Consider the following 144,179-nt stretch of genomic DNA (forward strand, 5'->3'; position numbering starts at 1 on the left):
GCTCTGCAGTGACTGCACATAAGAGTCTTATTGTTTCATTCTCGATCCACCGCGCCCCTGCCCCCAACCTCCAGTAACAGGAAGAAGAATAAAAGCAATGGCACTATTGTGTGAAATAAGAATTTTTTTTTTATCCAGAAGAAAACTATGACAGACACAAGAGCAAACCATTTGGAAGCTGGGAAAATAATTAATTGTATAATTATTTAAAAGGATAGGAAAAGTGAATTATGATCAGGGAGAAGAACTAAGGATTAAAAAAGTGAAGATCAAAAAAATGTTTTGGAATGTTTGTTGCTTAAAAAGGGAGCATTGTAAGGTAATTAATGTCCAGAAAGAAACTCCTAGTTCAGGCCCAGACACAATTAGTAGAACATTGCCAGGTGTGGGGGTCGGGGGAGAAAACTTAAATTTATCTGAGGGGAAAAAGCTGTCTTCATCAAAAAAAAAAAAAGATTTTGAAATACTGTCATCAAACTCCTTTTTAATTCTTCTGGGTAAGTTTCGCCTTTGTCACCTTTCAACTTCTAAACATTTGTTTGGGGAAAAGATGATAAAGCATAAATTTAAAAAATTAACTTTTAGGGTGTGGATTTTATAGTAGAAATCTCCTTAGCGCGAGGTGCCACGGAGGCCCCTGGAGGAGAGGACACATTTGGGCTGTGTGACCTTGGGCAAGTCCCACCCCCTGGCCGGGCCCCAGCGGCCTCCTATCTGCACGAAGTGGGGAGGATTAAATGCCCGTGAGGCCCTGGTCTGTACATCTGCACTTCTAATTGTAGAACATGTTAAAAAAATTTTATAGGCACTTGCCTATTGACTACTAGACATTAGGGTAAAACCAAGAAAATCTATTTTTGAAGTTATGAGCGTTGGGTTTAGCGAAGATGTTCATTATAATCATTCTAGAGCAGTCTTGTTCTCATGTCAGAACTTTGTCAGAACAAGGAAGTGAATGACTGCTTTTCTTCCTCCTTCATTTCCTTTTTGTTCATGTACGTGCGCATATTTCTGTGAAAAACCAGAGTAGCGAGCTGCTGGAGAAAGCGCCCGCATAACGCCGTGTGGCAGCAGCTCCGTGGCCTCCCGGTTGTTGGGGACGCAGTTCGTTCAGTGTGGTCGCAGTGAGCCAAGTTAGGGCTTCGGCTGCAGGCAGGGTTGGGTGGGGCTGGTGTGGGACCTGGAGCAACTGCCTCGAGCTGAGACGTGAAGCCTGTGCCTATCAAAAGGAAACACTTGTCCCGAAGTTTTGCTGACGCAGGAAACTAAGGGTTGAGACTTCTGGACTGTTTCACCAGCAGCCTCCACCGTTATTCTCAGGCTATTGGATGCCAGGCAGCAAACCCAGAAAGCTACAGCTCCGAACACTGGCCTGCAGAGATAAGGACCAATGACACTGTTCTGAGGCAGAAGCCAGAGGGGCTGGGACCCACAGGTAGCAGGGCACAGGCAAGACGAGAGTGGCCGTGTTCAGTGGTCCACCGCCTCCTCTCATTTCAAACATTCGCCCCAAGGGCTGCATGTGCGGGGGTGGGGTGGGGGGTGGGACATGGGTGTGGGCAGGGCCAGCGGGTGTGACTGGAAGGGGAAGCATGGGGAAAGGGAGGGAAAAGAGAGGGAAAAAAAGCCATGACAGGATAATAAGCATCTGAAATATTTAACTACTGCAAAATGTGCTGAGGCTTTGTCTAGTACAGCCACATTTTCCAAACTGCAGGTTGTGAAAACGGGTTGTGAAATCCGTTTAGTGATGCAAGAGTTCTTAACCTGGGGCCCACGAACGTGGCTTGCCTCTCCCCGGATGTCCCAGGATAGGCCTATACCTCAATATAATCCTCTGAATTTTGTTTTATGCATTTAAAAACATCCCTCCAAGAAGGGATCCATAAGCGTCACCACACTGAATAGAAATGATACATGCACACACACACGAAAAAGATAAAAATCCCTGGGTGATGGCCAGTATTTAATACAAGTTATGACAGACTGGATTAAAAAGAAATATGAAGACATTGAGCTCTACATGTATTAAGGGTATTATTTTGTAAAATGGTTTCAGATATATATATATATATGTATATATATGTACACACACATTTATTTCTAAGAGTAGGGCATGGCCAAACAATTTGATGGCCACTGATCTCTCTCTAGTCTTCTAGACATTAGGGTGAAAACTAAAAATATCCATTAAAAAATTATGGGTGTAGAACATGGTAGAATATTTATCTTTCCAACCAGACTGCAGGATTCAGGTTTATGCAGACATTTGGCATCAAGAACACCACACAGACACATTCCAGCCGGCCTCTCACTGGTGGATGGTGACCTGCTGGCCCCAATCATGGCCATAATGGATAACTACATCCCTCGCACCTCACTGAGGCCCGAGAGACACATGCTGATTGCTATGATCACAAGGCCCCAGGAAGCGGTAAGCAGTGGTCTTGTTTCCTGAGAGGTACGACTTCCTGTTATCTCTACCGAGAAGTCTGTTCTTTCCTGCCAGAACAGCCAAGCCATCTGAAGAAACAGAAAGAGCCTCTTTCCCCAAGGGTGAAAGCAAGAGCTGACATGCAAAAGTGAGGAAAAGAGAAACAGAGAGCACAAAGGTCAGGATGTAGCAAATGTTTGGGGGGGGGTAGGTTCAGACAGGAGAGAAGGGCAAAGAGAAATGTAGCAAGTGTAAGAGGCAAGGGGCTGGGCCGGCTGAGCTGTGGGTGGACAACGAGCTCTAGTTTGTTAGCCCCCTGCAGGATTCACAGCATCGCAGCGGGGAAACTAAAAGAAAGAGAGGCAGTTCAGCAGGAAAGATCAACAAAGATAAATCCTGAGACAGGGCCAAACTGCTATTAGAATCGAAGCAAGCCAGAGAAATGGCCTCCCCTGTGAGTGAACTGCTGCTTAGTATTTTTAAAATGAAATTCATATTTACTTGGTTCACTTACAAAATGTAAGCTTGGCTAAAGCAGGGACTGTGCCCACCTCATTTCCTAGATCAGCACCAGGGTCCTGGTGAGGGGGTGATAAAGATGTGTAAAAGAATCTGATCAGCTGGTACTTGATATTTAATGTTACTTGGAATAATAATAATAATAGTGGCACTTAAATTTTATGCTGTGCTTAATAGTTTAGAAATCAATTTCATGGCTATTATCTCATTTAATCCTCACACGGTCCCATCACCTATCACCGCTCACATCCTCTTTAAACGTGAGGGCACTAGTTTAATGATGCTCAGTGGTACGTGCCTGGGATTTTAATCCATACTCTCTGATGCCAAAGCCAGTATAGCAGTTTGCCTCTTTTGAAATGTTGCACATTGCATGTAAATGCTTTGGAAATTTAAGTAGCCCTATCCATAGTAGGAATGGGTAGCCATTTGGGTGCAACAGGAAGCAGGCACTTTGATGGAGTTAGGAGCGAGTGCATGAGAAGAAGAGTTCTCACCTGTGAACATAAAGGGAGAGGGAGCAGGATGGTACAGGGATGCTGATCTGGCATTGGTGAACGAACAGGTGGAAGGAAGCAGAGTCAAGCTGGGAGTGCCTCAGACCGTGATGCAGATCTGATGAAGTCTTAACCAATACATCAGTGGGAGTCCCAGAGCAAAGACTGCCTACGGTGAAGCCCTGCACCGGATAGAAACGGCCAGGCTGCCACCCCCCACCATGCTCAGTCAGTGCCCGGGTCTGCCTAGCAAGCACATGGCTTTGGCTTGAGAGTTGAGGTGTGTTCTGCAAGCACAGCAGCTGGATGCTGTCAGCAAACTGCTCTTCCTGCCACTGAATGGCAAGCTCTTTCTTGAAGGGCAAGACAAGTGGTACACCCCATGGCCAGCCCAGCGTATATTAAATTTTTCTTCAGATATGCCATTTTCTCTGCAATCCCAACCTAAGTATCTTAGCTGGGCATTGTTTTATTTAGCATATCCTGACTTTCTGGTTAGTAAACTTCAGCCAACATAAGGAGGAAATGTCCCAATCTGAAAATACGAAATCCCTACCTACAGGGTAATGAGAAGAGGGAATTACAGTAGGTGGAGTGTTTAACACCTGATATGCTGGAATAGGTCAACTGTTACAAAAACACAGGTGCTGCCACTGCCACTCTGCACATTCGTGGCAGATGTGGCCGATGGCTCACAACACTTTTCCTCGTGAGTTCTGTTGTCTGCCTCAGAATTATTCTTAGCATCGGGATCCAGGCAGCCACTCCAATCTATCAGTGTTACTGCCCGAGATGAAAGCAATTTATCATCCCAGTACTAGGTGATAGGGGCAAACGCAGGTCTCTGAGCTGGTGTGTGTGCACAAACGTGTGCGTGAGTGCCAGCAGGAGCATGGAGTTGAGAGAGAGACCACAAACATGAACACTTGAATTTATCAGTTAGGGAGCTGTTGGGTGAGAACCCCAAAAGTCTAAACTCTGGATGGATTCCAAAGAACTAACATGTAGCCTTATTCAAATCTACAAGATTTAATAGGAAGAACTTACACAGGTGGGCAAAGCAGCCGCTCCCTGTGGTGGCCGGCGGGAAGAACCCACACCTCTTCCAGGACAGGGACCCTTTCCATGTGGAGTTAGTGGTAAAACTCTACAGTGGGTGGTCACCTAGATCACCAGAAAGAACAGTGCATTCCAAAGCTTACCGATAACATCAGGCGGATATCACACACCGTAGACTCCTTAACCTCCTTTCTGGGGGCATGATGTTTATCCGTGGGGGGCCTTCAGGCTCCCCAGGTAGTCAGCCAAGCCTGAGGCTCCGGAGAGTTAAAGTCACAGAAGGGTAAACAGAGAGTCCGCCATTTCCCAGATGCCTTTGCAGCTGAAACCACAGTGTATCTCTGACTTCCCTACAGGAGCTATGTTTCAAAAAATTTTTAAATTTATGTCTGTTCAATATAACCCGGAGTACCACCCTACCCCTGCCTTGAAATAATGTTATAAATAAGAATTACAGATAAACATAAGCATTTTAAAACTTAGTTTCCCATACATAAGTGTTAGTGAAAATTCTTTCTCTCTCTTTTAATTTTATTGAATGTATTGAGGCGACATTGGTTGGTATAAATACATAGATTTCAGTTTTACAATTCTTTAATATGTCATCTGTATATTGTATTGTGTGTTCACCAATCCCATTGAAAATGCTTTTAGATCCTAACAACAACAACAAAAAAGCCAATGCTCACGGACCCTGTCAAATAGGTGTTTATGTTCTCTCCTACGATAAGAAGTTTGTAGACAGGCAACTCAGCAGAGGTTCAGGGTTTTCCCAGTGCGTCCTGTGATTCTGTTGCATCTTTCCTCCTAGTTGCAGAATGGCTGTTGTTCCGAGCGCTGCCTTCCATGCCGGAGGAATTTGGAAGTGGGGGTGTCCCTATTCATAAGAAGAGAACAAGCTCTTTAGTGACCCCCCCCAGAAGACTTCTGTTTATTTCTCATGGTTTTGACAGGATCACGTGATTATCTCTAGCTTCAAGGAACATGGGGAAAGCAGGTCTTTTGCTTTTTAGCCTCCAGGGTGGGAGGCAGCAAGGGAGGGAGAATGGGAAGCGGCTCTGACCTGGCTAACCAGCAGTGAAGCGAAGGTGGAGGAGGATTGCTGCTTACATATGAAGGGTGGTGGTCGTGGATGCCAGAGGTTAAAGTGATGCTCAGATATTTCTGAGCACAGGTGGAAACTACTGTTTCCTCTTCTCCTCCTCCCCACTTTCCAATAAAAAATTACTTGATAAAAAAATGTGAAGCGTCTCTGTACAGGTACATTTCCTGGGTGAATGTGGATTCTCCATGTATGTTCTTTAGCAAAATGAAATTTACTTTAAGCTTCCAAGGACCTATATCTTAAAACCCGGTCACTGGATAATTTTGAGCCAAAATACTGCTCATACATTCCTGTCTGCTATAGGATTAACCCGATAACTCACCACAAATGAAAATGAAAACTGAAAAATTAAACTAACAATGACTTGTAATTGAAGGTGAGAAAGACAGAAGGTGAAATCTCTAGGCCACTCGTGATGACAATGATGAAAATGTGCAGCATGTTCTCTAGCAGAAGGCCCCAACTATCTCCACATCTTTAAGCAGGTCGCATGCCAAAGTGACAATCCTTTGGTGTTATTCAATCTTCTTAGTAGAATATAGAATGAAATTCTTGGTGACTCTAATAATGTGTCAGTTTTAGATGATGATACCATGTTTTAGTAATCCTTAGTAATATACTTTGTAGGTTACTAGAAAACAGCCATTATCATGTGTGAAAAAGAAAGTCTAAGGCATTACATGTTGTTTGCTTCCAAGAGCTGAAGGAAGACAGTTTTGGGAATCAGTTTTTCATCAATTTTTGCATATGTTAGACCACATTTTAAGGAGTTAAGATGTAATAGAAGAGAGCACTGCTTCGAAGTCAACTGCTGAATTTAAATTTTTATTCCACCTCGGACCACTTGGGGCACACCACTGAACCGCTCCAGAGCTGACTTCCCTCATCAATAGACTGAAAATAGTAACATAGAAACTCGATCTACAATCAAGGTGTGAGAGAATCTACTTGTTAGAAAGTTTAAAGTGACCAATCTTGCAGCCACAAATGCTTTCCCAAGAGTAGGAGCACAAATCCATTTTCAAATCTTTTATTAAGGCTAGTGTTCTTGCTCATACATGTCCTATGCCAGGTGTACCTGCCTGAGAGAATAATGTTTGGCATTGAATATTTTTTTTCTAAATGAGCGAATGACACCTTTTCCCCAAATCATCCTTGTTTGTGCCTACTGGGGGTCTGTGGAGGCAGATAACTGCCCCCCTCGGGTGTCCTGGGCTGTCCCTTAGAAGGCAGTCTCCGCTCTCACCACCTCACCTTTGTGTGGGGTGATCCAGATTGGAAGAGGCTTTTCTCTTTCCCTAGAGACGGGAGATTCAGAAGCAGGACCCCCTGCTAACTCCGAACCTTTTTTAATGCCTACAATGAACACAAGCTTCCTACCCATCTGGGATCCAGCTGCGCGCTTACAAATGGTTCCACGATGTGTCTCTTTCATCGTCCTGTTGACATCGTCCGCCGGTGCAGGCACAACCCCTTTGTATGTTACGTGGTTTGTTCTTTGTTTTCCAGAATTTTTCCTACTCCCCAATAATTCATTCTATAGTCACGTGAGCATTCTTCCTTTTATCACCACTTTAAAAATTTAAAAATCTCTTCTGTATCCATGGTAATTGTGCATCCTGACAAGAACTTTTAAAACTCTCAGGGCTTTTGGACTTATTGAACCTGCTGTTCGTTAATAATGCTGGCGAAACATCTTAAAACAAACACAAAGCAAAATGCCCTGATGGCAAATGGCACAGTTTGAGAGGAAAAAGCCAGCAGCACACACCCCAGCATCATCTGCTGGACCGTGCAGAGTGTTTTCACAGGGAAGCTGTGTTTTCATCTGCAAACGGCCATAGGTTGAAAGCCGATGAGCAGAGGAGTGACTATAACTAATCCATCTTCTTCGCGGGTGTGTTGTTAGGATAAAGTCAAAGCGAAACTGTGAAATGTTATTCAGAGCTTTGTTACCATTTCCCCGAAACATGCCCCATTTCCACACTTCCACGTTCAAACACAGGGGGCAGATCTTTGTCCTACAGCAAAGGTGGGAAGTCTAAGCTTAATTTCTTCTCATTCTAAACATGTGAGGACATGTGCACACATGCAAATACACACCCCACACAGTCGGGGTGCGGAGGGGAAGCAGGAAACTTGGTTCTCAGAGTTCACATCTCTCGCAGGAGGGAGCGCATTCACTAGAAAACTTTTGGTTACTTATTACTTATTTTGGTTATTCATTCTGTTTCGCAAGAGAACACTTTCTATTCTTTGCTTAATAGAAGGAAGCAAATCGTTGAGACGTGTTTTGAATTGGATTTAAAAAGAACACAAGTTGAGATTAGAGTTAGAGATTTTTATTCCACCCAGAACGCCTGTATAAATTACATTGCACTGGTGTTTAGTTGAGGTTTCCTGGATAATAAGCAGGAAACTCATTTACCGGCACTTCTGAAATGCTACAGGAATAAGGAAGTGTAGGTGTCAGCGCATGTTCATGTACTGCAATGAAATAACAAATGACTAATCTTTACATTGAGTACAGAAGCTTACAGTCATAAATAATTCACATAAAAGGCGGGTCACACAGAGAACCTGCAGTAAAACAACATAGATTTTACCAGCCAAACTTGTGCTGGTACATAACTACTTTAGACATATTGTCAGATTTTATAAAGGTATTTTTTCTCTTACACTTCCTTTTCGCTACCTAAAAGCCAAGTTGAGACATTTTCTTTGATGAGTGGGACTTGTAGGGACTCACTCGAGAGTAGAGTAGGCTTTAGGCAAAACTGCAGTGTGGGAGCAAATTATTGCTGTAGCTGCATTTTGTTTCAATGACTTGAGTCTAAACCCTAATCTCACCCCCGGGCACCCCAAATCTCTGCAGGTACCAAATCACCCACAGAAGCATCTCTTTGCTCTTTAAACCATGCCCAGGGCTTCGTTCTCCTTCCGCCGCCATCTAAAATGCAACAATTCTAATATTTATCTCCAAGTGGCTTCAGTTTGGGGACATTTATCTGCGCTTATACCACAGTTCTTATGATCTAAAAGTGTTACTCTTCTAAATAAGTGGTTTGAATTTTAACAGGGGTTAAAAAATGCCTTAGTTCAAAAGAATGGCCCCATGGGATTGTTAAAACCCCACTTCCTCTGGCCTTACTCTACCCCCATAAGTTAGAAGTATCTAGTAAGGCTCCTAAGTAAAGGGCACGTTTCCTGTTATGGCACATAGCACACATCATTGTGATCACTTGTTTAGCTGTCTCCCTGTTGGAGGTGGCCATCAACGGGACATGGCCACTGGTTGACCCGCTGCTGGGACCTAGGTGATCAGAGGCTCCTCACCCCCCCATCTGCCCATTTTTCCTGTGCCAGGAGCCACATAAAGGACACAGACTTGAGGGAGCAATGCATTGTTGGGACCGCCTGGATGCAATAGGTGACTAAATCCTCTACAATCTTACGATTCTGGTGGGAGGTTGTGGAGCTCGGCTGGCTCACCTTGCAGCCACCCAGGACAAGTCTTGAGTACAAGTTCCCTTGCTTATCAAAACTGCCACCTACCAATCTGGAGTGATTTGCCTCTTTCTTTGGTCTCACCCAGGAAGCTTCTGAGGTTGCAAAACAACACCCCTTCCAGGCAGACTGTGAGCTCTGGGTGTGCACAGCCTCATATGTGTGCGTATGCATGTTGATTCCCTCCACCTAGGTCTGAGATGGAATACTCAGAGTACTCAGTAAATACCTGTGGGCTGAAAAGCATATAAACAATGCCGAGAATTTCAGGACCTGTGGAAAAGTGATGGGGTGAGAGAATAGAAAGCTGTATTTTGGAGGCCAGGTGGCTTTATTAGTGCCTCCTATTTAGCTATTTTATAAGGCTAGAAGACCATGCTGACAAACCTTTGAAAATGTCACTTGAAGAAAACAGGTACAGATTTAAATATCACTCTAAATCTTTTAGAAACCTGCTCAGCATTGGATGTAAATGGCTCAAGAGCATAGTCTTGACATACTGCAGCCACAAGAATCTTAAACGCACAGAAATTATATAGACAATGCCATGGTATCCATGTTTCACTTAGTGAGGGAATCTGTTCTTCAGGTGGAAACAAATATGGAAATTACTCCTTCCACTCGCAGGAGCAGAGAATGAAAAAAGAAACTAAAGTAAAAAATCTCCCCATCTTTGCAGTATGACATAGAATGTTCAGCTAAAAACAGAAAGGTGGCTTCAGGGGAAAAATAATAAAAAGAGAAGAGTTTCAATGACATTCCAAGTAAGTAGTGGCTAGCATTTCGACTCAGTTACTAGTGCACAAGACCCTTCTTAGCAGCACAGTGACAGAGCTCTTTTCAGAATAAAGCGACCTTGGAGAACATGAATGAGAAAACACCGAGAAGAGCTACAACGCAGCCTCGCAGCACGTGGAGGAGAGGCTCAGCTAAATTCAAATAAGGAGGGACCGAAAGTTTCTCCCAGAGCAGGGACTGCTCTATTCATCTTTCTGATGGGTGTCTTCTTAAGTTCTCAGTGAGGCGGGATTGTAAGTCATATCAAAACTGCACTGTTCATGACATGCAGTTTGTTAATGCAAATGTGGCTGAATCAACCGTATGTAATTCTTAGTAACACGGCATTCGGGCATGTTCAGTTCTCTCCCTTTTCTCTTTCTCTTTTTCCTCTCTCTCCCCCATCTCTCTTTCTTCCTCTCTTATTTTCCTCTGTCTTTATGATATTTCAAGTTAAAGAACCTCTTTTGATATCGTTACAGATAAATATATATGGACCAGGTAGACCGTGTAAAGTGACTAAATCCTGTACAAATATCTAACTTTTACAGATCTATTTCAATCTGAGTGTGTTACATGTTTTATTTTCACACACACATGCACACACACACAATCTCATTTAATTACTCTAACAGCCCTACACTATATTTGTATGCACACTTTTTAGTTGAGCAAACAAATTCAGGCAAGTTAAGCACATTGGCCAATAGAATGTGGATCATGAATTTAAAGCTAAGCTGTCTGGTTACACAACTTGTACTTTTTTCCTCATCTATCTTAGAAGATAATAGGGACAAAGTGGGAGAAAATCAACGTTGGAATTACCGTTTAGCTTAGATAAAGACATAATGCCCTCATTCATAATGCACTACATTCTCTTACTGTAGAAGAGGAGTGTCAAAGCCACGAAATACAGGCAAAGACTCAGAAGCTACCCATGCGTGAGTTTCAAAACCCAGCAGCTTCATGGCCTTTTTTCTTCCTTTGGCCTGGCCTGGTGATGGCTGCAATGGCCGCGTACCTGGCACAGAGAGTTCATCTGTGGTGAGTGTGTCTGAATGTGCACCTGAGGCTCAAGGCTTAGGAGGGTCCCTCCAGGATCTTGTATACCTTATACCCTTCCATAGGGTGCCCACCCAGATGAATGGCATGATCATAGCACCAGTGCAGAATCTGTTCTTCCCACTTTTCTATATTTGACTTATAAACCAGCACAGGATATTGATACATTTTATTTTTTATTTTATTGTTTTAAAATTTTTTATTTATTTATTTTTAGAGAGAGCAGGAAGGACGGAGAGAAACATCAATGTGTGGGTGCCTCTCACATGCCCCCCAACTGGGAATCTGGCCCGAAACCCAGGCATGTGCCCTGACTGGGAATCAAACCAGTGACCCTTTGGTTCACAGGCTGCAATCAGTTCACTGAGCCACGCCAGCCAGGGCAGGATGTTAATATATTTTAATTCGCTCATAGGCCAAATTTCAGTGTTTATTTGCAATTCTGAGAATTGATAAGGAGACTAAACAGAGCTGTAATTTATATATACAAACACTATGAAGTAATCTGAGTTTCATTAAAAGGGGAGATACACAAAACATTGCATTTAGAAATTGCTCAAGAGAAGCAAATGGAGAGAAGCCACATTTTGCTCTAAACATGTACACACATCACAACCCTTTCGTTATGTGCAGCGCACAATGTAACAGCTGTGTGATTTATTCATTTATTCAGACTCATGGACTAACCGTTCCATCACAACACTATTGTCTGTGAAGCAAAACACGTTTACAACAAAGTGCATCCACTTCTTCAGAGAGGGAGAGTGACCTGATCTCCAGAATTTCTTCACTTCCAGTTAAAGAAGGTTAATAATCACCCAAATGGTGAACATGAGTAGTTAAACTTTACCTCCACAAATTCCTTTCTGTTCTTGGATTTCTGGGTCATCTATAACCAGTTATTGATGTGAAGAGGGAGAATAGTGTGTTCTCTCCATTGGAGAAGTAATGAAATATAATAGACTCTCTCTGTGCATCTAGAATGGTCAGTGGCTCCCTTGGAAAAAGTCCCACTGCCCTATAAGTCCCATTAAGCCCTTTCTGGCTTAATCTTGAGATGAAGATGATTTTCCTGATTGGTGAGACTGGGGACAGCATGCCACCTACGTGGCCACATCCCTTTACTGGGCGAAGGTAGGTTTTGATAGGTCATTGCTAATTTTGTATTGGTCTTATAGACCCAAATGCTTCCAGAGGCTGTATATGCCCATCTCAAGCCTCCAAGTAGTTAGCTTGTCACTGGTGGGCCCTGCTAAGGCTCTTGTTCTTGCTTCTCTACTTGAAGCTGGGTGACATGTCAGGGTTCAGTGGGGGTCCACGTGCAGACATGGAGCATAGAAGTATTAGTAGGCCCGGCTGTATTTCCCTCACAGTTAAACAGAGACCATGTGCTCTCTGGCCCATGACATCAAGTTGATACTGTGCTTGGATCACACAGTGTTATGCAATCCAGCCATACCGATGGTGGAGCTGATGCCGTGCTGTTATCCTCTCTCTGCTTGCTCTCTTTGCCAAGTTCTTAACTGTGCGGAATTGGAAGGCGGTGATTGGATGAGTGATTTTTACCCTGCCCCCAAATTCCAATAGAAACCAAGGGCAGCAGGAGAAAGACGGGGGGTATAAGCCAGGGAGGAGACATTATTGTTAAAGTGGATGTGTGCATGTGGGTTTGTGGAAAGATAGGCACTTTTCACTTTCCACCTGCCTCTAATACATTACGATGCCCGGAGTTAAAAAAGCTACATTTGGAAATGACCCCAGGGACTATAATGCTGTTGGCACTGTAGGAAATTTGCAATCAATAAGTAAGCAGGCCATGTCAGCCTGAAGACCTTTCAGAACAACACTGCTACTCAGGGGGGGAAACTAAAGGTAGATTTAGTTTATTTAAATATTTCCCAAGATCTTTGTTAAATTTCAGGTAATAATGTTCCTTTCTTTGAACAAGCAGTGTATGTTTGCCTTTGACTGAGAACAGTCTGGGCTAAACACCATTTAATATTCAACCTGTGACTACGTTAGTACTGAGGCTGGACCCAAAGAGATTCATGCTCAGGGAAGCAATTTTTACTTACTGAGACAAATTCACTTTTTGCCTCCTTCAGCAATTCATCAGTCTAATGGGAGAAATAAAAGCTATTGAAATAATGAGAATAGAGTTCTAGGAGTTTGAACCAATACCAATACTTTAATAATGCCAATCCTATAGTTACGTGTTCGGTCTCAGTCCAAATTTTCTTTTAATTAAGTTTTCTTGCCTTGGTATGCTTCTTTCTCTCTCTCACCACGCATGCGATGCCTGTGCTTTTTTTCATAGCACAGATTTCCCATTTGACCAGATCCCGTTGTCACTGGAAAGATTGATGATGCTGCTGTTACACCGTCATTATCATGTCAGCGAACATTTAAATGTGGTCATCAACTGTGCTTTAGATAAAGTAAATACTTCCTGCTTGGTATGTTCCATCTACAAACAATAACACTAGTTAAGAACACCAGAGAAGATGTATAATTAAAAGTAACACATTGAATTAACATAATGTGTTATGGATCAAAATGTGATGCTGTACGACTAAACTTATATAACATAGGATACTCTTAGTTAAACTTCTTAACTAGAAAGACTCCCAAATTCTGCTGTTTCTTTGTTTATATATAGAACAACTCTAAATATTTCTAGGGTAGGTGATTTTGAACAGCAGGCATTGTCCAACAATGTTATGGAAAGTCTCTGGCTTCTTCCATCCTGTCCCCGTACTTTTATTAGGACGCTCTGGGCATCCTATAGTTCATAGGTGTTCCCCAGCCCCTAGCTCACTGGTTTCTCACCTGCTTTTAGCCTATTTCCAGGTTGCTCCTGACTCAGCTTTATATTCCCCTGCTCTCTTTCCTGTCTGCCCTTTATTCCTTGGATAAGACCTTTGACTTTGGGTCCTCTTCAAGGACTCCTGACTGCCTTTCTAGCGGCTTAAAAGGGATAACCCACCTTAGGGAGCTCCACATACAGATGCTGACCTGGTTTTTCTGCTGGTTGGATTTGCACAGAACAGTTTCAGACCATAACTTGTCTGTCCCCTCATCCTTTTTTATCTAGCTACTGAGCATTGGATTTCCTCAAGGCTTAAGATCCTGTTTGCTAACTTTGTGTACTCTCTGGAAGAAGGGAAGTCCACATGTATGGGCTGGCTGAGAGTACAGTTACAAGATTTTGAGAACCATGCTAAGACTTTTAAATGCATCATGCCGTTTCATATCCCCAGCAGCATTATAAATTCTGAAATACTGTTGTCTCTGTCTTACAGATAGAAATACTTTGTTTAGAGTGTTTGAGTAATTTCTTCATGGTTGCACAGCTAGGAAGTAACGCAGCTGGGCTGAATATCCAGGTAGCTTCACTCTAAGACCCAGTCTTCAAGCACGGCTGTGCATTGCCATCGGTTTATATGGAACCTCTAGGACAGCACATCCACACTTACGAGTTCCATTACTGACAAAGCATTGCTGATTCCCAAACTTCAGTGACCAGTCAAGGTCTTCATTAGAATATCCCAAACACGCTTCAATCTAAACACACCCAAAAGTTAATTCAATTATCCTCCCCACCCCCCAACACAGTCCTCTTAAGTGTTCTCTCATGGGTTCCCCACAGTTCTCTATTTAGCAAAACAATCCAAACACTCGGGCATCATCCTTGAATCGTTCCTCTCCTGCCCTTCAATCCTGTGTCCAGTCCATCGCTCAACACTGCCACTGACGCCACAGACGCAGGTGTCAGAGCAATGCCCTCCCCCCGCCTCCACAGCTGGCCCCTCCGCCCAAGCCCTGCTGTCATCCACCTGACCTGGCGCCACAGGCGTCTGGCTGAGCTCCTCACGTGTAGCCGCGGCCCTTCTCCTCTTCTCTTGACTCCGCTGTCAAAGCGGCCTTTTCAAAATGCAAATCAGACTGTGTCATCTCCTGCTCAAGCTCTTTCCTGTTCTCAAAGAACTGTCAGATAGAGAATTGTCTACTTAGCATCACTGGTAAGGACATGCAAAGGCCGGCCTCTGCCTGAAGCTCCAGCCTAATATGATTTCTGTCTCCCTGCTCTCTGTACTCAGGACACTGGTGCATGCTATTCCCTCTGTCTGAAATGCTCTCTCTTCCCTGAATCGCCCTCATGCAGACCAAGTCTAGATAACTTATACTCATTCTTCAGTTTTTAAATCACATGTCGTTCTTCAGAGGCGCCAGTCCTACCCCTTATCCCAAGACTGTGGCAGGTTCTCCTGTAATATAACCATGTAACAGCATGAACCTCACTGTTATAACACTTAGCTCAGTTTGTAATTACGCCTTTGGTCACGTGATTATTTATTCAATAACCCACCTTCCCCAGTGAAATAAAATATACTCCATGAGGGCGGAGACCAAGTCAGTTTTTGCTGAACATTGTACCTCTGCAGGCACTGATAAATACTCACTGAATGATTAAGATTAATCAATCTAAAAACACAACAGAATCAATTCTATAAATAACAGATTAAGTGGTAGAAACTACATTTCTGTTGAGTGATAGGTCATATATTACATTTAAGATAGTTACATTTTTTGACTCAAAACTTCCCTCTTCTACTATAAGATTCTCAACACTCTGAATATCTCAGTGTATAATTTTCTCAGTGGTGTATAACAAAAGGGTGTGATCTGGTCTGGAAATCACCCCCCCCCCAGGTCCCGACACTGGCCCCACTGTAGTTGTGGCAGCCAGAGCACGCTGCCCTGGGACCAGGCCTGGCCGTCCCTTCTGCCACGTTCACCAAGCTCCCGCGCGTTTCCAACCTTGGACTTCCCAGCCACCTTTCCTTTGAGTCAGAGTCTATTGTGACCCTTGGTTGGGGTGACTTTTTAGAGTCTACTTTTTGCTACACCCTTGGAATTTTTGTCGCCACAGCTGTGGCAGGAGTAGGAGACGGGGTGGTAGTGGGTGGAGGTGATGGAGGGGTGGAGGTGATACCGATGGCTGTCCCAATTTATGGTCACTACCAGGAGGAGAACTGGCGAATATCTGATCTGGAACCTGAACGGCCCGGCAGAAGGCACAGGGAGGGGTGGGAGTTGCATAAACAGATGTCCGCAGCATTCCTTATTTTCAGTGTGTTTTGGGGCAGTGATTGAGTGCCAGGCCTCCTGACTCTGAATTTCCAAAATTGGCCCAGAAATCTGCATTTTCATATGTAGCCCAAGTCATTCGGAAGCATGTATTTCCTGTAGTGCACTTGGAAAAAACACTGGCATAGCAGCACCTTTTATACACAGCAATGTTAACACTTATTCTGTAAACAAAAAAGGAACAGACAAACAAACCTGTATTCCCGGCACTACTGACTGGCTTGGAATGAGGTACACACAGGCCACCACGCGGGCTGGCCCTTGGGTCCCTTCCATCAAAGTATATTCATGGATATCATTGTGTCTTTACGCTAAGAAGCGTGGAGGAGCAGTTACCTGTTTTTCTTTGTGAATCCCAAGAACATCTGCTGTCTAACACCTGGAGTTCTCTGTAACAGCTGCACGCTCCAGATAGCAATGCCGAAAAATCACATGACATTGGCCCAGATCACAATGTGCAGCCTCTCACTCTTGCCAAATGGGCCAGTTGAGATGGCAACCACAGTTTGAGCAGATGTGTATTAATAATTTAGAGAACTGTCACAATTTAAAAGAAAGAGTATAAGAATATGGAATATATCTTGTAGGGCTTGAGAGGCAGCTTTCAAAAGTCCGGGAACCTCATTTTTGTTCGTCCCCTTTACAAGTTCTCATCCCTTCTTTACTCATCCCCCAAGCATTAGCTACTTCTAAAGACTTTATGAAGGAGAAGAAAGTTATAACTTGTTCAAACAAAGGGAAGCAATGGTATAAATGGTGGAGACCTCAGTTGGAAGGTCCTGAGAACCTCTGATTCAAAACCTTTGTTATGTCGATGAGGAAATGGCAGCTCAGGGACATCATGTGAAGCAGCCAGGAGATAGGCTGCATTATCTCCTATTCTGCCTGGAACCCAAAGTATAGCTGGAGTCCAGGTGTCAGGTGGAGTTCAGTATTCCTTCCACGCCATCAGAACTTGTTAACTCAGTGCTCTAGGCAAAGGGAATGGTCAATGATATTCTCTCTACAAACGGAAATTGTGTGATGCAGGTACTTGTCTGTCTCGTTCTCAACTGTGGTATAACTCAGTATTGTCCCCCTCAGGGTCAAAGACACGGCAGAATCTAAACTCTTTTATCCTTCCGGCTCTCTGGGAGAGCAAGTGTAGGGGATGCTAGCAGCAGCCCCCTGGTAGGAAACATAAGCACTGAAATCTGGGAGTCAGGGTGCACAAAAGAGCTGTATGGCTAAGATAGTAAATATAGGGTGACCAGTTCATTTGATTGGCTAGGGACTGTTCATATTTAAAATGGAAAGTCCAACATCCTGGGAAGCTGCTTAGTTCTGGACAAACTGAACAGCTGGTCACTCTAGAAAGGGACCCCAAGGGGCACAGGCAGAACATGACAGTATCTGCTGCAGTGGGTGCAGGACCACTCCCAAGCCGGAGTGAGTTGGGTCCACAGGACTGTCCAGGGGGGTCTCTTATAAGAGGTCAGGATGCTGGTGGTCAACAAGCAGCCAGTGACAATTTTAATGTAACAGCCTGTGATCTATGATAGGTATGAATGTTTTCCAATGGTTTCAAACACTGGAAAAGGTCTGAGGATGATGAAAGTGGAGAAACATCTTTTATTTTGGCAGTTAGAAGCATAGGTGAGAAGAGGGGGTCAGAGGGCACGTTGGTGGGGTAGGAGCTGGGCTGGAACATGAAACTCAACAATGGCGCAGGGCAGAGTCACCGGTGGGTGAGGGACAGGCAGGTGGAGAACTGCAGGTTAGAGGAAAGAGAGGGGACAAAAAGAGAGGAATTGACTGTGAGTTAGGAATTGTTTAAAAAGGAAGTGTTCTGAAATGCTCATTTTTGGATGTTTCCTGAGGGAAAGGAATTCATGGATAAAAACGAAGGTGAAAGCTAGTCATGGGAGTGGAGAGGCTGGTGGCTGGTGGTACTAATAGGAAAAGAAATGGAGTTCTAATCACCTTACTTAAAAGTCAAGAAGTTGGTTTATGTTGCAAACAGAATGGAAATAAGAAATTTATTAACAGAAATGGAACTCCAGTGAGAAAAAGCAAAGATAATGGGGAGATTTCATTAATGCTTATAGGTTAATGAATGGTTTGAGGATAATAAACACAAATATATTCATTTAATATCAGAATGTTAGATGAAAGGGAGTTTTGCTACCAAGGGCAAAATGCCTATAGAATAAACAAAAAAAATGGTATTTTATTTAAATTCCACAAGTACATATATGAAAGAGGTTACACCCTAGAGTGTAATACTTTGGCTAAGTAGGTAAAGGGGTCAAAGACAGGTTTGGATAAATTAGTGAGTGAAAATCAATCTGATTAATAAGAAAAGGCACTTAAGACTTTTCTGTGTTTTTAAAATTTATATTTTATTTGATTTAACTATTTAGAAGATATGAAAGTATCACAGAACAGACACGGGTTGGGGTGAAAGATACGGGGCCCCCTGCCCTGATACTAGGTTCGCCTTGCCTGCCACAAGAGAAAGGCGTCTCTCAATGCCAGATATTGGTGAAAGGAAAGGAATTATTTATTTAAAAATTTATGTAAACGTAAGAGTAATAACTTAATGTCTTCACTGAGATCTCAAAGTCCTTTAGAATACTTACAAATGCACAGTCCTTCCTTCCCCCTCTGCCCAGTCTGGGGTACCATATTCCAGAAAAAGAAGTAGAAGTCTGTGGTTCTTCTCTGCTTGAGCTGTGTGGTCCCAAAAAGATGCTGTATGGCTGCCACACCTTGATTTAAATCCCAGCGCCAATCTTCCTCTGCTGCACCATTTCTGGCTCCTCCCACAATTGGCCACAGTAGTCAGCATTCCCATATTTTTCCAGCTTTACGGGGCTTCCATAGTAAGTCCAGGCAGGTGTGGCTCTGTGGTGTGGAGCCAGTCATCTCCATGCTCTTCTCAATGGCCCTGCTCCATGCATCCCATCCCCCAGCTCAGACTCGTGGGGATGAGGATGCCCTATACATATATATATATTTTTTCTAATATTTCCTGGACACCAAGTTCTGGACCCCATTACAAATCCCTATTTGGGGTCCCCCCCTTGGCTGCACCCTGTTACAAAAGGCCATTCAGTGAAACTTGCTTTCTTTTCCTTGCATCTGCCCCACATCTGTCCAGTCCTTGCCTCTTCCAACAGGTAATTGCTGTTACCATCATGTCTCCCCCCAGTGTCTCAGGTAATGGTGACAGAATTCTTGGTCAGATGGACCACTGGTATTCCCAGTGTGACATTTCTCATGTCCCTTTTAGTGGTCATTGGGTCACTAATGACAAGTGTCTTTGGCCTGCTTTTTTAAAAAACGCAGAGGGAGCTGCAGAATGAGAAGTGGTGAGAAGTGTCGGAAGCCGTCGAGTCGCACATGGATGGCCAGGATCGTACCATGGGAAAGATCACACGGGTCTCAAATCCCAGCTCGGGCATGGCCTCTGCTTGGATCTCTGAGCTGGCTGTTTTCCCTGTGAGATGTAGGTTTTCACTGTCACTGTTCAATAATTCACATCTTTGTTTTTCATATTTTTCCAAGGACACGTGGGTACCCAGGCCACTGCGTAATGGCCTCTTTGCCCGCCTTGCTTCCTTGCAGCCTTTTGTCCTCACCACGGCCGTAGGGCTTTGATCTTACTGCGCTGGCCAGACTGTGACACCAGGCACATCGGGCTGAAACGGCGGCATTCCACTTGGTTTATCTCAGTCTTGTTTCTTACAAGCGAGGGCAAAGCCAAATCAGACACGGATAAATGGAGATACAAGGAAGCCATCTCTGAATCCTTCACCCAGACATGTATAGAGCTGGGCTGCTCTCCACGGCCATGTTTCATCTGAAACGTGAAGATAATGATACAGGCCCACATCCTTTGAGGGTATGGTGGTGCATAATAATGAGATAAGCTCCAAATCGCAGTTTGAGTTCTTCGGGCTTGAGGTCCTTGATAAAAAAATGGGTTATAGAATTAGTGAGATAAAGGAGCATATTCCAACCATGACCATTTTTCATTACAGAGAAACTGGACAGCTGCTCTAAGCCTCTTACTCCAATACAATGGCTAGAAACTTCCAGTACAGTGCATATGTCTTTTCAATATTCTGCTTTATCTTTCTATGTACTAAATGCCTAGGACTGTGGCTAGTTTATTCAATCACAGACATGCTATACACGTGCCCAGCATCCTGATGGAAGCGTCCGTCTCAGAAAGAACTCCGGGGGGCTGGCTGGGAGGCGGGCTTTTCCCTGACTCCGCCCCATGCGGCTGCTGGCCGTCGGCGGCTTGCTTCATCTGCGCCTCGCTTTCTTTTTCATTACGCAGGGTAATGATTTTTACCCTGTGCATCTCTGAGGGTGAACAGGAAAGGGCAGTAAGCGAAAGTGGATGGACAAGTTGTTCAGCAGAATAAGGCTCATGAAAGAGTAACATGAGCATTAGTGTCTATACAGGGTACTTTCTCAAATTAGAAAGAAATTGGATACATCGGGAAACAAGGTCCACACACTCCGGGCCAGGACTTCCCCACCTCAACTGAACAATAGACCAAGAACATACCTAAATTTTCTATTGTGATATATCAAAATCATACATGCCTATGTATATGTATAATATGCATATGGATATATGTAAAATGTGCATATATCGATATAAAACACAGAAGCATCAACGTTTCAACAACAACAAAAGTCTCCCTTTCAGTCGGCTCTCATTGAACTGTTCTAGGAGGGGAGCTGGAGGAGCCGGGATGTGTCAGAGGGCCCGGCGCCACACTCCGATCCTGCCGCCGCGTTCCAGCCCTGGGAGGCATCCCAGGGCCATTTGGATGACCTCAGGAGTCTGGACAGACTCCGTTCCAAGAGACCTAGGGACTCAGAGAAAGGGAGGGAGAAAAACCCTGTTGATTTCCCCCGTCCAGAAAGCGGACAGCCTAATGGGCACTTGGAGACACTGGTGCCGGTGCTGGCGGTTGGAGTCTAGCTGGCAGCGGACGGAACTCACCGCCTTCCTGGGAGGATCTACTGAGCCCTGCAGGCGGTGCAGAAGAGTGAAATGGTGAAGATAAGCTTTCTTAAAACCCAGTGCCATCGTATTTAGCATTAGGGACAGCAACCGATGTATTTCAGGGACACCGCCAAGAGTGGAGCAGACAGAGGCGCGATCTTTGAAGCTCACTCACTACCCCGCTCGGCCTGACTGTCATGAACGGAGGTGCAGGCCTTGTTTTGTGGCAGTCTCTGACTTAGCCGAGGTCTAAATTTGCGTTTTATGTAAAGTCCCCCCATTGTTTAATGTTGGTGTGTCTACACACATACTCATACGTACACGCACAGGTCACTAGGTTAGACAAATTCTCCCTGGGGGTCCTTGAACCCTCAGGTGGTGGAGAGGGGAGGGTGTCCTAGGCAGGAGGAAGAGGCGATTATAAGCCAGCGCAAGTTTTCTCCTTCTGGAGCTCTGCCCGACCTCCAAAGCGGAAGTGCGGAGCCTTGTGGACCATGAGGTAAACATCTATCAATTTCCTAGGTTTGAGCAGTCCAGGAAGACTATTTGGGAACTGTTTGTTTTAGGTTCTCCATTTCATTTGTCAGAGATTACGGCCCCACAGTCTATAAAGGAGCTCCTGTGTAGACAATAGAACTATGTTTTGAAAGCTGTGTGAGTTTCTCAGATAAACCGTGTGAGCAAATGGGAAAGGTGGGTTCAGGAAGTGGAACTAATGGTGACCTATATAACCATAAACACTGGCTACTTCTTCCTAACAAGGGGAAAGGTAACAGATCATCATCTTTGCACCTACGAAATGGCAGAGCTGAAATGTAATAGCTAAGCCACAGACCACCTATAAGGTGATTCCAGGGAACTGGTATGTTTCAGAATTGGACGGATAAGTACTACCAAACGATTCAATGCCATGCTTCTTTCGAATTGTGAAATTTTCCAAATGCTAAGCAACCAACAGGAAAGTGTGTGCCAGAGCACAAACTATAGCTATGAATTTGGAGAAGGCACTTCTGTTCAGATGATCGTTTCAATTTTCTCACCCGTGAAGAGCTAGCCAAAGGACAGCTTTGAAAGCATGATGGAAACCAGAGCTTGATTCTCCTTTTCTCTCACTGGGAAGCCTACATGCAGAAATCGACCACACCTAATTTAATCACAGCTCTTTCAATTTTCATGGTGAAATCAAAAGACCTAGAGGCTAAGGCCTGTAACCCCAGGGAAGGGGGCGGGTGGGCAGCAGCCCGTGGTGGTGAGAATCTACACGTGTGGAGCCCCCAATAGACGCAGCCACGTACATTATCCCAGTTAATACTCATCACATTCCCAGCGGGAGGAACCATTACTACCCTGTTGCAATGAAGCGAGTTTTCTTTTTGAAGGCTTGTTCCGATTACAAATCAAAGTAGAAAATAAAAGTGTCACACAGGAAATGAGGGAAGAATGAAAAGAAGGGAAAATTAGAAGTTACATTATTCTCACTTGTCTTTAACCTATCTGATTAACCTTTCTCAGTGTCCTTCCTCTGACTGCTCCTTAAAGGTAAGCATTTCCAATCTCTGGTCCTTTTTCCAGCCTACGTTTCTGAATGATTTTATATACGGCAGGCTTGAGGCCCAGCCTACTGGTAGATGACTTCCATCTCTGCCCATTTCCATCCTACATTCCAGAACCATGTCCGTCTGGCCGGCTCCCAGCCTGCCACCTGACACATAAATGAGAGGAGCTGCAGTGCTCGTGGTCTGTGGTACATGTTGGGCCAGAGTCACTTCAGTCTCTTTCAGAATTCCAGTGAGATCAGGACTAAATAACATCTGCCTAAACCAAAAAGAGATCAGAAATCTGACCAAAAGGGACACTTCTGGATCAACAACACTTCCTGAAAACAATGGGGGCTACTGAATAGTTTCTAAGGGCCATGCAGTTTTCTGGTGTCCTGGAGTTCAGGATCCCTTGTAAAGTATAGTCACTGAAGGGGGAACCCCATTCAGTGTTCCTACCTCCACCCCATTTCTTTCGGGCCCTGGGAAGGCCAGATGTTACTCTCATTCTGCACGACCTGACATCCTCACCTAGATTAGCATGTGGCATCATGCCAACAGTACTCCGATCCCTGGCCAGCTGCCCCTGGACTGAAACTCCAGGACTGCTAGCTCCCGTTCCAAGTTGGACTAAACCATGACATCCCTGGGCAGACTTGATCTTTGCCAAACTGGCCTTGTCCAAGAAAACAGAAGCTGTATTTTGTTATAGTCTATTTTAGTTTTTGGACGGCTTCCTCTTGCACCTTCCATTACAAGATATCTTATACCAAATCTTGACCACCAGTATTTGTGGCTCTTTGAGTGTATCCACCTGGATGTTTTGGTCATATTTCAAATTCAGCAATGTTTAAATCAAGTAAGGTCTCCCTGTAGAGACCCTCATTCCTTCTCTATGTGTGTTAAGTAAGAAGGGTGGATGGAAGCAGAATTAGAATAGTGTAGTTGTCATTCGTAACTGCCGAAACTTCCTTGTTTTTCCTCCACTGATACCTCTCTGGCCAGTCGTAACTGTCATCCTCTCTCCCTGTCCTACTCAGCCCCCTCTGTCCTTTCTGTGTGGCAAGAATCTCGAGCTTTGACACTTTGACACTGGTGGCTTTGGTCAAGCTGTTGTGTGATGGTGTAATACCTAAATTAACTTTCTTGCAAAAATAGCAGCTGCTCAGTAAAGGGTTATTACAAGCTTTAAAAATGATTACTTGTGAAAGAGGACCCCCCCCAAACTGAAATTATCCTCTAGCAAGATGGGACCCTTGTAGTGCAGGTTTCCTGAGTCTGGTGAGTGTTCTAGGAACCCATCTGTATCACTGTACCAGCTGGTGGTGTCGTGAGAGGCTGCATTGAGCTCCAGCAAATTTTTTTGAAGCCTCTTCCAATGTGTTTGCCCATTTCACAATGGGTGATTTATGGGAGCAGCTGCCCACACCGTGCTGAGTGTCCAGCAGTTTTTGAACAAAAGCGACGTGACCCCCTGCTCAGCCCTCCCCGTTCACCCCATCTCGCCCTGAGCTGCTTTCTTTCGTTTCCCCAGTGGAAAAAGTTTTGCCAGTGGGGAAAAGGTGGAACAAAAATAGTAGAAGCATTAAAAGGCATCAAAATCGATGAGTTGAAAAACTGAGCAATAGAAAAAATGTCCCAACAGGTGTATTGCATCGAATGGAGGCACCTTTGAAGGTGCCTGAGGTTTAAACGTGTGTGAACAAACACAATTTTCATAAATAACTTATATTCTTTTGGTCCCCTGGTGTGTGTATATATGTAAGAATATGTAACATGCCATATATAATACCGTAACTTGACTGTTGTGGTCTTACATCCTATATCTTTACTTTTTTTCCAATGAAAGATTTTGTAGCACAGTGAGTTTGAGTCAGGAGTCTACTATTATGTGGCCTTGGGCATGTTACTTAGCTCTCTGGATCCCAGTTTCATGTCTGTAAAATGAAAATATACCTCCTACGCTCAGCCACAGAATAAAGTGTGGTAATATAGATAAAGTGCTCAGCACAGGGCCTGGCGCACACAGTAATAAGGATCATTATTACTATTGTCTTTGTGACTTTGTTCATGCCAGTCCTTCTCAGAGTGCTGTTTCTCCTCTCGCCCATTTTGCAAAGTCCTAGAAGACCTGGTTGAAATGCCCTTGCTGTTCACTGCAGTCACATTTCCTCGACTGTGCTTCACTGCACCCAGGCCTATTATTATATTTTATTACATTGTGCACATTTGATTTAACACTTTTCCTGCTTGACCCTATCGTTGCATTCAAAACACCCCGTTTTGACCCAAGAAAGATGGCTTCTGCAGGATGGGGAATGACTCAGCACAGAGATCTGTGGCTGACCCTGCAGCTCTCTCCCCAGAGCCACCAACACCAGACTCTACTCCTGCCACTCTAGTCCCCTCTGCCCTCCCTCTGCTGGAGCTCAGGGAAATGCTTGTAGACACCATGCTTTTTTCCATCTGGAGGACAATATTTCCCCTCAGGTAACATCCTCGTCTCCAACACCTATCTTTCTAGTTTCAGAGGCTGTTGGAGCAATTCCAATGAAGCACATTGCAGATTTATATGCAAACAGGGGGTTTCCTGAAGAATTGAGACAGTGAAAGAGTTTTACCAGGTGATCGTACTAGGGTTAAACTCTCAAACTTGCTGAAAAAAATAGCACACTGACCGATGACATCAATGTCAGTTATGTAAACAGGCCAAAGTTTACACTGCTGACCCAGGTCCACTGAAATCCACAGCCAAAAATCTCTGGAGAATGACACAGGAACACAATGTGGAGGTCGCCATCATGACCACAGACCTCATAGAGAAAGGAAGGAGGCAATGTGACTAGCATTGGCCTGCCAATGACAGTGAAGAGTGTGGGAACTTACTGGTCACTCAGAAGAGTCTTCAAATGTTTGCCTATTATACTCTGAGGAATTTTACTTTAAGAAACACAAAGATAGCCTAGGCCAGGTGGCTCAGTTGGTTGGAACGTCATCCAGTACACCAAAAGGTCACAGGTTCAATTCCCGTTCAGGGCACCTACCTTGGTTGCGGGTTTGATCCCCAGCTGGGGCATGTATGGTAGACAACCAGTCAGTGTTTCTCTCTCACACTGATGGTTTTCTCTCTTCTCCCTCTCTCTCACTCTTTTTTCCTTTCTCTCTAAAATCAATAAAAACATATCCTCAAGTGAGGATTTAAAAAAGAAAGAAACACAAAGATTTAAAAAAATGTCTCCCGAAAAGGAAGACCCAGGGCACGGACATGCAGTGCCACCACACGCGGTGGCCTGACCCAGGGGAGCCACACTGCTCGCCGCCAGTGCTGACTCTCCAGAGGAAGGGGTCCCACGCTCAGAACCGCGCGGTGGAGCCTCTGGTTGCCCACTGTAGTGCTGCCGTTGGAGGGACAGGAACATACCTTGTGCTAGACAGTATGTTGCAGATTCAGCACGGAGGCACTGTCAACATGTTTGCTCCTTAAAACACATTCGTTTGCAAAGAAACTATTTGGTGCAAACTGAGAAATAGTATGATGCTCTGGTGGAGGCCATACTTAGTGAAGAGTCTGAGGTGCCAGACAGTCATATTCACGCCTATGTCAACATGCTCTTCATTCCTGGACCGGCAGGAAAAACAAAGCTGGAGAAACAATTCAAACTGCTGAGTCAATCAGACATACAGAGGAGTGACTATTCCACAGCCCTAAAGCAATGCAACAGGGAAAAGAACAGAACTCCTTCCACCATCCCTGCGGAAAGGTCAAGGGGTGGCATTTTGTCCCTGAGTGGGGAAGGCACAGAATACACCAATGCCTCTTGCATCATGGATGATTATGTACTTGAAGTGAGACATTTTCAGGGTCCCAAGTGGCCCAGCCCATGTAGTCCCGTTAGTAAAACTTCTGAACTTCTAAGTGTTATCAAAATAGAAGCTTCCAGCAGGGATGAGCCCATGGACTTTCTGTGCTCTGACGATCCCTTGCTTCAACTAGAAAGACTATTCTGTGGACGTTGACCAATTTGACAAGGCCAGGAGTCTTTGCTGACATCAAGCAGCATCAGTTTCTCTGTACAGCGCTCCTCCCCTTGGGAGTCAGGAGAGAACCCATCCACCTTTCTGGATGGTATTGGAGCAGCGTAGCCTGATGAAAATACAGCCGAGAGCTGAGAGTCGTTACACTCTCAGAAGGGAGAGGAAAACCTGTGTGCGAGCATCATTTTTCTCTTTCTGAAATGAGACTGGAGAGTCAGTCCAGCCTTCAGTACCTGCTTCCCCCATCACCCGACAGTGACTTCCATGACACAGGATTCTGCTGTCGAATTTACACCATTAACGATCTGTGCAAAGCTTCTTGTTATTTATTTACTGTGTTTCAACTGAAATGATTGAGTTTTAAAGCATTTCTAGGAATGGAATTATGAGTTTATTTATTTTAGCAGAAATTTTAAATTTATAGGTAAAAGGAACTCTCAGCTACAGAAAACATGTTTGTTTTTAGTGTCAAAATTTTAGCTGTATTTGTAGCAACTATCAGGTAAATAAAATGCTGTTCTCTATGATATTCAACACTTTACGGCTGTAGCATTCACCTCGAGTAGGAAACAGTCAGATACTGTAAACACTGCTCCATGTCTCCATGGGCCAAATTTATATTTATAATTGTAGATTTTTATATTTTACTGCTGGATCAGTTTTCTAGTTCCGTGTCATTATTTAATGACAAAGTTCATTATCTGGTCTTATTCCTTAAGTCTCCTGACACTGTTTCATGCTATTTCAGCATTTAATTCTGTTCTAGCATGTACATTTTAACTCTTGTGGAAAATAGAAATACTTTTGTGTTGAAAGATGTTTTTGTGAAAATAACACCTTATCCAACATTGCTTAAATGGTTTACCTGAGGTATTGCAAAAATAAACATAAGTGTTGCCATAAAAAACAAAACCCCTCCATCCTTGTCTTTTTCTCCCAGTGTTCCTCTAACACTTTCCCTTGACCCCAGGATTTCTTACCACCCTTCCCTGGGGCTTGGTTTGTGTCCCTTCCCTCTGCCTGGAATGGCGCTTCTCATTTTCCTTTGCTACTGGAATCCTACTCATCCATCTGTGAATTCTTGTTTTCTCACTGAGTTGGAATTATTTGCTCACCAAGCTTCAATAACACTGCCTATCGCCTGCTATGGAACTTACTTACCACTGTAACCTTTGATTGTCATGCACACATCTTCCCCATAATCCCCCTGGGAGCTCTTGGAATCCAAGACTGCGAGCTCTTGGAAGGGGGGATTATAACTTATTCATACTTGCTTCCCTAAGTACCTAATACAGTGCTCAAAATACAGTAGCTAGCCAATCACATTTTTGTTGTATTTTTACTACAAAAATATACACATTTATATCATCTGCCTAAATCGAGAGGTCAGAAATATGACTGAAGTTATCATTTCTGGGTTTGCAGAACTTTCTGTAAAGCTCGTGGGTGGCTGAATGGTTTCCAAAAACCAAATGGATAGATGATTGAAAATGGATCACAACCTCTATGTGAAATAAAGTCTCCCAGCAAGCACATAAGTAGAGGCTAACACTGAATGACTAACAAAGTCCAGGAAGCATAAGAGAAATTAGGTCATACGCAGGGGAAATAGGTCAGTGAAATTTTTTAAAAATCTAATAAGCTCCGGCTGTGATTCTTAGTCTCTGCATATTATGCATAATAGAATCCTTATTAAAATTTATGGTTGTGGAAAACTGGCCAGTTTCAGGTTCAGCATGGTTGGTTCAGGGACATTTCCTGTTATCAATAGGAAGCTGCCGTACAATTAAAGGGATCAATGATGCAGTGAACTGAATTAGTTGTTTTTTTATAGTCAGGTAATTGAACTAGTTGTGCATTCCCCATTTTTTCAGTCATACAAGCCTAGTCTTTGAATCCATCGTGTAGGAAGATGCCTGGGCTACTGCAGCCTATTGATCTGGGAAGCACTAAAAGGGCCTGGGTTTAGTTGTGAAGGCAGTAAAGCAACATCAATAAAACAGTACAGGGGATGCACATTTGACCCACTGAGTAGCTTTATGGAGACTTAATGATTTTTTAGAACAATTTGCAAATCTGATGTGATTCAATTAGTACTGTAATAATCTATCTACCTTAAAATATGGTGGAACATTCTGTTGTATCTTTACTGCATTTGGTTCTGGTCTAGAAACATTATAATACTTATTATCAGTGGTGTGTTGGTAAGCCAGCTCTCTGTTTAGTTTGGTTTTGCTTTTTAAAACCCTAATTCTTAGTATTTTCCTATTCCATGGTGTAAATATTCCCACTATGGGCTGGCTTTAAGCTACCGACAGTTTAACCACTGCTTTCAAAGTTTCCAGATATCTGATGATCAGCAATTTGGAGCTGGTAGACCATTGCTAGTTACTACAAACAGTGGAGGAGCGCCTCCTGAAGACGGAAAATCATGCACTTTGGGGGCCAGAAGCATTCAGCATATTTGAACCCTTCTCCTGGCTTTGCAGAAGAAAAATCTCAACATTGAGGAAGCGTGAGGTCCTCACAGTCATGCAGAAAGTTACTAGCGGATCTGGGAGGAATCTGTGTATGGACTCTTCATGCACTCTTCCATGCAAAAGCCTTTATACAGGGATAGAGAAAAACAGGTGGTGGGCAGGAGCGGAGACACGGCTGTACAGTACAGCTTTGGGATGCGATGGGTCAGGATGGGGGACAGGCACTGTGGACGTGAAGTCCCGCAGAACTGCTACGGACGACACTGAGGATCATGTAGAAAACTGCAGTTTATAGTCTTTATTTATAAGTAAGAAATCCCCTTAACCTTTTGGGGCACTTTTTAATGATTTTTGCATGTGTGTCAAGTTTAATATTAGTATGTCTCAAACTCTAGCGTGTATTAACTAATCTAGGGTAATTATTAAAAATGATCCAAGGTGGGGCTATTAAGATAGTCTATATATAGGCCACATTTTAATTTTGATCCTCTTTAAGTAACTTTTTAGATCTAAGATGCTGTGTCTATGTACTTACAGCCAGGGAAAATTTCTGGAGGGGTAGGACCCCACAGTAATTCTTAGATGGACCAGTCGACAGAGAAGCTTTTCAAAGTTTCTCACCCCCCAGCTCCACCCAGAACCTTGTTAGTAAGAATCGAGGGGAAGAGGGCTGGGAAATTGGGTACTTTTAAAAAAGTTTCGTGTTTGATTTAGATGCTCAACCATAGTTAGGAACTTCATAGGCTGCTGGTCTAGAGAACGCTTTGCAGGGTAAGAAAGTAGTTAACTAGTTGTTAACAACTGAACCATGTATAGAGGGGCTACATCTGGAGCTTGAAGCCTTTCTGATAGCTTCTCAGGTAGGGCATGGGAAGCAGCAGATGGTGGGCCGTGGGGTACTATCTTGTCGTCAACTGGAAGTGTCCTTGCAGTATGTAGCAGTGCAAGAACAAAGGGGCCTGAGGAAGGCCCGAAACAGGAGCTGATGGTAAGTCAGAGAATCAGATTTGAGTTTTGCAAGTCTGTCATTAAAAACACATAATTATGAGAATCCAGTGTGTGAGATGTGTAATTTATAATACATTAAGATGAGCATAGTTCTTGCTCTCCTCTCCTGTATTTTGCATTTTTTAAAGAGAAGCCTCATCCAAAAAAAAATCCCCCAAATCTAGTGAATCCAATATTGTTTTTACCCTTTAAAATACCATTCCTCCTTTTTAAGCAGGAAAATTTTGGATTCATGACTTAGTTGTTAGTCACATTGTTTTAAAAAATCTACAGCTTTGACAATACTATCTGACCACAATGTAGGGCAGTATATTCTAACTACATTTAATTGCACTGTTATAATAAAGACTGCTTTAAAGAAAACCAATTTTTTGAACTTATACAGAATTTTTTTAAAGATTTTTTTTAAGACAGAGGGGGAGAAAGAGGGGAAACATCAATGTGTGGTTGCCTCTCGAGTGCTCTCTACTAGGGATCTGGCCCACAACCCGGGCATGTGCCCTGACTGGGAATTGAACTGGCAACCCTTTGGTCTGTAGTCTGGTGCTCAATCCACTGAACCATACCAGCCAGGGCTGGACAGAAGAGTTTTAAGAAGAAAAGCATTGGATCATGTAATCCTAGGTTCTCTACAAACTTTCCCGTCTTTGAAGTTTATTGACATTCAAAAAACATCACATGCTTGTGAGCCATCCAGGCAGGAGAGTTATGAATCAGCATAGCATGTGTCTCTTATCGTCCTACATAGGTTGGCTGGTTCTAATAAAAGGTTGGAAAATAACCTCAAATTTGTACACTGAATTTGTTTTCTCAGTGTGTTGGGTTGTTAAAGGAGTCTGTGGCTTTGGCCATGTGGCTCAGTTGGTTGTGTGTCACTCTGCAGACTGAAAGGTCACGGGTTTGATTCCTAGTCTGGACACACTCCTGGGTTGCAGGTTTGGTCCTCTGCTGGCTGGGCACAGAAGGCAGTCAACTGATGGTTCTGTCATATTCATGTTTCTCTTCCTCTCTCCCCCTTCCTCTTTCTCTCAACGCAATGAAAAGATGTCCTTGGGTAAGGATTAAAAAAGAGGTCTGTGATTACATATTTGTAAAAAATGGAACTACATCTGCTGCCTTTAGATTTACAGTATAGTCGGGAAGACGTGAAAGAAATGAAACTTGTTCAACATTTCTCAGATTTGACAGTTATAGAAAGTTTAGCTTTTGTGTCAAAGTCATGGGGAATGCTGACATAAATTAGAGGGCAACGCAAAAAACCTTAGAATTGTCGAAAGATTGTTCCTACTTGGTTTTATAATCAATAAATCAATGATAATAAAATTGTAAGTTTAAGATGTATTCAATGGGCTATATAATTTTATCTGGAAGGTCATATGATTTCAAGTTGATTATTTGATTCAGAGGAGGCTAACTTCTATATTGAGTATGTAATTTGTAAGAACCATTATTTTTAAGCTTTACATTTTGAAACAATTTCAGATTTATGGAAAAATATTAAAATGTATAATAGATTTCTATATATCTTTTGTCTAGATTCTCAAAAATGTTAACAATTCACATTTTCATTGGCATTCTCCTTCTCTCTATATATAGTAAATATACAAACACACACACGTATTTTTTCCCTGAACAATTTGAGAGTAAATTGCTGATATTATTCTTCTTTATATCCAAATACTTCTGGTGTGTATTGCTAAAAGCAATGACATTTTCTTATGTAAGCACAGTACAAATACCAAATAATGAACATTGACTTAATACTATTAAATTTATTAATCTACAGACTTTACTCAAATTTTACCTGTCATTCCAATTATGTTCTTTATAACAAAAAATCTTTTGTCCTGGCCCAGGATATCTACTAATGTCCCTTTAGTCTCCTTTATTTTGGGAGAATTTCTGTCTTCTTTTTCCATGACCTTATTATAATTTTTGAAGAATACAGACCATTTTCTACTGTGTTCATCCCCTGGATTCACCTGATGCTTCTCCCAATGAGATGCTGCATTTTCCGCAGTGACCACACAAGGGTGTGTGCGCCCTTTTCAGGAGATGCGTGATGTTCCTTTGCTCCATTACAAGTGATGTTAACTTTTGATCACTCAGTTAAAACGCTGTCTGCCACATATTTCTAAGGTTACAATGTACTTTGAGACAATGTAAATATTCAGTTTCTTATTGGACTTTTACCTACTAGTTTTAGCATCCATTGCTGATTCCTGACCCCCCAAGTTACCACTATGGTAGTCGCCAGATGATGATTTCTAAATATATTGCTTTTACACTAGCCGTCATTCTATTGTAAAGATGACTTTTCTCCTTCGATCCATTTATTCCCATCTTTATAGACTCACGGTTTCTTGTTTTATTATATGGGTTAGACCCATCACTATAATCATTTACTTTCACACTCAATTGTCCCAGCTTGGCTGGAGGGATACCCCTCAATCTGTGTGTCCTTTTGCCATTTCCCCATCATTCTCTCAGCAGTTCTTTGCTTTCTGACAGCAAGATATTTCAGGCTCATTTTTGTTCTTTCTCTGCTCCAGGCCAGGAATAAGTAATTTTCTAAGTCTTTTTTTTTTCAGTAGAAAATTTAGAAACAAAGATCTGAACGGCAGGTATTCTCATTGTTACTGGGATATCATTGCTGCTACGCCCTCTCAGAGGACAAAACAAGTAAATATGAATGTATGTCTAGTTATTTCTGTTAACCTATATGTATGGAAAAAACCATGAGTTCACATCGATGCCTCCAATGTCAATGAACACCACAGAGGAAAACTCATCATTTATAATTACTTCAATGACACTGTGTCAAACTCAGTCACTAAATATGCCATGCTTTTGAAATTCTGGAATTGCACAAGGCCAGTCATCCACTCATTCACTTACTAACTCACTCTGTGTGCTAGGTACTAGACTAAAAATGTGGAAATGAAAGACTTTCTTCCTATTCTCAAGCAGATACATCTAGAAAGGGTAGAAAAAGAAAATTCTAATGCAGTACAGTAGGTCCCACATTAGAGGTACTCACAGTGCCCCATGGGAACAGAGCAGAAGGGCAAACTGGATTGTTTCAGAGAAGGCAAACGGGCTGTTCACTGTACTCATTGGAAACTGCTTAGATTACTGCGTTTGCATGAAATGGAGAGCATCCTTTGATTCTGAGTAAAGATACAGTTTATGGAGAGCTCTGATTTACTGAGAAGGGTTCTTGACATTGATTGAATTCATCAAAACAACAACAACAACAACAAAAAGCACTGCTCAGCCCTGACAATACCTATGCAAATAAACTCTAAGGAAACCAATATTAGCTTATGGGACCAATGTTAGGCTTCTCTCTATTCAGCCCCTCCCAATGACTATAAAGTTTGGACTTTTTCAAACTGCCTATAATCACATGGTGGATTCCCCCCTTCTTGAATAACGGAGTAATTTATACATAGATTTCCTTTTATCTAAACTTGAGAGCTTGAAGAAAAAAATTGTGCGTGTGTGTTAGAGTATATGTCTAGAGAGTCCCAAAGGTTGGACCAAGAAGGAACACACCAAGGCACATCATAATTACATTAGCCAAGATTAAAATGAAGGAGAGAATCCTAGAAGCAGCAAGAGCTAAGGGGACAGTCACCTACAAAGGAGTTCCCATCAGACTGTCAGCTGATTTCTCAAAAGAGACCTTACAGGCAAGAAGGGGCTGGACAGAGGTATTCCAAGTCATGAAATCCAAAGACCTACAACCAAGATTGCTCTACCCAGCAAAACTTTCATTTAGAATGGAAGGACAGATAAAGTGCTTCTCAGATAAGACCAAATTCAAGGAGTTCATCATCACCAAGCCCTTACTATATGAAATGTTAAAGGGACTTACCTAAGAAAAAGAAGATAAAAAAGATGAACAGTGAAAGGACAGCAAACTCACAGTTAATAAGAACCACACCTAAAACAAAAGCAAACTAAGAGGATAGCTAGATCAGGAGCAGAACCATAGAAATGAAGATCACATGGAGGGTTAGCAATAGGGGAGTGGGAGGAGGGGAAGGGGGAGAAGGTACAGAAAATAAGTAGTACAGACAGTAGATAGAAAATAGATAGGGGGGAGGGTAAGAATAGTAGGGGAAATACAGAATCTAAAGAATTTGAGACACATGTTCATGAACTAAAGGGGGAAATGGTGGGGGAGGGGTATGCAGGGTGGAGGGGAGGGGAGGGGAGAATAGAGCAAATGTAATGGCATAATCAATAAAAAAATAATAATAAAAAATAAATAAAAAAAAATTAAAAATAAAAAATAAAAAAAAAAAAATTTGAAGTAGAAAACAGGTTAAAAATGGGAAATGGATTTTATTATTTTTGTTGTTCTATATAAAGTATCCTTATCAAAATTTACCAACAAACTTATACAAAAATAAATGTGGACTGTCTTCTGGTTAGTGCTCCTGCACCACATTCCCCTGGTCGTAAATCTGCTCTCTGTTTCCTGTTTTACCACTTAGAGATCTGGGTCCACAGGCTGTGTGGCCAGATGGGCATGCATCCCTCACCAGTACCAGGACACTGGTCTGCACGGGCTTGCTCTCACTCCTCCTACAAAAGGACTCCTTAGTATTATCAATGGCACAGAAAAATGTAGAACTGAGACATGGATCTAACCTTCTTGTCACTACAGGAGCAGAGTGAACATGACTGAAATATTTATTTACTTATTAGCTGGCCTTAAATCATAGAAAATACAAAATCATTTTAGTTATGAAATACTCATGGTAAATAATAAAACTTCAAATGTTAATAAGGACAGTGAAGTTTTCTCTTATGCTTTCTTTTTTTGAAATGTAATTTCAGGTAACCATAAAGCTGATGCAATGGCAGTCTGGGTTCTTGGAAGAAATCTGCAGTCACGGTTAGCTGCCTGTAGGTGCAGAAGCCCTGTAATCCCTGCAGAGTGGACAGAACTAAAGGTGGCCAGGCCTGTGCAAAGGTCTGCATGGTAAGACCAGCAGCCAAACCTCCAGAAGGGAGGGGTCACACACTAGCTCACATAAAGAACAAGAAGAAAAAGGAACAACTGGGGGGGGGGGTTACCTTACATTTAACATATGTAATGATTAGTGAAAGCTTCTTTGAAAGTGAAAATTTTTAATTACTTTATTAAATATTATATTCTTTTAAAGGCTTTAACCATTCACAATCACCATGATACAATATGTGTGTGTATATAAAAATACCCATTGAACACGCTTTTAGAGGTATAATTGTGCTTTGACATATGATCTGATGTAAAAACCCAGCTAATGAGAAGCACACAGGAACACCCAGGGTGTTTAATAGGCCCCCATCGCAGACTCTGGGATGACTGTCGCATGCATGTCCCTAGTCATGTTGGACTTCTCCTTCAGCTTCGACTGGAGCAGTGTGTGCTCCACAACGCCGATTCGGATGTCCATCTGAACGGTTTCCTGCTTCAGCTTTGTTAAGCTCTGTTTGATCTTCACCAAGGGAGCTACCGAATGAAAATGACATGGAGTAAAAATGTCTATTTGGAGTAGCATCCTATTACAGAATTGTACGACATTTTTCTCACTTTGTCTTCAGCCAAAAATAGGGACAGCCAACAACTTAATGACATTCACACCATTTCTGCTGTGGCATTTAACCTCCTGAGACTTTTAGGATGGGCAATGACACAGCTTTTGAAGTACTGAGGCTGAACTTCCTGACTTTTCAAGGGAAAGAGTTTTTAAAGAGGTAGTTTGGGGTGTCTTCAATATATTTTTATGGGCTGGTACATTTGTCCGAAGGGAAAGGGAACACATTGGGAGAAAAAGAAAAGAAAAAACAATCTTTGAGATATACACAATGGGCTTATTCACTCATCCTGCAAAACCCCGACATGTCCCTTTTGAAAGATGGCTCAGTAGACACCATGAGAAAATCTTTCAGAGCATAGAAGGGCTTTAGGCAGTCACTACTGGGTCATGTCAAAATGACTAGCTCATGATGGAGGATGATTATGGAAGGATTATTAATTCTTCTCTATTCGACCCCTGCCCAGTCAGGTCTCCGGGGGAAGAAGGGAAACTCAGAGGCCATCAGAGCACGGCCTTCTTGTCATCTGGGCATCATACTTAGTGCTCTTCGGTACATAAAATGGGATAATGAAGCTCATTCGATGAAAATAGAACAAAATACTTTTAAAATTGGCACAACAAAGTGCATACATATTTCTCACTCCATTTGAATATAAAAACTCCTAAATTACAGTTAAAAAATGGCTCCTCCCAGCTGATTTATAAGGAAAACTGTAAACTGATTATTATACATCATTTTGGCACCACGCAACTGTCCTCAACAAATTCATGTTAAAAAGCATGAATTTTAATACCATTTTATTACCATTTTAATACCATTTATTAAGTAGATTTCTTGAGGAAATATTCTTGCCTTGCTCATTTTCTCCTTAAAGTGGGGGCGTACTTACCACCATCAGTCATACTGCTACCTTTTTCTTCCATTTCCTGCTTTACCTTTTCTAGTTCTTCGGTAACCTTTCATTGAAAAAATGTTTCCATGAGCACTGAATTTTAATAAACGTTCTAAATTTTTGAATGATGTTTTAAGAAAATTAATTTAGAAATATTACATGCATAAAGGAATAGAGACATTAGGAGTACTTGGGACATAATTTGAATAATAAAATATGCAGCCATACAAAGCTTTTTATCTCCTGAGAGTGCCCCTAAGGTCAAACTCCCCAGACCACCTCCTCATCAGTGGGGCCAGGCGGTCACGGGACAGAGGGAAACTCTGCTGCTGCAGGTCCAGGCACTCAGACCTCGCAGTCATCCCGCAGCGGCTCCCACACCCGTCTTTAACACTCAGTCATTCACTAACGTGGTGTAAACTCCGTAGACAGATCTGGGATTTCTACAGGTTTACTAGACGCCCTTCTTAACACTATAGTTTTATCTCTACAGCACAGTAAAGAAATGTTTCCACCATAGGGCTATATGAAAATATTCTAACTGCTCTATCCAAACCATTAACTCTGCCCGGCTGTTGGGCTGGCTTGTATCTGTACTCCACCCAGCACTCAAAATTGTAAAATTACACCCTCAAACTTATATGACCATTATTAACAAAATTTCAAGCTAGAATTAATATATGTAGGGAAATACCATTTTTTAAAAAATTGAAAATTTTTATTATGATTTAGAACTAAGTGATAATTATTGCAACTTAGTTGGCTTTATTTTTTTATCAGACCGGTGAGTAAAAACTTCCTTGGGAATAAAGTGCTCATCCAAGTAAAGCAAATTAATTTTTTCCCACCACCTGAAACATTACAACTGAGGATAACTACCCGCTCCAAAAGAACTAAATGGTTCCCTGGACTCCTCTCAAGTGTTAATTTAGTCAACCTAAGTGAGCAATTTATTCCTATATAATGTTTTATTTGCCTGGAAGAACCACAGGATTAAATGCTAAATATTTTTGAAGTTACCTTTTTCATATTTTAAAATAACTACTTACTCTTCAAATAATTTCTATAAAAGAAGCTTAATTGTATGACACAGAAAAATTTGTAACAATTATACTGGACTATAATCAAATATAATCTTGGATTTTAGTCCCACACTGGCTACTGACCTTAATAAAGGTATTTTTTCTCTCAGCCTTCAGTGAAAAATGAGAATGTATATTAGATCTTACTTCCCTTTCAAAATGATGCACATAAATACGATAAGACATGTAAACGTTGCAGATTCTCAGAAGGAAAGGGCTCCAAGCCGCTCCCAATTTTAGACAGAGAAACAGTATTACCTATGAGTTATCAATAATCACTAAAACAAATCTTACATCTTGCAGAATAATATTAAAAGTTTTACGGATAATTAAGCCAGTGCTTTACCTACTCTTCTATATATCAATTATAGTTATTATGTTTAAGAAAATTTAGGTTATGAATTTGCTAATGTTATTACCAGGTTTTATGTTCAATTGAACAGAATTTGAGGCATTTTATGGACACAAGTGGAATATACACGCATAACTGATTCACTGATAAGAAAGTAGAGATTTTCTCCTAAAGAAAAGGATTCAAAGGAGACGATGCCGGAACAACCCGCGGTGCAGCGGGGCTCCATCATCAAGGTGCAGACGGGGCCGGCGCACAGGGGGGAAGTCTGCGGGGGCACAGGGTGGGTACCTCAGACAGCAGTCTCGTCCTCTCGGTCACTCCGCCATTTCCTTGCTGGTATCGCTCCTTTGCCTGAGGGAGAAAACATTTTATTTAATGACGAATTCACCACAGAAGCAGATTACTTAGATGTGACCTCTTTGTGTTCGCAATTTGTGCGTATCATTTTATGACAACTACCCCCCCACTTGTGAACACATCTGCGAAAGTGACATTTCACTGTAGCTATTTTATTTCCCTAATAGGCACCATGTGCCTATTTAACTAAAACACTATAAAATGATAAAGTGCTTTAACCTTCATATACTGACTGTAACTCAAATGGGCATGGTTCACAATAAAAACTGTCCTCAGCCATTATTATACAGTTTAGGAGAGTGGCTCTCGGTTGGTCTAATTTATGTGCTATGCAGACAAAACCAATTTTGAAAAATCAATCATAATAGAGCATCAGGATTAGCAATTAATAAGGATTAACAAACAGTATGACAGTATGACAGTATGCTATTAAATAATTGATCTAATAATCAATTATTTAATAGCAAAGTTTGCGAGATACAGAGTGGCTTTAATCAGATTTTTACAGCATTTTAAAAGTAAAATATCCATGAATAAATGTGTATATGAGGAAATAATTAAATAAATAATAAAAAGTGAAGATTATTTTCTTTTTGGGTTTTGAGAACTTCTGAAAATACATTAGCTTCTTAAGTTTATTTCCTTTTTTTTTTCTCCTTCTAACTGATGGGAAAAAAACCCCAATGTCTTCAACTGACATTTGTAAATGTTCTTACTGGTCTTCTTCAATATGAGGAAAGAGGAGGCATAAGTCTCAAAGAAAAGCCTTTAGATCCCTACTACTGGAACAGAAACTGCTCTTTCCAAGGCTAAAACTTTTATTTTTTGGTTGAAATTCTAAAACTTTGAAAGGATTAAAACATTTGTTCATTTAATTAAACTGCTTGTCTTCGAATGTGTCTTGCTTTCACATTCCTCGTTACATGGCAGTAAGCCACTATGGCAAGGATGTTTTCCCCCCGACACACACTGAACCCACACTATTCTTCCTCCTACTCACACAGCAGGAATAAAACAAGGGGTCCTGACACTTAGAACAGGGGTTCCTGTTCTAAGCCATGATCCCCAACAACATATGCCTTCATTTATTTAAATTGAATGAAGAAATGCATGTAAAGAGTTCTAGGAGATCATTTCTACCACATGTAAAATGGGATCAAGTTTTATTGCCTCACTTGACTTCCTGAAGTGGGCAGAGAATCAATACACAGTAAGTTCTCACTTGATGTCATCCGTCGATAGGTTCTCTACAACTTTAAGCAATTCTACCACAGCTAACTGATAGAAACAAGAGTGATGTTTCTATGGCATATTTCTATATATCAATTAGCCTATGGTAAAACATTATTTCATTTATAGGTCATTTTGTTTAAAACTGCATTTTCCAAGCAGCTGTCAACAACATTAAGTATGGACACACTGTGTTGCTGTTTGTGAAACACATTTCACAGCTCTCCAGTGAAAGTGCTGAGTCAAGTTTTGGGGTTAGGGTCATTCACTGGAATAAATCCCTGGACAGCCTTCTTAAGTTACCTCACTCAGCTGAGCTTGAGCGGCACGGTAGTCTTGAACCAAGGGCTCAAGCTGATTGTTGATGTACTTTTCTCGGCTGCCGATCTTTTCCAGGGTCCTACTAATTTCATTATGGAGTTTGTCCAAAAATCCCTAGAAATTCCATGAGATTTTAGTACATAAAAAATTCACAAATATATTTTTCAAAAATAGTTTAAAATGGGTTAAGTCTGCCTTCAGTCATCCCACAAATTCTCAAGCACTTGTGAAAATAAGACAGTTTGAAATTTTTAAAAGCAAAAGAAGTCTGCAATGAGAAATAGTTTAGTCACATTGCAGAATTTTAAAATAAAATAGCACCTGGCAGCGTTAGTTAACTCATTCATTTTATGCATATCCAAAATAGATGTGAGTGAAATTTGCTTTATGTGAAGTTCACAATTAAAGTAGGTATGGGAATAACATGACTTTCTTCTAGCACAATTCAAGCATGGCTGGAATGTTCCAGTTGAAAGGAGATCATTAAATACATAGCTCTAGCCTGAGACCCACAAATTCTCATTCTGGTAGTGCTTCTTTGTGCTATCCTCCAAGGTCCGTATTCCTGTCAGGGCAGAAAGCCTGGGGAAGCTGTGGATTCTAGGCGTGGCTGGCCTGGTGCTCTGTTACTCCTTGGAGGAAGGAATGATGAAATACTCCTCTCGATATACATATACATACATATATTAGATACACCTCTAATATATGTAATATATATTATACTGCTTTTATATAAAATTACCTTTCTTTAAGTTGGTTTAAGTGTCAGGGCTACTGAACTATAATACGTTACATTCCAATTAGTAAGCTCCTCATGTTCTCCCTAACAGGTGTTCCACAGATGAGTAAATGTATATTGATTCATTTGAAGTAATTCACATACCTTGGTCTCTTTTAGAGCAGATTCGATTCCACTTTTGTGCTGGTGCATTTGGTCAACATGGATTCTCCAATCCTACAGTCATAAGAGTATATAAAAACAAGTAAAACATTTCCTTCTTTCCTCTATTTTTTGAAGTTGTATACTTTAATTACTTTGGTTGCTCCCCTATTTCTGGTGGGAGTCCTATATATAACTGGTAAGCAGGTTATAAAGAAATACATGCAGAGCACTTTTGTATAAAAGGGTCTAAATAAATGTAAATTATTTTATGTGTTCACAAAGTGATGTATGACAATTTGAATATAAATTATTCCTGTACTGCTTGTGGTTAATATTTATGACTATCGAAATGAAAAAAATCTAATTACTAGAAAAGAAATACTTGTTTAAGCACTAACAGTTATGTCTGCCAGAAGCAACTTTGGAATCAGTCTCATATATAAAATATTAGTTTGTCCCTTGGAAATTAAAATGGGGCCCTTTTCTTCAGTAAGACTCCAGAGCCTCTTTCTGAAGAAAGGATGTCTACAGTGGTTTTTGGAGTTCATGTATTTTGAGATATACTGTACTACTACTAGACCGATCTGAACTAGTGCGCATATTTGAAACCTACTCCAACATTTTAATTTCCTATCATACATCTTCAAAATGTTTTGGTTTACACTACCAAAGATGATCATTTTAAGACTGGAGAAATACCCAGTACAAGACAGCAAATATTATGGTATGTTAAACTAAGTGACGGAACCAAGACATTCCTCTATCACACATATCATTTTGCAAACCCTGATGCTCCACTTTGCTATCTACAGTGTTTTGAGATGAGAAAAATATTTTGTGAATAGTCCCATGCTACTAATTTTCCAACTTTGAAACATGGGAGAGTGACTACAGGGTAAACAATCCTTGGATATTTTTACATACATCGATTATAAAATCACAGGAAAGCTGCAAAGAACCTCACAGAGCATCTAGTCTCACCTTTATCATTTCTCAGATAAGCAGACAGAGGCCTGGTGACAGAAAGGGACACACCCAAGGCCACACAGGTAGTGAGTGGTACACTTTGGTCAGAGGCCAAATGTACAAATTCCCACACAACACGTTTTGGCAGTTCACAGGTGATGAAAGGAACAACTGGCTACTTGACCCCAATGAAGGTGCTAGAACAGAGAACCACTCAGCACTTTCCTTTGTTCTTAAGCATTTTTCTGTCTCATGAACCAAAGACACCCCAGAATATGAGAACCGGAAAGGGCCTTAAAGATCATCTAGTCACCCACTTAACAACTTTCTAGTGCAGTGTTCCCACTTTACAATTGAGGGGACTGTTCACCACTCTGCCTTTGACGACACAGATGTGGCCAGGAAACAGGTCCCTCCAGCCAGTCCACCCTGGAACAGGGAGAAGCAACTGGCGGGTCTCCTGCAGCTGGACCAGTGTGGTTTAAGCCTCCAAATGGACACCTGTTTAAACCCAAGCAAGCATCTTCCCTAATGAAAATGAACCTAGCAAGTATCATTTTATAAAAAAGTATTCACTCTGCCTAATTCCCAAAAGAATTTCAGAAGCTCAAGTGTTACTATCAGTCTCTGTGTCTGTCCATATATATGTATAAACACACACATATATACAAATAAACACACACATATACACAGATATATATATATATATATATACTTTACATATAGTTGTATTATAATTGATATGTTTAAAATAGTTTGAGTTTCACTTATTCTACCCAGCAAATTTTTTTTCATGTTTTGACATTCAAAGTACTTGGAGAGATGCAAACATGCCTGACCCATCTATACGTAACTATGATAACTTACACTGATGTTAAACTGCATGGGGCAACGAGTTGGCATTGCAGGGGAACTTTGGAGCAAGAGTAGCATTTCATCCGGGAGGGTGGAAGAGGAGGAGCACTGTAGGCTGAAGGAGTAACAAGTACATGGAAAAATAGGAAAGGGAGCAAGTAGCCCACACTGGCTAGAATATAAAAGACAGAGTTCTTGGGATTGGATGGGGTGGAGTGGGGAGGGTGAATTACAAGGCAGCAAAGCTGGAGACAGAGATTAAATTAGATCAAGGGCTTTAACTAAGGAGTGTGGATTTCATCATGTGGACAATGGAGAGCTATCAAGGACTTTTTCTGGTCAGTTTCTAAGACTAGTCTATGTTTTGAGAGAAGTTAACAGCCTGAAGGACTGACTGGAGAGGCATGAGACTAAAGTCCAGCAGGAGAGCAGTTAAGAGGCTGCATCATGATCCATGTGACACATCAGCAGGTTTGAACAGAGTAGTGCTTGTGAGAACGGAAGGGAAGGGGTGGGTTCCTGGGGCGGTGGGGAGACAGAACTAGCAGGGCTTGAGGACTGACTGAGGGAAGCATGGGGTGGCTGAAGTGGGGAAGAGGGAGAAGGTGTCTCTCAGGTTTCTAGTCTTAGGAGCTAAGGGGATAAAAGTACCACCCTGTGAAAGAACAGAAGAGATTTCGGGAAGTCAGACATATTGAGGAATTTTGTTTTGAAATTTTTAATTTAATAAGATACTGGGACATTTGCATTTCTTATTGCCTTTTAAAATGCAGTGATGCATTTTAAAAGCTAGTGATGATTTACAATTTTCTGCCAGGTAAATCTCAATGCTTGTTTTATTAAAATCTTCAAGATGGACACATTTTCTGATGTATAGTTATTTTTAAAAAACCCTTAAAAGTATTCTTAACCTTTAACCCTTTATCTCTACAAATTATTCCCAAGAAAATAATTGGGTATATGCACAAAGACTGAACAACCTCTTTGTAAAGGTAAAATAGTAGGAAAAAAATCTGTAAATATGTAACAGTAAAAGACAGTTTAAACTAATTTTGCAATATTCATTTCACCACTAAAAATAATATAATACCATTCTTATAAAGCTCTAAACTAAGCAACACACAGCAATATATTGTTTGGAGAAAAAATATATATGCACAATTTAAAAAAAGCTGTTGACAACACACAAACTTGAGGACAGTGGCTACTCGCGGGTGGAAGGGGCGGCACTAGAGGAGCACAGAGGTAACTTTAAGGTGTTGTAATTGCCTAGTTCTCTAGTTGGGTAGTGTAGTGGGTTTGTGAGAGCTTGCTTTGTTACTGGGCTTAATAATTATAGATGTATTACACATAACATACATTTGTATTACATATTAAAATGTAAAATGTATGTTTTAAAAATATATAAATATCTGCAAAAAGGCATGCTAACAGCATATAGCACAGTAAAAAAATATTCCCAAAGAAGTATATTCATTAGGTGGTCAATTTAATAAAAATTAGTATTTGTGTATATTTGTATGTCTGTCTGCATGTGTGTATTAAGACAGATGTTTGAATACTAGTGTTTTAAACAACTTCTTTATTTTTCCAAATATTTCCTAATTTCCTAAAAGAGAATTTTATCACTTTAGTCAGAAGGGAAAAAGTCAACAAACTTTTAGATGTCTAAGAAGTTCTTCAAAGGGGTTTAATATAGTGGAAAATATAAATGATTACACTTGTAATGTTTTAAAAACATGACTACAAAAAGGAAAAATACACAGCTTTTAAAAACTTCAACTGAAATGGTTACAAACCTTCTAAAGGTTTGTGGTAAGAATGAGGAGGTGATGGGTTTTAATGATATTTAAGGAATTGATCCCCCAAGTAAGTAATAGTTAAAGCAACTGTTCAGCAATGACAACCTTATGTTAGCAGACAATCCATTAGGTTACAACGCACTTTTACATACCTTTCCTTATGTGATGCTCACAAAGGTTTGGATAACTAAATAGGTATTTGCATCCCTTATTTTTGCTTTTCTTTTTAAATTTATTTCAAATTTTATTAAATTTATTGGGGTAACACTGCTTACTAAAATTACATAGATTTCAAGTGTACAATTCTATATATAATACATCATCTGTACACTGCATTGTGTGTTCAACACCCAAAGTCAAGTTTCCTTCTGTCATCTAGTTGACCCCTTTACCTTTTTCTACCTTCCATTTAACCCCCCTTTCTCACTGGTAACCACCATACTGTTGTCTGAGTGTGAGTTTTTGTTTGATTGTGTTGTTGTTTGTTGCTTTCAGTTTTGTATACCACATAAGTAAATCATACAGTTCTTGACTTTTTCTGAATTATTTTGCTTAACATGATATTTTAAATTCCATCCATGTTGTTGAAAATGGCAGTATTCTTTTCTAATGGCTAGGTAGCATTCTACTGTATATGAGTACCACGTCTTCTTTATCGAGTCATCTATTGAAGGTCTGTGATCCATTTTGAGTTAATTTTTGAATATGTGACAAAGAGTAGTCTAGTTTCATTCTTTTGCATGTGGCTTTCCAATTTTATCGGCACCATTATTGAAGAGGCTTTCTTTTCTCCATTGTATGTGTTTGGCTCTTTCGCCAAAAATTATTTGCCATGTACACGTGGATTCCTTTCTGGGCTCTCAACTCTGTTCCACTGGCCTGCGTATCTGTCCTGTCAATACCATGCTTCTTCTCCCCCCATACCCTTCTCTCTAAGAGGACTGTGTGATTTGCTGGCTGGTTGTAGGAGGAGTACACATACTTCCCGGCTCCAATAATGCTGACCTTGGCCATATGTTTCTCTTTAGTGAGTGGAATTATGGTGGCACAGGCCATGACCTATGCCAGGACTATGCAGAAGCTATGGGAGGCATCCATCAGCTCTCCTGCCCTTCCTTTCAGCCATGATAACAGGCACGTCCCATATAAGGGACGCTGTCTTTACAGCCTGGGCCTGGGAATAAATATGGAACACGGCTGGAGTGGAGTGGCAGCTGAGCCAGACATCAATAGACAGGTATCTTAAGTGAAAATAATGTTTTTATTATTGTAAACCACTGCAATTTGGGAGTTGTTTATGATACAGAGAAACTGAGTATATGTATACATTTCATAGGAGGAAGACCAAGGATCAGATAGGTTAAATGACCTTTCCAAAGTTCATGTCTGGAAAACAGAAAGCACCCCCAACCTAGTGCATTTTCCACATCTTATATGCTGCCATTCTTTGTGATCAAATAAATTACCGAAGAGTATCTAAGGTAAACCAAGAATTCTTTTTGTTATATATCAAGTGAGTTCCCATTGGTCACTGGAGTTTACTGGCCACCTATTCCAAAGTGCTCTGAGTGTGTTTAGTAAGCATCATTTTTCCTCTCTATTGAAGGTGACTTATTCACCTCTCTCTATGGAGAAGGAAAGACCAATAACACTGAATATCCTTTCTTCAGACTTTCTATTTTTCAAAGCCCTTTCATACAAAATCTCATGTATAATTCTCTCTGTCACTTGTGAGGTAGATAGCAAAAGTAATATAACCACAATCCCCTCCCCACTCCAAATTCTTAAGCGCCAAATTATATTATCTCCCTTTTTCAGAAACTGGAGGATTGTGATGATGTATCTGCAGATGACAATTCACAGTATACCATAAAATCAAAATATATGAAGTCTACTTGCAGCTGTTAAGGTGACTGGCAAAACTATATGGCTCTCTGGGTTTTACTTTAACAGAATAATGCCTGAATGATTTCCTCTGCATACGCAGACATTTTGTTTTTTTGTCCAAATCACCAACTTAAGACTCAAAGTTTTTCTCCGAATCTGCAGGGAAAGAGAGGCTGAAACATGAGCGAAGGAAGGCAAACGGAACTTGTATATACACATACATTTCAGTAATTTACAACCTGTGAAACATCACACTGCCAGTGTTTTTCACCCATAGCCTCTTCTATCTGTGCAGAGGTGAAGTGTCAAAGGACATTTGGTAGAAAGAGGCGCCTTTGCGTGTACTGGGATGTTTCTTCCTGGGCTCAGGAGAAGTCCACGCTGACTGTATCAGTTTAAGGTCGACTGGTCCCTTCTGCTCCAGCTGCCACCCGCAGGGCCCCACAGCTTTGGTGTGTCTGGAATTGCTTCTATGACAAAGTGTTACTTCTGCCATCTATTCTGCCTTTCTCCTCTATTCTCACTGCTTCTTTCTTAATTCTGTTATGAATATTACGAATGAAATCTTAATTTGATGTTCTGTTTTGACAGTCTTATTTTAGTGAATATACAAATATTTACAAGGGCTTTTATGGGCTCCCTCCATTTAAGGTGCTTAACCCCATTTTTCTCATTAGGCCTTTGTTTCAACTCTGAATTTACTTTTTCTAGGAATTTTCAAGACCACCCTGGGGAGATAATCCATTTCACAGATTGGGTAACAAACTGAGATTGTGTGATTTTTACACTATCGATCACAAAATAAACAGGAACCCTAATGTCCATTCTCACACTTACAGACTTTCCAATTGCACAACTGCTGCTTTCGTCTCCTAACTTTGCCACCCAATTTCTGTGAGAAGCACGAGAAACTCTGAACACTCCCAGTTCAAGTCTGCACATTAAATACTTGTTTCTTAGCTTGACTGTTTTGCTAAAGCATAGATACTACAGAAATTTGCTGCTTCTAATCTTCTGTGGATGAACAATTTGGATAGCGAAACTTGTCAGAATAATCTTTAAAACAAGTATACGTAAGCTCCAAATAAAGATTTACAGGAGGACTTTCCTACAGTTCTTTGTGATAACTATTTGGCTACCAGAAGTACTTTCTAGCTTCTGCTTTGGGTGTATAGTGATCCCCAGTAGTCATATTCTTCTGAGACCTTTTTAAATTTAACAATAACAACTTCAGTGTTGATATTCAAGGCTAAGAAGTACTATCCAAACATCATCATATGTAATTCTCTCTAAAACTCTATTAAGATGAGGAAATTGAAGCAAAGCCCTGGCTCACACAGGCAAATGTGTGGTAGGGCTCAAGTCTGCTATATCATAACATATTATTTCCCTGATGAGATGCAGTAAAGTATAGCTAAAAATTTAAAAGGTGTAATGATGAAAGGAGCTTTAGTTTTTATCTGTAATATTTGAGTTTTTGCAATAATGAATTTTTATATTAATTATATAATGAAAAATGAATTTAAAACATTTAAAGATAAACATGTCATTAAAAACTTTCTCACAGAGAAATATTTAGACCTAAATGGCTCCATCGTTATAATTTCCCAAATACTTAAGAAAAAAATAACATGAACAAACTATTAAAAAACAGAAAAAAAAAAAGGGAAGCAACTACCAACTTGTTTTATGAGGCCTGCCACTGACATCTGACAAAGACACCAAAAAACCCAAACAAACCAAAGAAAAATTCCAGATCAATATCTTTTGTAAAATAGATATATAAATCCTCAAAAAACCCCAGAAAACTGAAACTAGTAAAATATAAAAATCATAATATGTCATGATTAACTTGCCTTTATTCCAAAATGTAAGGTTAGTTACTCAAAAATTAATCAATATAATTCACCATAATGAGAGAAGATGAAGAGATAAACCATATGATCACCTCAATAGGTTGAGAAAAAACGTCACTCAAAAAACTTAACATCCATTCATAATGACTCTTAGCACACTAGAAACAAAAGGGAAGTTCTGTAAGTTATTAAAAGATATTTATAAAAGTCATAGAGCTAACATCATTACAATGGCAAACTGGAATACCAAAAGTTTTCCTCCCGTTAATACCTCTTGATTCCTGTATAGAGTGCTTAAGTGATCTATCAGATAAGGTAAAATAAATAAAAGGCGTGTAAAGAAAGAAGACTGATATTACTTAGAAGCAGATGCTATAATCATACATACAGAAAATGAAAAAGAATCTATAAGCCTACTCTTACAAGAGGTGAATTAGTAATTGTGTTGATATGTGTCTATGTATACTATACACACACAGGCACAGAGAATTATATAAGCCACAAATAAACAGGGAATAACTAAAAAAGATACCATATTCAATAGCACAGACTAAGAACAAAGAGACCAGTGCAATACAATCGTGTCCTGACACAGACCCACACACACATGCCTGTTTTTCATGACAAAGCCGTACACTGGTGAAAGGACAACCTTTGCTGTGAACTGAGTCAACTGCATATACAGGTGAACACCAAATAAATCTTAAGTTCTTCCTCACACCATACACAAGAACCAGTGGGCTGCAGATCCCAATGTGAAAGATAAAACAGCAAAGATACAAAAAGAAAACATAGGAGGATATCTTGGTAACATTGGGGTAAGCAAAGATTCTTAAATAAAACATAAATATTAGCTATAATCCCCTCCCCCCAAAAGATCATTTTGAGTACATTAAAATTAAGCCACTATTTATCATATGTACCAATAATAGTGAAAAGGGAAGTAAGCTAAAGAGTAGATATTTGCAATACATATATCAAAGGACTCATACTTAGGATATATAAAGAATTTTTATAAATCAAAATAAAAAGCAGATAATCCAATAATAAAATACCAAAGAGGATATCCAAATGCCAAATAAACATATGGAAAGGGACTCAACATCATTATTGGTCATTAGGAAAATACAAATTAAAATGAAAATGAGACCTTACAATATATTTACTATGATGACTAGAATAAAAAAGACTAAAACAACACTTAATTTTTTTTTTTAAATGATGAGTATAGGCTTAAACTCGTAGTGGTTTTTTTTTTAAGATTTTTATTTATTTATCTTTAGAGGGGAAGGGAAGGAGAGAGGGAGAGAAACATCAATGTATGGTTGTCTTTCATGCATCCCCTCCTGGGAACTGGCCTGCAGGGAACTGGGCTGCAACCCAGGTATGTGCCCTGGCTGGGAATCAAACTGTGACTGTCTGGTTCGCAGGCCTGCGCTCAATCCACTGAGCCACACCAGCCAGGGCTAACACTTAATGTTGATAAAGACATGGAGTAAATGGAACTTTCATACACTGCTGGAAGGAGAATAAATTTATATAACCACTTTGAAAACTATTTGGCAGGGTCTGCCAAAGCTGAACATACACATTATACTATGACCTAGCAATTCAAAATGTACATGTTTATCAAGGGACATGTCCAAGAATTTTCAAAGCAGTATTGTTTAAAATAGTTCCAAACTTCATGTAAGTCCAGATGCAGGCTACTCTGGAAGGACATGACCTGGGGTTAGGCAGCTCTCTGTCACTGTAGAAACAGACAGCTAGAGGTTGTCTACTGACCACACTATGGCTGGAGAGCAAGTCCTTGCTTATGAGGGTATCTGTACAGTTCATGTGTTTCAACCAGTGGTTAAAACTATAACTGTGGCTGCAGTGATAGAGAGGGAGGGCCAAGTATGAGCTGCAGTCCAAAAATGATCGCTCTCGAGATTTCAATGAAGAATACTGTTGTTCCCATGACATGTTTAATACCCCATCCATGGCCAATGAAAAAATTCTTTGGGACTTCCAGTTAAGATAGAGGTGTAAGTGGACATGCTTTGCCTCCTTATGCAATCATAGAGAGAATTGCTAGATCTCAAAACAAGTAATACCCAGAATCATTAGAAAATTGAGCTGTATGAAGTCCAACAACCAAGGATTTAAAGAAGCCACATTCATCCAGACTAGTAGGAGGGGCGTAGAGTCACCGAGACTGGCAGAGAGGCGGGAGAGGCAGTGGTGGCAGCAGAAGGGACAGACCCACATTCATGTATGGTGAGAAAAAATGGGGACGGATACTTTGGGAGAGAGCAATCCCAGTCCCAGGCCAGACCAAATAGCCCAAGGTTCCAGTGCCAGTAAGATAAATCCCTATAATTTTTGGCTGTAAAAACCAGGGAAGATTTGGGCAGTGGAAGAAACTGCTAGATTTTCAGGAGATTCTATTTAAAGGGCCCACATGGACTTAGAGCGTATGCAAACCCACCCATTCTGGGATTTACCACCAGGGCAACAGTTGCATGGGTGCCAGTTGCATACAGAAAGTGGATGAAGTGACTGGAAATGGGGCGAATACCTGGCAAGCCTCCAGAAGCCAGGCAGCAGCACTGCCCCCTCTTCTGAGCCCTCCCCACCACACAGAGCCACAAAGCGGTGAAGCAGGTTGCCCTGCCCTGGCAAGTACCAAAGATTCCGCCCCATACAATTTATAGGTGACTTTTCTACAATAGGCCATGCTACTAAGACAGGGAGTCAAAGTAGCTCTACCTAATACACAGAAACTGGGAGCACAGGGAGGCTGCCAAATTGAGGAGACAAAGAAAGAAGGCTCAAATGAAAGAACAGAACAATGCCCCAGAAAAAGAACTAAACAAAATGGAGATAATCAACCTATCAGACAGAGTTCAAAATACTGGTTATCAGACTGCTCAGAGAAATCACTGAGTATGGCAATAGCATAAGGGAAAAAAAGAAGGTCACACTGAGTGAAATAAAGAAAAATCTCCCATCAGTGGAGGGAAGGAGGCTGGGATTCAAATCAACAATTTGGAACATAAAGAAGAAATATGCATTCAACTAGAACAGCGAAAAGAAAACAGATTAAAAAAAAAAAAACAAGGATAGTATAAGGACCCTCTGGGATGTCTCCAAACGTACCAACATCCGAATCATAGGGATGCCAGAAGGAGAAGAGAAAGGAAAAGAAACTGAAAACTTATTTGAAAAAAAAATGAAAGAAAAATTTCCTAATTTGGTGAAGGACATAGACATATGAGTCCAGGAAGCACAGCAAGTCCCAAAGAAGTTGGACTCAAAGAAGCACACACCAAAACCCATCATAATTAAAATGCCAAAGGTTAAAGATAAAGAGAGAATCTTAAAAGCAGCAAGAGAAGAGCAGAGTTACCTACAAAGGAGTTCCCATAAGACTATCAGCTGATTTCTCAAAAGAAACTTTGCAGGCAACAAAGGACTGGCAAGAAGTACTCAAAGTGATGAAAAGCAAGGACCTACAACCTAGATAACTCTATCAGGCAAAGCTATGAATTAGAATGGAAGGACAGATAAAGTGCTTCTCAGACAAGGTAAAACTAGAGGAGTTTATCATCCCCAAGCCACTATTACATAAAATGTTAATGAAGATCTAAACTATGAACATTAAAATGGCAACAAATTCACAACCATCAACCACTGAATCTAAAAAGACAAACAAAGCAAACAAGCAGAACAGGAACAGAATCATAGATATGGAGATCTTTGGAGATCTCCAAAGGAGGGTTATCAACTGGGAGTGAGAAGGAGGAGAATGGGCAAAAAAGTACACGGGTTAAGAAGCATAATTGGTAGGCACAAAATAGACAGGGGGAGGTTAAAAGTAGTATAGGAGCTTGGCTGGTGTGGCTTAGTGGACTGACCAATGGGCCTGTGAACCAAAAAGCTGCTTGTTCGATTCCCAGTCAGGGCACATGCCTGGGCTGCAGGCCAGGTCCCCAACAAGGGGCTCATTAGAGGCAATCACACACTGATGTTTCTCTCCCTCTCTTCCTCCCTCCCAACCCCCACTATAAAAAAATAAATAAAATCTTAACAAAAATAGTGTAGGACATGCAGAAGCCAAAGAACTTACATGCACGACCCATGGGCATGAACCAAGGCTGGGGAATGCTGGAAGGACGGGAGTGCCAGGCAGAAGGGAGCAAAGAGGGAATAATTGGAACAACTGTAACAGCACCATCAATAAAACATACTCTTTAAAAACGGTAAAATTCTTTGGAAATCTGATAGCAAGAAATCAGCTTAAGTTAAAGAGGCAGAGAAGACAGCTTGACAGAAGCAGTATATGTCTAAGTTCACTGAAGCACCTATTTCTGGGACAGGTTGAGATCTTATCCTGTGGGAATAGTGTACACATTTCCCTTCTCCACGGAGAAGACTCCCCTTCCTAGTAACAGAACATTATCCGCATTCGCTTTCTGCCATTTTGCGGTTTTGCAGTCTCTTCTTGTTCTATTCATCTTCAGCTTCACCACTGTTCACATTTGTGCATTTGTATGTATATGTGTGAGAGGAAGAAAAAGAGTGAGATTGCCCATTAAAGTAAATAACCTTTTCATGAGATTGAATTACTTTCTTAATGAAAAATGACCATTACGCTGTGGGATAATTACAGATTGTGGCTTTCCTGAATTTTTAAATGAGGCATTTTTCTTTCATTGCCAGCAGCTTAAAGACTTCTGTGATATACATTTATGGTGTGAAAGCATTTTTCTTTTTAAATGTTCAAAGAACTAAACATATAATTTATGAAGAGTTGAGTATGTATATGTAGTGTATGTTGTATGTGTGTATTTGTTGCAGGGGGTGTAGGAATCATAATTGCTGGAAATATGTGTTCCCTCGGGAAGTACCTGCTTTCTAGATATTCTCATTGGAGGGGAAAATAAGACTGTGCATAGAGCTATGAGCGAAGGCCATCATGACAATCACTGGTATTCTCAAACCTGCCTATAAATGAACTGAAACTGGAAATCCATGATCTCTTAAGTAAAATACCTTGTTCTTTAGATACAGTTCTAATGTGTGCTCAGAGATCAACTTTACTGATTACCACCTGTTACTAAAGCATTTTCATATGTACACTCAGAGTTGTTATTCATGTTTATTCTACCTATAACCCTTTTCTATGACCTCAAATCTGGGTGAGGATTTCTAGACTTGGAGGAGTCACATGCCCAGAAGAGAGACTTGGCGAGGCAGACAGGGGGCGATGGGGCCCTTCCTGCCCAGAATGCAGGCACAACCCAGAGTGCGGTTCTTTCACAGGACACTGAGTGACCGCGGTGGGCAGCTGGAAGGCATGATCTTGACAGTTCCTCCCCACTTTAGGAATCTACTAATCAAAACTTTTATCTCATACTGATATTCAAAACGACAAACAAAAACCTGAAAATATAAAAGTCATCTGCATACTTGAAGAACCAAAAAACATGTGTTTTACCTTGGCATAAGTTAACAGATATAATGGAATCAAGATGACGAGAGTAAAATTTGTCCAAATAGTAAGAAATTTGCAATAAAACACGGTGATAGTGACAACTACTCTAATATCACTGACTGGAAAAATGAGTCAAGCCAATTAATAAGTACATTTTACAGGGAAGTCCAATGACAAATGGTTTCTGCTTCAACTCATATTTTATATTAAGTAATTTAAAGGAAACATTAAACCACCCTTTGCAATAATAAAATATTTTGGCAGTCTAGAAACTTTAATTATAATCAATATGTATTAATTCACTGCTCTCAATCACAAATGTCTACTTGAGGCATATCTGCTGTGAGGCATGAGTAACTTCCCTCTGCAGGACTTATATATAGCATGCAGTCTTTATTGGTTATTTCCTTAAAATCTGCTACTGTTGTTGATGTTCTTTAGTTAGAGCTGATAGTAATCTCTGAAGCACAAACACTTGTTCTATTTCCACTGTGATAAGTGAAACCTTTCCCTGATCCAGTTGAAACATTTATCACACTGAGGGTAAATAAGAAGGAAGGCATCATCAACTCTGTTTAAACACAGAATATCGTGAATGCTCAACAAGACTGTGACAGAGCAGCTAAAAAGCCTTTCCAATTGCGTAAGGATGGCTGGGTTTTTCTCCACCCCTTTGCGGTATTTTTATATGTATCATTTTAAGCACAGTATTTTTTCCCACAACCCTGATATTTGTCCTTGACCCACATGCTACAAAGAAAAAACAACTGACTTTGTGAATACAACTTTAAGTCCACAAAATGACACCATTTTTAAAAATAATTTAAAAAAACCCCAAATGGTATTTTGTTTTGTTTTTGTTCTCCTTCAAAGAAAGCTTGTCTGTACAAGTCCATCAGTGAATATTTCTCCTCATTCTCTGAGACGATGTGGCAGTTGAGTAATCATGCAGGCTGCTCTAAAAATGTATGTGTCTAGTTAATTTAGGCAGTTTATTTTGATAGCATTCACCTCTTTTTGATTATAGCAGGTGTTTCAAGGATAAATTTGCTGAAAATTGTATTTTGTTTAAACAACAGCAGCAGGTACATTTATGGCCTTACTATATTAAAAAGCATTCATTGCCTGGCAGCAATAGATAAAATTACAGACATTTATGGTAGTAATTGGAGCTATTACTTCTGCATGAAGCCTCATGGAGACCAACTTATTGCCCTCTGTATTTATATTTGTTACTGGTAATTGTAAAAGTTGATTTTTTAAAATTTAGTGCCTTATTTAGAAAAAATTGTCTTTCATTTTTCAATGAAAGGTCTACCAGAAAATCTGTAAGAATTATAAATGTAGTCTCTCTATTATTCATATTGCAGAATCTCATTTTAATGACTAATATATATATAAAATGCATTCCTATATCCTAGCCCACAGAATATATTATACCTTTTTGCTCATGGATACACGAATCCTAGCAATACGGACAACCAGAGTACAAATCTTAAGAAATTTTCTTAATTTCCCAGAGTACAAATCTTAAGAAATGTTCTTAATATCCCAACTATAACAATTTATAAATCACTACAGGTTAGGAATATTAAGAAAGCTAAATTTCATTAACACTCTTCTTATGCTGCATCCGAACACAGCGATGGCAGAAGGTCAGAGCAAATTACTCTTTCCACTGCTCTGGGATGAGAAAAATACCCTCTATTGCTTCCAGATACTGATGTGTCTACAATAGTAAAAAGAGAAAGCCTCCCATTGTACGTTTCTGCAGGATTTGGCTTCCAATTTGAAGAGACTTAGATCTAATACAGCAATTTTGAGGTCCCTCCAGGTTCATTTAAATGGAATTTCACCTGCTGATTAATGAAGGCCTGGCTCCTCCCCCCTAGGTTTCAGCTCTCAGAGCGACTGGAGAGCCCAAAGGCTCAAGAGGACTTCAATGACTCCTCCCTCAGGGCAATGACTCTTCCCAAGAGGTTTCTTCCTGTGGATCACCGAAGGTACCACCTACATGTTTTATTTATGTTAAAACAAAATCCGATTGCTTGGAGTTGAAATTTAAAGTTTAAGGTTCTTTTTACAATTGTACCCTGAGAATGGCAGACACTGAAGAACAGGTGAGGATATACAAAAAAAAAACACACAAAAAAACAACAAAACAACAAAAAAAGCAGTTCAGTGAATCAAAGGCTTGAAATAATTAGAAACACATGCTGTAGTACTTCCAAAGCCTTAAAAAAAAAAAACCCTCTATTTAAATCCCTTGTAATGAAGCTAAAGATTTACGTAATGACTAGAGACTTTTTAGTGAAATGGAGGAAGTACCTAGCCAACTATCTTTTAAAACAACAAAGCAGGAAACATTTAATTATAATTTGAAAAAAATCTAAGTCATTAATCAAAATTTTAATTGCAATTTCCACAAGGCATAAAAGCATAATAGAACATTTGTTCATTGCATTAAACACCTAATGCTAAATCATTATACAATCTTTTAGGACTAAATACTGTATAATTGAAGAAAAAGGTAAGGTTTAGTTGAAAACTGATTTTGCACTTTCTGCTCCTATGTCTTGGGAAGAAAAATATTTATTAATGTTTACTTGGTTTCTATTAAGATAAAAACACTTAACTTGAAGAAAATTGTTCTCCTGATAAAGACTAATAAGACTGATTATTTTCAGAAGCCACTTTTCCTCGGCTCAGTGAGTGAAGTTGAAGACTGAACATAGTCATGTGCTGCTTAATGACCTAAACATGCTGAAATGTGTCGTTAGGCTATTTCATCATTGTGTGAACATCACAGAGTGCACTTACACAAACCTAGATGAGGCAGCCTGTTGCACACCTAGGCTATCCACTATCACCTGTTGCTTCCTGGGCCACAAAGCTGTACAGCATGTAGACCATACTGAATACTGGGCTACAGCTGTAACAAAATGGTAAGTATTGTGTATGTAAACATAGAAAATGTACTGTAAAAATACGAAATAAAAGATTAAAATGATTCACCTGTACAGGGCACATCATAGATGCAGCTTGCAGAACTGGAAGTTGCTCTAGGTAAACCAGTGAGTGAGTGGTGAGTGAATGTGAGGGCTCCCAGAGCGACTGAAGTGTACAACTAATGTGCACATTATTGTGCACTACTTGGACACTACCGTAGATTTTATGAACACTGTACACTTAAGATACACTAAATTTACAAAACAGCCTGAGATTAGATCAAGAACAAGATGTATGAGGCCACTGCTGATGTAACATAACATACTGTTTTACACCAGACTATAAACACTGTATGACTAGGCAACACTAAATTTATAAAAAATATTTATCTTTATAGTAAACTAAACTTAGCTTACTATACAAACGTTTTACTTTACAAATGTTTTAATTTTTTAACTTTTCAATTCTTAAAATAATGCAGCTTAAAACAAAAGCATAGTACAACTATACAAAAATATTTTAAAATAAAAATCCTTATTCTATAAGCATTTTTTAATTAGTTTTTTTAGCTTTTTAAACTTTTTTGTTAAAAAAACTAAGACACACAATAGCCTACAAGCTACACGGGGTCAGGATCACCAACATCACTGACCTCCACCTCCGCATCTTGTCCCACTGCAAGGTCTTCGGGGGCAACGGCAAACACAGAGCTGGCAGCTCCTGTGATCCCTCTTCTGGAAGGCCTTCTCAGGGACCAACCTGAGGCTCTTCCAAAGGAGGTGTCACTTCTTTCAGAAATATGTCCATGGTGATTTGGTTTGGTTTTTTCTTCTCATCATATATTTGCTTGTAAGCAGATAATACACCAGGAACATCCTTCTCTATTAATGACATCTACAGTGTTACTAGGCCATAGAAATATTTTAGCTCCATTGTAACCTTATGGGACCACCATCACATATGCACTTTGTCATTGACCAAAACACTGCACATGACTATACACAAATGGACAAAAGACAACAGCCAGACCATTATACAAAATAGAATTCTGACCCACAATCTGTAGCAACCAGTCCAGGAAGCCAAGCTCTGTAGCAATAGGCCCCAAATGATCAAGATTTAATAAATGCCAGCTTTCTCCTTTCCCCAGACCACTTCCAATGTAAAACCAATCAGACAAGGCCAAATATACTCCCCTAATCAACCACATAGGAGGCCCTGCTACTAGACGGCCTGCCTCCAAATTCTAGTCACCTGAACATATATGAGGCCTCCCCTTTCCCCACCATAAATCCTCCTGCCTGCCTTTGACTCTCTGCCAAATGCAAACGATGGTGGATGGCTCCCTTGCTATAGACCAAGCACTGAATAAACAGCCTTTGCTTGTTCTCATTTAGGTGCTCTCTGTTTATTTCCACAAAGTCAAATAAAGGCTTCCCCTTTTATAGTAAAAAGAAAACTCAAAGATGGAATAATTTTCTTCAATGAAAGCATTAAGTATTTAGTGACTCAATCAGAAACAGAAAAAGTTAAATGTGTGTGTGTGTGTGTGTATCCACATTTTCTACTGTCCCAGAAACATGGGACATGTAGAATTCTTTGGCAGCTCAGTTTCAACTACTATTATTACTGTCAACTGATTCACCTAAAAGGTAAAAATATATATTATTGAAGAGTTAAAAATATTTCAGTTATATAGAAAAACATTATCTTTCAATAACTGTCATAAAATACCCTGGAGAAGAGGCCCTCGCACAACTGAAAAAAAGTAACAGCAGCTACAACCTAAAGGCGGATCTGATGTACACTCCTGCAGTGATGAGTAATTACACAAGATTTTCAAATCTAATTTCTTTTAATCTTCATTTCTTCATTTCCGAGTCCTGCTCTCCATGTGTCGCCTTTTAACTGGACGTGTAACTTCAACAACAATTTGTTTCTCTAAAATGACTCAATGACAGATCCCATTTCTTACCATTGGCTTGTGTTCTTCGATATTATGGTTCTTTTGCTTGCCCACAGTCTAACCACCAGCTCCTGCATGACTCCGCCCTGTCATTCCCCCACCCAGACTGTGGACCTCTTGTTTTGATCCTGATCTGCTGAGCTTGGCCAAGCCATGTCTGCTACCTGCTACTCAGCTAGAGATTCGTGGTAATCTTTCAGCATTACAGACAACCACGAAAGTTATGGTTTACAATTTTTAAGGATATGTGCAAATACCCAAGATGTTATGTTAAAAAAAAGAAGTATAATCTCAACTATATACCCAAAAATACACAGAAATAATGTTCAAAATATTTTAAGTAATTCTTCTGGCATCATTGTAAGTCCTTTACATATGTTAATTCATTTAATCCTTTTAATAACTCTTTGAAGTAGGTTTTATAACGAAGCCCTTTTTACAGATGAGGAAACTGAGGCACAGAGTGTTTAAATAACTTGTCCACAGTGTCCAGGAGTTAGGAGTTAGAATCAGGATTTGTACTCAAGCAAACTGGATACAGAATTTGTGCCTTTAGCCAGTATGGTATATTGTTACTAATCAATTGCTACAAGCCTGGAGCAGGTTGCAGTATATCTACCTGTCACTTACTAGGCAGAGGCAAGTTACTTCTCTGTTTCTATTTCTTCATCTGTAGTCCAAGGTACCTGCATCTCACAGGGTCATGGAAAGGATTAAAGGAGTTACTATATGTGAAGTGCTAAGAAGAGCACTTGGCACACAGCGAACACTTAGTAAATATCAGTTACTATTATTATCATCATATTAAAAAGATTTACCAAAATGATACTTACATGAATCTGATTATATCCACATGTAAGAATATAAGACTGATGTTTCTAAATATTCTTTTTAGTGATGAAAGCATATGAAATTTTGTAAATCCTTCCTAAATACTGATATAGGCACTGAATATAAGAGGGCTATGCTAGAAAACAGTAATGTTATCATAGCAATATTGTTACATAATAATAAACATTTATTAGGTACTGACTTGTGTCAGACACTGAACTTGATGCTTTATAATAACTCTGTAAAGTAGTAATATAATTAGTCCAATTTTACTGATGAGGTAAAGTACCTTGCCCTGTGTCACGCAACTAGTAAGTGGTGTAAGTATAAATCCTGGGCACCAAGGGAAGGTGTGCGAGACAGGCTCCATTTTTTCTGGGTCTTTATGGCTACCACAGTTCCACTAAGTTTCTGAAACTTTTGTTGAATAAATGAGAAACTGATAGACTAAATGTGTGATTGCTACCTTCTAAAACTTTGTATTTATTTAACAAATACAAATTGAGGTGAATTTACTTACTTCACCTCAACTGAGGTATATTTATTTATTTTACAAATACAGAGAAGTGAAGGGAGGGAGAAAGAGAAGGAGAGAAACATCGATTGGTTGCTTCTTGTGCCCTGATTGGGGGAGAAGCCCACAACCCAGGCATGTGATGCCCCACCGAGTCATGTGGGTCAGGGCTGATTGCTGCCTTCTAATTCACAGCATGCTGATTGCCCCCTCTCCCCTTGAAATATTGCTTTCATATTATTTTTATAATCAAAAACAAAATTGTATTTTAAAAAGACTCAGAGATTAGAATAATTCTTGACTAGTTATAGATTTAAATCTATTCTGATAATAATCACAGATGTTTACTTTTAGTTTTAAATTCCACCAAAGTAGTAATGTAACACTTGTGAGTACTATTGGGTCTAATAGAGAACAATCCAAAAGATAAAAACACAGCAGCAAAGAAAAGTGTAAGAGAAATAAACAGAAAAAAAAAATAAGGAGGGAGAGAACAAAAGTAAAAGATACAGAGTCACGGTGAAGCAACAATACTTGTAGATGACTTTATAATGTTAGGTGATACTGACATCTCCTTGAGCAGATGTCCTCAGACAGCCCTTCTAAGGAATTAATTCCTGAGCCTACTCACGTAATCATAAATGAGGTATTAACTAGAGTGGAATGACCTAGGATTTGGCTGAATTTATTGACTCTCATGACAAAACTTCTTGCTCTACCTTTAGCTGAGTTATTCCTAGTTTGGGCAGATCTGAGTTGGGTCTCTGGGTGTATAACGACTCTACAAGTGACCGCCAGGAAGCGCCCTTTATAACCAACTCTAAAAAGGGAACTATAGTATAGTCCATTCGAGCTAGCACATGACAAAAATCTTTCATCCCCATTGTGGTACATACTACTTCGATTTTGGGCAACATATTTATTTTCCTAATTGTAATTTGTTTAAGCTAATATAAAATCTGTTTACATTCTTGAGAACTAGCAACAGTAACGAGTGCTGCCAGAAACAGGGACAAGCTAGCCTGCAATAAGAACCTGATGGCAACCTCACGGAGAATATACAAAGTGAAATACTGGTATACTATAGGATCTCATCAAAGCATACATGTTATAAGCAAACAGGACAGAAAAGGAGATTTGCTTTTTTGTAATTCTCTGCTAGGAAGCATACAAGGAATATAATTAACTTAAAAGTAAAGGAAAACAAACATTTGATTCAGTGCCAATAAATATGGGCTTATTTACTACTAACACAAGATCATTTAAAAGAAATTTATATTGGATTTAAATAATGGAAGCCCTTTATTGTTTATATCCCACATATCTATGCTCCTTAAAAATTAATCTAACAGTGATTAGTAAAACATATTGATCTGAAAATAATTCATTTTTTCCCCTCAAACACCAAGTTAAAATCTCTAAATGTCCACAATAGCCTCATGTGAGTGAAGGTTATTATTTTGGCCAAAATAAAGGCGCGGTTTTGGTGTTGGCAGGGGCGAGAGTGAGGAAGAATTGGACCCACTGCCACGGTGGAGTGTCAGCCTCTGGTGACGAGGATAATGGGTCTGAGACACCGCACAGGTAACCAGGTTCTTTGTGTTTCTTTTTTTTTTAATATATTTTATTGATTATGCCATTACAGTTCTATTCCCCCCCTTCATTCCCCTCCACCCTGCACACCTCTCGCCCACCATTCCCCCTTTAGTTTATGACCACTTGTATCAAGTTCTTTAGATTCTATATTTCCCATACTATTCTTGCCCCCAGCTATCTTCTACCTACCGTCTATGCTATTTATTTTCTGTACCTTATCCCCCCTTCTCCTTCTCCCACTCCCCTGTCTAAGAAAAAGAAGATAAAAAAACATGAACAGTGAAAGGACAGCAAACTCACAGTTACTAAGAACCACACCTAAAACAAAAACAAACTAAGAGGACAGCTAGATCAGGAGCAGAACCATAGAAATGAAGATCACATGGAGGGTTTGTGTTTCTGATACATACAAAAACATTGCTCTACTCACTAGTACAATATTTTCTCAACTCAGTGTATGATTTTATTTTCCTTCAAGAAGTTGAATAAAAAGTTGCCCATAAAGTTGTATTTCCCATTTGCTACAACTGACATACTTAGACAAAAGAAAAGTTTGTGAAATACTGGACACAAAGATCCAATGATAATTCTCAATCAAATATGACTTTACATTGGTATGTTTTACCACAAAAATCTAAATTCGAAGTGATATTCACATACTGTAAAAAATGCTACAAAAAATACCCAAAACTTTATCTGACATTTTGAAACATTGCCTATAAAGCCTGATTGCAATTAATTTGCCACCAAATATTCTCACAAGATCAAGGCCAGTCATGTACCACGTGAGACTAAGAGTCCAACTTTCAACTGGTTAATCCCTCCCCAGGCAGAACACTGGTTCCCTGCAAACCCATTATTTTGATGACTATGATACTGGTTTGTAACAGAATCTGACCTGCACTTAATTTTGTAAAAATGTACATGTTGGCAGTTACATTTATATGTCTTTTTTATTCAGTTACTTCTATTATGTGGAAATTAATGACAGTGTTTACTAACAAATTTAAAAAACTCTTGTTATTGTACTGGGCTCTAAAGGAAATGTTTGATTTCAAGAGTTTACTTAGTTTTAAAGGAAACAAATTAAACTTGCTTCCTTGTGGGATTAAGGTGTACTTGAGCATTCCCAACCACACAATTATTTTAACATGTCATTCTAACTAATTCACAATAATAGTCACTTTTAATTTTAGGAAGAGACTTTGTTCTAACAAAACTAAATTATCAAAAATGGAATTTTTAGAAAAATAATTTTGCAACTTATGACTTTCAGCAGAGATCTAATCAGCGAAGAAATTCTTATTAATGAGTATTTATAGAAAAGAGATACATAAACAACGAATTCACTCTCAACGTAGTCAAACAATAGCTATCCTCCACAATGACTGAACGTATGGTAAACGGGCTGTAGAATTTGCCCACTTACTTGGATAAAGTTGGTTTCACAGCTATTCACAGTCTAGTTAACACCTTCGCTCCCCTTATCCTGCTCCACCCCATGCCCCGGGAGTCTAGGCCACCTCTTACGTGCTGTAGGACACCGTTCTGCAAATCCAAATCCAGATGTTCTAAGAATAAATCAGCTTCCAGGGCTCTCTGAAAATAGAAATCTTTGTAGGGCTTCTACTTTGGGGGCAGACACGGGACCTCGTTTTCAGACGGACACCCTTCCTTAGAACATTGTTTCATAATGCTGAGGCTTGTTTCTAGCCTCCAAGGTTGAATATCCTTTAATTTCTTTACCTAGATGTCTCTCTAACCCCTTTTGTAAAGAATAACAAGAATAACATTGTCTAGTCACCTATTAGCTCATTCTGAAGTTCTTACTTATAAATTGTAGGTAAAAAGAAAGTAGAAACTTGATTAAATGGACCAGTTCACCTAGCTTAATCCCCAGATCTTATTGCACATGATTTCTTGATTACTTTCTTAATATTTAACTTCTAATCATATGTAGTTAATAGATAATATAAGGCAGCTTCCAGGAAGTCATCTATTTTACCATTCAGCAGAGTTCTTAATCATCGTCTAACTCTACTCAGTCATGGAATTTCAATTTTATTCACTATTCACCTAAACAAAAATATGACTGCAAAAAATATATCAAAATATATTCAGAAAATACCTTTCAATCCCAGGGAAACATGAAGTGGTGCAAAACATTTTAAAGATCTATTCCTTGTTTTGTTCCATTGACCATATTACATTATTCATTCAATGTCAATTTATTAAGTCTCCAATAACACAATAACTGGAAACTGAACCCTAACACCCTTCTTAAATCACTGGTATGAGAGTGCCCTTGCCCCTGAATTTGCCTTATAAAAGTCTATTTGAGCAAAATGTGCTCCTTCTTCTCTACCTTATTGTCAGTCCGAATCGTGACTTTCAGCTGGGGTAGTACACGCTCCACTTCTAGACTCCATTCTGCAGCATCTGTTGTGGATTCTAAAATATCTTCTTGTTTGGCAGACTCGTTCATATCCTAAGAAAGGAAAGATATCACAAGATGGAGAGTTTATAAAAAGAAGTAGTAAAATTGTGAGGCATTTTAGCAGGACTACACAACTCATATCAAGCATGGTAGTGTTAAAATTATAGTGGCAGCAGAAATTCTTTTCTGTCCTGATCCATGTTGAAAGGAAATAATGCACCAACTTGGTAGAATAGCAAAATTAATATATTTTTTTAAAAAGCAGAAAATACATGATTCAACTATTTTAAAGTAAATTTTATTGTAGTTTTCTCATTACCATTTAACTATTTTTATAACCAATATTTTTAAAATACCACAATTAATTCAGTGGGAAATACTATCAAGTGGAGAAACCATTTAGGTTTGTTACGTGGTAACAGTAGGAAACATACACACATTTGATATGAAAACATTTCCTTACTGACAATACAAACCCCCGATCTTAAAGACAAAAAAGATAAGATCCTAAAAACAAAGGGCTTATTCTTTATAGATTTTTGTACTCATAATTAAAGTGATATTCTGGTTAGGCTGAAATATAATGTAGGTTAAAAATGTGATTTAATGCAGACCTATCTGAACTCAAATACAGTGCGGGCCAAATTTCTGCACTTGGTTTCTGCTGTTGAGTAAGAAAGTCAATTCATGCCTATTTTTTTTTTAATTTTTAAAAAACTATTTATTTATTTATTTTTAAAATTTATTTATCTTTAGAAGGGAAGGGAAGGGAGAGAAATATCAATGTATGGTTGCTTCTCTTGCATCCCCTGCTGGGAACTGGCCCCTGCTGGGAACTGGCCTGCAACTCAGGCATGTGCCCTGACTGGGAATCGAACCGCGATCTTTTGGTTCACAGGCCCATGCTCAATCCACTGAGCTACACCAGCCAGGGCTAATTCATGCCTGTTTTTGAATTAAAAAGGGAACCTTTCTTTTTCTCCCCATATTCTTAGCCCTTTACATTTCAGTACTGAGTACGTATAAATCTGAAAATGCAAAAAATATATAACCAATATTTAAAGATACCACAAAGCATTAGTGAAACTATCAGTGAGAAATCCATTTAGGTACCTTGTTACGAGAAAAGTAAGGAAAATAAAATATAAAACATTTATTATTGACAATACAAACCCCCGATCTTAAAGACAAAAAAGATAAGATCCTAAAAGATCCTAAAGATATAGATTCTAATTTGAACAAACAATCTACAAAAAGATGTTGTTGAGAACATCATAGAAATCTGAATGTGGAAGAGTATATGATATTAAGGAACTATTAATTTTATAGATATGATAATGACATGGTGGTTATATATTTTAAAAGTCCTTAAAATTAGAGATAAATGCTGAAATATTCCAGATGAACTGACATGATGTCTGAACCTTCCCATTTCGGGGCGAATACAGGAGAGGGTGTTCTAAGGGGAAACACAGTTGTCCCAATGTTAGCCACTGCATCCGGGCACTGTTGCATGAGGGTTCATTACCATATTCTCTCTAATTGGGTATGTTTAAAATATTCCATAATACAAAACTTAAAAATAAAAGACTATACACTGTATAAACAACCTCATGGTAAATTATACTCTCAATGTTAACTTACATCACTAAACGACATTTCTTAGAAGGAAGCTCACTGACTAATCTCCCCAGTCTAGTCTAACACTAGGTACAAGAATAACCTTATATTGGCATTTGTATTTTAGAGGGAGCCTGAGGTCTTTGGGAGCTTTGAACTCACTCCCGAGTGAGTCTCTGGGCACTACTGACATAAATCCTCTCTCTCCCACCTCCTGGCTCACTTTAGCCAAGTCCTGAGTAGACTCAGACTTAAAAGGAACATATATTGCTTTTTGTTCAGAAACTCAGGGGTCTTTATAGTTCTAACCACACAAGTAGAGGATGGATAACTAACACATGCTTTTATATTTTATAATAAGTGGTCTGAATTTATTGTTACATCCTATTTAAACAACCAGAAGTATTAAAAAATATAAGCATTAATTTAAGAAAAGTAAAATGTGGAAACTCTAAGTAAAAATGTTTGAGATGCTCTTTTAAACATTCCAGCACTCCTTTGAATACAGAAACATTGAATTCTCTTGAGTACTTATTAGAATGTTATGTGCATCCCTATAAATTGAATCCAGGGTAGCAGAAGAACGCCACAGCTAGGAAGGAATGGCAGCATTCACAAAGTAGACATATGTGAGGTTATGTGACTATGTGATGGCAGGAAAAGAGATACTGGGTCTTCCAGTTAAAACCTAGAGCCATGGCAAAAGCTCTTTATCATGCAACTCCACACGGACACCCTTAACATGCATATACTTGGAGGAGCCAGGTAATGCAACTTATGGTACGTCCCATTACTTGTTCTGGCTCTGGGAGGCCCGACTGTGACTAGCTCGCTTTCCACAGCAAACAAGGAAGACTTGTGGGGCTGACAGTGGGAGTGCTAGTGGTATGGGAGCCCTTTGATATTTGGGGCGTGTGGGCGGTATATACACGGGTTTGTTCCTGCAGGGTTATGGGTCCCCCGTACCCCAATGCCACAGAGCCAGGCAGAGCCAAAGGGGCATATCCTCCAAGCAGCAGTTCGGTATGAATCTTAATAGAAGGTAGATATGCTGGTCACTGATTTAAAAATAAACCTGATTTAAGGAACCAGTGTTTGGGTGACTTGAAGCTGGATGCTACTGATTAATTCCTTGAACCAATACTCACAATCCTGTCCCTTCATTCCCACTCCTCCTTCTGTCATTCCTTATAGGAGGGTGGAGTCGCAATCCCCAAATTAGGCCAGAGAGGGTGCCCCTGCAGATTCTCACTTTCTTCAGGCTTGAACAGAGTTGTTCAAGTTGTACAAAATATACTCAAAACTTCTACTCAAAGAAGAGCACATTTCTCTAACTTTCTCAAATGCAGATGGGTTAGCACTGGCCCTGTTTGAATCAGACTCATAATCTAAGAGTAGGGTACATGGAGATCAAACACTCCATTAAGATATCTTAGTGCATAAGCTATTTATTTTTTTACAGGGCCCTTTAGTAAGTTGCATTTACCCTTCTTAGCTTATTATTTGGTTCCCTTAAGCAATAATTTGCTAACTCCTGTTCCTAATGTTCTAAAATGTTTTAATGCTCAAAAGTTTTCACTTACTCCTGGGCCACAAACAATATACTGGGGGAAATGGCCCAGTTACTAACTGAAGGCAAAAAGAGAACATTAGGCTTGGGAGAGCAGCATTAACTCATTCAAACTATATAGTCTCTTTCTACTTCTATGTTTACACATCTATTTCATAACCTCAGTCCTCACTCAAAATTTCCAAAGGCCCAATAAGTGGATACATTAACGGAGCAGGCTCTATATACAAAGTATAAATCACTTTAAAACTACATACCATGCCTTGGTTATAGTACTTTGAGAAAAACTTTCCTTTCTCATTGTTTCTCTATTTAACAAATGGTATTTTATGTGGAGCTATTAGTAAAAGAGAAATAAACTGTTGTTCCCATTTAATCAAAATTTTCTATCATCATGACAAAGTCCCTCTCTGAGACAATATTAACTAAGATAAAGCATAGCCCTTCGGAAATTGTGTTTTTCAGTTAATGCTGCTGAAAAACCAATTAGAAGCTCAATAATACACAGGCTATCCAAAAGTCTCATTTATAATTAATTAATTTACCAATAAGCCATTTGTTTAGCTTCCATAAGATGTGAGGTGAGAATCCAGGCACTGTGCTCAGTGTGGAAAGATACACAGAGGGCGAGAATAGTGTGGGAAATGTAGAAGCTAAAGAACTTGTGACACATGGACATGAACTAAAGGGGAGGAATGTGGGCGGAGGGGGTGTGCAGGGTGGAGGGGAATGAAGGGGGGGGGGAAATGGGACAACTGTAATGGCATATTCAATATATTTAAAAAAACAAAAAATAATAAAAATTTTAAAAAAGTGAATAGCCCCCCCAAAAGGATTTAATCCCTGTCTGCAAAGAATTTACAGCTGATTAGGAAGAATCTGAAGCTAGTTAATGGGGGTAAAGATTGGTCCTGTGAAAAAAGAGACTCATGAGAACTGACTCTGACACTGCCGAAGGAAAAACCAAAGATACCAGTCTACACCATTCCTTAACAACCCTGGACTTCCACAGAGGGACACACCATGAAAGCCAGTTCAAGGATCAAACATGTAGTGTTAAGTCCGCTCAGAATTCTTTCCAGTAAGTAATCTCCCCTTTTCCCAGGTAATATTAATGGGATGATTAAGCATCTGAAGAAATACTATGTTCTGGGTCTGTGTGTGCACGAATGTGTAAATGAAAGTATTTCCAAAACTTGTCTAATCATGAATACCCTACAATACTTCCCTTGATCACTGAGAAACAACAACTTGTCTAGACAAGGGAATATATATGTCTACATGAACAAATCCAAGAGTGAGGCTCAAAGGCTCAACCATCCATGAGAAGACATTTACCGGGACTCGGAGACCCTAAATGGGAAGTTAAAGAGAGATCACAAGTTCAGGTGGGAGCTGGCCAGTAGAACCTAGATAGATCATCACAATGTCCAGGGCAGAAACTGAATTCACAGACTTACAAGTGAACATGGATATGAAGAGAGGACCAGAAAATCCCACTACTAAACTAGCAATGAAACAAGCGCAAGTGGAGATTGCTTGCTTGTTTTCAACTGGCAAGCCCAATTTCTGTCTCTTGAAAGGATGAGGCATCACTGTCAGACTGGATACTGGACACTAGTAAAGGCCAACATTTACTGACCATAATACTACCTTTTTTTGATGTCTCTTACTGTACTATTCTGTAACACAATGACATCCACAGGGCTGAGAAACCTGAACATGACTGATCTCACAGTAAATAACACCAGATGGCTATAACTTTCTCCATTCTTGTCTGGTTTTAAAGTGTTCCAGTAGCTTTTCTTGTTATCAAGATAACAAGGGATCACCTTTGGGTGTTTCCTTGCTTGCCTGCAGAGTAACTCTTCCTCCTCCTGCACAGCTGTGGGTTTAGAACCCTACTACCCAGGCTTGTTAGGATTTAGGTAAAGTAAGAATTCAGGAGGAAAGAAGTGAGAGCACTGGGAGCAAAGGATATGAGGTTGAGAATCCTCATAAACATTTTTAAAAATGGAAGTGGATATACTTATATTGGTTGCTCACAGGCGTTGTTTTGTTCATCTTTCCTCATTTGATGCTTTGTTCAAGATAGGGTTGGCCAAAAAGCTAAGTAGTAAATATAACATGGATGGTACTACCTTAATTAGCAGGTGTTTCTGCTAAGGGTCTCTAGTGTTCTTTCTTTACCATCCATCAATAAGCAAAAAGCTAGACAAGAGGGATAAATAAGAAACTGTTTTAATCAAGGAGAGTGTTCGCTCAAAATCCAATGACTAACAAATCATAGTTAAGGCAGAGAGTTAAATCCTTTCGTGTTCCTACAAGTCAATTCTACTTCATGATTAAAGGAGTGTAACTCCTGAGTGTGATTCATTCAATCTTTCCAAATTAGATTTTACATGATTTTTTAAAAAGATTTTATTTATTTATATTTAGAGAGAGGGGAAGGGAGGGAGAAAGAGAGAGAGTAACATCAATGTGTGGTTGCCTCTCACGTGACCCCCACTGGGGACCTGGCCTGCAGCCCAGGCATGTGCCCTGACTGGTAATCGAACTGGCGACCCTTTGGTTCGCAGCCTGGGCTCAATCCACTGAGCTAGCAATCCAGGGCAGGCTGTAAATGATTTAACACATTACTATAAAGAAAAATGTTTAATACCATACAAAAAGTATTTTCATATTTGTTCTGAATAGTTAAACTAAACCCTGGCTATAATCTACCAAAATAAATAGATCCCTCCAAAAACAACATTTATAAAAAATAGTGTATTTATTCTTACATGTTTAAACTTCAGTCACCTTCAAAGTACTTTGCATTTGATGCAATACACCTATCAAGACTTTTTTCCACTGCTCAAAACAGTTTTTGAACTTGACAATTTTGATGCCTTTTAGTGCTTCTGCTGTTTTTTGTTTCACCTCTTCCACATCAGCAAAACATTTCCCTTTGAGGGCATTTTTCATCCACAGAAACAAAGAAAAAGTCGCTGAGGGCAAGATTGGTTGAGTAGGGAGGATAGGGCATGGGGGTCATGATGTTTTTTTGGTCAAAAACTACTGAACACTTGGCCCCATGTGGGCAGGTGCACTTGTAAATCACCCGTCACGAAATGGGAAAACACAGAGTCTTCAGCCCTGACTGCTGTGGTTCAGTGGGTTGAGTGCTGGCCTGTAAACTCTAGGGTCAGTGGTCCGATTCTCAGTCAGGACGCATGCCTGGGTTGCAGCCCAATAAGGGCCATGTGAGAGGCAACCACACACTGATGTCTCTCTCCCTTTCTTTCTCCCTCTCTTCGCCTCTCTCTAAAAATAAAATTTAAAAAATCTTTAAACAAATTCACTGAAGCCCACACACACGCAAAACGCCAGCAGGTAGACTGACACAGATGGGTTCCGAGAACCCCCACTCGGTGGGGGAAGCCTGTTGTACAACAAAGGACCAGAAGATGCTTCTGGTTTTTGGGGGGTCCCCCTTGTATGAAGTTCATTTTTTAGGTTCAATTTTAAGATTATCCAAAAATTTCATCCTGACTTATAATGTGAACTAAGATTTGCATAAATTATGCTCCTACAAATTAAAAAAAGTAAAAAGCTCCCCAAATTCACACAAAATTAATTTTCCACTAATTATTTTTTAATGAGAATTTCAAATTACTATTGAATGAGACCTCAACTTCCAGTATTATTTCTGTTTATTATATCAGACACCTAACTTTGCTACTGCTTTAGCTATTTTAATGTACATTCTGTGGTAAGATAAAATCATTTCTGAATTTTTAGTTTTCTTAAAAGAAAGTACTCTAAGAAGTATATATGGAGAAACTACTATAGATATTATCTTGGTGATATAGATTATGCAAAATAAGTTTAATTCTTTATGGTCTGACTTTCTACAAAACTTCTTTTCTTTGACATGGCAACTTCTTGGATATATCCATGCCCAAATTCCTCTGAAGAGCTCAATTCATATACCTTCTGAAAGGGGCGTGAATGTCCAGTTAACTGTCAAGATTGAATATGTAGTCCCAAGACTCACGGGAAAGGGAACTAAGTTGGATTGAAAATCGCCACCTTATGTTGTAAATGTTAAGAAGATGAGCCCCACCTCTGCTCACTCACTAGGCATCGGTCAAGTTACTCAATCTCTCTAAATCTCAGGGTTCTTGTCTGTCAAATGGGGATAATGATAGTTACCTCTCAGTGAAATAGTTGCTCCGAGAATTAAGTTAGGTGATGCAAGACTTGCACAGTGCCTAATAGAAAGCTATCCGCCCATACATTACAGCAGTCATTCTTATCATTATACGCCAAGCATGGGTTAGGTGCACAATCGTAACACCATAGGGTGTTATTATTCCCAGGGTGTCTTATTCCCATTTTTGCACATGAGTAAAATGAGCTAAACAGCAGTTAGGGAATGTTCCCAATGTCACATCATTAGTAAGTGTCATGGCCCAGGCAACGTTACTCTAGAGCACAAACTCTGAAACATCTTACTATATATATGCCTCCTGATCCTTTGTCCTATAGGTTACAACTATACTCCCCTTGTTTATCACTTGTCTTTTAACTTTATGGCATTCCCCACCCCAACCCACCCCTACATATACAAGGTTTTCATTTTTATGTTATTCAGATTTACCAGAATTTTTCTTCTATGGTGTTTAGTTTTCTTGCCCTGCTTTATCATGCCTATTGCAACTCATGGATACAACACTTGTCATTCTTGTTTTAGTGTCTCACCATTCTTTAATTTTTTGATCCACGGGGGTTTTATCTGTGTGTAAGATATGAGGGAGTGGTCTACCTTTTTTCACCAAATGAATAGCTTGTTATCCTCTCACCATTTAATTGAATAGTTCAGTTTTCCTCACTGATTTGCATTGCTTCATATATTAATATCACTACATATTTGAATTATTTTATGAACTCTGCATTACTTCATTAATTTATTTTTATGTTTAATTTTTTCAGACTTGGACAAAAATTACACAAATAGCACAAAAATCCCATATATCCTTTATCAGATTCAGGGATACAATGTCCACATCTGGATGCTGAGATTAGGAGAAATTTTCACATCTCTCTTTGTACTTTTTTCAGTAAAAGCAGGTAATAAGTTTGATACACTTCAAAAACTATAGGTGGTAAATACTATAGATGTCTGAATAAGAGACAGAAGTGCATTGTAATGGCAATGTGAGGTTTCAGTTTAACCTCACAAAAACCATGGCATATAAATAACTAGAAAAGAGACAAGCCAAAAATTTATAGGCAGAAAAGCATCATAGGCAAAAACAATAAAATAGGTGTAAGCATGGCTTGTGAGGATCACAGAGAGACTAGGGTTTAGAAAGGTGAATCCTGGAGGGCAAAAATAAAAAGAGTTGAACAGACTGTGAAATGCCTCTTAACAGCCAGGCTAAGGAATGTGAATATTGTCCCCTAAGCCAGAGGGGAGGCAAAGAAGAGCTGCAAGGAACGTACAATGACTTTGTTATCCAACAGATCTTTATTTAGTGTCTACTGTATGCCAGGTACTGTTTTGTTCTAGGAAGAGGGAATAAGATGATAAAAATCCTTATAAAAGAATATTCTAGTGATGTTTTATGAAGATTTGTGGGTCATAGAATTAAATGGGGTTGGATGATAAAGTAAGACATCACTTAAGAGGCAGAATTTGAGCTAAACCTTGAGCATCATAAGTCAGGTAGAAAGATGATGGCAAGGCATTTTAGAAAAAAGACAAAGGAAAAGAGGATGATGGAATGAAAGCAGATGTGGTCGTGAGTTGTTTGGAAACTGAGAGGACCTGTTTACCTGGAACACAGTTATACCAGTGGAAAACCATAAGGTTGGCTATGTGAACAGTTACCCAATTGCAAAGGCTCTTGAAAGTCAGACCCGAAAGTTATCATTTTATAACCTATCTAAATGAACCTGCAGACATTGAAAAGCTATCAAAAGTTTCTGAAGTCAGAATGACCTGATAAAAGTCATGTTTTGGTAAGACAGAGGAGTATAGTAAAACTATTTTTTAAAAGGGTGGGGGTGGGATTAATGTCCCAAGACCATTTAGGACATTACTGTTACACAGCCCAGACAGAGAAGAAGAAGGAGACTTAGACAGCTGAAGGGATGGGTAGGAGAGTACTGTACAGGCTGCATCCACAGGTCTCAGGGACTAACTAGATGTCCTGGATGAAGACGAATCACCCACCAGGCACACATTCAAAGCACTGACACTGGTAGGGCTGGGGGGCAATGGGTGTGCATGGGCTTCAAGATTATAGGTTTATAAAGAACTGAAAAAAAGCACATAGTCTGGGTATCCATCCAACGTATTAAATTACATAAGAAATATCTGCTATGTTGATTCAGGAAATACAACCTACTTATAAAATGGTAACTCTTAAATTGTTGCCAGAAAAAATCATTGTATCACTTTTCTTCAAATTACCCTTAGTTATTTCTGTAGGGGGGTCTTATGTGACAGCAGATTTACTCTAGTGGGCCTTCAACAATAATCCATATTACAGATGATGAAACAAAACCATGACATTACCAGGGCTTACGAATTTAAACCAAAGCTTCTTACTCAAAAATACTCATGGCAACTAGAAGCTAGTAAGTATTGAGAGATGGGGGCTTCTTTATTCTGTTCTGCCATACAGCACATAGTAAGTAACGTAACTAACCCCAATCTCTAAGAATGGTGAAAAATTATAAAGAAATCTTTAAGAAATTATGCATCAAGGGCATAATCTATGGCAGCATCAGGCCAGGTGCTGTGCACAAGTTGTTATGGTTATCTCAAAACAACCCTGGGAAGAACTGTGTCCCCATTTTACAGAGAAGAAAGCAGTCACAGAGAGGTTAATTTGCTATTGTGATGTGGCTACAGTTTCGCAGTCTGGATTTTACTCACGGCTGCTATTTCAGCCACAGCAACTACTTTGAAGTTATGGATTCAGATTTGGAAGAGACCTTGAAAAGTCCTTGTCCTACTTCTTGATAGGCTCACAATAATACCAGGATGAAAATAAGGATCTATCTTATTTCAAGTGTAGGTTCAAAACCACACAAGGATCAAGCAAAATTCTCTTTAACACCCAGCAAGAACTGCTGTTTGAGCCTCCTCTGTGCAGGAAGCAGTAAAGCTTTCTTCTCTAACCTGTGTTTCCTATTCACCTCCAGATATAAAACTGATAGGGCGGTGCAGGTTAATTACCAGGAAAATAAAAGCATTTACTCAGTCATAGTGTTTTCCATCACACTTAAACACGCGGTGTTTTTGTTCTTCTTCCTGTGAAACGATAGACTTTTCATAGTCCCAATACAGAAAGTAGGACTAACACTCCAATGTTTTGGTAAAGAAGAAGAAAAAACATTTTCCTCAAGCAGGAATCAGAACCAGTGGTAACATAGGGCAAGTTATATTGCAGAACAGTATTTTTCCCCTATATTACTCAGAAAGGACACTGTGTTGAGAATTGTAAATAATATGTAAATGAAGAAAATTTAAAGTATTTAAGATATTAACTGAAGTATCCATCTTCTTCCCCCTTTTGATTGCAATATTACAGACTTGCCATGATGACACCTTTTATTCTAAGCCCAGATTTTTACTTCCTAACAGCTTTTGCTCTTTAAGCTAAAAATTCTCTCATTCTTGGTACATTTTTTTTGCTAAGTAATTAAAAACCGATTGTGTTCAAACCTTTTGAGATAGTTGGTTTTATGCTGTCTAATTCAGAAGTTGGTTTCTAAAACTTCAAATTTAGCACCTCAAGGAAGAATGGTATCTATGGCATGCTTAAAAAATGTTTTGAAATGAAGTGATGGGCATTTAAAAATAGAATTCAGGGAGCGCACAGCTTCCCTCCCATCTTCCTTCACTGGGGGAGGAGAATGACGCATCTGTGTTATGCTGCCAGAACACTGCTGCTCTGATTCTACTGAGCTTCAGAATAGAGGGGGCTACAAAGACCACTCATAATCACAGCATTGCTTCCACAAACATGTGGGCAGTTTCCAGTAGACATACTCAAGTTAGACACAGGAATGACTAGAACACCCCCTAACACCTTGCCACCGGGGCCTCCCTTTCCTACCCCCGCCCCTGACCCCTCTGAACATTCCACGTCACCCTGCCCACTGGGGGCCCTGCCCCACCGTCAGAGCTTTAATACAGCGCCAGTGTCCTTTCCCAGGATCGCTCTGAGGGAGGCTTTGGCCAAATGTCACACTTCAAGAACATCCAGGAATCAGAGGAACAGAGAGAATGTAAAACTTCGTGGGCTACCCTTAAAGCCTGACATCCATCCATATTTTTTTCCAAGAAAAGCTATATCAAAATTTGAATAACTAACCTGAAAATGAAATTTGGAACATAAAACGACCCCTTACTAGTTGTAGGAATTATCTTTTTGAAAATTAGATCTGGCAAAGCCATCACTGGGGTAAGAGAGTCAGAGGGAAAAGCACAGCGAGAATGGCTTTAAATGTACAGGGTGGGGCGAAAGTAGGTTTACAGTTGTGAGCACGCAAAACAGAGCTTACTCTTGTGTTATTATTTACTAATTATTGTATTGCTTTCCATACAAGAAACTGTAAACCTACTTTTGCCCCACCTTGTAGTTTTTAAACTTTAAAGTAAATAAATGTTCTGAAAACCACCTGCTTCCAAAACAAACCAATTTCATCCCTGTAAGCATTCGCCATTGATGGAAGGAACTACTTTCTTAGGACAGAGTTTCCAATGTTCATGAAACACTGCTGCTGTGTCAAGATCCAGTTAGGGAGACATTACAAAGTTTAGTAAATGGCCACACACTCCCTTTAAAATTGCTCAAATTAGTAGTTACAGGTTTTAATATGTTGTGGAAGTCAGGACGCTAGACCACCAGGTCACCTCTCAGGGAAGGACTTGCTGCTCAGCTGCAGGGAAGGCGGCCAGAGAAACGCTTCCCGCTGTCGGCTCCCTCAGGCTCTGCTTCACTTGCTGACGGCCACCTCCCCCAGGGCTATGTCCTTCCCAGAGCAGTCTGCGCTGAGCCGAGAAGGCAGCACTTGCCCAGAGTTCCTCACCAGGTCGGCCTAGGCTTTGTCAGGCCCAAATCACAGCTGAACTTCTCCCTTGACCCAAAGCTGCCACCTCGCCGCTTCCTGTCACAGTCAATGTCTCGCACCCCAAACTCTGTCTCAGTGTCTACTTCCAGGGAACGCAGTCTGCAACGCGTCTTTTTCATTTACATTCTCTCTTGCTCCACTTCCACAAATATCAGAAAGATACCTGTGTATACCCATTTTCTGGAACTATGATACTTAAAAGCATACTTTTTGGGGTCTAGACTTCACTTTAATGAAAGAAAGGAATATAAGTAGATTTTTTTCTTACAATCATTGTTAAAAGGTTTTTTTTCCCATAAAGATTAAACTATGGTTTGCCTATAAAATTCTAAATATAAAATAGCATTCATGCACATATGTAGTCACCCAATATTTTTCAAATTGAGTACTTTCTAAACACCAGGCACAGGTGAAAAGACAGTGCAAAAAGCTGTCACTCTTAAGAAGTTCGCATTCTAGTGGTTCTGGTCAGAAATTAATAGAATGCCAGGGTCTGTGAAGAAAAAGCAGGGTGAGGGACTAGAGAATGACTGGAGCAGTGCCTGTTATTTCAAAGCCACAGGTGGAGAGGGACTACTGTGCTCCATACACTGCTGGGCCAGCACAGTCACACACAGGAGTACATATAACACATCAATTTCCTAGACAGTACACATCATTCCTGTTCTAGTGGAGACTTCATCACATTCAACTTTACTAAAATAATATTTCTTCTGCATTGTGAGTCCACCTGCTGCATGTAACACAAAATCTGAGATCTATGTTACTAACCTAACAGCAATTCTGTCTTGGAGAATGAGCAGTCTGAGGCATCATAAACTAGGGTCAGATACAGCTGTCTCAGACAGATGGCTTTATGGGCAACATCGAAAGCTTGCCAGACTTTTTAAAATATGAAGGGGTTTTCTGTCTCATTAGTATTTCATGGCTGACCACTCACAAACACCTGGTGTTCAGACTGCCTCTTGTGAAAATGCAACCATACATAGTCTTAGTTTGAAAGGGCATACGTTTTATAATCTTTATCCAAAGGGTACAATACATAGATAATTATTTATAAAGGTTCAGGTAGGGGGAAAACCCTTCCTTATATAGCTTAACTGAAGTGAAAAATTGAAATCAGGACCAACAGGGACTTAAGAGTAGCAGTAGAGGCAAATTAAATTACTTTGTTCCCAACACTCGAAACTACTTGGTCCAGAGGGAACCCCAGGTAGCCTTTACATCATCAATATAAGAACGAATAACACAAATGCCAGTTTCTTTCTGAGAATAACTGTGTATGCATCTCTACTTTTCTTTTCTTCCTCATACTTCAGGAGAACTTTGTCGTCACCATCTTCAACACACACAGGACCACCAAGTACCACAATGCCCTTGCTTAAGTCAGGAATCAAACCATACTTACCCTGTTGAACTCTTGTTTTGGTGTAAAGAGGAAAAAAATCAACAGACTTGAGAGTCTGAAGAAATTGAGTTCAAATTTAGCTTCTATAATTTGTTAGCTTTTTAAAAGATTAATAACTGTCCTAAGGTTATAAATTTCAGTTTTTGTACCTGTGAAATGGAGACAACATCTATCTAATTAACCTACAAGGTCAGCAAAGTATGAGTTTTAAAGTACTTTAAATGATTCAGAAGATAGCAGACAAGTAGGTGGAAGCTGAGCCCACTTGCTTGTGCCCTCAGCACAAATTTTTGGCTATCTTCCAAAAAGTGACCTGAACAATCAACAGCATCCCAGCTGATATAAATTTTGAAGCCAAGGAGTAGAGAGGATGTTCTGTACCATCTGCACCTCTACAACAGTATAGATTGTGGGTGGTGTGACTCTCAGTCAGGCAGCCATAGGGAAGAGCCCACCAAGGAATGATGGAACAGAAACCAAAACCCAATTACCACAAGAGAGCCTACATAAATGGCACAAAGGGCATCCCAAGAGCATCCAACTCAGAAGATCAAGGAGACTGTATCACTGAGTGCCACAGGTCTCCTACCACAGAAGGCCAACCACGAAGACAGGGAGTCAAAACAGATCAATCCAATATGCAGACACAAAATGTCACCTAAAATAGGGAGACAAAGAAACCACCCCCAATTGAAAGAACAGGAGGAATACCCCAAAAGAGTGCTCAATAAAATTGAGGTAAGCAATCTATCAGGCATAGAGTTCAACATAATGGTTATAAGGATGCTCAAGAAACTCAGGGAGAACTATAAGGAACTCTATGGAAACTAAAAGGAACTTAGTGGAAACTATATCAGCATGGAAAAGGACATAGAAACTATGAATAAGAACCAGAAGGAAATACAGAATACAATATCTGAACTGAAGAATATACTAGAAGGAATTAAAAGCATGCTAGAGGAAGCAAAGGATTAAATCAGCAAGTTGGAGGACAAGGTAGAAATAAAACGCATAGGCAGGGCAATAAAACGAACAAAGACAAAAACAAACAAAGATAGTTTAAGGGAGCTGCAGGACAACATGAAACATAATCATATCCACATCATAGGAACAACAGAGGGAGAAGAAAAGGAGGAAGGGATAGAAAATCTGAAAAAGTAAGGGCTATCACTTCTAGGTCTTTTGGATAAGATCCAGTGAAAAACAGCCAAAAACTTCCCTAACTTGGTGAGGGAAAAGGTCATGCAAGTCCAAGAAGCACAGAAGATCCCAATCAAGATGAACCCAAAGAGGCCCATTCTAAGGCACATCATGATTAAAATGGTAAAACTTAAAGACAAAGAGAGAATCTTAAAGGCAGAAAGAAACAAACAGCTAGTAACATATAAAAGAGCTCTGCTAAGGCTATCAGCTGATTTCTCAACAGAAACAGTAAAAGCCAGAAGGGAATGTCATGAAATATGCCAAGTAATGAAAAGTAAAGGCCTGCAACCAAGGCTACTTTACCCAGCAAGGCTCTCAATTAAACTGGAGGGGAAATAAGTAGCTTCCCAGGCAAAAAAACCAGGCTACTTGAGTACAACTCCACCAAATCAGCTTTGGAAGACATGCTAAAGGGACTGCTTCAAGATGATGAAGAAAAAGAGAGGGGGAGGAACACAGGTACAAAAGGAAAAAATGACAATGAATAAGTACCTATCAATAATAACCTTAAATGTAAATATATTCTAAGCAAATGGACAGGAAAGAAAAGCTAAGTAGTTTAGATGTAGTTTGTTTAGATGTAAATGTTAACATAGTATTCTGATAAAATTTTCAACTGAGCAATAAAAAAATTCATTCATTTAAGAATTATTTATTCAGTATCTTCTGTGTTACACTATAGAGACAATAAAAATGATAGTTATCCTTGTTATCAGAGAGGGGAATTTGGGGGGAGATATAGTTTTGGTTTCTGCCAATACTTATTCAGGACTTTCTAGATGCTGGATATTGTTCTAAACACTATACACATAGTAACTCTTTTAATCCGTAAAAACCCTGTGAGAAAAGGTAATATTTTAATCCTCATTTTACAGATGAGAAAGATAAGCACAAGAAGCATGGAAACCTGTGCAAGGTCAGACACCTAGTGAGTATTAGAAGTATTAGAGTCAACTCACAGATTCAGGCAAGTTAGCTGTATCATTGTTATGCTGTATCTCACGTGGGCAGAAAAAAACACACATATCATTTATAATAACTAATGCTGGCTAAAAATACTAAAGTAGGAAATGATGGGTGGGGTCACCAAGAAAGTCTTTATGATATGAACCCAAAACTAGATTCAAATTTATTTGAAAAGTTTAGACCAAACCCCCCCCCAAAATATTTTCTGCATGTACTTTTTTGAGCATGCAATAGGTATCACCTTATTGAAATATCACATATATAAAAAAATACAAAAATCCCATATTAACTTGTAAAATATCTCATTCAGTGGGTTCTCTTTTATAGACTAGATTTAGTGTATTTTGCTGTGTATAATGCATATTTTTTTGCCCAAACTTTTGAGTGAAAGAAAAATAAGGGTGCACACTACACATGGGTAGTATATAAATGTTCTTAATTCTTTTATTTATGCTTACGCATTAAACGTATAACTCCTTTAAAATTCTTTTATAATACAAGTTATAAAATTTCTTTATAATACAAAAACCAAGTATCTAAATATACATAAATAAAAATTGAATTAGAAAATTAAAAGAAAGATTTTTTTCCCTAAGTTTGGGCCAAAAACGTGGGTGTATATTATACATGGGAAGCACATTACATGGCAAAATACTGTATTTCTTAATTGAAACAGAGCAAAAACTGACTTACAGCAATGCCTGACTGCCTATCCACATACCAATCTTAATATAATCCATTTATTTCAAAGTATTATCACTTAATTTAATTACCATTTAATTGCCATTATCCCATGATCAACACCCCTGAATATTTCAGCACAGGCCCATTATTAAGAAAAATAAATTGAAATCAAATAATACACTGGTGTCTGTCCAGAAAGTATCTAGCCATGTAGTATGAAAGATAGAGACATTTACTGAAGACCCACGATACAAGAAACACTGTATATAGGACAATGACACCTCAGTCCCCTTCAAAGTAGGTACCTTGGAATCTCACACAGTTCTCCCAGGGTCTCTTCCACTGTTCAAAACACCCCGCGAAATCCTTTGTTGGAATCACCATCAGCTGCCCTGTTGTGTTTGCCTGAATTTCATCAAAGTCCTGAAATATCTTCCCTTTCAAAGGTGATTAGTTTTGGGAAAAGCCAGAAGTCACAGGGCACCAAATCTGAGCTATAGTGGGGCTGAGTCACCTGGGTGATTTAATGTTTTGCCAAAAAACTCTGTATGAGACGTGATGCATGAACAGGTGCATTGTCACCATAAACCTGCCAATCACTAGTTGCCCGTAGCTGTGGTCATTTTTGTTGTATTGCATCTCTCAACTGACGAAGAACACTGAGGTCGTACTACTTATTGTCTGGCCAAGAGGGGCGTACTTGTGATGACAACACATTCCTAATAAAAAAACACAGTTAATGTGATCTTGATCTTGTTGCAAGTTCACTGAGCCTGCTTTGGGTGTGGACAACCAGGTGACTTCCATTTGGACGACTGGACCTTCGTTTCCGGATCACAGCTGTAGATCCACAATTCCTCTCTGGTTATGACCTTCTTGAGGAAACCTGGTTCATTGGTAATGGTTTGAATCAAGTCATTAGCAACTGCATGATGTTCCTTCTGTTCTGGTAGCAGAAGGCATGGGACAAATTTTGCTATGACATATTTCAGGCCATGGTCCTGTGTCAAAATCTTGGAAACAGTAGTTTTTGGAATCCCCAGGTCAGCTTCAAGTTCTCGCAGTCAGTCGCCAATCTTTGTTGATTGCAGCCCACACATGTTCAACATTCTTGGGTGTTCTGTTTGTTGCAGGCCTTCCAGAACATCAGTCACTTTCAACAGAGTTTTGACCCTTTTTAAAGTGTTTGTGCCATTTTTATTTGTACTGTACTCATTGCATCATCCTTGAAAGCCTTCTGAATCATCTGAATAGTTTCTGTGGAGTAATGTTCGAGCTTAATGCAAAATCTGGTGCAGATTCATGCTCTACTCACTTGGTCATTTTGAATGCCATGGCCACACAGTACACATGCTCACTCGATGGCGTCTACCAGCCCCAGTGACTAGTACAGTGAAGTTGTCATTGTTACGCATGCACATTCTAGTCCACTCTCTTTGGCTGCCAGGTTATATCAATGCTGCACAAACTGTTTTTGTTATATTGACAATGGCTGGACCTTTTCTGGACAGACCTTGTACGTGTTTCCAAAATAAAAAATGACATAAGGCAGGGGTGTCAAACTCACTTTTACTGGGGGGCTACATCAGCTTTGCGGCTACCTTCAAAGGGCTGAATGTGGAGTTCCTTGCCCCTAGTTAAGGAGTAGTTGCATTTATACAGTCCTAAAATGACCACGAGGCTGATGTGGTCCCCAGTGAAAATGAGTTTAATACTCCTGACATAAGGCAAATCAATTATTTTCAGTTTACAGAGAAGCACTGTGCTAATTTTCCATGGTACAGACAGGAGGCTGACTGCTCTACTTGCACCTTTGAATTTTTTTTTTTAAAGATTTTATTTATTTATCTTTAGAGGGGAAGAGGGGAAGGAGAGAGGGAGAGAAACATCAATGTATGGTTGCCTTTTGTGCTTCCCCTGCTGGGAACTGGCCTGTAGGGAACCGGCCTGCAACCCAGGCATGTGCCCTGACTGGGAATCGAACCGCGATCATGTGGTTCGCAGGCCCGCGCTCAACCCACGGAGCTACACCAGCCAGGGCTTTGAATTTTTATATTTACTATTTCAGTTTATATCTAGGAAAGCAATTTTGAAATCAACTTTTCAAATGACACACTAAGCAATGGCCAACAATTGCTTCTACTTGTTTCAATTTCCAGCAGAAAAAGGGCACCGACTGCTTGTTGGTCCTGGGTATGTACCATGCCACTTACCAAGCGATAGGTCTGGGCTTTTAGAACATTAAGATCAATAAAATTTTCTTCATTGTCTGTCTCTTCTTCCTTAGAAAATAAGAGTTTTAAAAGTTAAAAATTATAGAAAGGTACCATTTAAAAAAATGTATTTACAACTTTCACATATACCAGTTCTATATAAAGACTAATGCAGGAAAGGGTATTTGAAAGCCTAGTAATGCATGTAAACTTATTAGCAGCTCATCTGTTTTTTGAGGTTTTGATGGTGCCATTTAAAACAGGCCTTTTTTTAGCAGTCACTGAAACAAGGTGGTGGGGGAAGCAAAGGAGGGAGATGCAATTACTGTAGATCTACAGATAAACATAAAAACAAGAAACAGCCCCAAGTAGCATATCTAAAATAGTGGAGAAAGTTAACAGAAATTTTGAATAACATGACTAAGGTAAACAGAAATGAGAGGCTGACAGACAGAATATTCTAGAGACCAATCACATTAATGAGTATTTTTGATATTTCATCTTATATGTTGACATTTAATCAGTTAATAAGTTAAGTCACCAGTAGTGCCTGGTCAATGGTTCCTAAATCTATTTAAAGATATGAAATATATAGATTTAAGACATTAACTTTGTATCTTAGGTATTAACTACCTAAAAAAGTAGTTCAGATGGATTCCAAGTTGGTCCTGAACCCTGGACCAACTGCGGTAGAGGGCAGGGTCAGAAGTGACCCTTGGAAGGGTAATCCTTTTCTCAACAGAAAGTAAATATGGAGTCTGAGCAGGTTCTATAAGCATGTAGGACGAAACATTAGCTCCCCCTTCCCTTCAAGTGTTTTTGTGGTGACAAGTGACATACTGGGTGAAATAAATTCAACAAGAATATTGGAAGCTTAGGGATATGGCAATAAAGCCAACAAGGCTTGGTCCTCAATTCTCGTAAAGAAAAATAGTGGTGGGTGTTGTTTGGTGGACAATTCTACATGTAGAGCTAAACAAAAGCATCAGATTTCAAAGATAACGCTCGTTTTCAAGAACTTGAAAGTACCTAAGATAGTGGTTCTCCAAAGGCCGTTCTGAGACGAGCAGCATCAGCACGACATGGAAGCCTGTAAGAAGGCCAAGTCTATGGCTCCATCCTAGGTCTACTCAGAATCTCTGGGGGTGGAGCCACTAAAGCAAGATGTGAGAACTATGCTAATACTTGGGCCTAGAGAGATTTTAGTAAAGTATAAAACAATATGAATGCAGTTTTCTTCCACATGCTCGAGTGATGTTTACTTTTTTAGGGAGAGGGCAGTGGGGCATAGAGACGCAGACAAAACTGATCTGTTTACATCTTAAATCCTATGCCTATATGCAGACACACATCTTTGAAAAGTGGCTCGGTCTATTCTGTGTTTGCACTAATGACAGTCTGCTTAACAAGGAGAGTAAATGACTGAAATGCCAATGACTGAAAATGCTCATGGGAGAAGAGACGAGTTTATAATGCTTTTGCAATAACCTATTGAGTACTTGTTTACACATGTGATCAATAAATACTTGTTGAATTGTACTGGATTGAACATTAATAGGTAAAAAGCTTTCATAGTAGGTACTAGGATAAGAATTTAAGTTACTAAACATCATTAAGAGAGCATTCAAAAGGAATTTGAATATAAACAGACTTAGAGAAAAAAGCTTTAAAATAAAATGAGAATTCTAACCTCAGTAATTTAGAAGGCACTCAACAATTTCCTATCATTTCTTTGCCTTATATGCACACTCATAATTCTGTTACTGCCAATTACTAAGGACACGATTAAATACAGTGGATGAGAATATTCTGTCAGGACCAATACTTGCCTTTTTTTACAGTTATTATTGTATCCTATCACGATTTGGCCAGTCTAAAACTGAAGGTTTTAGTTTCTAGATGATTATAGTAGAACTTTGTCAGAAATTATCTTTATCATCCACCCTTGAGCCACTCCACAAACTGTGGTAACAAAATGAAGTAATATCTAATCATCCAAATGCTTTTTAGCATTGATCCAGTTCTCCTTACCCTGAGCAATGGGACAGGTAAGAGGATCCTTTAGAGTATAATGACAATAAGAAAAGAACGGAGTGAAAAAACCTTCCAGAGACATGACTAAGGGAACTAATAGCTTCAGAGGCAAACCTTTGAGGAAGGCCTTTGAGTTTGGTGTTATGGCAATAGACGGTGTTTACCTCATGGTTGGGAAGAAATGTGTGATGAGGCTGCTTTCTAGTTTATTTCTCTAATTTACATGCCTCATAATGCTGCTTTAAACTTTAAAGTGTTCTCAGAAAAAAATTAGCTACAATTTCTCAAAGTTATACAGCAATATGCTGACAGATGATTTTGTGGCCAAATATTTAATAAACACCTACTGTGCACCATGCCCTGAGCAATAAACTGGAAATGAAAAAAAAAGCACAAAATTGTTTCTGCCCTTATAGGGTCATTTTTCTGACTAGTATGTTTTTATACTTTTTTTCTGAACTGGCCGTTTCAAGTTCTATCTCTTTAAAGCTAAATGTTGATGCACTGGGACCAGGTATCTGTCAATAAACTAGTAACTAATAAACAGCTATTATAAAGACAAGAGGAGAAATATACCTGAGTAAAAAAATGAAGTGAACACCTGGGAAAATGTGAGATCTTAAAAGTTTCTGAGCCTGAAAGGAAAGATCTAATACACGAAGAATAATGTCTAACCTCCTAAAATGCCCCAAATGCTAAGTACCTGGCCTGTCTTCCCAGTTCGTCTTAAGCCACCTTCCCCCTCACCCAGGACGTCTGGCCACGAGGGTTCCTCCCCAGTTCCTGGGTCAGGCTAAGTTCCTTTCTGCCTCAGAGATGCTGTACCACCAGGGTCTTACCCACTGTCTGCTACATAACAGGTGTTCAACAAACATGGGCAGAATGAATGAATATATTTTTACCTTAATTTTTAAAATACATTCTGTCAAAAAAAAATCTTTCAAATTGATTATTTTCACAATGGTGTTTTTCCTTCAGTAAAACATGTTAAATATTTTAAAAATACAAAGCACAGAAAAAATTATTCGTAATCTTGCTACCTATATATAGCTAATGTATAGCTATAGTTAACAGTTAACATATTAACATTTGTCTTTTTTTGCACATACCTGAGTTATTCAGATAGTATGTGACCATGCCCATGTCACATTTTTCTGTAAACAATTTTTTCCCTTAAATAGTATTTATTTATTAGAAAAATGTATATTTGGTTTGTGGTACAGTCATACTATGAATAAGTATTTCATTTCCCATGACTTTAAAACCTAGTAATTTAATAATATGTACTCAGTGGTATACATTTGTTGTAGGGGGCAAAGTAGGTTTTTTAAAACGCATTTTTAATGATAATTGACAAACAATATTATATTAGTTTCAGATGAATGACATAGTGATTCAACATTTATATACCTTAGGAAGTGATCACCATAGTTAGTCTAGGAATCATCATCTGTCACCATATATATTTATGATATTATTCACTATATTCCTTATGTTGTACACTACATCCTTATAACTTATAAATGTAACTGTGCACTTCTTACAAACAACTTTAAAAAAACAATTTTTCATGGACATGCCATATCCTACTACTTGAATATAGTCTAAGTTCTTTTTTTTTTTAATCTTTAGAAGGGAAGGTAAGGAGAGAGGGAGAGAAATATCAATGTATGGTTGCTTCTCGTGCATCCCCTGCTGGGAACTGGCCCCTGCTGGGAGCTGGCCTGCAACCCAGGCATGTGCCCTGAATGGGAATTGAACCGCGATCTTTTGGGTTCGATTGAGCACAACCCAGGCCTGTGCTCAATCCACTGAGCTACACCAGCCAGGGCTAGCCTAAGTTCTTTAATGGTTATTTTTAGCACTTGCTATAAAACAATGCAGTGACTAATGTCTTTTTATCATATAGTAGCTTAATAAATTACTTTAAGCTGAAATATAGAATATACTTATTCTACATTAATTTTAAAATCACTTAGAAAATTTAACTGACTTATGAGAGTAAAATACACTGCCATTTTGATTGCAGATCACAGCTATACTTCCTAAAACACCGGTTTAATCCATCTCTGGTTCTGAGAAAGAGCTCTCTGTTTCTGCCGTTTTACTAGTCTAATCTGTTGTTGAGACTTGATCATTTAGAGTTACACTACTGACAGAATGTTAAGAATGAGAAAAAGCTCACATGCTGCCAAACAATTTAAATAATACTAATGTTTTACAAATATTTTTAAAGTTCCTGCATTTAAAATTTTTAAGTTTTAAAATTAGTATTTATGCTCAATTTGAAAGCATAATGTAGTTCCTGAGAAATGAACGGTATTCTTATGAAGCAGAATGTATTAATCCTAAATTCTATTATTCTGTTTTAAATTGTTTATTATTTATGACTATTTAAGGTCATGAATAGTTAATAAAATGTTTACTCATATAAGTAGTAGTCTACTACCTCCTGTCTACAAATTAAGAACCTCCGCTGAAATCCCAACTTCAATCATTATAGAACATGAGCATTAACTTAACTGAAGGTTTAAACTGAACATGGTACTCTAAAAACTTTTTATCTCTAGAATAATGTAATAAATTATATTCCAGAAAATGGAAAGCTAGGAGAATTAAAAGAAGGAAAAAATCCACAGGTGAAAATGAACAAAAATTCAGTAACACTCATACCACAAATTCTTCATCCACTTTATTTAACATTAATTCTGCATCATCTTCTGGAACAGTTTCTTCTTCTAATTCTTCCACTGGATATGTTGGTCTAAGAGAATGAAGCTTAATATGAGATGAGAGTTGAAAACAAAACAAAACATTTTAGTAGGACAAAAAGTATATATGATGTGAATATTAAGGATCTCCTCTACAACAGACATTGTCTTATTCTACCCCTCTTCCACAATCACTGTTAAATATTTCGTGTATTCTCAAAACTTTCTGTATAAAGAAGCAAAAATGTTCACCTCCAAATTTAAAGAATAAATTTACATAAACAGGCTACTATCATGCATATTGTTACCCTATATAGTTTCTTCACTTACTAATATACCACAATTAAGTACCTGTACATATATCTCTCCCCTCTCTATCACCTGCATGCATTACATTTAACAGCAATTCCATGATATTACTTAACTAGTAACCTATGGCTGAACATTGAGGTTATTTCTAGTTTTTTTACTAGACCATATTGCAGAGGTCATCATTGAATATTTATCATTATGTATACCATTAAAATAGCTGGTTCAAGACCTTTGTACATTTTATTGTTTTGCTAGATATCGCCAAAACCAACTTCTATTATGTTACACTTCCAACAACACTGACTCCGTTTCTACATATTCACCAATATTACCCAAACTTTAATCTTTGTCAATCATTTAAGTAAAAATTTCTCATTCTTGTTTTAATTGTATTTCCTTCATATGGAATTGGTTGAATACCTTTTCTTGTTTTAATCGATTATCTGTGTTTCTTTTTCAGAAAAATGACTATTTATGTTCTTTGGCCTCCTGTATATTAAGAAAATTAATTGGCCTAACTTGTGTTAAAAATAATTTCCAAGTTTATTACTTATAATCTTGGCTATGCAGGACTGTTACAATTTTTATGACATTGATTTTACAACATTTTCACACATCAATCGTAATTTTAACATCATACAACATATCCCACACCCCTTTGGTTTTTTAGTACTACTACAGTCTCATTTTTCATACTGATATCTTTGATCAATCCAAAATTTATTTCTGTAGAAGTACTAAGAAGAGCTCTGGCTTTATTCTAATTACCAAAATCTAATCAGAGGTCCTAACACTAAATATAGAACAATCACTTCTCCATCAAAATTAAGAACATGTGGACTTCTGACCAAAATGATGGCGTAGGTAGACACACTGTACTTCCTCGCACAACTAAAAGAAGGGCAATGACCAATTTAAAAACAAAAACTACCAGAACTGACAGAAAATTGAACTGTATGGAAAAGTCCAACACCCAAGGAGTTAAAGAAGACACATTCAACCAGACGGGTAGGGGGGCGGAGACAGGCGGCCAGACAGGGTGGACCCACATTCGTGTGCAGATAAAGATAAACTGAGAGGAACAACTGGGGAGTGAGACAGACCAAGCAACTTAGGGTTACAGTGTGGGAAAATAAAGTCTCAAGGACCCTGAATGAAAACACCTGTGGGAGTTGAGGAGGAGGGAGAAACTCCCAGCCTCACACTGGAGAGACCTAGACCCACAGGGTCCTAGAATGTACACAAACCTACCCACCCAGGAATCAGCACCAGAAGGGCCCAATTTGCTTGTGGGTAGTGGAGGAAGTGACTGGAAACTGGCAGAGAGTGGAGGAGGCGGCACTGTTCCCTCTCGGACCTCTCCCCTACATACAGCATCACCACACAGTGACTTGGGTTGCCCCACCCTGGTAAATGCCTAAGGCTCCACCCCTTATTATATAACAGGCCCACTGAGACCAAAAAAAATAAATAAATAAGGCCCAAATGAAGAACAGATCAAAGCTCCAGAAAAAACACAACTAAGCAATGAAGAGATAGCCAACCTATTAGATGCACAGTTCAAAACACTGGCAATCAGGATGCTAGACAATTGGTTGAATATGGTTGTAAATCAGAGGGAAAAATGAAGGCTATGCTAAATGAAACAAAAGAAAATGCACAGGGAACCAACAGTAACGAGAAGGAAACCAGGACTCAAATCAATAGTTTGGACCAGAAGGAAGAAACATTCAACCAGAACAGAATGAGGAAACAAGAATTCGAAAATATGAGGAGAGGCTTAGGAACCTCCAGGACATCCTTAAACTTCCCAACTTCTGAATCACAGGGGTGTCAGAAGGAGAAGAAGAAGAGCAAGGAAGGAATGGAAAACTTATTTGAAAAAATAATAAAGGAAAACTTCTCCAATCTGGTAAAGAAAATAGACTTCTAGGAAGCTCAGAGAGTCCCAAAGAAGTTAGACACAAGGAAGTACACACAAAGGCACATCATAATTACATTACCCAAGACTAAACAGGGGAGAATCTTAAAAGCAGCAAGAGAAAAGGAAAAAATTACCTACAAAGGAGTTCCCATAAGACTATCAGCTGATTTCTGATAAAAAACATTTCACACAAGAAGGGGCTGGAAAGAAGTATTTGAAGTCATGAAAGGCAAGGATCTGCATCCAAAATTACTCTATCCAGCAAAGCTTTCATTTAGAATGGAAGGGCAGATAAAGTGTTTCCCAGATAAGGTCAAGTTAAAGGAGTTCATCATCACCAAGCCCTTATTATATAAAATGTTAAAGGGACTTAACCAACAAAAAGAAGATAAAAAAATATGAACAGTAAAATGACAACAAACTCAGTTATTAACAACCAAACCTAAAACAAAAACAAAAATGAACTAAGCAAACAACAAGAACAGGAACAGAATCACAGAAATGGAGGTCACATGGAAGATTATCAGTGGGAAAGTGGGAGGGGGAAAAGGTACAGAGAATAAGTAGCATAAATGATAGGTAGAACACAGACAGGAGGAGGTTAAGAACAGTATAGGAAATGTGAAAGCCAAAGAACTTATATGTATGACCCACAGACACAAACTAAAGGTGGGGAATGTGGGTGGGAGGGTGTGTGCAGGGTAGAGGGGAATAAAGGAGGGAAAATGGGACAGCTGTAATAGTATAATCAATAAAATATATTTAAAAAAATTAAGAACATGTATTTCCCATATTAAAAATACCAGAAGTAGTTAATTCATTTCTGGAAACTTGTTTAAAACACTCATACCTGCGACAAGTTAACAAAATACAAAAATCAACATTAATATTAAGGAAAAAACTAATGCAAACAAATCAATTTCTTTAAAGAATAAATTTTCAGCCCTGGCTGGTGTGGCTCAGTGGATTGGCACAGGCCTGCAAACCAAAAGGTTGCTGGTTTGATTCCCAGTCAGACCACATGCCTAGGTTGCCCACCAGGTTCCCAGTAGGGGGCGTGCAAGAGGCAACAACACATTGCTGTTTTTCTCCCTCTCTTCCCCTCTCTCTAAAAATAAATAAAATCTTTTAAAAGGCAAACAGTTAACTAGTAGCATAAGGATGAGTAGAAAAGAGAGAGCGAGAGAAATTAATTAATGGAGGATCAAGTGGAAGTTGCACAGAATTCCTCTCAGGACCCAACTGGAATTACAACCAATCTGTAGAGAAATCATCCTGAATAACCAATTGTACATTAGCTGGAAAGAAGCCTTATAACCACAGACAGAAGAAACGATATCACTGCAACGTGACTGAGGGGGAGATGTGAGAGGGCTGGCTGGGCTCCTAGTGGCAATGGCTGAAGTTCTGAGGGGTTACTGCAGTGGCCTGGGGATCCCCCCAAGAAGTGTGGGGACCCCGTCCTACTGCACCAGAACTGGGAAAGGAACCTAGATGACATCTGGCTGTGAAAAGCAGCAGGGTTTCTGTATGCCAGGCTGAGATGGCTAGAGCAGCATTGGCCCTCTTAAAGGGCCAATGCACAAAATTTCATTTGTAGCCATTCACCCTGGGCTCAGGCAGAGAGAGGGCAGAGTGAACTAGAGATGTATGAGAGTCTGGGGTTGGCAACTCTGGGGAGAGAACTGAAGGAAGAGCCACCAGGATCTCCATACCACATGGGTTCTTTCTCAGGCAGAACAATCCCCTCCAAGTGGCATCAGCCTGAAGGAAAGCAATAGCACCTCCTTGTGACTCCACAAGCTGCTGAATATAGCTTAGTGATTAAGTACAACAGCTAAGGCAGATCTCTGGGAGCTCTGACCCTCCCTTGATCCAGGTACTGCTAAAAGCAAGCCTTGGTGCACAGCCTGGTTCTTTCAGTACAAAACAGGCCCAGCAGAGGGAGCCACAAGCTGTGGATCACTGATAGCTCCAAAGAGGTTGCCCACAGCCACTCACAGGCAGCATCTGGCTAGGTCTGCACCAGAGTCCATGCAGATCTACCTAATAGAAATAAACAGAAAGAAGCAGCCAAAATGGGAAGACAAAGAAACAGGCCCCAGATGAAAGAACAAGAGAATTCTACAGAAGAACTAAATGAAATGGAGGCAACCCATGTATCAGATAGAGAGTTTAGAGTAATGATTATAAGAATACTCAACAGCATGAAAAAAAAAGACATAGAAACCATAAAAAAGGACCAGTCAGAAATAAAGAATGAAATATCTAAAATAAATAATAGACTGGAAGGAACAGTAAATTAGATAAAGCAGAGGACTATATCAGCTATTTGGAAGAGAAGGTAGAAAAAACACCCAGGCACAGCAGTAAAAAGAACAAAGAATTTTTAAAAAATGAGGAGAGCTTAATAAACATTTGGGACAACATGGAGCATAATAACATCCAAATCATGGGAATACCACAAGGACAGTGAGCAAGGGATGGAGAACCTATTTGAAGATAATGACCAAATTCCTAGTCTGGTGAAGTAAAAAGATACACAAGTTCAGGAAGCACACAGGGTTCCAAATAAGATGGATCCAAAGAGGCCCACACCAAGAAACATCACAACTAAAACGGCAAAGTTTAAAGACAAGGAGAGAATCCTAAAAGCCACAAGAGAAAAGCAGGAAGCTCTAATTAGACCAGGGGCGTCCAACTCATTTTCACCCGGGGCCACATCAGCCTTGTGGTCGCCTTCAAAGGGTGGAATGTAACTTTAGGACTGTGTACATGTAACTGCTCCTTAACAGTTAAGTGAGAGATCGATGCTGCTGCAGGTAGAAACAAGGTGCAGGGCCAGATAAAACAAGGTGATGGGCTGGATTCGGCCTGCGGGCCTTGTGTCTGCCACCTGTGCATTAGACTGTCACCCAATATCTCGACAGAAACATTTCAGATCAGAAGGGACTAGCATGAAATATTCAAAGTGATGAAAAGGGAAGACCAACAAACAAGGCTACTTTACACAGTAAGGCTACCATTTAAAATTGAAGGAGAGCCCTGGCTGGTGTAGCTCAGTGGATTGAGCGCGGGCCTGTGAACCAGACAATCGTGGTTCGATTCCCAGTCAGGGCACATGCCAGGGTTGCAGGCAGGTTCCCTGCAGGCCAGTTCCCAGCAGGGGACACACGAAAGGCAACCATACATTGATGTTTCTCTCCCTCTCTCCTTCCCTTCCCCTCTAAAGATAAATAAATAAAATCTTTTAATAAATAAATAAATAAATAAATAAATAAATAAAATTGAAGGAGAAATATGGAGCTTCCCAGACAAGGAAAAGCTAAAGGGGTTTGTTAACTCTAACTCAGTACTGCAAAACAGATGTTAAAAAGCTTGCTTTAAGATGAAGATGAAGACAAAGAGGAAAAAAAGAAGAAAATAGTTTAAATATATACCTTAAATGTAAATATTTTAAATGCTCCAATCAAAAGACAGAGGGTAGTTGAATGGATAAGGAAATAAGACCTGTATAGATGCTGCCTCCAAACGACCCATCTCAGGTTGAAAGATACATACAGACTAAAAGTAAAGGGAAGGACAAAGTTATTTTATGCAAATAGAAAAGGAAAAAAAGCTGGGGTAGCAGTACTTATATCCAACAAACTAGACTTTAAAACCAAGGCTATAAGAAGAGACAAAGAAGGACACTACATAATGATAACGGGAAGAATCCAAGAAGAGGATATAACCCTGGTAAACATTCATGCACCAAACACAGGGGCACCTAAATATGTGAAGCAAATCTTGAATGACACAAAAGGAGAGAGTAACATAAATACAGTAATAGTCAGGGATTTTAATATCACATTGACTTCAACAGACAGATGTTCTAGACAGGAGACAGTGACCTTAAATGACACACTAGATCAAATGGATTTAATGGACATCTTTAGAGCATTTTACCCCAAAGCAGCAGAATACACATAGTTTTCAAGTACACATGGAATCTTTTCTAGGATAGACCACATGTTAGGACTCAAAACAAGTCACAATAAATTTTAAAAGATTGAAATCATATTAACCATTTTCTCTGATCACAATGCTATGAAACTAGAAATTGATCACAAGAACACTGAAAAGCACGTAAAGACATGGAACTTAAATAACATGTTATAAACAATGAATGAGTCAACAATGAAATCAAGGAAGAAATCAAAATATACTGTGAAACAAATGAAAATGAGGACACAACAATCCAAAATTGGTGGGACACGGGAAAACAATCCAAAGATGGAAATTCGTAACATTACAGGCCTATCTCAAAAAAACAAGAAAAAGTTTAAATAAATAACCCAACTTTACACATGAACGAACTAGAAAAAGAACAAACAAAGCCAAAACTGAGCTGAAGAAAAAAATAACAAAGATCAGAGAAGAAATAAATAAAATAGAGACTTAAAAAAAAAAGATACAAAAGATCAATTAATCCAAGAGCTGGATCTCTGAAAAGATAAACGAGATTGACAATACTTTAACCAGACACATCAAGAAAAAGAGAGATGATCTGAATAAATAAAATCAGAAATTAAAGAGGTGAAATAACAACTGACACCAAAGAAATACAAAGGATTGTAAAAAAATAATATGCACAACTAAACGCCAACAAACTGGACAACCTAAAGAAATGGATAAATTCCTAGAAACATATAATCTTACAAAACTAAATCAAGAAGAATCAGAGAATCTGATGAGGCAGATTATACCTAGTTAAAGGGAAGCACTAATCAAAAAATTCCCAGCAAACAAAAGCCTGGGACTGAGTGGCGTCACAGGTGAATTTCACCAAACTTTCTGAGAAAAACTAACACCTCTCCTTCTAAAACTACTCAAAAAATTTCAGAAGAGGGAAGGCTCCCAAGCTCATTTTACGAGGCCAGCATTATCCTAATTCCAAAACCAATATAGACAGACACTACAAAAATAGAGAATTATAGGCCAATATCCCTGATGAACATATGTGCTAAAACCCTCAACAAGATATTAGCAAACCAAATATAGCAATACATCAAAAGATCATACACGTTGATCAAGTGTGATTTATTCTGGGAATGCAAGGCTGGTACATTTGCAAATCGATAAATGTGATTCACCACATAAACAAAATGAAGGAGAAAAACCACACAATCATATCAATAGATATAGAAAAAGCATTTGATAAAATCTAGCACCCATTTATGATAAAAACTCTCAGCAAAGTGGGAACAGAGGGAACCTACCTAAACATAATAAAGGCCATATGTGACAAACCCACTGCCAGCATCACACTCAATGGGCAAAACCTACAAACATTATCTTTAAGACTGGGAACAAGACAGCGATGTCCACTTTCACCTCTCTATTCAAAATAATACTGGAAATCTTAGCCATAGCATTCAAACAAGAAGAAGAAATAAACCAAACTGGAAAGAAAGAAGTAAAACTGTCTTTATTTGCAGATTTCATGACATAGAGAATCCCAAGGATTCCACCAAGAAACTACTAGAACTCATAAATTAATTCAGCGAAGTAGCAGGATACAAAATTAATAGCCAGAAATCAGTTGCATTTTTACATGCCCATAATGAACTAACAGAAAGAGAAATTAAGAAAACAATTCCATTCACAATGGCTTCAAAAGGAATAAAATACCTAGAAGTAAATCTAACCAAGGATGAAAAGACCTGTACTTGGAAAATTCTAAGACACTGAAGAAAGAAATTGAAGAAGATACAGATAAGTGGAAGCACATACTGTGCTCATGGACAAGCAGAACTAACATCATTAAAATGTCTGTACTACCCAAAGCAATCTATAGATTCAGCAAAACTCCTATCAAGATTCCAATGATGTATTTCACAGAACTAGAACAAATATTTGAAAAATTTATATGGAACCATAAGCAGATCTGCATAGCAACAGTATCCTGAGAAGAGCAAAGTTGGAGGAATCACGCTATTCAATATCAAACTATACTATAAGGCGACAGTAATCAAATCAGCATGATATTGGCATAAAAACAGACACGCAGATCAACAGAACAGAATATAGAGCCCAGAAATAAACCCACACCTTTGTAGTCAATTAATATTTGATAGAGAAGCAAGCACATAAAATGAGCTAAAGACAGTTTACTCAATAAATGGTGTTGGGAAAATTGGACAGATACAGAATGCAGACAAATGAAACTAGACCACCTTCTTACACCACACACAAGAATAAATTCAAAATGGAATAAAGACTTAAATATTAGACCCAAAAGCATAAAAATCCTAGAAGAAAACATAGGCAGTAAAATCTTAGACATAGCAATATTTTATCAGCTATATCTCCCCAAGCAAGAGAAACAAAAGAAAAAATAAACAAATGGGACCACATCAAACTAAAAAGGGTTTGCACAGCAAAGGAAACCATAAACAAAATAAAAAGACAACTCACAAGATGGGAGAACACACTTGTCAATACATATGATAAGAGAGAGGTTAATATCCAAAAATTTGTTTAAAAGATTTTATTTATTTATATGTTTGTTTGTTTGTTTATTTATTTAGAGAGAGGGGAAGGGAGGGAGAAAGACAGGGAGAGAAACTTCAATGTGTGGTTGCCTCTCATGTGCCCCCTCCTGGGGACCTGGCCAACAACCCAGACATGTGCCCTGACTGGTGACCCTTTGGTTCGCATCCCATGCTCAATCCACTGAGCCACACCAGTCAGGGCCCAAAATTTATAAAGAACTTACAAAACTCAACACCAAAAAAATGAACAACCCACTTAAAAAATGGGCAAATAATCTGAATAGACATTTCTCCAAAGAGGACATATAAATGCAGAATAGATAATAAAGATGCTCAGTGTCATTAATCATCAGAGAAATAAGTGCAAATTAAAACCACAGTGAGATCTTAGCTCACACTTGTCAGAATGGCTATGCTCAATAAATGAACAAGTGCTGGTGAAGATGTGGAGAAAGGGGAACCCTTTTGCACCGTTGGTGGGAATGTAGATCGGCGCAACCACTGTGGAAAACAGCATGGAGATACCTCAAAAAATGAAAAGTGGATCTGCCTTTTTACCCAAACCCAAAACACTAATTCGAAAGAACATAAGCACTGCTACGTTCATTATAGCACTATTTTCAATTGCCACGATTTGGTAGCTGCTGAAGTGTCCATCAATAGATGAGTGGCTGAAACAACCATGGGACATTTACACAACAGAATACTACTCGGCTGTAAAAACCTGGAGAGCATTATGCTAAGTGAAATAAGCCAATCAGAGAAAGGCAAATACCACACAATTTCACCCATATGTGGCATCTAATGAACAGAGTGAACTAACAAGCAAAATAGAGACTGACTCATAGATAGCAGGATGACAGCTCTGGTAGAGAAATCAGGGGTTAGAAGGATCAAGCAAAAAGGAAAAGGACTCGTGGACGTGGACAACAGTGTGGTGACCGTGGGAGGTAGGGGAGTACAAGGGGGCTAAATGGCAACGGGAAAAAAAGGATACATTTCCTATATTTTTATTAATTAAAGTTAGATAATATCTCATGATAATATCTACATTAAAATAAATCTAGGATTTATTTTGTTAGATTTAGATATATAAAATAATCATCTATAAATATGTAAATTCTATGTAATTTACATATTAGCTGACATATTCTCTACTGCCTATTTTCAATATTTCCCTCCCTTTTCTTTTCCATATGTATACTATACAGTCCTTATACATTATCCAAATTACAACAGGGCCAAGAATAAGATGTGCCAAAGCAAAGGAAGTACAAACTTAAACTGTGGTTGAGAAACCAATAGCTTCTGTTAGCTTTAGAATATACTGGGCAATAGAGTTCATAATTTCGAAAAGTGCTAAAGGGAGCACACAACACAAAACTTCTTGGAATCTAATAAAGAAATAATGTGGACCACATAGTCATTCTTTATATATTGTACCAATTGGTAATGTTTTGGTTGAAGCATTAACATTGCTATTTTTCAGTTTAAAATAAGAGAATAGCAGTAATTTCTGAAGGTTCAACCAGATATGCCAAGTCAAGTAAGTTTTTAAAAGTTCCTATTAATGGGGAGTTTATAATGTATCTGGGAGAATGTAGCTGAATACACACTAAACAATTACCTGAAGCTAGTTCTAACAAAAATCACTGTTACTCATGTTTTACCTGAATGAAACCTTCTACAATCTCCAACCTATCAATAATCTCAATCTTCAAAGGACCAAATTTGTATTTTCTAATTATAACCTATATAACCTATTTAAATGAATAGTTTCTGCATACTTTATTCCTTCATCCATTTATTGAGCATCTATAATACACCAATATACTATGCTCACAGCCACAGAGTACACATTAAGATTTCGTAATTTTCAGCAAGAAAACCAGACCTGTAAACAAATTACTTTAATACCATTTGATAAATAGAAATATAAACACAGCACTATGAGGTCAGATAAGGAAGCAACGAACAATGTCTAAGGGAGTGTCAGCTGGCTTCTTCAGGATTTTTCTTGCCCAATCACTTTAAGCAAAGGAAAAAAATCCCATTTAAAGTACTATGTTAATTTGCATTTTCCCTTAAATCTGCAGCTATCGGTTATCTGCATGTATAGATTATGTTTGTATATATAAATACATATACATATACAGAGACTTTAAAAAAATTTCCTAATTGACAAGAAAAACAATTACAGTTTAACTTTTAGTAATTATATATTTGAACTAGAAAGAGATGATTAATATCAAAACTGGTTCTGAAGACAGCAGATATTCTAATTTTGTCCATACTGACTTTTCTAATCACCTGTGGTATTTTCAGTTTAGAAAAGTCAAGAGGAAATACTTCTTATCTCTTCAATTAAATAGCTCCGTGCCCATACAGGAAAAAGCTACACATACAAAACTACTATTGTTGGGTAAATTTTACCTTTTCCAAGTGAAACCAATATATTTTAATGCTTCTTCGGCTAAACAGTCAAGAACATAGCATACATGCTCTCCACAACCTGACTTTAATTTTGAAGGAGGAAAATCTGCAGTTCTCCCCTGAAATACAAAAGATAAACACGGTATTATTATTTGTTATTTATATTCCAATGTCAAAATATTTTAAGCAAAGTACTGCTGAATAAATTCATTACTTCTCTACTTTTCAAATATGATTTAAAATAACAGTAATTACATTGCTTCTTAAAAGTCTATCTCTAGGGGTTTTTTTAAACTCATTGATGCATAAAAAACTAAAGAAAATGGAAAATAAAGACATTTTGTTGTCAAAAGTATCAAGTTAAAAAGAAGTAACACATCATGACAGCAGAACAAATCACTGATACTGTTAGGGTAAAAACCAATAAAACTACTAGCTTGGTATCATATTTTCAAACAACCATATGAAGGACAGAGTGATTCGCTTGTCAAACATACATAATATGTGTGTCAAAAAATCTTACTGCCTATCTCCAGAAAAATAAACAATGAAAAGTACCCAGGAACAGTCAGACATGAAAGTATTAAAACAAAGTTCTCTTTCAACATAGTGTTTCAGCTTTGTAGTTTTTTTTATATCATTTTTAAGAAGGAAAACTAAGTATCCACAAATTTACCTCTGAAATATATCAAGATTAAGAAAAATATTACTTTAGACTATAGTGTACACAAAGCATTTTTATAAATGTCATTATTGTTAAATATCAACCGTTCTTAGATTTTACCTTAAAATAAATCCAGATATAATTGTAGTTATATATAAATATACATATTTATATATATGAATATATGTGTATAAGTGTCTATGTGTATGTACATATGTAAAAACAGTTATTCACAGTGGATTCATCTAAAAGGCTAGCACTTCTGTTGTTTAATTATCGATATTAAAATTCACAATTTGAGAGCATGCAGAAAGAAGAGAGTTCTTTACACTTACAAATGATCGAAGCTCAGATAATATGTTAGATATTGTTGCATTAGGGTCATCATATTCCTGAGGCTGCTCAAAGGGCCGTCCTGCTTTGTTAATCAACCAAGCAGCAAGAGTGCAAAACATGTAGAACTGTTCCCCAGGATTGGTAGGCAGTGCAAAATAGTGTCTGTTCAAGACAAGAGGGGAGGGTGGAATGTGAAACAATGCAAAGTCTATAGTAACTGAGAGTTAAGTCCAAAACTGCCAAAAGACTTTTTTCTAAAATAGCTTCAAAATAAAGACATTGATAATTCACTGTTTGAAGTTTCTAGTAATCCACAGCACTCACATAAAAGTTTTTCATCAACAGGATTAGGGCAATAAGTACTGTACAAGAAATATTAGATCAAAGACTTTACATCTGGAAAATGCAGGATATGTTAAAAAACTGAGCAGATAAACTCTTACCGAAATAATTTATGTGTCAGAAATAATAAAGTACTTTCTGAAAATGGTAATTTGGACTTAAGAGACTCTCAGAAGTTAAAGAAAAAACCTTAATGATTACTCAGTATGCATTTTTATATTTTTTTACAAAATCATTGGTATCTTTACTTACTGTTTATAGTCTATCAGCTATGTTAAACAGTTGTTCTCATCTTGGCTGCATATTCATAGAACTGTTGCTACCTGCCGAAACATTTCTTCCCTCATGAATTAAATGAGAACTTCTGGGAGTGAAGCCCCAGTATGAGTATGTTTCAAGACCTTCCTAGATAGATCAAAGGTATAGCCAGGATTGGGAACTACTAAAATCACATCCCCAGTCTAACAAATATTTGCATTTGTTGACTTTTGCTAAATCCCCTAGCCTATTAAAAATAGTCCTATGAGGATGAATATGATTTTTACCTAAACTTGTTAGGAATAAAATTTGCTAGTAATATAACATTCTATTCAGTTTGATTAAAGACTTTATTTTGCTTTTTTATGTGTAGCTATTGTTTATAATTATATTTATAGCTATTTTTAATAAAAACCAGCACTCTACTTCATGTTTCCCATGTTTTTTCCTGCAGGATAAGTATAAATGTCCTGGAAGATAACAGAAAGCTGGGACAAAATAAAGGCCATGAAGTCCTTGCAGGTATATGTTCACAACTCTTTAAGCACCTGCTGGTAACAACTAATCTTTTCCTTAATGACTAAGAACTCCAGGACAGAGGAATGGATGCTGACACATTCTGTAGACCTATGGCAGTGTATCTCAAACTTTAGCATGCAAAAGAATCACTTGGAAGTCTTGTTAAAACATAGACTTCCAGGCCCCATCCATAGAATTTCTGATACAGTAGATCAGGGAAGGGGCCTATGGACTGCATTTCTAATAAGTTTCCAGGTTATGCTGACCTCCATCCAAACCCATGATCCAAAGTATTCCACTAAACTCCTGAGGAAATAGTACAGAAGCTACATAAGTAGAACCCTTAGGTCATTTTCTTTTAATTTGAAAAATATACTTAGGGAAAAATGCATTCTTTGACATAGAAAATGTTGTTTGTTTATATTATTCTGATCAATTCATTTAAATAGTAACTCCCAATCCTACAATTTCTATGATGGATCAAGCAACACTACTTTTTCCTCTAACTTTTCTTCTATTATGTACCGACTTAATAATATGGACAAGCTACATAAAGCCTACGTATCTTATAATTCAAGTTACAGAAAGAGAACAGGGAATAAGATCAAAATGGTGGAGGGAAACTAATTGAGCCTTAGCTATAACCATTAAGAGAAAGTACTAGAGTCTTAACCTAGATTGCTTCTTACATGACACATCAAACAACTAAAGAGGCACTGGCTTTGGGAAATGAACTTTTCCCCACCAGAAGAGCAGAACTTCAGGTTCTATGATAGAGACAATTCTAGCAGTTGTCATTTCATTTGTCTTTTCCACTCTCAATTTCTCAAGAGTACTGTTTGTTATTGCTAAGACAAAGGTCCTTTAAACCATAGCCATTAGTCAACAAGTTTCTAACTTCATATAGAGTGCTCGGCAAGGTCCAAGATACCCAGGAACTCTAGCGGGTTCTTGCAGAGGAAAACAAAATCTAGAGATAGATCTAAAACAATAAAGACATTCGCCCTTGGGAATAAGGTTATGGGTGATTTTAGTATTTTTCTACACATTTTTTGTCTTTTTTCCGAGTTCTCTACAACAGGTATTTATTATATTACTTTTATAATCAGAAGGGAAAAAAAGTGTGTGATTTGTGCAAGTGCGTTTGTGCTTTAAAGACCAAGGAAGCTGTCTTCCAGTGCTTTCTGCTGTTTCAAAACTTCCTTCTCTTTACTAAAATACCAAGACAAAACTCTGAGCTCCAGGGCAGCCCTCCGTCGCCAAGTAGCCTTTCCTGGATAGGTAGACGGACCCTCCCTCGGCGTTCCCGGAGAGGCAGGAGGAAGGCATCTTCCCAGGGCTCAGCCGGCCCCCAGGCTCCGAGGACTACTGCACCCACCTGGACGGGGGCTTCAGGTTGTTCTTCCGCAGGAGTTCCTCCTCATAGCGGAGCAACTTCAGCTTCTCCACCAGGTCCTCCATCACTACGAACATGTGGTAGGCCGCGCCGGGGCCACGCTCCACGACCACGTCCCCAGCCCCTTCGCCACGGGACCGAGACACCCCATCCTCTAAACCCGACAGCGTGACCACGGCCGCCGCGGCCGCCATCGTGGGACAAACAGAAAGAGCCCAACGTGGGGTCCAGCCCACAGATTTACGCGCCCTGCGTGGTAGCTGCCAGGACTGCCGCGACCGGTTACCAGGCGACCGCCAGGCAACCGGTCACCAGGGAAACTGGACTCCGCCTCCTTCCTGTCCCAATCTCTTCTAAATTTCCTCCAACCAGGTCTGGCTTTCCTGATTACGTCATAGTGCCCGCCCCTTCCCCTGCCTCCTGGGATGCAGCCCCGCCCCTTGGGGTGTGGCGTCCGGTGCTCCGCGTAGGGCCGCCCCTCCCATCTCTGCCGCTTAAAGGCGGAGGAGGATGCGCGGGGTGTCTTTGGCTTGCTTCAGGTGGGTTGGGTCCTCTGGATATTAAGGCCATCTAAGCGGGAACTCTGAGTCAGCTGGTAGCAGCCTCCAAGAGTAAGGAAGAAGGTAGACGAGCGGTATTGAAGGCTACTCTAGCCTATTGATTTCTTTTTACCTTTTTTTCTCAAATTTGAAAGTTTTCACAGTTGTAAAGACAGTCGATATCCTGAAGTTTCCCCTTTTTTAAAGGGGAACATTTTAAAGGGAGGGTCTCCCCCCCCTTAAACTTGGTCTCTAATTAGGGGATGCTGTGTTTGATTTAACAGTATTATTATAGGACTAGAAGTGTTATACTTTCCTTCAGTGCTACGAAAGGGCTTATTTGTTGGAAAGGTGTGAGGGGGAAAGAATGGTAGAGGATGAGCAAAAAGGAGTCATTGGGAAGGAGCTCTTCTACCTCAGAAATAAGAATTCCAGGCTCACATCCTTCTCCTAATCTGTTTCAAGGCCATTATATGTATTATAACGTTTTGGGGTCCCTTGTTAAAATCAAAATAGAGGTGGTAATCTTGGAAGGATTTATTTGCCTGTGTAGTTGCTCTAAATGGGGCTAAAGACAGTGTTATTACTATACTCTGCAGCTACTGACATGGAAAATACAAGGAAGGGAACAAACTAAACACAGATTTACTGTGCTTAAAGAAGTCTTAAGGTAAACCTTAAGAGGTTTACCTAACAGCTACATAAAAAAATGAGGTAAGTGGTAGTTGCATGGAAGTTTCTTGGGAGCAGAAAACTTACAGTAAGAGGTTGAACATGTGTTTGTATTTATAATGTAATTTTTGAGTTATAATGTAATTTTTGAGGGATCTCTGATCTCTTACATCTGCAACTAGGCAATGTAGTAGAGTCACATTTTTTGACATAGCTGAAGTTTGAAGTTTATCTAATATCTTTTGTTTTTTTGTGAGAGAAATGGGCAGATGAGCACATTTCATTATCGGTCTAGACTTAACTTGATACTAATAAAGGTATCAAAGTGAAAAACCAGACAGGCAAATACTCTTCTATTTACCAAAGAAAGGAAATAATACATAAAATAACTTATTTGTATAGAAACAACTCAAAGGGGAAGGCCATTGAGAATTGCTTTTTAAATAAATAACATTGTTTGCCCACTACAAGTCATTAATCAGCTGCTTTTAATAAAAGTGAGTAAGAAAATTGGATTTGACTACCCCATCGCCAGATTGGTCTTTTTCTTTGCCTCCTTAGAACAGTGTTCTCCACACATTCCCACCCCAATCCCCCACATGTTTGGGTGAGAGAGAGATTGTGGTATGCCTGTATAACTTTGTGAGTAAAAAAATAGATGTATAACTTTTTCATACAGAAAAAAATTAAAGTTCAAAATCATACTTTGGGTTGCTTGGTTAATCAACAAGCAACCTGTGGCTTTTAAAATGACTCTCTCCCTGGCCAATGTGGCTTAGTTAGTTGGAGCATCAATTTGTAACTGAGAAATTGAGAGTTCGATTCCCATCAGGTTATGTACCTAGGTTGCAGATTCCATCCCCCGCCTGGGTGCATTTGGAAGCAACTGATGGATGCTCCCCTCTCGCATAAATGTTTCTCTCCCTTCCTCTCTCTCTAGAAGCAAAGAAAAAGATCCTTCAGTGATGATAAATAATAATAATAAATAAAGTAAAATGACTCGAAAAAGTGTTAGACTTTACAGGTTAATTGGTTACACAGAGAGAGAGATTCACTCAAGGCATGTTGCCTACGTAAAATGTTCTGGATAAAGAGACTAAAATAAAAAGTGTCCCCCAGTAACTGTGGCACAGAAATAATGAAGAAACAAAGGAAAAGCCAGCTGTTCAAAACTGCTTTTACTGCAGAAAAAAAATGCAAAAGAACATTGAGATGTCATTTCATTTTTATAAGGCCCCAGAGATTATTTTTGCTGAATCTTTGTTTATAAGCCCACAATAGTTAACACTGCAAGAGGTTTTCCTTTATGGAAGAAGTTTCCTTCACACATGTAAGAATGTACACTCAGATTGTCTTCCTTCTGTCTCAGCCACTTGGAAACTTTTGGCTACCTTGTGTTAGTATTTTTGCAGGACTAGTTCATTCATTAATTAAGGAGCTAAATAAAAGCTTGAAGAGAATAGAATGTTGAGACTTGTTCATATTTTTCCAGGATCTTGAGAGAGATTAATTCCTTGATCTATGTGTTGACCACAGTTATAGCCTGGCTTCTGACTTTGAATTTTATTTCTTGCAAACTATCTGTGAAATAGTTGGAAGTAATTTTTCAGGCCCTTAAGCTCTTCCTATGATTGGGCTAATCTCTGAAGACTGAGCAGCATCCCAGTCAAAGGCGATTTAAGCTAAGTGGATTTCCCTGAAAGATGCTGAGCAGTGCTGGGAATGAAAAGGAGGCAGGTTCAAAGATGGAGGAAGGCTTTCTGGCTGCATTTCCAAATATAAGGACAAGTCCTCCAAGAAGACGGAGCAGGCTTAAAGAAGAAAGCTGCTTTTTTTTATTATTATAAATGGCTTAGTACCATACATTTATTATGTTAAAAACTTAGAAAACCACTAAGTGAATAAAACTTCCTTAACCTGATAAAAAGTATCTGCCAAAAATGTAGAAAGAAAAAAGTCATTTAAATGTGAAGCAGAGAGGTGTAATGCCTTATAAAGCCACAAACAAGGTGAAGACATGCACTCTGAAATTGAACTAGAGATCAGAGCCAGTATATTGAGATAAAAAAATTAGGAATAAATATTGCAGAAGAAAATATTGTAGGTGATAAGATTAAGTAAAAATCCAAGAAAATCTTCCGACAAGCTGTTAAGCTACGTCAGCAAGTGTGCTGTGTATGAGATCCAAACTAAAGTTACTGGAAAACCAGAAACCTCAAAACCAAACCATATATAGCATCCGGGAATGAGTCTATCATCATTATGGAGAAAGCGTTTAACTTCCTGGAAAGTCATGGAAAAATCCAAATAGGGAAACAAAGTTCATGAGTGAGAAAAGTCAGTTATCTTTGGCCAATCTGTAAATTCAGTGCAATTTCAACTAACCTTCCAAGAGAGCTGATGCTGAAATTCATATGTAAGAGTATGTGGGAAGAAGCATGAGGAAGGAATCATGTCATATAGTAGGTTTCCTGATAGAAGTATAACTTACAATGACATCACAGGAATGAACAGAAAATAGCCTAGAAACAGATGAAAATTTATGGGAAAAATCAGTATATGATAAAGTTGGTGTTATCAGTTAGTAGAGAAACAGAAACTATTCAATTAATGCTATTGAAGCTATGGATTCATGTGGAAACCAGATTTCATCTCTGAGTTCCAGCACATAAATTCCACATGGACTGAAGACATAAATGTGAAGTAGTGGTAGGATGTTTAGAGGGAAACAAAGCAGATTATCTTAAAGGGAAGGATTCTTGGAGGAAATAAAGAACAAATTTTGAAGTAAAGAAACCAAATTTAAGAACTGAGGTACAAACGAGGGTGCTATAAACAATAAAAAAGATGTTATTTGTGACCCATATAATACCAGTGGGTTACTCTCCAGGACACAAAGGTAAGTAGGTCATTGCAAGATCTCTGTGCCACACTGAAGGATTTTAGATTGTTTTTCTATATGAGCATCACTTAACATTAAAAAATAAAGTAAATAAAATAAAATGACCCAAAAAGGTGTTAGACTTTACAGGTCATTTACAGGTCATTATCTAGCCTTAAATGTCATTTATTGACATTTAAGGCTAGATAATTTTTGCTGCTAGGGTCTGTTCTGTGCATTGTAGGATATTTAACAGCATCCCTGGCCTTTACACACTAGATACTCATAGCACCCATTCATAGTTATAACAACCAAAAATATCTCCAGGCATTGCAGCTGGCCCCTGGAGACATTATTACCGCTGGCTGAGGATCACTGCTCTAGATGCATGAGTTGCAAATGCCTTTATGAGGACTAGGGGTGTAAAGGTAAACAAGTGACTGCCCTCATGTGGGTGGGGGTGGGGAGGTGTGTGGAGTGACTATGGTGAACTAGAAAATTTATGCACCATCTCAAGAAGGGAACATTTTTGCCATGCAAGAATTCAGCCCAGTGTCATCATGTGTCATGATTTTGCAAGGATTTAAACCTAGATTTGTATATCAATGTAAGATTCTAATATTCTTAAGGGTGACATTTCTACACAGAAAATATTATTTCAGGTGCTACATTAGTTGTTAAATATATTTGATTTATTAAAACACTGCAGTTCAAACTTGAGAAGCCTTGTTCTTTTTATGTTAAAATCTTATTAAACTTGTAACTCTTGTAAGGTTGTTACAGTCAAGTTTGGGCTGGGGGAGATTTACAAGTTAGATTCCTATAGAGGTTTTAAACTGTTCATACGGTTATTATAACTGCTTTAATATTGTTAACAAATCATTCCAGATGCTGTTAAATCTCCTGAATCTAAGACTTAAAAAAAAAAAGGTGGGAGGATAGAGGAGTAAATTCTATTAAGTATTCAAACGTTGTTTGTAAACATAGATCTCAATATAAAATGAAATCTGTTACTCAATTACATATTATAACATAAACATTAGATACATAAGTATCAAATATGCACCAATTATTCTTTACATAATTATGACTACTGTGAGTTTGACTGTATTGTTACTGTACTTACTGTTACTGTTTTCCAGGATTAAAATATAGTCACCTACATGGACACCAGTCATCATCCCAACTTGAACCTGTGAAGTTTTCCATCCAATATACCAAGAAATTCCTGGGCCAGAGATAAAAGAGATTCTTGCCCAAAAATACTACAAAACACACTAAGTCTTAACTTGCTATAACAAACCCCCTTAGAAAGGAAAGTGGTTTCGTAACCCATTCTCCCGGGTTTACTTCATTTTGTAGTTCCTCTGTACTAATAGAAGTCTTCTAACTCCACTAAGATTATAGTTAATTGCTTCAGCTAACTAGTACTCATGGCAGATAATTGCCATCTAGTTATAGTGTACATATTTCAAGGCTTTGATTCATGGCCTCATTTTTTGAAAGAGGAGAGAAGCAAAGTGCATGTGTGAGCTGAGTTCAGTTTACTGCCGCTGATAAGTGATCCAAGATGGTTATTGAAAGGTCTCAAGTAGGGGTGTGTGTGTTGGGGAAGAGGGTGGAAGATTATTAAATTTGTATCTTAGTGTGTTCTGACAGTATTGTAGAGAAAGGACTATAATGTGGAAATTGATTCAGAAGGCAATTTGAATAGTCAGGTGAGATGTGGTCCTTAACTGGGATAGTGGCAATTGGGATGATGAAAAAAATGATATTAGGAAGGAAATTCAACAGACCTTCATGATGGGCACCATGAGGTGTTCTCTGGAGCACTGAGGGTACCACAAAAAAAGCTAGCCCATATTCCCCACCCTACTTGGTCATTGGGTATGGGTGGCTCTGTGTGAGATGGCTTCTGTTGGCCAAGGGTAATTTTTGGGGAGATGGATGCAGCTGTGAACACCGAGCAGCCAGTACTCATAGCAGCCGAGGAACTGGTACCTCAGCCTGGTAAGAAGGGATCTGGGTAGGCACCAGCCGCAATAGTTGACATTTAACTGCAACACTTCCAAATTTGTTCATGTGGGATGTGTGCTGAAGTAATGAAGGTAATCTTCAAATAAGCTTTTTGGGGAAAAAAAGTAAGGTTGGTAAAAGTATTAACCATTCATCAGTTACTGTACAAAATGTCAGATGGGGAAATAGCAGATAAGTAACTGCAAATATTGAAACATTTAGTCTAGTTTCTTGATAAGAGGTCTATTCCATCTTATATGTTAGTAAGACTTTGATTTGATACACATCAGGTACTAACAAGAATTGGTTTTATTTGTCAGACTTCTGAAGATTAAATAGAAATAGGTTTATTCTTTATGGTCTCGATTCCCAAAAAATTCAATTTATATCACTGACTGGGATGGCATTTTTCCCCCAAGGGAGAATTAAATTCAAGATAGAAAGTTAACAATAAATGTTACAAGAAAAAGATTTCTTAATGGGGCTTCCTAGAACCTAATAAAAGCAAAATTTGCTCAGTGCAACACTTTCCTGGATACAGCCTTGCGTCTCAGCGCACAGTATAGCAGGCTTTCTGACAGCCTGTTACCCAAATGCTTATTGGCACCTTATCTTGAGGCTTTGGAACTTGTTGCCCAAACCATTACATGGTAATAAAACATTAAATTCAAATGTCTTGTTTTTATTCCCAGCTATGTAGTGGAAATGATTTCGTACTCCATACGTACACATTTTGCTTTATGAATAGAACAAGGAAACCATCCTGCCTTTGTTTGCATCTAGTGAGATTTTGACAGAGAACTTATTTTCTCTCTGCAAGTGTGAATGTGAAAGCCCAAACTAATAGATTTGGAGATCAGTGTTTCGCTTTTGACAACCACAATATTTTCTAATTTTTTTCCACACAGCTAATGTTTAAATCTATTTAATGTGTTCAGCACTGTGCTTGAGCCTGGCATCTGTGCTCAGGTATATTCTAATGCAGGATATAATGTAAACTGGCAAGGCCGACCTAGGACGCAGAGAAGTAGAGTGGGTTTGGAAGAAGGCTCTCTAGACTGCTTTTATCCTACCCTTACATAAGACAGAGTTGCTTGCGCCTCTTCTGTACCCCCATAGCCTTAATACATTCTCTTTCTTGGGTCCCCTTTTTCTCCTAGGGCCTGAAGAAGTGGGAAAATTAGGGGAAATTAGTAAGGGAACTAATATTGTTGTGTTAAGGCAGATATCTTGCCTGGAAAGCCAAGATTCAGAGCAAAGATGTTGGCTCCTCTTCTTTATATCGAACGTGGGGGCTTTAGCTTCTTGCATAAGTATGCAGGGTCATGAGCTAATAAATAAATCTCTCTGCCTAGGAACTTTAGCAAGGGCTCTGCATAGCAGATCTGTCCATAAAGTATACAGGCACATAATTTGAAAAATAGAGATGTTTACTGGAGAAGATACAAGAAACATTGTACACAGGACAAGGACATCTCAATCCCCTTCAAAGTAGGCACTTGGGACCTCACACAGTTCTCCCATTTGTCATAAGCTTCCCTGTCATATTCCCTGAATCTCATCAACAATCTAAAATCTCTTCCCATTCAACAGTGATGTTTTGGGAAAATCCAGACGTTGCAGGGTGAAAAATCTAGGCTGTAGCAGGGCTGAGTCACCTATGGGTGATTGGATGTTTCACTGAAAGACTACACAGGACATGATTCATGAGGGGGTATGTTGTAATGAAGCTGCCAATCACCCGTTGCCCATAGCTACGGCCTCTGAATCATCCAAATAGTTTCCATGGAGGAATGATCAAGCTTAATGCAAAATTTGATGCAGTTCATCACTCTACTCAGTCAATCATTTTGAATGCAATGGCCACATAGTGCACATGCTCACTTAACAGCATCTGTTACCCCCGCTGACTAGTACAGTGAAGCTGTCATTGTTCACTCATGCTCATTTCAGTTCCCTCTCGTTAGCTGCCAGGTTATGTTGAAGAGAATGGCACACGCTGTTCTCATTATAATGACAATGGTTGGAATTTTTCCAGACCTTATATATAGTCAGATATTTCTAGAATCTGAAGAACATGCACCAAAGGGTCCTCTGCTAAGAATTCAAATTAGAATGTGTTTAAGTTTATTACAAACAATTCACCCTAATATAGCCCTAAATCAAGAGTGTAAACTAAAAACTTGTTTTACTACTTCATAATAACTTACCATTTTCAATGTCTGTGCTTGATCTATATGCCCTGTATACATTTTTTGAAATGGTAGCTTCAGAGTTCAGAGGAATATGCATAAACTCTGTAAAAGTTTGATTCATTCTCCCCAATATCCCAAGGCAGAGTGTGGATTTGTCATAGTAACTTTCTGAGGAAGAGTAGACATTGTTGGTACATAGACTGTGTGGTTGACTAAGCCCCCATGAAGAAGGGACAATCGTCCCCACTGTCCCCACAGAGAGACTAGGAATTGATGTTTTTCCTTTCACTGGCTAGTGCTGTGAAAAAAGTGGCTAACCATCTACGAGCCCACTCTTTCCCTATTGATGTGAAATGTTCATACCTACCCGGACCATTTCCAGACTTCAAAGTTTTAGCAGACTTCTGTTTGCTTATTCTCATACCCCTTAAACTATTTTCATTTGCATGGCTTTAAAATAAGATTTATTCTCTTATAGAACAACCCACCTCTCTAATTCTCTCAATCTTCTTGGTTATATTTGTTCCTCCAGAAGAACTCTGAGTTTATGCAATGTTAAAATACGTACTCAGAGTATGTTTTGTAATTCTGAGTTTACCCTTCAGGGATAGCATGTGCTCTATTTGAATCTCTTTTTGGGTTAAAAGTACTCTGAAAAAATGTTTTCTTTTTATTTTTTAATTTTACAGTAAATTTTAAAACAAACTCTTGCTGTTTTTCTTATGCTAGTAAGTTAGCACTGTTGAGTATGAAAAACTCCATATTTTACTTTCTGAAGGCAAGGACAGATTGTTACACTGTAAAAGATTGGAATCTCTTCAGCCTCTTGGAGGAAGAACAATACTTCCGAAATGGGAGGTGGGAACTTTTGTAAGTAAAATTAGAACTGCCCCAGAGGATCTTGCTCTTTCAAAGAAAACACCAAGTCCTTTTATGAGATAAAAAGAAGATGGCCTTTTCTCTTGCTTGGATACAGTGACAGCTTCCTTGCAGTTTTCCCTGCAGATCTGGTCTTCTTTTGTACTTTTATCTACATTGTTCCCAGAGTAATCTTTCTAAAATGCAAATATGGACACACCATTGGCCTACCTGACGTTCATATATGGACCCCCCCCAACACACATCATTTGAGAGATCATCCAATTTTTTATCCTTCTATACAAACCTCTAGGGATAGATCCAGGCTTTGGGGGACCTGACACTTACTCAATTAGGTGTGAGGGTCCTTTTTAATAAGAAGAAATATAAAATTTTGAATTCAAAATCAGCTACAGGGCCTGTAAAAGGACAATGCAAGTGAGGCTCCTTGGAGTATAACTTTCACTAATTTCCTGGTATATCTGCCTCTACTAAGGGAATTATTTTATTGCAAATGAGATGAGGTTCCTGGGTTAGTAAATAATGACCAAGATATAGTATCCAACCTGCTGAAATTGAAAGAGAACTTTATACATCTCCTAGCAGGGGCCTGCAAATTAAACTGACAAAAAACAGATTAACAAGAAAAAAAAAACAGTTTATTAACAACTGCAGAGAGATTGTATGTGAGGCACACTCAGTGGTGCTTAGTAACTCAAAGGGGTGATTAGGACTTGGGCTTACACACCACGGCATCTTAAGAGCAATATATTTGTAGAGAAGTGATAAGACAAAGGAAAAGGGTTTTAGGCTCCCAAGGTGAATGTATAGGAGAAACTAATGGAAGATGAGGATTGTTTGGGGAAGTCATATTGTATAGGTTTCTCTCAGTGCTGTCTCTGGGCAGGCAAGCGTCTCTGGTGATTAAGAGTCTCAGTTTGTTTTTAAACAGATGTGGGGGAGGGCAGAGAGTTATTTGTTTTTAAAAATAGTATAGAAGTCTTTTATTTTTTGTATTCTTATCATGCCGTGAATTCACAGGGAAGGGGCCCCAGCAGCTCAGGCTCCTTCCCGCTGGTTCTCACACTGTGCTGCTCTGGGCGGCACAGGCTGGCGCTCCAGCTGACCCGGGTACCGGTCTCTTTGGCTTCCTCCTTTTTCTGATCACTTCCTTCACACGTTTCAGGAAGGTATCTTGGCCTGTAGAGTGCTTAGTGTACTCAATATGCATTACATTAATTCTCTTGGCAAGAATCTTGTCCCTAGGTTGTTTGTTTACGACGATGCCCACCACACTCTGGGTGACACTGTAGACCTTTCCGGTTCTGCCACTCAAGCGTTGGAGGGGCGTTCCTTCTCGGACACCTCCCGCTCCCTCGACGTCCACAATATCACCTTTCTTGTAGGTTCACATGCATGTGGCCAAAGGCACAACTCTGTTTTCTAAAAGGCCCAGAGACCGTACAGCGGGTGCCTCTCCTCTTTCCCTTTGAGTTTGTCATTTTGGCGAATTACTGGAAGATGGCAGTTCTGGCTGAAAGGAGGGCAGAGGTGTTTTGGGGGGAGTGGGGGATATCTGCTATTTTTCAATTGTCTTCAGCCCAAAATAATTCTTATGCCAAAATGGCACATTCTGATCCCTTTTAGCACAGAGATGTGTGATTAGAACAGAAAACCGTGTGGCTCCCTTTGATGAGCATGGTTCTTCCTAACATGGGAACAGACACGGTCACACCGTTTTAAGTCACCGCAATAAGGAGAATATTGAGTCCATAGTTTTCAGATTAGGTTGGTTGACTCTTAAATTACTAAATTAAATAAAGTTAGTTAAATTACATAACTGTGATTTGAGATTGCAACTGTTTACCCGGTAGTAACTAACTTCCTCCACTAATCCTAACTATCTGGTTGAAATACCCATTTAGCAGTCTTCCTGTCTGGCTGAGCCACAATTCCTAATGATATTTTAATAGTGGCTGGTTGAATTCTGTATTTCTCATACCTTTGTCTGGTTTTGTGGTCAACACCACCAAAGTCAGGCTAATGACACCTGTGAGTAACACTTCCTCACACCAGACAGTGGCCTGGTTTCTACTTACTTGAGACTGAAGAGGGAAGAATAATGAGAGTGGCCACATACACTCTTTCATTTTTTCTTACCCTATGTAAGCATCTTCTCTCTACTCACTCTGCAAAGTTGGTTCCTCTCGTCTGTTTCCTCTAGAGCCTCTTTAAAGATGGTAATATTTTCTGCCCTGGCTGGTGTAGCTCAGTGGATTGAGCACGGGCCTGTGAACCAGACAATCACGGTTCGATTCCCAGTCAGGGCACATGCCAGGGTTGCAGGCAGGTTCCCTGCAGGCCAGTTCCCAGCAGGGGACGCACGAAAGGCAACCATACATTGATGTTTCTCTCCCTCTCTCCTTCCCTTCCCCTCTAAAGATAAATAAATAAAATCTTTAAAAAAAAAAAAAGATGGTAATATTTTCTTTAGGTGACTCTTCTGTGAAGCACTTGTATTAGTCCAAGTCTTCCAAGAATCCGAGACCAAAATGGGATTAGATATGCAAAAATTGTATTAGGTTACATGCCTGGGATGGAAAATAGGAAGGGGGCTTGCAAAGGCTGGGGTGCAAGACTGACCCCAAGTGAAGAATAAAGGGATCGAAGAGCTCAGTCTACACTGCCACGCGGTCTAAGCACCCCACTCAAAGCCTTTTATGACACCTGGTATATGAGTGGGATAGATATGCCCAGGTTTGGAATATATCACCTCCAGAGGCCTTCCAAATGCTTTGCTTCCTTTATTGTGTAGGGAGCGCAAGGTACAGTCATTTGTCTTTCACTTTGGAGCATGTCCCAGCACACCCCTCACCTCTGGGTTCTCAAAGCATCACCAAAGGGACTAAATTGTGGCCATCTCAGAATGCATGCAACTAACCAAGACCTCCAGCATGCTTACCTGCTCTTGCTTCTGATCACTCACCATTATATCATGGGCGTGATGGACAGGTGTGATGCTCTGTGGGATGTCCTGTAGGTGTAGATCTCTGGGCTAATAGAGGACAAAAGAGTTAACATAGCCCTGACAGAAAACTTTAAGTGGGTGCCATCCCTCCATGTGGATGGACACTGTTTCCGATCCTCTTTCTGGGTTGGGACTGAATAGAAGGTGTTCACTAGATTAACGCTCTATTATTGTATACCTGATGCTATATCAACAATACTATGCCTAGTATAGTAGCTACAATTGGGGTGCATCTTGGTTGACATTGTGATAGTCTATAGTAATTCTCCAGGATCCTCCAGGATTTTAAAGAGGCCAGAGTATTAAATTAAGTGAAGATATGATGGGGGCCACCATTGCTACATCCTTCCACTATTTAATGCTGGTACTTGTGTTTGTCACACCCTTCTATGGGATTTGATAATGTATTTGATTTACTTTTCTGGTGGAGGCAGTTTCAGAGGTTTTCATTTGACTGTTCCCATTATGATAGATCTCACTGCAGAGGCCAAGGGCATAACCTGGAGTTGCCCCAGCTGCCAAGTGTATCAGTTTGAATCATGCATCCAGACAAGTATTGCCGTAGAACATACTTGCCATAGTGTAGCAGAGTCTTTCCTCCTAAGGCCCCAGCCCCTTCTTTAGTTAATAGGATACAGATGTAAAAATTTGTTCCGGTCTGGGAACTGAGCAAGTGATTGGACAACCATTCTCAGCATCCTGCTCCTTCATTCTTGTCTGTCTTTGGTCGTGATGTTAAGCAACACCAGCCTTGTTAGTTGCCCATCTATTTCACCCCCAGAGATGCCATGCTGTATTAACCATCTCTACTACTCCCTATGGGTCAGGCAACCGTGGCTTCCCTCTGGCTTTGCCAGTCATGGTAATTACAGCCTCCTGGCTCCTGACAGACAGGTGCCACCATCTGGCCTCAATTACTCCAGTGCCCCATCATCTCCAAGGATATTAACCCAGTCCAGCTATGTGTCTGCTTCTAGTATCAACATCCTTGGCCTGTGGAGGAAAGTAGTCATATAACTACTCAGTGGTGCTGGTACCCCCCTCACTAGTGCATCCCCATGGCCTTGGAGATTGGTGTTCCTCCTGTGGACTATCTGGTGGGGCTTCTGGCCTTATATATCCATACCGCATGCCCACTTCCCTTAGCCACTTAATTGTTTCCTGTGCCTTTTGCTAGGGCAGCTTGACGTTTCTACTTTATTGAGAGTTAGCCAGGCTTCTCAGAGCTACCCCGGCTGTGAATATACCTATCCTCTAGGGTCTTTGCGAGGGTGTTAAATCCTGGGGCCTAATAAAGTATCTCCAAGTCAATGAATTCAGGGTTATTCAGTTGTACATTCTGTCCCCATTCATCAAGCACTTTCAAAATCCACCTCCAGGAGTAATTTCCTGACTCCTGCTGATATATGACAGCTCATTAGTATAATTCCTTAGGTGCATAGTCCTTTCCTTCCTTATAAGGCCCAGCATGTCTCCAGCTGTGTTAAGCTGGGATTTAACACTACGTATTGGCCTGACAGCTAGGAGAGGTAGTAGGGGTAGCCTTCCTGGGTCTCATGTGTCGCCTTGTCAGGGTAAAACTTCTGCAGTGCTGGGAGATGCTGCAGAAATGCTAGTTCGTACCAGGAAGGGGTCTGCTACTTCTGTGGTCCCTGAGAGTCTAGAAGTTCACAGAGTCAATATCCTTAGGACATCTACTAGATGTCCCTGTCCTGTGTCAGGATTCCAGGTTTTCCCCACCAGGGCCCTGACCTTCACACAACTGACCTTCCTTGGCTGAGAATTAAAATGTCTCAGGACCTCTGGGAATTGAACACCCACGTCTTCAGCCTACTGTTCAACCGTGCCTGACCTCTCAGCAGGAGATGGGTCTCTTTGTCAGCTATCACGTATCTGACCCTCATATTTATCTTCTAACTGCTTGTTTGCAGCCCCCGTCGGCTGGTGTCCCTCTGCAGGGTGTCCATACAACTTGGTGCTAACCAGCCAGGCCCCATATCTTTGTAAGCCTTGTTTCCATCATATTTTTCAAATGCCAATATTATCTCCACATGTCACAATATTCATCCCCCACTGCAGTGTTTTCTAGAGAGCACACCATTCACCAAGGCCATCGGGAACACACGGCTGAGTGGTCACTGAAGTCTAGCAGTTTTGTCACTACCTTTTGCCAGAACTGTGTGTGTTCTACCTACCAAGCAGGACAGAGTCCTCAGTTTGCCTGGTAGCAGGTGAGCCAGTACTAACTCCCCATCTTGCTGCCTGTTTTTCGGACCATTCCTGGTACCACTGGTGTTTGTTTGAGTCCTCTGAGAATAGGAAACCAAGGCTGCTAAACATAAAATAATTGTATTAAAGAAAATGCCTGTAGGGTAACAAATGATGAGGGAGATGGAAAAGGCGAGAATAGCTGACACATGGGCACATCTGACCTGAGCGAGGAAGAGATAGAAGGAAGTTTGAGTGGATGCTTGTAGTGACAGTTTAAGGGACGCTCAACAAGGCCATCAGGTCCTTACTTAAATCGAGACCAACCCTCCGAGGAGTCCCATGTTTCCCACAGGACCCAGCCATTGCCTGGAAGCAGCCCTCCAGAAGCACTGCACCTGCACAAGGCAGTGGGTTTTCAGATAGCAGCAGTTGGAAGCTTTGGTCAGTTTGGCTCATTGTCATGGCCACCGCAGCTTAATCGGTGTTCTGGTTACTATTTATACATAACAACATTTACCAAAACTCAGCAGCTTGACACCATTTTGTTACGTTTGTGTTGTTAAAAAACAAATTGGAGACCACAATTTGAATATACCTTCAGACTAAACATAGTCATGTAACCAAAATTTAAACTGTCCTGATTTCTCTAAAAGGCTGACTCCGACACTAAATGAAACTTAAGTTTTCTTCATATCAGTGTGGCCTTACAGCGTCCTAGCCAATCAGCTGCAAACAATTAAGCGTGTACAGTGTTACTACACTAAAAGGAATAATAACCAATCGCAGTAGGTGTTTCACTCATAGCAGGCACCTGGACGGGGAGGTGTGAGGATCGGGGCAGACCAGAGTGCCTAGCCACGGCTCTCCCTGCGGCCTGGCCTCTCTACAGCATGACCCTGGTGGTCACACCGCTCACACGGTGGTTGGGGCTCCAGGTGGAAGCGTTCCAGTGAACAAGGACCACCTTTCCTTTTATGATCCAGCCTCTGCTGTACTGTAGCGCTCAAAGCGGTCACAAGCCCACCCAGTCTCATGGGGAGGGAACAGCACTGCCGCCCCTCCCACCTTTTGATGGGAAGAGTAACATCATTTTTTAGCCATTTTTTAAAAACCACCACAACTGGTCAAATGGTTTCTGTAAAGAAGGTGGTAGAAAACCTGCATCTTGATTTGTTGCCATTGCTAGCTTCCTGGATTGATACTCATCATAACACTTCAATTTGTACTGCAATTGCCTGTTTACTCCGGTTGCAGTCTTCTTGTTCCCCTGCACCTGGCACCCAGGTGCTGACTAGGCATTCAATTAACTGTTCCTTCCTGAAACCTACTTTGGGAGCAAAACTAACATAAAATAGTTACAATGTAGGGCAATAAATTTACAAGTCCATGTGGTTCGAGTTGTAGTGTAAGAGTTAACTTTTCTTTTATTCCTCATTTGAATTAAATTCAGGTCGATGAGTTGATTTGGATAACAACATCCAAATAAACTATAGAGAACTATTTCAGAATTCTTTCAACTGAAGTCTGATGTGTAATTCCAAAATAATAAAATTCTAACTTGTTTCCCTAAATGGCCTCTTAAACCTGGAATTAGGAAACTGACTTCGTAACAAAAGGCGATGAAATGACCTTATTAAGTAATTAGTGACTTCTTAAGTACGCCCTCAGTCTGTTCCCATGAATATGTTTATCTCTGTAACAAAACTATATGAGAATTAGGAAGAATGATAGCACTTTTGTCCTGAAGGACTTTCAGAACAATTCTTCAACCTTTTCCTACTTTAAAAATATTGCCAAAAATTAAATGAAAATATCAGATAATAAAATAGATTAAAGTATTTCAACTCTATCTGCACAGTGGTTGAATGCAAAATAACAGAAGCAAGAGGGAAATGGATGAGACCAAACCAAAAGACAGCGATGGCTGGTTGTCAAATTACTCTTGAGTTTGTTTAATCTCTATGTGATTTATACATGAAGAGCTGGCTAATTTGTGACATTATTTGGAAAACTCAGAGGCGTCAGAATAAAGGCAGTTTTTCCAAACTAAAATGGGTTAGGAAGATAAGAAAATCCACCATTTAAAATAAATTGGCTCAGGGACCAGCTAAAGCTCACTACAAAGCTATATTATAAATGAAATCCTTGTTGGAAACTTGGCTCTTACCTATCAGTAAAAATCAAATCCTTATTTTATTCTCGTGCAGCAACAGATACCATTTATTTATAACTTTTATTTTGCCTCTTGCAATCTTCATAGCTTGGAGGCTTAAATTTATAGAATTTTTAAGAGAAAACAAAGATCCATTGAAATTAGAAAACCAGCTTTCCTGATAATCTGTGCTTTTCATCTTTGATTTGATAACGCAGTCAGTTTACTTTGAATTGTAGAGGGTCTAATTAGTAAAGCTGGGCCTGTCTTTCTTGAGGATTGTAGGATTGTGCCTTTATCTTTTTGTATTCCCTTTGGTGTTTGTAGAGCAAACTGGGCTGCTTTGTCCCTGCTCTCCCTTCCCGCAGACCTGGCCCAGAGAGAATTGTGCGCAGATGGGAGGTAGCTCATCAACTTTGTTTTAGCATAAACTCAACTGAGTTAAAAACTGGAAATAATAGTGAAGAGTATCACAAATCCAAAAAGATTTGATGTAGCTATAGCCTGATCAGAGACTAATTCTTAGAGTTTAGAGAAAGGGAAAGTGACTTCAATTAAAGCTACAAAACTAAAGAGAAGATTCTTTCAGCTTGAGAAATTAATTGAACTTACAGGAGTCTTAAGAGAACATAATTATTCAATATACATTGATAATATATGTATTTCGTGATACCTGTATGTCATTGGTAATTTCTGGTTATAAAATCAAGGTAAATAACTGAAGATTAATACTTTTATTTATTTTATTATTATGTTTAATTCTCACCCAAAGATAGGTTTATTATTATTTTTTTAAATCCTCACCTGAGGATTTTAGACAGAGAGAGGTAGAGGGAGAGAGAGAGAGAAACATCAATCAGTTCCCTCCCAAATGTGCCCTGAGCAGGCATCAAACCCCCAACCTTTTGGTATATGGGGCGATGCTCCAGCCAGCTGAGCAACCCAGCCAGGGAGAGCACTAATCATTTTAAGTACTAAAACTAACACCCGATGCGGATTCTTCTTAAATATGTGGCCTACATGATTCTTCTGTATTAAAAACTAGTTACTGAGCAGCAGTTAAGCCGCTGCTATGAGATGCCCACCCCTCACCGAGGACATTCTGGCTCACTGCACTTTCACGCAGCCTACATCTATGTGCCTAATCTCCACACTTGAACCCGAAGTGCAGCTGGTAGTTAGATCAGCCTCCCAGGAAACTTACCGCTTCTATCTTCAATCAGGTTTCCACGAATTAAAATTCAGCACTACCTTCTCTCTTTTTCACAAAATATCACCTGTCAAATTAACTACACTATGCTGTGACATTCTGCATGCAGTGTGAATTGTCCTCCCTTGGTTATCACTTCACTCCCTCCATCTTGCCCTTCAACTTCCTATTAATACTGTTCTATTTTACAGTAAAGCTTTTGTTATTTTATGAACGAGAAATAAAACCAAAATGAAACAATTCGGCCTCTTTAATCCGAATGATTTAAAAAAAAAATCATCCTCAAGCAGTGGAGTCTATTTTATCTTTATTACTTTCTTCTTTTGCAAATTTAATTTTGACTTCCATACAATCCTTTACTGTTTTGGTTATATGCCTGTCCCCTGAAACTGTAATCTGGGTTGTTGAATTTATGTATGTTCCCCTTTTTCTTTCCTCTGTTACCTCCCAAATGATTTGGAGATTAGTTTGAGGCTCCCATTAGACCTGAACTGTCCTTCACAATAATAGATTGTCTAGTATTTATTCCCTGAATGCTTTGAAATAGGCCTTCCTAATATCTGGCATACTTTTCACAATGTACCTGATACTCTTTTCTTTGCCTGAAATAGATTCTGAGGTATTTTTACTTTCTCCCCCATTTTGTATTACTTCTACTTCAGAAAGCATTATTTATGTTAGAGTGAAATTAATTCAAGGGAAGCAAATACTTTCTTCCAGAAAAGTAACTTCTTAAAAATCATACTCTACCTTTTCAGAAGTATTTGTCAGACAATTCAAGAGTTTTTTTCTCAATATCCCCTCTGTAGGAAACATTCCTATAACCAATAGTCAACTCAGTTTTATGTTATTTCTACTAGTTTCTACAATAGGAAAAAATGGAATCAACGAACATGTCTATTATTAATATAGTTAATAGTCTATTGTATATTGGACTCTAACTTAGGCAACATAGAAAATATTTTATGATGTTAAGTGACATGGGAAAATACTCAGGTAGTCAAAAAGGAGTTTTGAAAACTTGCATACAAAGCATAATACCAGTATTCTAAAAATATATGCAAACAAAAATAAGATTAATCATCATATGAACAAGTTATTTTGTAATGATTGCATTATCTGTTTCTCTTTTAATTTTCCAAAGAGACTGTAATTATATGCTACTTTAAAAATAAGGAAAAGTTGTTATTAGATCATTTTTTTATACATGTACTTCTATTAATGGATGGACTGTGTTGTTGGAGTTCTCTGTCACTCTCACATGCTGTCTCAGAGTCTGTTTAATAATCACTTACCAAGCACAGTACGGGGACAGAGGAAGCAGTCTTGCTACATGAACTTCAGTTCTCCTTCATGTGAGCTAGCAGTTGAGCACTTACTGTGTGCTAGGCGTAGTGCCAAGGGTATGAAGTACACTGTTTATGCATCTAATTTAGACACTACCTCCTTCAGCCTCCAAAGAAATCTGGTATTTTATATATGAGGACACAGAAGCTCAGACTGTCCACGGCCACACAACTCTGTTTGAGCTATATTTGACCAAAGCGCATAATCTTTCCATTACACAGTGAACGCTACCATGCTTTTTCCACACTGTTTACATAATATAGCAGCCCCCTCCCCCCAACAGGACTATTTGAACATGCAATAAAACCTCATTGCTTAGCCCTTCAATTAGATTTGTAAATTAAATGAAACTTTTTTATTTGGATGTAACTGTGGATTCACATGCAGTCGTAAGAAATGATGCGGAGGTCCTACGTACCCTTTACCTAGTATACTCCAATGGGAACATTTTGCAAAAGTATGATATAATGTCACCAGGATATTCACATCGATACAGTCGAGATAGATGAGGGGGAGGATCCCTCGTGCTGACCCTTTGTAGCCACGTCCACCTCCCTCTCTATCCACGTAACCCCTGATAACTACTACAAGTAGTTATATACGTTGCCATTTCAAGAATATTATATAAATAGAACTGGCCTTTTAAACTCAGCATAATTCTCTGGAGAATCATTCAGGTTGATGAATTTATGAGTGGTTAGTTCCTTTTTGCTGCTGAGTAGTGTTCTATGGTATAGACATACCAGTTTGTTTAACTGTTCACTCTCAAGAATATCAGGGTTGTTTCCTATTTTTGACTATTACAAACAAAGAAGCTATGAACATTACTCTTCAGGTTTCTGTGTAAACATAAATTTTCATCCTTCTGTTAGAGAGTTGTGTTAGAAATCAGGGATCTGCGTACTGGATGTATTTGTTACTGGAGTGTCATTGATTTTAGGCTTCTCAGCCTACAGTGTGGAAATATGTGTCATATTAAAAATTTCATGTACATATCTATAAATATTTTATATCTAACCATCTAGATCTGTATTAAGTTAAATCTGAGTTTATAGAGATGTCTCCAACTCTAATCTATTAACATACGAGTTATTCTAGCTTCATCCCTTTGCATGTCTATAAATTTCCTACAGTGGGAAATCCGGCATCCATCATGGTCATCTGTGTACTTCATTGTTCAATTCCAGTATGCATGCACAGCGTAGCAGAATTATTAATCTTTACTCCAGTGGGAAACAACTTTATCAATTAGAGTACAATCTCATGTACACTATCTTTTGCTTTAATGTCAGAGACTCTCTCTGCTCATTTCCAGAGTTATTGAAATCAGCACCTTTTGCTCTCCACCCTTCAGCAAAATTGTTTTATACATTTGTAGTACAATTTGATTGTTTTGTCAGAGTTTACATTCCATCCTGAAATCCCCAGGCTTTCTGAGTGATTTGTTTTTAATTTGCACAGATTATGAGTTACTTTTTGTGCTGTGTAGTTCTGTGGGCTTTACCAAATGCATAATTCCATGTATCCACAATTACATTGTAGTACTGAATGCATGTACCTCACCTATTCAGCCTTCCCTCTTCCTCCTCCTCTGTCAACCACTGATCTATTTATCACCTGTATAGTTAGTTGTATCTTTTCCAGAATGTTATATAATTGGAATCATACAGTATGTAACCTTTTTAGACTTGCTCCTTTCACTTTGTAATATGCATTTAAGATTAACCCATGGCTTTTCTTATTTTGATAGCTCATTTCCTTTTTATAGCTGACTAATATTCCATTGAATGAAGGTACACAGCTTGTTTATCCATTCACTTATTTAGACACACCTTGGTTGTTTTCAGTTTTTTGTGACTATGAGTAAAGGTACGGTGTGCATTCATGAGCACATTTTTGTGTGGACCTACATTTTCAAATCCATTGAATAAATATCTAGGTGTTTGCTGAGTTGTATGATGAGAAAGTAACATGCTGTCTTCTAAAGGACTGCATCTTGTTGCGTTCCCCTCACAGTGCTTGAGAGTTCTTGTTGCTCCGTATCTTCACCAGCGATTAGTATTGTCAGTTTTGTCAACTTCAGCCATTATGACAGATGTGTAGCAGTCAAATATTCTTCTTTTTAGAAGTATACTGGAAAGTAGGTTATTTTGCAATGCAGGTGAATTAATTAAAAGCAATGATACTGTTCAAACATGCTGTTACAGAAAACAACTCAGCCACTTTCGGATGTACGGAGTGGACGTTTATTTTACGCGTGGGCCCAGAGGAGTCAGTTTCCAAATTCTGGGCCTTGAACAAAGGGAAAGCAGTTATTTTATAGAGCAGGGGCGGGATAGAGCACGGGGGAGAGGCCTGTCCTTCAGACCAAAGCAGGAAACAATTTACAGAAGCAGAAAGCAGAGTATTTCACTATCTCTGGTATGTAGGTGATAAGCCAGAAGAAACAAGGCAAATCACTGGGCTGTTAAACACCCGGGCTATAAAAAACAGTCCCCTAATTGCTGTGCTATATTTTAAAATAGCTATCAATTTCCCCCTACAATGCTACTAACCATTGATGATGTCTCCTCCCCACAGAATGAAGAGTGGCCTCACTGCAAAGGAATTTGAAGGCCCAGGAGAACGCAGTTTTGTAAAGGTTCCCTTAGATTCATGGTTCATAGCTTTAACAGATCCTACCTGTCCTTACAATAGATGTTTATAATACCTCTCTATCTATGCTAAAATGAAATTAATCAGTGCTGTAATTAACTAAATACTTTTTAAAATCAATATAATGCCCCGTTACTTAAAGAATAATGTTTAAAAATTTTAATTATATATTCTATAATGTAAAGTGTTCAGTCATAACTACATTAAAAGGTAATGAAATAGTTAAGTATTAGAACCTTCTTCTATAAGTAAGTGAGAAGATCAGAGTCATTTGATACAAGATATACAGAAACTGAAGCAGTGACAAGAGCAGACACCAGAATAAAATCTAGCCCTGCGCTTGTGTACAAGAGAAAGAGAGCTTAGCCCTGGCTGCTGTGGCTCAAATGGTGAGAGCGTCATCCTGTAAACAGAAGTTGTGGGTTCAGTTCTTGTTCAGGGTACACACTGGAGGCAAACAATTGATGTTTCTCTTTCTTCTGGTCTTTCTTTTTTTAAATCTTTTAAAGTTTTATAGATTATGCTATTCCAATTGTCCCAATTTTCCTCCTATGCCCCCCCACACTCTGTACCCCCACTCCCTCAGGCATTCGCCACAACATTGTTCATATCCATGGGTCATGTGTATAAGTTCTTTGGCTGGTTCATTTCCTATCCTGTACTTTACATCCCTATGGCTATTTTGTAACTACCTATTAGTACTTGTTAATCCCCTCACCTCCTCACCCATTCTCCTTCACCCTCTCCCATCTGGCAACCATGAAAACACTCTGTGTATCCATGGTTCTCTCCCTATTCTTCTTGTATACTGAATTTGTTTTTTACATTCAAGTGTTGCTAGGTATGTATTTATTGCCATTTTGTTGTTCATGATTTTGATATTCTTTTTTTTCTTAAATAAACCCCTTTTACATTTTATATAATAATGGTTTTGTGATGATGAACTCCTTTAGTTTTATCTTGTCTGGGAGCTCTTTATCTGCCCATCAATTCTAAATGATAGCTTTGCTGGATAGAGCAATCTTGGCAATAGGTCCCTGCTTCTCATGACTTTAAATATTTCTTTCCAATCCCTTCTAGCCTGCAAAGTTTCTTTTGAGAAATCAGCTGACATTCTTATGGGAACTCCCCTGCATGTAACTAACAGCTTTTCTCTGGCTGCTTTTAAGATTTCCTCTTGTCTTTAACCTTTGGCTTATAACTGTAATGTGTTTTGGAGTGGACCTCCACATCCATCTTATTTGAGATTCTGTGTGCTTCTTGGACTTACATGTCTATTTCCTTCACCAAATTAGGGAAGTTTTCTTTCATTATTTTTTTCAAACATTTCCAATGTCGTCATCTTTCTGTTCTCCTTCTGGTTCCCCTATGGTGCAAACGTTGGAATTCTTCAAGAGGTTCTAAGGGCTAATTACACTATTTTCATTTTTAAAATTTTTTTTTGCTTCTTGTGATTTTGAGTAGTTTTTTTTCTTCCTTATGTTCCAAATCATTTATTTGATTCTTGGCTTCATCCACTCTACTATTGTTTGCCTGTAAGTTGTTCTTTATTTCTGTTCGTGTATCCTTTATTTCTGGCAGGATCTTTTTTATGCTGCTGAGATCTTCACTAAATTCCTTGAGCATCCTTATAACCAGTGTTTTGAACTTTGCTTTTGATAGATTGCTTGTCTCCATTTCTTTAGCTCTTTTTCTAAAGTCTTGATCTGTTCTTTCATTTGGGCCATGTTTCTTTGTCTCCTTATTTTGGCAGCCTCCCTGTGTTTGTTTCTATGTGTTAGAAACAAACTAGTATGACATCCTGCCTTGGTATCATGGCCTACTGTAGTAGGTGTCCTATAGGGCCCAGTGTTACAGCCTCCCCTCTACCCCAAGCTGGATACTCAAGGTGTGCTCTTCATGTTGGCTGAGTCCACCCTCCTCTTGTAGTTGAGCCTTGATTGTTGTTGGCAAGTCAATGGGAGGCATTAACCCAGGCTAGTCAGCTGCAAGGACTGGCTGTGACCATTGACCAACCTCTGCCCTCCATAAGGGATAAGCTGTGCAAGGACAGGGTGGTGGTGTTTTGATGTGGTCTGTAGCTGTCCGCTGGGTGTACTGGCCGAGGTTAGCCCTCGCTTGTGTTCTACCTGGGGCCACCTTCATGAGCTATAAAGCAATCTTAGATGGCTGCTACTTTTGCTGGGTTTGGAGGTTCCCAGACAAAGCCAGGCTGTGAAGCTAGACTGGCTACTGCTAGTGCCAGGCTTGGAGCCACTTAGCAAGAGGTATTAGGGCCTCAGGGCTCACTGAGGTTAGCTGTTGCTTGTTTGAGAGGTAGTAGAAAGTTTTGAAGCATGAGTCAAGATCAACCAACCATTCATATAGACCAACTTGTGTGGGCCTATAAGTTGGAAGGGACAAAGACTCAGGAGATCTCCAGGGCAGGGCAAACAGTGTTAGCCAGGTTGATGAAGTCTCACACATGGCACTCACCTGCTGGCTGTGTGGCTCTGTGTAGGAGGGTTCAGAAAAGGGACAATGGCTGCTGCTTGCCTTTCTGTCAGGATGAAAGCTGTCCCCTAGGTCATGCCTTGATTTCAGATGCCTCATTTCCTCCCTGTATGCTACTGGTGCATGGAGACCAGAGGGGGTAAGTCTGAGTAAGGCTATGTCTGGTCTCTTTAAGAGGAACTGCTTGGAACTCTAGAAGTTTCTTCAACTGACTCAATCCCCACTGTTTTTTTAAAATTAAATGTGGAACTGTCTTTAAAAAAATATTTTTAAAGATTTTTATTTATCTTTAGAGGGGAAATGAAGGAGAGAGAAAGAAGGAGAGAGAAATATCAATGTATGGTTGCCTCCCATGCATCCCCTGCTGGGAACTGGCCTGCAACCCAGGCATTTGCCTTGACTGGGAATCGAACTGCAATCCTTTGGTTCACAGGCCCGAGCTCAATCCACTGAGCTACACCAGCCAGGGCCCCCACTGGTTTTTGCAACCAGAAGTTATGGGGACTTATATTCCTGGTACTTGAACTCTGGTATGGGGATCCTGGTGTGGGGCTGAGACTCCTCGCTCCCAAGCTATCCCTCCTGAATTTTGATCCACCACACGTGGATGTGTGACTAGCCCATTTCGTGTCTGCACTCCTCCTGCCAGTCTGGATGGATGTGGTTTCTCTAATTCTGTAGTTGTCAGACTTCCATTCAGCTCAATTTCTGACAGTACTGCGTGATAGTTGTCCTATGGTATAGTTGTAATTTTGATTTGGTTGTGAGAGGATGTGAGCCATGTTTACCTATGTTACCATTTTGAGCAGAAGTCTCAGCTAGTCTCTCCCTTCCTCTTTTTCTAAAAGAGAGAGAGCGAGCTCAGGCTTTTGTATATGATGAGAGGGAACAACCCCACTTGAAGAAAGAATAACATGCCAAAATAAATGACAGATTATTGACGTGAAAACAATGGAGGATATGTGATTCTTGCAAAGGAGCTCAACATTTCAAGTATGGTGTTAAAATTTCCTGTATTATGACATAGGATATGATAGCAACAATGTGTCAATCTCTTTCTATTTTGAAATTCCATTACATGTTGGAGGATATGTTCAGTCTCAGCTAAAAAGCCCCGGGAGGCTATGTTCTTCAATAAACAACAGGGACTCTAGGAAGAATTGGGAAAGGAACGATGAAACGAGAGGCCATAGAAAAACTGTGACGAACCGTCAGGGACAATATCGTGGTGAGAGCTGAGAACAGGCAACCCCCAAATAATCCCAATGCTATTGTCACAACATAAGCTTTTATCTTTCTACTATAAAAATTATGTAAGATGGTAGGAATGTGAAATTTAAAATACACTTCTTATAATGAAATGCAGTGAGGTCCCCTTATGTTCTGCTAATTTAGTAATATTTGACATCGAGTATCTCTAAAGGAGTCCCAGAGCTGTTTCATGGCCGCAGTCTGCCTTGTGGTTTTTGCAGCACTGTGATTACACACTCCTGCACTGACACCCTTTCAACTAATACGCACTTGAAAATGCTATACAGCACTGAGTGGATGGAAAGTCAAGAAAAGTCAATTATTCAATACTTTTTAAATAGTCTTTATCCCATTCAAGCTCTTCCCTCTTAAATTATGTTGACTTTTTATATAAACGTATGTAAAATCTTTTCAGTGTCTCATCGACTAAAGTATTATTAATTTATACTTGTAGTGAGTCTGGCACCCTGGGATATTGAAGGGTTGTTCAGGAAGCTGCTTCCCTTGAGAGAGTGTCCTGTGTGTTTTAGAATATTTAACATCTCTTGGGCCCTAACCGCCAGGTGCCTGAGATTCCATGTCTCTGTCCCCAGTCATCAGACAAGCAAAAATGTTCCCATGTTTCCCAGATGTACCCTAGGCTATAGTACCTGCCTTGCTGAGAACCTCAACTAAATGTATCGTTTGGGCCCTTTTATGAACAGTATTGTACATTTCAGTTATTTGAACCTATAGAGTGGAGTCTGAACAAAGAGTTTCTGTAATGATTTTCTGGTGCCTGGAGAGGCACCAGGTGTGTTTCCTGTTTCCCATGTTTCCTGGTGGGTTTCATGAAGTGGGTGTTTTCAAGTTGAGTTGAAATGATAAATGTCAGATATTGCAAAGGTGGGTGCAAAAATGCCCTTCAGGACTAGATTGACTGTAAGCAAAGAAGAAAGCTTGGTCAGACACTAATTCTGCTCCTGGTTTGTTGTTGGTTATTCGTCCACAGACCTGGGTTAGGACACAAGAACCAAGAATATACAAGCACGTAATGTACCTTGTGCCAAGAGCACTATTGATACTTCCAAGTCTAATCTTCGTAAAATGTCAGAGGATGTTGCATTCTTCTCATTCAGTGCTCAAATAGTAGGGCAAACAGGGATCCTGAGAAATTATGTAATTTTTCCTACCTCTGTTGAAAAATAGTATCCACTGAAAAGAGGAACAAGGAGAAAATTGGATGTTGCAAATGGAATAGATTGGTTTCCTCATGCTGTTGAATAGTTGTGCAGGTTCATTAGGTGAAAGATATCTATGTTTTGGGGAAAATAGAAAGCTTTTGTGAAATGGTAGGTCCAGGAACTCTGTGTCTTCCAATCCGACCTAAGGTCTTTTGTCCAAGTGGGAAGAATAACCCCTTAGTAGGCACAAAAGGCCAGCCTTTTGATTCAGGTCTAGGTGTAGCTAGACCCCCATTAATTAATTGAGTCCTTTTTTGTGTAATAATTAAAAACTTAAAATTGAAAGATGGCACAAATTCCTCTTAGCTCGGACTAAATATGGAGTAAAATGAGTTACTTTTTAAGAGATTGTGGACAGAAAACCTCCGAGTGCTTATGCACCACGCCTGGCAAGATCTATGTTTAAATCCGTGGGTCTTGTGCTTTAATTCTGGAGTCTCAGAGGCAGTGTACCAGCTCATTAGGGCCAATTGTTAAATTTACAGGAGGTTTGCCATCTGTTTGTTAAATGGTTGATAGTTTGAAATCAGCTGTGAGGGAACATTTACATCACAGAACTCAGCAAACCCTGCAAGATGAGCCCCTATTCCCCCATCCTAGAACCAACTTGTAAACATTTATTAGCATACAGCTGTTTAAAGGTTATTGAATGGTTCCATTATGGTCATTGACAAGTACTGGCGCTCAAAGGATCATGAATGTCTCAGGATATCTTCCTAAGGCTTAAAGTCTTTGGCCATTTGCCAATTACTGAAAAAATTATTTGATCCTTTGTCATAACCCACTTTCAGTTGGGATGAGGAAAGTAACAAAGTTACTTATTTGGGGAAAGATTTCTAGTGCAGATGGTGATGGAAATCAGTTTGTGGATCATTACCATTAAAGCTTTTACTGTTTCCATTTATCTTGATTCTTTACTTCCATTGCCCTCTGCTGACATTGACAAACATTCTAATTGAAAAAATGTTTATACTTATGTCTATGTTCTTCTAAAATGCGTACTGTTCTGCATACATATATTAACTTACAGGGATGGTTTGTCTCACTCTGGGTATTTCTTTCTATAGGGTCTGGCAGAGTGTGGTTGGTAGGTATTAATGTGGGTATAATAATTTATAGTTTTAATTTGAACATTTTACCTAAAGTTTATATGGTTCACGTGAGCATGATATTGACAGAATTACATGCTTATGATTTTGTAATAAAAGATTTTGTAATAAGAAGGGGGTGTTATTTGTGCCAGATCCTATGTTTTATATCTTTTACACTGAGAACTATTTTTGTGGATTTTGAATTTGACTGTGTTATAACCAATTGCCCTCTGGAAAGACTTTACTAGTCACTTCCCCATTAACAATTCTTGAGGATTCCTGTATTTTCACATTCTTGCCAATACTTGGAAATTATCTAGCTTTATTCTTCAGGCTAATAGGTATAAAGTTGTATCTTTTCTTAATTTACATTTCTTTGACTACTAATGAGTTAGAGCATTTTGTTATAAACTGGCTAGCCTGTGTTTTTCTTTTCCATAAATACTGTGTGTATATGTTGGGAACCACCCTGCCTGGTTTCAGAAGCTGTAACTCCCCCGTGTCTAAGGCTGAGTGGAGAGACCTTGGGACCATAAGCCACTAAAGAGACAAAGTTTATCTTCCTGGTAGAGGTGCCACCTCTGCCCCCTTTTACTTCACCCTGCTTGGCCCTGGGCAGATGACTGGTTAGCCAATGATGGGTAAGATTCCTCAAGGGAGGGATGACCTAAGATAGGCATGGTCTTAAAGGGGCCCTCTGGGAAGGATTTGGTGGCTATAGAAAAAGGGGGTGATGGACCCTCACCCCTCAGCTTTGATGTAGCCTGAATCCTCATTCTGGCTACAAGAAGTCTCCTAATCTCTTGGCTGCCTTACTTCCCTGCCTGACTTAAGCCTGAAACAATGACAGAGGGCAGTGCAGCCCTGGGCAAGAAAAGGTGGATTCCCCTGGGCCATCAGGCCTAAGAAAGAATGCATAAAATCCTGTGAAACCTGCTTTGCTAATACCCTCAATTTAAATGATAAGGTTCCAAGCATAGAATGAGCTTGTTTCCCCAAAAGTTTTATGGCCCTTTAGCTATCTGACCCTGACTCAGAATAAGCCCTTATAGTTCTTTGTCTGTTAACTATGTTTGATCATTACTGCCTGACAATGACTGATGAGCTTTACCTGTATTCCTATGCAAACTGAACCCAGTAAAAGCCCACTGAGGAATAGGCTCCGGGCCCTTCTCCTTATAGAGATTAGCCACCTTTCCTCCCTAAGCAGATCATGTCTTGGTAGACTTATTCTCATCTGTGGCAGATTGGGGGGCCCTGTAGGCTGGGGCCCTACACTTTGCACAGACTTTTTCCCCCCATGTAGTTCCTATCTCCGTATTGTACACTCCAGATGTGTTTTTACTTAAGTACATGTCCTGAAAACTTCTTTGGAGGAATCTATTTAAATAACTTGAATATCCAGGCCCTAAACTTAGGAGCCCATAACTTCATATCTTTTGGTGATATTGAATAGTAGGCCAAGAAGAAAACTGTGCCTATTACCTTGCCCTCCATCCTCCCTATTGGTTCTTTTATCAGTCAAGATAGATTAGATTGTGTTGCAGTGTAAACATCCCCCATATCTCTGAAGCTTAAAAACAGGCAGCATGCCTGAGTGAGAAATGAACATGTCAACTGTGGATCAGCGGAGCAGTTCTGCTTGTCACGGTCGCTCAGGGACTGATGGATCAGCCACCACGTTGAGCAAAGCTGGTTGCTAAGACAAAAGAAAGAGCAAATTCTGGAGGGTCTAGCACTATCCAATGCTTGGCTTGGGAGTGACCCCTGTTGTCCACAACTCATTGGTTAGGAGTGGTTGTGAGGTCTTACCCATTTCCAAGGGGTCCAGGAAGTAAAATCCTGTCATTGTACAAGAAAGAGAGATGCAAGTAGCAGCAAAAATCACTAATATCTGCCTTTCTGCCCACCAAATACGCAGGTCATCACTTTTTTTCCCCTATAGCTCAAACACATTGACCTTCCTTGGTAGATACAACCCAAAAGTCACCTCCAGATGATAGGGGACTTAAGAGTTGGAAATTTTTAATTTAAGTGATAGCTAGTAAGCTTAGTAATCAATGCATGTAAAAGCTTTTGTTCCAGGAACTGAAGGTATGACCTCGGAGACCATAAGTAGTTCTACCTTTGTTCTTTAGGAGGACTGCAAGCAATTCAAGATGATATCTGAGCCATTGTACTCCAGGGTGAGGTGACCACTGCCCAGGACACAGCTAATGACCACAGCCTGAGGCACAGCTTAAGACCACCACCCAGAGCAAGAATGCTGAAGTTGTTTTGTTTTGTTTTTTTAAGATTTTTATTTATTTATCTTTAGAGGGGAAGGGAAGGAGAGAGGGAGAGAAATATCAATGTATGGTTGCCTCTCGTGCGTCCCCTGATGGGAACTGGCCTGCAACCCAGGCATGTGCCCTGACTGGGAATTGAACTGTGATCCTTTGGTTCGCAGGCCCACGCTCAATCCACTGAGCTACACTAGCCAGGGCTGAAGTTGTTTTTTAATCCAATTAACTTTTCCCTGAATTTCAAAACCCCCTCACCACAGCCTGTTTATTCCCTGCTATAAATACCTTGGCCTGGAAAGAAAAGACAAGATGGTCTATTAGGGTATGAAACTGCCATCTTCTCAGCTCTCTGGCCATTTGAATAACTCGCCCATAAGATTCAATCCTTGTCTCTGTTTATTGGGTTTGGGAATGACAGGCAGCCTGAACTCCAGTGTCTTTTCTGGTGTGCCAGGGAGTGCAACAAACTCAAATGCCAGCATCTCGTGAGTGGTAAATAGAATTCTTTATATCAGGTCCAGGTGTGATTCTTCATTACCTGAAACCTGTGAATGAAGATGACAGATTGTTAGTTTCTCACATATCCAATGTACATAGTGGAATAAGGAAAGGATAACTGAGATAAACAATGTTCTGATTGGGAAAGAATGAGACACTTGGAATCAACAGCAATTTTAAAACCACCCTGGGAATGTGAGGTGAGGGTCTTTTATTCTGTGGGTACAGGATATTCCTAAATCAGACTCAGTTCTACTTCTTGGGAAGGACTTGGCCTTCCAAGTCTATCACTTTCCAAGATCCTTCACATCAGCCTTGGGATGATTTTTCTTTCTCCCTTATCTTCCCAAATAGGGAGAGTTTTGGAGAATACATCCTCCTTAGGTCTTAAGAACATTTCTAAGCTTGTTCTTGAGGGCCCACAGATTGTTTTAAGTTTCAAAAAATCACCAAATTTTGGCCTAGTCTTGTGGTTCTTTGGACTACACCTACACATTGGGTTCTCATCTGTTTGGTTAAACTTAGCTGGGCTAAGTTTATTTAAGTTCCCAGCTTGAACCTGTGAGGATTTGGTGGGAGAGTCGTAGCCTTTATCTCTTTTTACTGAGCCATTTTTTTCCTCTTAAAATGATGGAGTAGGGGTATCCAACCTTTTGGAGTCTCTGAGCTGCACTGGAAGAAGATTTATCTTGGCCACACATTAAATACATTGCAACATGTAATTAAAGAAAAATCTCACGATGTTTTAATACGATTTTGTGTTGGGCTGCATTCATAGTCAATGCATGCAGCCCACAGGCCACGGGTTGGACACCCCCGATTAGTGGGTACTATAACCTTAACTGCAATAGATCTGTGCTGTGAGATAACTAAAACTACTCAGAATTTTTAAGTTATAACCATGCGTTTGGTTTGGTTCTTGCCATAAGGCTGAATTCTAATACAACCTTTTTTTGTTTGTTTGTTAAAAAGTATATCCATGTTTATCTTTTACCATTTGAGGGAAAGAAGCAGTGACTCTCTCAACCTTGCATGTCTTAGACTTTCTGAATTTTTTCTCTTCCCTTTCATTCTTGCCTGCACACCATTCAGCTCTTTGCTGACTTGATCTGTTTCTTTTTGTTGACAAATATAGCCAATGGTAATTGAAATTCTCTTTTCACCCTCTTCTCTCAGAAATGCAAGTGTATAAGTGTACACATTTTATACCTTCCAAAGTGTCACAGATTACAGTTTTACCAAATGTTTCACCACTGTTTAACATGCATTGTTATTCTTCCAGCCTGCAAAATTTTCCTGCCACCTAATCCCTAAACCAAGTAACCTGAGAATTTTGTTATGGTGACACCTCCTTTTCTAAGCACTTATATGTGTAATGATCCAGGTATTCTTCTCTCTAAAATGAGTAATTAATGTAACTGGTAACTGTGAGCTCCTGCTGCTTACTGGACTATATTCCCCTGTGTTACTCAGAAGGAGAAGACAGTTAATTGGTTCATTTTCTCTTAAGGTCTAATATTTCTAAGTCAGTTACCATGTTAAAGTACCATTAAGTGAATACGGAAAATTAAAACAGCATCTAAAACTGATATATTGAATATCTCTCTTCCCCTTTGCTATAATTGCAGCCATCCTGAGGACATACGTACTTCACATGGTTTGCCTTCTTGCCTGACCCTTTCACATTTGTATAAAGAACAAGTTGGTAATACTCTGTCTTTTATCAACATAGGCTTGCAAGATCAGAAATTTTTAAGCAATTGGGAAGGGCTTGGACTTGCAGTCAGAATCTTTGGGGGTTTGCCTTTTCAAGGGATCCTTGAGTAATTTTAGACATCAATGTATTGGAGCACATATTCTGAGGAAGTAGAAGTATGTACAGTGCTCCTGTGCCCTGGGGGCTGGGACAGCAGCAGACTCTTCCATAAAGTTTGAGGGAGCTGATGTCAGTTTCATATTTAGAGTTTGTCAAACAAAAGGATTCAGTGAATAAAGATAGTAAAGACATCTGGATAGGTTAGGGAGGGTGAAGATGAGCCCAAGTTAACCACACCACTGATTTGGCATCAAGAAGACTCCAGCTCCTTGTAAACCCACCTGACTATTGGGTACCAGAGAACAAACTTCATAGGATTGGCAGGTAGAGGGAGGAGACAGCATCAGAGAAATGCAGGCCAACATTTGAGATCCATGTGTAGAGCAGGGTTGACAAGCTTCTCCTTTACAGGACCAGATAGTAAATATTTAGGCTTTGCAGTCCATGTATGATTTCTATCATGTTTTTAAAAAATATCGTTTTTCTCCAACACTTCCTCCTCTTTTTTCCCCGTGTCCTCCTCCTACTTCTACTTCTCCTCTTCCCCCACCTTCTTTTACAACCCTTTAAACATGTAAAACCGTTCTTAGTTCATGGATCATATAAAACCAGGCTACAAACTACACAGGGTAAGGAAAAAGTAGGTTTACAGTTGTTTGTATGGAAAACAATACACTAATTAAAAACTAATAAAATAAACTTTTGTGTACTCGCAAGTGTAAACCGACATTTGCCCCACCCCATATTCACCTGTGAGGCAGCATTTGGAGATACTTAACCCATTCTGTCATTCATGGTTCTGGTCTGTATCGCCTTACAGTGTTTTCAGCAATATGTTAATTATAAATGAGGCATGAACTGGGCATATCCTCTCTTATTCTAGAAAAGTTTTTCCATTAATATTTAGTGTCAGAGGCAATCTGTCCCAACTGTAATAAATTGTATCATGAAGCAGTTGGGCGAGGTCCATTGGAAGATATTTGATGGCACCAGGCATCCCTCATGGATTTGATGGGAGGATTCCTGATTAATTTTAGAACTTGCTGATTTCCATTTTGCCCTAAATTTGGGGGCAAATTTTATGCTTTTATTTTTGACTACTACAACTTCTCTGGATTTTTCCTTTCTGTTACATAAGAAGGTATTTGTGTTTTAACTTCATTCAAAGAATCTGTTTAGTATGGTGATTTGTTGTTGCTACCTCTTTTATTTTTATTTTTATTTAGTTACTTTTCAAGTACATTTTTTTTTAATCTATTTCTCCCATCCCACCCCACCCCCCGCCCGGTCTCCCCCCTCCCTCCCATTCCCCCCCCCCCCCCGAGTCCTCATCTCTGTGTCTTTCATACTTGTTCCTCAAAATCCCTCCCCCCTTTTCCCCTTAAGTTCCCTTCCCTCTCCCCTCTGGTCGCTGCCCACTTGTTCTCTATTTCAGTGTCTTTGTTTTTATTCTGTTTGCTTGTTTGTTTTATTCTTTAGCTTCCTGTCAAAGGTGAGATCATATGGTATTTGTCCTTCAAGGTTTAATCTCCAAAATATACAAAACACTTACACGACTCCACTCTAGGAAGACACCGAACCCAATTAAAAAATGGGAAAAGGACCTGAACAGACACTTCTCTAAAGAGAACATACAGAATATCCAGAGACACATGAAGAGATGCTCAATATCGTTAGCTATCAGAGAGATGCAAATTAAAACCACAATGAGATACCACTTTACACCAGTCAGGATGGCTATAATAGACAAAGCAACAAACAACAAATGTTGGAGAGGGTGTAGGGAAAAGGGGACCTTAGTTCACTGTTGGTGGGATTGTAGACTGGTACAACCAATTATGGAAAACAGTATGGAATTTTCTCAGAAAAATAAAAATTGACCTGCCTTTTGACCCAGCAATTCCACTGCTAGGATTATACCCCAAGAATCCTAAAATACCTCTTTTATTATATATAGACCTCTATCTTGATGACAGCAACTTTTCTGGTGTGAAGTCTTTGTGTTTCTATAATGTTTCGAAGTCCCAAATTAATGAGCTATTAATGAACTCCAAAAACATATCAGTGATCAGGTGTGTGTATGTTTATCATTATGTTTATTGGTAAGTTAACATGTTCTTCGTGGGACCAAAACTTCAACCACCGAAGCTGGTTTGGCTTCTGATAAGAGGATGGGTTCTGTTAGAGAATCTGGAGTAATTATTGTATGTCCATTTTGGTATTATTTTCACTTTTAAATAAAAGCCACCAATAACAGGAGACTCGGGATATGGTATGGACATGTGCAAAATATCTGTTCTTGTACAGACACTTCTCAAAGTATATAAATGTAGTAAAAGAATGATGACATTTTCTTTCATTAGGTAAGGGCAATCAAAAGTTGCTGGTGTAAAGATGTTAAATCAGTAGGTAAGGATATGAAGAGAAAATTAAAATCTTTCATAATTAGTTCAGCTTCAACAGAAAATAGTTAAATGTCTTTAGTTAGCAATAGAAACTACTGGATATGGTACCATCAGATGTAAAAATGATTGCTTTGCATGATGGTGGTCTAGGTAAATACAGCTTGTCTCTTCATATAACCACATCAAAATTGCAACTAAATTATAGAACAACCATCACTCAGAACCAGCAGAAATCAAGTTGAATGGAAGTTTGATAACTATGAAATTTTTTAAAACACCCATCCACACTGGTAGGAGGGTGGAGACATAGAATGGGCTTGTCCCACATTCATATATGGGGGATAAAAGTTCAGGAAGGTTATCTCAGAAATGAGGAGTCCCGCCCAACACCAAACCCCCCTGGCCCAGGGTTCCAGTGCCAAGAAAATAAGTCCTCATAACTTCTGGCTGCAAAAACCAGTAGGAAATTAGCTAATAAAAGAAACTTCTAGAGTCTCAAGCAGTTCCCTTAACTCACACACAAACTTATTTGGAACATAAACAAAAAAACAACCAATCAGAACAAGACTCTGGCTAGTATGGTTCAATGGATTGAGCACCAGACTGCAAACCAAAGGGTTGCCAGTTCAATTCCCGGTCAAAGGACATGCCTGGGTTGTGGGCCAGATCCCAGAAGGGGTGCTTGAGAGGCAACCGCTCATTGGTGTTTCTCTGCCTCTCTTTTTCCCTTCCTTCCACTCTCTAAAAATAATAAATAAAATCTTAAACAAGAAAACAAGTAAAAGGAATCCCTCTCCCCCCCATAAAAAACGAGAATATTATAAGTAGCCTCTGGGATAACTTCAAGCATTCCTTGCATGATAGGGGTGCCAGAGGAGAAGAGAAAGAAGAAGACATTGGAAATCTATTTGAAAAAAATAATAAAAGAAAACTTTCCTAATTTGGTGAAGGAAATAGACAAGCAAGTCCAGGAAGCACAGAGAGTCCCAAACAAGATGGATGCAAAGAGGCCCACTCCAAGACACATCATAATTAAAATGCCAAAGGTTAAAGATAAAGAAATAATCCTAAAAGCAGCCAGAGAAAAGCTGTTAGTTACATACAGGGGAGTTCCCATAAGAATGTCAGCTGATTTTTGAAAAGAAACTTTGCAGGCTAAAAGGGATTGGCAAGAAGTATTTAAGGTCATGAGAAGCAGAAACCTATTGCCAAGATTGCTCTACCCAGCAAAATTATCATTTAGAATTGATGGGCAGATAAAGATCTTTCCAGACAGGATAAAACTAAAGGAGTTCATCATCACAAAACCATTATTATATGAAATGCTAAAGGGACTTATTTTAAAAAGAATATCAAAACTATAAACAATAAAATGGCAATAAATATATACCAATCAACACTTGAATCTAAAAAGTAAATGCAGCATACAAGAAGTACAGAAACAGAACCATGGATACATAGTGTTTTGATGGTTGCCATAGAGGAGGATTATGTAGGGGAATGGGTAATGAGGTGATGGGATTAAGAAGTATGAAGTGAATGTACAGAATAGCCATGGAGATGTAAATACAGTATAGGAAATGGAGTAGCCAAAGAACTTATACACATGACCCATGTTCATGAACAATGGTGTGGGGGTTGCCTGAGGGAATAGGGGGTATTGAGTAAAGGGGGGCAAGCGGGGAAAATTGGGACAACTGTATTAGCATAATCAATAACATAGTTAAAAATAAAATAAAGAATTGTATTAGTTCAGGATATCTGGAAAACATGTCAAGAAGTTAGATTGCAAGAGCTTTATTGAAAGCAATAAGCTTGTGAAATATCAAAGTAAGAGTGAGAGGAGTGGTCAGGTTGTCAGACCATTATGTAGGTCTGGTACTGCTACAAAAAAGAGAAAAAAGGAGAATTGAGAAAGAAACACCTCAGACTGAGGTAAAACTCAGAGAAAGTCATTTGGTCAACCCATTAAGGGAGCTCCACAGCAAAGATTGTCTTTGAGGAAGTCCCATGTTGGGACAAATGGCCAGGAGCTTATACCAGAGTGACTAGGCACAGTCTGCCTGGGAGATTGTGTTCTTTCACACTTGCAGAACTCGAAAGCCCAAGTCTTTGGAGGTTGTCCAGTAACTACATTCCCTGTGGCAGGCTTTCTCTTTGTACAGGAGGTCCTAATGGAACATTCATTGTGGTCCCAGCCCACACTTGCCCTATTCATTCATTCTCACAAATTCAGCAAGCCACTCCCTCAAGGATTCCCATTGGCCTATCCTCCTGAGTGGGGACTCAGAGGAAGATGTTGGTGGGAATAACCTTAGCTTTGTCCCTGTAGTTGGTCCTAGGGTTGTAATTGATAGGACTACTAGCTGGCTGTCCATATCTTCTTGGACCGTGTTATGACAGAGGGCTAGAGAATTGGTTGTCCTCAAGGCACGATTGTAAAGGATTTTTGTCTGTTCCACGTGAATGCAGGTTTCCTGATCCTCATTCCTGATTGGGACAGAAAGCATTTGTTAAATCCATGGTTGCATACCATGTACTTGAGGCCTTATTCATCTGCTCTAGCGATGCTACCATATTCAGCACAGTCGCTGTGACAGAGGCCACTAGTTGGTTGAGCTTGCAGTGGTCTGCTTTCATTCTTTAGGATCCTTAGGATCTGAGTGGCAAATTAAATGGAGATGTGATAGGGACCACCATCCTTGTATCTTATTTGGAATGTGATATTTTATATATACTATCATATCTGGAGTGAGGATATTTCAGAAACTTCCACTTGGTCTTCCTGACTATGGTAGCCCTTACTAATAGGAGGAGGACCCAGTGTTAGGGTTGTCCTAACTGGCAAGTACGTTAGTCCTAATTAAACATTTGAGGACTAGGAAAATGATTACTATGTCATTTTGTAGACCAGATGGATATGCTATAAATCAGCGGAATCCATTCATTACCTGGTCTTTGCATGCTCAACTCTAACAGTGGAGCCTTGATTCTGTTCTGTGGGTATCCATGTCAATAAAGAACCTATGTGTGGAAGTCCCTGATATGTCCGTGTTCCCCTTCTATGTAAATGGGCATCAGTCTTGTTGGGAAAGGACTAATGGAATCATGGTAGATACTTGCCATGACTTTGTAAAGTTTCTTCCTCTTTACAGGGCCCCACCTCTTCTTTAGGCAGTGCATTTCAGGTCTTAAAACTGTTGAAGTGCAAGAACTAAGTAAAATATGTGTTAAACGAGAAACCACCTTCACCCTCCTGCCCTTCCATTCTTGCTTTTTGTTTATGTGTATTAAGCAGTGCTCTCACAAACCGATAGTCTGTTTTGTTTCTAGATAGGCTGCAACTCCCTGAAGCCTAAGCCTGGCTGCTCCTCCAAACTTGCTGGTGGTTAGGTAATTTTAGCCCTCTGGTTTATGGCATTTAAGCATGACAACCTGTCCTCTGTTGTCCCCCATTAATCCCATTGCTGTTAGGAGACAAAGAGTATAAGGAGACACAGCCTTTTGTACTCTTCCTAGCCCTGGTCTGATGAGAAGAGCAATCACTGAACTCCTTCGAGATGCTGGAACCCCTCTCTGCAGCGTGTTCCTAACGACTCTGTTGAACACAGTATTTTGTGGGCCCTCCTGTGGAATATAATGCTGTGGCAGCTATTCTGGCCTCATATATCCATTCCAGCAAGCCCACATCTCTTTTAATCTCTTTTTCTCTTTTAGTCCCTTTATCCAGTGTCTTGCCAACTCAGGAATTTACTTTTATTTTTCTAAGTGTGGATCATCACTCCCCTAGGTTTTAAGAACCATCCTAGCAGTGCATTTACTCCAGTCCTAGGGTCCTTGCCATATCCCATTAAGTGTGCCAGGTCAATAAACCTTTATTTATCCAGTCTGGGGCTCTTGCTTAAACATCCTCATAATCTGTTATGATGTAGACTCCCCTTGTTTCTGCCAGTATAAGCTAGCTAATTCTTGTAGCTCCTTTGGGATCTAAACTCTATCTTCTCTTAACAAGCCTGGCATAATCCCAGCTGGCTTACACTGGGAATTAACTCTATTAATCAGTCTGAGAACCAAGAGACAAAAAGGGGACATTTCTTGATGTGGACTCCTGATATCCTGTGAAGAGGAGCTCTTCAAAGTATCTTCCTGTGTGAGGTCACTGTTACCCTGAATAGGGAGGCTGACACCTTTCTGGGCTCTGGTTCAGGCTGTCAACAGGGCCACAGTCCTCAGGAACAAGCATCCAGACACACTTCTGCCATGCTTCCCCAAACACAGCTGTGTCCTTAGCATAGCAGACCCTGTCCTCGATGGGCTTTCAATAGTCTTTGAACCTTTCAAACCATAGCTATCAGGTTTGCAGTTTTCCCTCATTTGTATTTGCTCTCCATCCAAAGACCATAAAGGAGTCTTTGTAAGCTCCTACATGGGCCCTCAGTTCTCATACTTGGTTTGAAACCTAACCAACCTACAGTGCCTCATTTCCCCTCTATAGTTCCTAATAGAACTTAGAAATAACCAGTCAAATCTCTTTTTCTTGTATATGTTCTTACTGTTGTTTTTTTTTAAGTGCCTGAATTGTTCCAGTGGCAAGAGTATCCCTCCACTGGAATGTTTTTCTTGTCCTAACCAGTGAAATTTTTAGCGTTGGAGCCTCCCACTTGTGCCAGGGAGGAGCATTGCCTCACATACCAGTTATGCTATCATCCTCCTTACTACCCATCTGGTGCCTGAACCAGTCTCTAAACCTCATTTTACAGCCTGCTTTCTTGCACCACAGAAGCTATCAATTGTGCAAAGTGTGTCTTGCAGGAAGCAGTCATCAAGATAGGAGTTTTATTGCTGGTCATGCCTGTGAAATAAAAAGTGGAAAGTAAGCAAAAATAATGAAAGCCTTTTAGAATATGATGCAGGTCTGATGTTTATGAAATAAGGCAGGTAAAGAAGGGGACTTGGATAGGAAGAGCATGAGACTGAGGCACAGCTTGGAGACATGAGGTGAGCCCGACGGAGCTCCAGAGCAGAGATCACCTATCACGGGAGGCTTACATTGGCCAGAAGTAACCACACTCTAGGCTCCCTAGTTTTCTAAGTCATTGGCTAGGAGCTATGTGCAGAGGGTTGTCTTTGGCTCAAACACAGTGACATCCTAAAGATGCTACAGCTAGAGGCCGTCTGTAGACTACACCCTTCATTTCAGGTTCTCCCCTGGGAGGAGATCTGAGCACTGCACTTTTGTGTTCTTAGGCTGCCAAGTTAGGTATGGGCTAGAGGTCAGGCATCACTTTTTACTTTTCAGACCCTTTATCTAGGATCATTTCTTTTCTGTTCAAATAACATTCATTAGAATTTACCAAAAATGTAATCTCCCTTTTCTCGAGAATGCCTATAGGTATAGAATACTTATACCTTTTCTCCCCACTTTAAATATATCATTTCACTGTCTTCTACCTTATATAATACTTTTAGGAGTTCAACTTTTACTGTAATTGCCTTTATTTTTAGATTGTGTTTCATTTCTCTCCAACTATTTTTATTACCTATCTTCATCATTTATAATATGTCATGTGGTTTTATTTTTACTTTTACTGCTTTGGACTTCTTGGGACTCTTGGCATTTTAATAATTATCAGCCACTGTCTATTTGTTCCTTAGGTTCTCAAATCTTTCTGGAACTCCAGCTAAGCATATGTTAGATTTTTCATTCTATTCTCTTCATCTCTTGATTTATCTTTTATATTTATATATCATCCTTCTAGGATGCATTTTTGGACATTGTCTTCAAATTACACATCCATTGTAGATAAAGCAAAATGAAATTAATTAGCTTTTAAACTTATACTATAAATTTTACATTTTATGTACTGTATTCTTCTTTCTACATATTCTATTTTTAAACCTGTTGGTTATGTCTTAAATCTGTTGGTTCTCATTTTTTAAATCTCTTGTTCCCAGGTCATCCTCAAGGATCTCATTCCTTTAAACATATTTTTAAATTCTGATTGGTAATTTGAGACTGGAAATGTTTGTAGGCCTACTTGTATTCTGTTTTCATTATTAGTTTGTGACTTGTATTTTGTTATACATATGTATGGAGTTACTCAATTTCCTTGGAGTTTTATCTATGGGAATTCTTAGAGTTCTGAGTTGTTGTTCAGTTTCTTAGAGAGGATTAGTATTTTCTTTTCTCTGTGTCTTGGAGGTATGTCTAATCCAGGACGACTGCAAATTAAATTCTGTGTTTGGCGTTTCTTTAGATCATGTAGGTAATTTGAGTGTAAACAGTAAACTTGAAGACTAAGCTATGTTAATGTTTTTAGTGAAGAATTTGTTTTCTTTTCCCTTCACTAAGAATCCTTGCTATTATCTTTTGTGGCAATGTTCTTTCCTTTTTTTTCTCCTGTATTTGTATTCTGAAGGAGTCAAAATATTATGTAGGGATATCCTATTGAGCCATAAGATTTCATTCTTATTCTCACATTAGCTCACAAAGAAGAAGCTCATGAGTCTCCAAGGTTCCGTAGAATTTCCAGGGCAAGAGAATGATTTGGGACCTGTCTTACCCATTCCTGGCTTTAAATAATTTGGGGAATCATTCATATTTCTTAATTTTGTACTAGCCTATTTATACTTTATAAAAGATGTTTTTATATTTCTATTTGTTCTCTAAGATTCAGTTGGGAAGCATTGTTTTGTATATTTAATCTACCATACTCTAAAAATATAAATACTCGTAGCTCTTTATCTGTCATGTTTTTCATGGAATCTGCAGTTTTTTTCCTGGAAAAATAAAATTGCCTATTTTGGTAACTAGATACTTTAAATAAAATCAATTTTCAATAAAAATCTAACCTACCCAAAAGTACTCCTGGGAGAGAAGCTCCCTATAGAGGGAAGGAAAAAGTTAACATAGTTCAAGAAGAAGAATCTGTTGGTCACCAAAGGATTTTTGTTTTTTGAAGTTCACTTGTTGCTTGCCTTTGTTTTCTAATACGATCTTGATGTTACCAAAATCTTTACCCCTTTCTGGTTTACTCATGCTTTGTT

General features: G+C 39.4%; 1 protein-coding gene and 1 long non-coding RNA gene across 3 annotated transcripts; both read right to left on the bottom strand.

The window, feature by feature from the left end:
• Positions 1-19,126: 19,126 nt before the first annotated feature.
• On the bottom strand, positions 19,127-27,079 carry LOC128627059 (uncharacterized). Its single transcript, XR_008391132.1, has 3 exons — positions 26,082-27,079; positions 25,705-25,823; positions 19,127-20,062 (listed from the first exon to the last, which is right to left on the bottom strand). It is a non-coding gene; the product is annotated as an uncharacterized LOC128627059 (long non-coding RNA).
• A 7,450-nt stretch (positions 27,080-34,529) lies between these two features.
• Positions 34,530-102,609, bottom strand: IFT57 (intraflagellar transport 57). Of its 2 annotated transcripts, XM_037148874.2 has the most exons (11): positions 102,289-102,609; positions 99,791-99,953; positions 98,792-98,910; positions 87,549-87,639; positions 82,842-82,910; positions 63,971-64,093; positions 40,902-40,973; positions 40,001-40,132; positions 38,399-38,461; positions 36,671-36,737; positions 34,530-35,692 (listed from the first exon to the last, which is right to left on the bottom strand). In XM_037148874.2, the coding sequence occupies exons 1-11, from the start codon at positions 102,498-102,500 to the stop codon at positions 35,514-35,516; spliced, it is 1,290 nt and encodes a 429-aa protein (XP_037004769.1). In that variant the 5' UTR covers positions 102,501-102,609; the 3' UTR covers positions 34,530-35,513. The 2 variants fall into 2 exon arrangements, with proteins under 2 accessions (XP_037004769.1, XP_037004770.1); XM_037148875.2 differs by lacking the exon at positions 40,001-40,132.
• Between the last annotated feature and the right edge of the window lie 41,570 nt (positions 102,610-144,179).

Source organism: Artibeus jamaicensis, unplaced genomic scaffold (assembly GCF_021234435.1).
Source record: "Artibeus jamaicensis isolate MK-2021 breed Jamaican fruit bat unplaced genomic scaffold, CSHL_Jam_final contig_3126, whole genome shotgun sequence".
NCBI classification, from domain to species: domain Eukaryota; kingdom Metazoa; phylum Chordata; class Mammalia; order Chiroptera; family Phyllostomidae; genus Artibeus; species Artibeus jamaicensis.

What these genes read in the sequence shown, in the direction of transcription:
- IFT57 (XM_037148874.2), bottom strand. Translation starts at nt 102,500, where the DNA reads ATGGCGGCCGCGGCGGCCGTGGTCACGCTGTCGGGTTTAGAGGATGGG. An exon ending in TATCTGAGCTTCGATCATTT is followed by an intron (nt 98,911 to 99,790) that starts GTAAGTGTAAAG and finishes TTTGTATTTCAG; the next exon opens with GGGAGAACTGCAGATTTTCC. An exon ending in AAGCCCAGACCTATCGCTTG is followed by an intron (nt 64,094 to 82,841) that starts GTAAGTGGCATG and finishes TTCCTTTCTTAG; the next exon opens with GATATGAACGAGTCTGCCAA.